Source organism: Plecotus auritus (assembly GCF_963455305.1).
Source record: "Plecotus auritus genome assembly, chromosome: 4".
Lineage (NCBI taxonomy): Eukaryota > Metazoa > Chordata > Mammalia > Chiroptera > Vespertilionidae > Plecotus > Plecotus auritus.
Window position 1 is genome coordinate 153,882,059 of NC_137775.1, and position 144,179 is coordinate 154,026,237.

Consider the following 144,179-nt stretch of genomic DNA (forward strand, 5'->3'; position numbering starts at 1 on the left):
ATTAGGACATCAAGAAAAAGAAGTTATAACATGAAACTAGTCTAGCTTCATAAACAACAAGTCACATTTAAAAATGCACATGTTTACTTATAAAGCATGACTTGTTTGTTGTGGATCCATGTTAGCTTAATCATTAGTCATTAATGCCATCAATGTTTTCATATATCTGCAATGAATACTCAAAGTTCAGGCTTCTGTCATTTTGTTTAATATCTTAAAGTGATGCTTCAGTTTGCAAATGCTCTTTTAACACAGTCTCCACATCTGGCTTACCCAGGACACACAAAATAGGTTTATTACTTCCCTCTCATGAGCACTCAGTATTTAATACATGTTCTTCTGATCAACTGCTCAGATTGTTGCCTCATAATAATTTTGTATTATGATCCTTTTCCTAAACTTCTAAGCCTTTTCTTTAATAATTCACTGACTCTAAAACTATCAGATATTTAAAGACCACTACCACAACTTAATATTGTGAATTTATAATTCATATTTAATCAGTATACTTAATGTACAATACACTTTGTATAAATAGAAATATATTATTAATAAATATAATATAGCCCTAGCCGCTTTGGCTCAGTGGATAGAGTGTCAGCCTGCGGACTGGAAGGTCCCAGGTTCGATTCCGGTCAAGGGCATGTATCTTGGTTGCAGGCACATCCCCAGTGGGAGGTGTGCAGGAGGCAGCTGATAGATGTTTCTAACTCTCTATCCTTCTCCCTTCCTCTCTGTAAAAAAAATCAATAAAATATATTAAAATAAATAAATATAGTACAATTCAAAATTTTATATAAATGTATGATACATTTTAACCCCTATTATGACAATTATGAATATTTTACCTAGAGAGAGAAACCAAGATGGCGGCATAGGTAAACACCTAAACTTCTGCCTCGCACAACAATTCCAAAACTACAACTAAAAGACAAAACGGACATCATCCAGAACCACAAGAAAGCTGGCCGAGTGGAAATTCTACAACTAGAAGGAAAGAGAAAACCACACTGAGACTCAGAGGAGCTGCAGGAGGCAGAGGTACTGAGACGCGCGCGGAGAGGACTGGCAACTGAGTGCACCTCTGGCTTTCTCAAGTGAGAGGGAGACAAAAGCTCCCGACAGCTCTGAACTCCAGTTCCGGGCGAGACTCTGGGAACCTAGACTCATATGGGGAGAAACTGGACTGTCAGGAAAGAGAAAAGCACACTGAGACTCAGAGAAACTGCAGAAGGCAGAGGTACTGAGGCACGTGCGCAGAGAGGACTGGCAACTGAGTGCGCGGCTGGCTTTCTCAATCTAGAGGGAGACAAAGCTCCCAACTGCTCTGAACTCCAGTTCCGGGTGAGACTCTAGGGACCCAGACTCATACAGGGAGAAACTGGACTGTCTGGCAGCAGGTGAAACTCGAGGGCGGCTTTCTCTCAGAGGTGCTTGCAGCGATTACCATGGGACACTGAGACCCAGGGTCCTCTTAGGGCAGGGCTGACAGGAAACCATTGCTGTTTGCCCCGCCCTGTGATCCCACCCCACGAAGCCATAGCTGTTTGCTCCACCCTGAGACTCCTCCCCATCCAACCTGAGTGCAGAGGCTTTTGCATATGAATGGCCTGGTCCTTTGAATTTTAAACTTACCTACAGCTGAGTCAGTGAGACCCAGAACATCCAAAAGAAGGCCCAAGACTCCGCAGCAGCTTGCATTACTTCACAGCTGGGCCTCGTCTGGGTACCTCCAAAACCCAAACAAAGAAGAGGAATATGCAGATCTCTCCATAGCTTCTGCTGGGTGGCCTCAGGCAGAGGCTAAATTAGCACCTCCTTGGAGATCCAAGAGCCAGTGTGTCCCAGGGGTCAGAGTGGGACCATCCAGATTACAACTCCTTAGATCCATAAGGGACACACTCAGGGGGCAGACTCAGTGAGCACCAAAGCCCCACTGAAGCAAGTCTTGTCTCATAATGGTGTCTCCAGCACAGAAGTTCTCCCATAGTAGACACAGCTGATCCTCACAGCCAATTAGCCTGGAGGTCAATTCCCCCCAGGGATACCAACAGTAAAGGCTTAACTACAAGACTGTGCACACAGCCCAAAAAGGGGTGCACCAAGAGTGTCCACCTCAGGTAACTGGGGAGGCTGAGCCACTTGGCCCTATAGGACACCTAGCACAGAAAGCCACTCTATCAACTCAGGGAAGCAGCCAAAATGCAGAGACAAAGAAACAGGTCATAAATGAAAGAAATGGAGGAAAGCAAATGACTGGATATAGAGTTCAAAACCACGGTTATAAGGTTTTTTTAAGAATTTTCCAGAAAAGGCTGATAAATTTAGTGAGACCCTCGAGGATATGAAAAAGGACCAACTAGAAATTAAGCATACACTGACTAAAAAAATAATATACAGAGATCCAATAGCAGACTAGAGGATCGCAAGAATCAAGTCAAAGATTTGAAATACAAAGAAGCAAAAAACACCCAACCAGAAAAGCAAAAAGAAAAAAGAATCCAAAAATTTGAAGATAGTGTAAGGACCCTCTGGGACAACTTCAAGCATACCAACATCCGAATTATGGGGGTGCCAGAAGAAGAGAGAGGACAAGATACTGAAACCCTATTTGAAGAAATAATGACAGAAAACTTCCCCCACCTGGTGAAAGAAGTAGTCTTACAAGTCCAGGAAGCACAGAGAACCCCAAACAAGAGGAATCCAAAGAAGACCACACCAAGACACATCATAATTAAAATGCCAAGAGCAAAAGACAGAGAATATTAAAAGCAGCAAGAGAAAAACAGTTGGTTACCTACAAGGGAGCACCCATATGATTGTCAGCTGATTTCTCAACAGAAACTATGCAGGCCAGACGGGAGTGGCAAAAAATACTCAAAGTGATGAATAGCAAGAACCTACACCCAAGATTACCCAGCAAAGCTATCATTCAGAATTGAAGGTCAGATAAAGAGTTTCACAGATAAGAAAAAGCTAAAGGAGTTTATTACCACCAAACCAGTATTATATGAAATGCTGAAAGGTATCCTTTAAGAAGAGGCAGAAGAAGAAAAAGGTAAAGATAAAAATTATGAACAACAAATACATATCTATCAACAAGTAAGTCTAAAAATCTAGTGAATAAAAAATCTGATGAACAGAATAAACTGGTGAATATAATAAAATCAGGGGCATGGAAAGGGAGTGGACTGACAATACTCAGGGGGAAAGGGGTGTGGGGGGTGCGGGAAGAGACTGGACAAAAATCGTACACCTATGGATGAGGACAGTGGGGGGGGGGGTAAGGGCAGAGGGTGGGGTGGGAACTGGCTGGAGGGGACCTATGGGGGGAAAAAAGAGGAACAATTGTAATAATCTGAACAATAAAGATTTATTAAAAATATATATATTTTTTACCTACACTTAGTATTGGTTGTGATATTGGTCAGTTACTAGTTATATATGGTCTAGATTTAGATTAATTTCATCCGGTTGTGAGTCTTAAATAATTTGTGTTTATCGAAGTATTTTTAGTATAATGACTGCCATTTTACTAAAATTTCAGAATTTTGAGGATATAATGATATTATGGTTTTTTACTTTAGGCTGTATTTAAAATATTATTTATATTGTCACCAGTGTCTTGATATGAGAACTAGAAATAAGGAAATATTTTCGTTAATAACAATAGGTGTTGAAAAGATAAAGGCTCCTATATACTCGGTCTGTTTGATTATGTAACTGCAGGAGTTCAGAGACTCATTCAAACACCATACAGACCTCAAGAAGAACAAACACTGCATTTGCCTCTTTAAGCCTAGAAAATATTTTAAAGGATGTCATCTTGTATTTATCTACGTATAAACATTCTCTGAAGCTCCCATTTTAGCAGGAAGCTAAATAAAAGAATTTTAAGTTCTCCCAGTGCTAATGGAGATTTACTTATAGCCCTTTTCTCTGGAGACAAATACATGTCTCCCCTCAAGGGCTGGTAGATTTGCACATGAGGTATGATTTAAAGGGCCAAAAACATCTTTTCTGCTCTTTCCAAAATGCTTCACTATGTTTTGTCATATTGCCTGATAATTTTGCCTTAGAGACTTATCCTTTTGAGATAATAGAATGCAAATGTTTCTGAAAGGGTATTTTCTGCTTTAGTCACACTCACATGGCTACTAGTGAACAAAATACATTCATTACAGGATAAAGGGAAGATTGCCAGCTAACAAATCTCTAGAGTATGTACTGCACCAAACATTGCTTAGCCTTTTCCATGATTTTCTCGGTCTAGCTTATAAGAATAAAGAGATTAAACATCAAGGGAATATGGGTATGATACATAAAATTGTACAATTGGTATTTATTCTGTGTTTCTGGTATATCTATTGGTTTATAAACAAAGGAAATAGAATGATAACAAGTAGGTGTGGTGGTAGGGTGGGTACTACTTTAGTTGGGTGGTATGGAAAGGCCTCTCCTAAGAGGCGATATTTTTAAAGAACTTTAAATTTTATTTTTCAAGTATATTCTACATTCTTCATTATTTTGTGTTAGTTTCAGGTGTACAGCATAATAGCCAGACAATCAAATACTTTACAAAGTATTCCCCTGATATTTCCAGTGCGCACCTGGCACCACAAATAGCCATTACAATATTATTGACTATATTCCCTATGCTATAATTTACATTCTCATGACTATCTTGCAATTACCAATCTGTACTTCCCAATCCCTTCACCTTCTTCACTCAGACCCCCAACCCCCTCTCCTCCAGTAACCATTAGTTTGTTCTCTGTGTCTATGAGTCTGCCTCAATTCAGTTTATTTTGTTCTTTAGTGTGAAATCATATGGCATTTTTCTTTCTCTAACTGACTTATTTCACTTAGCGCAATACACTCTAATTTCATCCATGTTGCTGCAAATGGTAAGATTTCATCCTTTTTATGTCACAGTATTTTCCCTTTTATATATGTACCACATCTTTTTTATCCACTTATCTATTAATGTGCACTTTGGTTGCTTTCATAGTTTGGCTATTGTAAATAACGCTGCAGTGAACATAGGGGGGCATATATCCTTTTGATTTACTGTTTGGGTCTTCATATACCCAGACATATACCCAGAAGTGGAATCACAGGGTCATAAGGCAGTTTCATTTTTTTATTTTTTGAGGATCCTCCATACTATTTTTCATAGTTGCTGCACCAATCTGCATTCCACCAACAGTGCACCAGGGGTCCCTTTTCCCCACATCCTAGCTAGTACTTGTTTTGTTTGTGTATTTATTGATGATAGCTATCATTACAGGTGTGAGGTGATATTGCGGTTTTAATTTGCATATCTCTGATGATTAGTGACTGTGGAGCATCTTTTCATGTATCTGTTGGCCTCTGTTTCTTTTCTTTGGAGAAGTGTCTATTCAGGTACTCTGCCCTTTTTTTAATTGGATTGTTAGGGGTTTTTTTGATATTGAGTAGAATGAGTTCATAGAAAATTTGGAAATTAACCACCTATTAGATCTATCATTAACAAATATCTTCTCCCATTCAGTAGGTTGTCTTTTCATTTTGTTGATGATTTCCTTTGCTGTACAAAAACTTTTTAGTTTGATGTAGTCCCATTTGTTTATTTTTCTTTTGTTTCCCTCGCCTGAGGCAATGTATCTGAAAGAAATATTACTAAGAGAAATGTCAGAGATTTTACTATCTATGTTTTCTTCTAGGACTTCATTGTATGTGATGTAAGAGGTGGTCTAGTTTCATTTATCTGAATGTATCTTTTCATTTTTCCCAACGTCATTTATCTCATTGTATGTTTTTGCCCTATGCGGTGATTTTTAAGTCAGGACTTAAATGAGGAACAATATTCAATTGTGTAAAAATCTGAAGGAAGGACTTTTCAGGTAGAAGAAGGGAGGTGTCTAGGTCCTGACGTGGTAAGGAACTTGACATGTCATAGACTAGGCAATTATCACTTTCATTAATTTGTGCATTCAAATTATACTACCCCATAGATCTGTAAGGCCTTTAACAAATTAGACCCTGATTAAAATTTAGTTCTCACCTTACTCTTTCTCATCATTCAACAGGCTAATCCATGCCTCTGTGACTGTGGATATGCTGTTTCTTTGGTTTGATAGTCTCTCATTCATTCATTCTTGCCTGATAAACTGTGACTCATCTTTTTTTCTTTTCCTTTTTTTTTTTCTTTTTTTTGAGAGTCCTTTACCCAGTGATGGTCCCTAAAGACACAGAGATGAATGAGAGTTTGCAATTAACCTCAAGAAACTCGGTTTAGTTAGGAACATAAATGGCTGTAACTCAAGAGATTTAAAAATTGTTTTGACAATATCAAGGAGAGGTGACTAAATCTCAATGAGAAACTTGGGAAAGCCTTAGAGATGTGTCTTTTTTTATTTTTTATTGTGTAAAATATTACATATGTCTCCTTCTTCCCCCATTGACCTCTCCCCGGCCGTTTCCACCCCCCCCCCCCCCCCCCAGCACATGCCCTCACATGATCTCACTCATTTGTGGAATATAATGAACACCATAAACTGATGAACAAAAATAGATCAGAGACATAGAAGCTGTGACTCATCTCTTAAACTTCATCTCAAGCTATCCCTCTTTTAGGAAGCCTACCCTTCTTTCTCCTGCATTGTCTTGTGCACTTGATAAACTACTTTGCAATTACTAATTTACATATCTGCTTTTATCACTACTGAGTATCTTCAGAAGAGTTTTCATGATATATTTTAATTAGTAGCCATAAACTAACTCTGTACTATAGCTATATTCTGTAATCAGTAGTTTATTGTTGTTTCATTTTGGAAAAAAATAAAGTGTTTAAATATGACAATTCATATTTAATGCAAAATATACTCATGAAAACATTGTGAAAAGATTGAGTAATTTTTATATGCAGCTTACAATTCAGTTTTTCTATTACCATTATTTATTATAGATCTCAGTCTACTTTTAAACATGGTAGCATTGAATACAAGTTACTACTTAATTAAAATCATGATTCCATAGCATGTTTTCTATGGTTTGTTTATCTTTTTAAGTTAGAGTAGTAGAGTGGTATTTGAGACATTCATTACCTTTTATTTAACAGAACTTAACTATTCTTAACTTGGAACCTGAGGGCTTTTCCAACTCCTAAGTGCCTGGCCAAAGTAGAGTAGCCAAATGAGGAGCTGCGAGGAGAAATTATGAGAGATGTAGCCAGAGAGATGGGAGGAGGATATGGACCTTTTGGAGCCAATTCAAAGGTCATTTCTGTCAGGGAACAATGACAGCACCATACTTTAATATGTGACAGATATTTAGCATTAAAGTAAAGTTGTAGAATTGCAAATGCATACTTGAAGCTTTTTTCCCCCAGAAAGTTCCCAATATGTTGGCATTTGCTCAGTGTCTAAGGGGATAACTGTGTAAGTGATTGGCATTTGTTCTAAGCCTTATCTGTATATACTCAGAGAGAGGATCTTACCCTATAGTTTGTCCTTGAAGTCATTGGTGGTAGAACTGCATGGTCCAAATACACTGAATGAATTAAACTAACGAATAAATGCACATGCCTTTACATTTAATCCTAGATATTGTTTTAAAACTTTGAATCAGTGGGGAAACCTAGATTGTTATTTAATCGATGGGTTAAAATTTACTACTAACATTATTTTTTATTTTAATGTTCAAATTGTCCCAGATTTTTTCTGCAGAGGCTCCTTCAAGATGCTTCACTTGTCCCTTTCACATGTCCTACTGATTATTTAAATACTTCCTTGCTTCTTGATATATATTTAAAATACATTCCAAATTTATCCTGTTCTTTTTCTTCCCCAGCTCTGGAATTTGTCTTTCCTCCCCAAGGAACCCTGTTCCTTTCAGGGAAGAATGATATATTTAGAAACCAAGATACAGTAATTTGGCTTGTTTATTGCTATTGGTGGGCCATTACTGCTAAGCCTTTTTAGTGGACAGAGATAGGAAATATATAGAGACATTTCAAATATACTTATATGTAATATATTAAGTATATAAGAAGAAATAAATCTTGGCTTATTATGAACAACACATTGACATTTTTAAAGGGAAAATATTTGTTGTCTACATGAAGTGGGCCTACAAAGTAATAATATTCGTATGGAGCAAAGCACACTAAATAGATTTAATAGTTAAACATAATATATCTTAGAATCTTAGGTGTTGGAGGAGACATTTTCTAGAACTGTCATCTAGGTGTTATAGAACAGACCCTTGCAGTGTGTTTGGATCTGTTAGAATAGAAAAATAAGATCGGGACAAAAGCTTCTCCTAATCCTTCCAATGCTTTTAACCGCATGGTGAAAGCATATTAAGCATTCATTACTCCCAGAATCTTGAATGCATATTTATGAAAGGAGTAAAACAAGGAAGTAGTGACTCTATTTACTTAGGAACAATACTAATGTGTTCTCTTTGGATAAATAAAGTAGCTACAGAGGCAATACTAGCCATTTCATTTAGCAATGCCTTGACTATCATTTGGCTACCAACATGGATAAGTTGTTTGAAAAAGATGAGGAGTTAGGAACATAAAAATAATGAGGATTTGCATTACAAAAGCCCTATGAGTATGTATTAAAATTCTTAAGAGTTTTCTCACAGCATGTCATAGAGGACTTTTTTCTAATGGTTTGTCTCTCCCCTATTACATTGAAAACCAGAGCTTCTCTACTTGGTTTACTAATCCCAAAGATTATTTCAATAGAAGTAGAGACTTATTTTTACTGGATCATTCACTTTATCTAGAAAAATATAGTTTGATATTTTAACGTTTGTTTTATGTGGTATAATAAAACAAAGATTCCTATTATAATACATCAAATACACACTTGCTCACTATTGCATTGTTATAATTTAGTGACCTGAAAATAATGTAAAATATATTTACACATATATATTATATGTGTAATTTTTATTTCAGAAATAATAGAAAAGAAAGTAAATACCTGAAGAAGCCACAGCTATGATATAATAAAAAAAAGACACAACAATATCACATGATCTCACTCATATGTGGGATATAATGATCAACATAATTTGATGAACAAAAATAGCTCCAGAGACAAATGGCAGGGGAGTTGGGGGGGGGGGGGGCGTTAGAGAGCAACCAAAGGACTTATATGCATGCATATTAGCATAACCAATGGACATGGACACTGGGGCGGTAGGGGCTTGCCCCGGGGTGGGAAAAACTTTAGACAATAAAAAAAATAACATGTTTCCAAATGGAAAAAAAAAAAAAGTACACAACAATTTGACCAGTGTTAGAAGGCAAGGTTAACAATTATTAAGGAGCTACAATGTGATAAACACTTTATGTATTGTATTTTTATTTAATCAGCTTAACAATATAATTGCTAGAGCTTTTATTCCCATTGTAAGAAACTGACATTACTGCCTTGTTAAACTCAGTCAACTTTGTGTGATTAATACATTGTGGAGATTGAACTCAAACCCACATATGTTTGACACTAGATCCCACACTAGATCACATAAGGCTTTGCTCTGCTCTGCCCCTGTTCAGTGACAACTTGCTCAATTGATTCTTTGTGTTTTTTCTAAAAGAGAAGGATATTGGCCTATCTTAACAATCTGCAATGTTCTAATAATCAATAGATGTGCTCACCACACATCATAGTTTTTTTTAATGGTCAGCATTCATGACTTCAAATTAACTATGACTCTGATGCTTTAAACTTCATTTTAATTTTATTAATTAAAACAGATCTGTATACATTGAAAAGTACATAAAGTTGTGACAACAGCATAGAAATCTATTTTTTTTTAAGTAACAAATCATATCTGAAAATGGACCAAAGATACATAGGAAGGTGTGAAACACACATACGTGGCTGAAAGCTAACCTGGAGTCATCTTAAATGACTTTATTCCAAAGGGCTGCCTAAAGGCAGTCGGATCCCAACAGTGAGAGTCTGTGAAGATATGGACTCCTGAAACCCAAATCCCAGTCAGATGCAGGTGAGAGGTACCTACCAATGAGTGGGGAGATGAGTAAATGGTGTGAAGAGCCCTCCAAGGAACTGAAACCCCCTGGCAGGGAAAAAGAGCAAGGGTCAGCTATGACACCTGCCAAACCAGAGAGCAATGATGGCAGCTCACAAATACAAGCATGCAGCAGCGCTCCTGTGCCCTCACCTCTCCTCCCTTCACTCTCTTGAACCCTGGAATGGTCAGAAACAGTGCAAGTTAACAATTGTGAAGAGGTAGAAAGACAAGTTGGGAAAGTAGAAGAGGATCTATCCAAGCCATACTTTATACTGCAAGCCTGCCTTCTGTTGCATAGCTGATTAGCTGAGTGCAGAAGCTTTAATTTTGAATGAAGCTTGGAGTTTTTATTATTACTTTAGCTATACCTATCAGTTTCAGAAGTGAAATAGTTTAAGTGACAAAAGTACCAGGAGGATTTATTATTTAAGAGAGCTATGGGGACCAACCAAGATGTTATCTAGAAGAAGGAAAAGAATTACCCTAGCAAAGTGGTCAGCAAACTCATTAGTCAACAGAGCCAAATATCAACAGTACAACGATTGAAATTTCTTTTGAGAGCCAAATTGTTTAAACTTCAACTTCTTCTAACGCCACTTCTTCAAAATAGACTTGCCCAGGCCGTGGTATTTTGTGGAAGAGCCACACTCAAGGTGCCAAAGAGCAGCATGTGGCTCGCGAGCTGCAGTTTGCCGACCACGGCCCTAGCATATTATAAGGAACGTTATGAGAAAAAAAAGTTACTTAATGATTTAATTTTCTCAATTTGTTTCCTTCACAGTATCATCATATATCTATATATACATCTATATGTAATGTACCAAAAATACACATTTATCTATATACGTGCATGTATTGATGGAACACATTTTTCAGTTTTCTTAATTTTTAAAAAATTCTTATTTGGTTATTCTCTCAATTTTATTTCTATATATTCTTTCTAAATTCTATAGCTATAAGCAGATAAGGGTAAAATGCTTATATGCAAGATTCTAAATGTTTTTTTTTATAATTGATAGTAATATTTTATCTAAACCCCATGTCATGTGATATATTTGACACTCGATCATACTTGCGTGTGACTGTTTATAAAGCACAAATCAACTCAAATAAACAGGACCAGAATTAAATTTGAAAAAATGTATTCAATTATATATGTAAGATGAGGCAGAATGAATTTTAATTGAGTTCACAGAGGATTTGAAATTAGACATAAATCTGTAAGATCGTATTACTTTAGATATGAATTAATATTAGATTTGCATTCACAAAAAGGTATTATGTTTACCTTTGAGTACCACTTAGAACTTTAGGACAAATATCCTATCTTTACTCTCTCTTTTCATCCCCTGCCATCTAAATGTCATTGAAAAATCTGTCCATCTTGATTATTAACATTAAAGACTGTTTTTGAGGAATGTAGAGGACATAAGATTTACATTTTAGTGGGAAATAGAATACAATTAAGAAATATTTTTGTAAGTGCATAAAAAAATTTTTAAAGGGGTAACACTTTTAATATCTTAAAAAGTGATTTGTCAAATACTGAGTTTTAGATATTAAGTCTATCAAAGATGTAAAAAACACAAGAGTGTTTCTTATAAATAAGTGTTCCACATTTAGCTTAAAGAACTCATTTAGGACATAGTATTCTACTATCAGTATGTGGGCATTAAGGAAATGTTATTTGAAACAGATAATAAAAATTTCCATATTTTAGGATCTGTGATTTAGAATTTAGATGTCAAAAGGAGATTAGTATTGGTCATAGCATGGACTCTAAAGCCACCATTCACATAATGGATATTTTAGTAAACAAAAACCATTAATGACCTATAATGATCTCATTCTCACTAGTATAATGTAGGTTAAAGTATATAAAATATTTATGTATATTATTTCATTATTAACAATTGACTATGAAAAAACCCTCAAGAATATTATAATATATAGAAGTTATATGCCTGGAAAAAAACCAAGATGGCGGCATAGGTAAACACCTAAACTGCTGCCTTGCACAACAATTTCAAAACTACAACTAAAAGAACGGACACCATCCAGAACCACAGGAAAGCTGGCTGAGTGAAAATTCTACAACTAGAAGGAAAGAGAAAAGCTCACAGAGAATTGGAGGTACGGCAAAGGATCTTTGTGCGCGCAGAGAGGAAGGGCAGCTAAGAGCCTGGCTGACTTTCTCTGGCGGAAGGGGGAAGGAAGCCCCCGACCGCACTGAACCCCAGTTCTGACTGCACTGAACCCCAGTTCCGGGCGAGCCCCTGGGGACCCACGCTCTTGTGGGGGGAGTCTGGACTCTCGGGCGGAGACTCGGGAGCCGGGGAAGGCGGAGGACTGAAAGCGCGCGCGCGCGCCAGTGCGCACAAAGGCTGCGGAGGTTGCCACAGGCTTTCCCTAGTGGAAGGGAGTCAGAGGCTCCTGACGGCACTGAGCCCCAGTTCTGACTGCAGTGAACCCCAGTTCCAGGAGAGCCCCTGGGGACCCACGCTCTTGTGGGGGGAGTCTGGACTCTCGGGCGGAGACTTGGGAGCTGGGAAGGCAGACGTCTGAAGGCACGCACGTGCGCGTAAGGGCAAGGCTGACGGGAAGCCAAGACTGAGACTCCACCCCATCCAAGCTGAGCACAGAGGCTATTGCAATTTGGCAAGTCTAATCCTATAAGGCTGTCTCCAGCACCGAACTTCTCCCAGCGTAGACACAGCTGATCCTTACAGCCAACTGGCCTGGAGGTCAATTCTTCCCAGTGATACCAACAACAATCAAGACTTAATTACAACAAGGCTGTACACACAGTCCACAAAGGGGTGCACCAAGAGTGTCCACCTCAGGTTAACTGGGGAGGCAGACCCACTGGGCCATATTGGAAACCTAGCACACAAATCTACCCTACCAACTCAGGGAAGCAGTGAAAATGCGGCGTCAAAGAATCAGATCACAAACGAAAGAAATGGAGGAAAACAAACGACTGGATATAGAATTCAAAACCACGGTTATAAGGCTTTTTAAGAATATCCTAGAAAAGGCCGATAAATATAACGAGACCCTCGAAGATATGAAAAAGGACCAACTAGAAATTAAACATACACTGACTGAAATAAAAAATATTATACAGAGACCCAAAAACAGACTAGAGGAACACAAAAATCAAGTCAAAGAATTGAATTACAAAGAAGCAAAAAACACTCAACCGAAAAAGCAAAAAGCAAAAAAAAAATCCAAAAAGTTGAAGATAATGTAAGAAGACTCTGGGACAACTTCAAGCGTACCAACATCAGAATTATGGGGGTGCCAGAAGAAGAGAGAGAGCAAGATACTGAAAACCTATTTGAAGAAATAATGACCGAAAACTTCCCCCACCTGGTGAAAGAAATAGACTTACAAGTCCAGGAAGCCCACAGAACCCCAAACAAAAGGAATCCAAAGAGGACCACACCAAGACACATCATAATTAAAATGCCAAGAGCAAAAGACAAAGAGAGAATATTAAAAGCAGCAAGAGAAAAACAGTTAGTTACCTACAAGGGAGCACCCATACGACTGTCAGCTGACTTTTCAACAGAAACTATGCAGGCCAGATGGGAGTGGCAAGAAATTTTCAATGTGATGAATAGCAAGAACCTACAACCAAGATTACTCTACCCAGCAAAGCTATCATTCAGAATTGAAGGGCAGATAAAGAGTTTCACAGACAAGAAAAAGCTAAAGGAGTTCATCACCACCAAACCAGTATTATATGAAATGCTGAAAGGTATTCTTAAAGAAGAGGAAGAAGAAAAAAGAAAAGATAAAAATTATGAACAACATATACATATCTATCAAGAAGTGAACCTAAAAATCAAGTGAATTAAAAACCTGAGGGACAGAATAATCTGGTGAATATAATAGAATCAGGGGCATAGAAAGGGAGTGGACTGATAATTCTCAGGGGGAAAGGGGTATGGGGGGCTCATGAAGAGACTGGACAAAAATCATACACCTATGGATGAGGACAGTGGGGGGGAGGTAAGGGCAGAAGGTGGGGTGGGAAATGGGTGAAGGGGAGCTATGGGGGGAAAAAGGAGAAATAATTGTAATAATCTGAATAAAGATTTATTTTAAAAAAATAAAAATAAAAATAAAAAAATAAAAAAATAAAAAAAAAAGAATATTATAATATATAGTTACTGATATTCAGCAGTACTCTGAAAATTTGCTGAAAAATACTGGTTTTAATTCAAGGCATCATTAGACACCCCTAATCTCCTACCCAATAGCTGTGTTACTCCACTACCTCCTTACTGATAGAACCCCTTTTTCTTCAGCTTGCCCATGATCCCAGATAAAATACTCACCTTCTTGGACTCTATTTCAGTCAGGAATGACCAGGTAACAAAAGTTTAGGCAATGTGATAAAGGTATGGATCTGCTAGAGACTTCTGGGAATGTTTTTGTTTTTCTAATACAGACACTCTTTTTGTACCTTTCTGTGTTTTTCTGGCCTCTAGCACAACGGAAAAGGGAGATGCCTCCATGATTCGACAAGCATGAAGATAAAAGATTCACTGTGAGCATGATGGAGCCAAATGGCAGAAAGCGATCTAGACTCCCTTCCTTCACACTTCTTGTTATGTGAGGAAAATAAAATGCTGTTGTAAGTTTAAGCTACAGAGATGGGCTTCTACTTCATGTAACTAAATATGTCACAATTCATACAATATGAATAAAATTGGTAAAAGTATTCATTTTAAAGGCTTAATCTGAGAGACTCATGATACCTAACACAATCAAATCTCAAAAAAATTATAGTTCTTTAATTCATTGTGATTTTGAATTGATCTTTTACAGCCTTCTAGTTACCAAACTATTAAATACATTTGAACATTCAAATCTGTGAGTAATGCAGATGAATCCTGTTAATTTCTTGGTGTGAGTATGATTGTATGTATGTGCATATGTGTGTGTATATGTACCTATATTTCCTGGGGTACTCAATGCTAGTTATCTCCAACCCATTACTTAAATCTTTTCATCCAAGTTCCACTTCCTTAGGCAATAGATCCTAATATATCCCATTAAATATATCCTAAGTATATAATATATCGCATATAAATTATATAATATACTAGAGGCCTGATGCATGAAATTCGTGCATGGGGGAGGGTGTGTGTGTGTGTGTCCCTCAGCCCAGCCTGCACCCTCTCCAATCTGGGACATCCCTCTCACAATCCAGGACTGCTGGCTCCCAACCACTCGCCTGCCTGCCTGCCTGATTGCCCCTGACCGCTTCTGCCTGCCAGCCTGATCACCCCCTAACCACTCCCCTGTCAGCCTGATCGACGCCTAACTGCTCCCCTGCAGGTCTGGTCACCCCTAACTGTCCTCCCATGCCAGCCTTGTTGCCCCAAACTGCCCTCCCCTGCAGGCCTGGTCACCACCAACTGCCCTCCCCTGCAGGCCTGGTCATCCCCAGCTAATCTCCCCTGCCAGCCCGGTCACCCCTAACTGCCCTTCCCTGCAGGCTTGGTCCCCCCCCCGCCCCACTGCCCTCTCCTGCAGGCCTGATTGCCCACAACTGCCCTCCCCTGCTGGCCATTTTGTGGTGGCAATCTTGTGTCCACATGGGGACAACCATCTTTGACCACATGGGGATGGCCATCTTGTGTGTTGGAGTGACAGTCAATTTGCATATTACTCTTTTATAACATAGGATAAGATATCCTAAAACATTTTCCTACACTAGCTCCTTAAAGCTTGAATATAGCAAATATGAAGAAAAGTCTGGAACTTCCTTGTATGGTGGTGTGAAAGTCTCCAGAAGATTCAGGGAGATGGGAATGTTAGGATAAATTTACCATGTAAGACTTGAGCATCCATCTCCTATGATAGACTTCATTGTCATTGCCAGATCATCAAATTGTGAGATTTTTGTGAGTCCTTCAATAAATTTTCCTATATCCAGCCGTATGTTCCACCCCTTGTTGGATAACTGAATCTCTACTCCTAAATTTGCTTCCCAGGTTTCTGCCAGTACTTCTATTCAGTGTATCAATTCCTTTAGTGCATAAATTAAGATCCCTGGGTGGGCCCAGAAGACACTCTATAAGAAGTGCCCTGCTGAGTGGGCACCAACATCTCTCAGAAGCTTGGCTGGTGGTAACTGCACATCACAAGTTGTGGTTTATGGTGTCAATTGTTGCTAATAAACTGGGCTCTTTAATATTGCTGTGAATAAGGCTAGGGCATAGCACTTATTCACTAAAGGTATAATTACCAGCTTTCCATCAAGTTGCCTTGACCTTCAGATATTTGTGATAATAGCTAATAAGTCATGGTGTTCTTAGACATGAGATAGATAGGCAAGGGGAGAGAAATGAAAAAAAGATGATAGGCAGAAAGCTCACATCAGCTCTTAAAATGGGAAATTGTAGCTCCTCATCCAACTTCCAGATCAAAGTCACTTCTCAAATTCAGAACTCATTGATTGAAGCACAAGGTTCTTTTGAGAAAGAAGCCTGCAATGCCAAGTAAATTTCCCGACACTTTTCAAAGGAAAATGGAACTATTTCCAGGGTAATTCAACATGGAGGAATTGGAAAATCCAGACATTTCTAGGACTGTTAGAAGGTCTGAGCTGACACTGATGCCATGGAATCTGAAACACCACCATGGTTCTAGTTAAATGGGAGCTTATGGAGTTTAACAATATTTACAAGTATCTTTGGACCTGACCTGTGGTTACTCCTTTGGTTCTCATGTGCATGATTAAGAGAAGAAATACTTAGCGGCTGGGAGAATCTGTATATATGGCCTGTGAAATCAGAGCCACTAGGACATCAAGAGCCAAGTGGAAGCCCTGAAAACCACACCTCTTCCCTGAGGAAAATTTTAAGTCAGAAGTAAAAGTAGGTGTACAGCTGTGAGTTTGTGGAACACGGAGTTTATTCTTGTATTATTATTTATTGTATTATTTTCCATATGAACAACTGTAAACCTACTTTGCTCCATCCTGTATTATGGAAAGAACTGCTGAGATTAATACCACTGTCAAACACTTAGAGGATGGAGGGGTGATGGTTTACTTATTTCCATGCAATTCACTTATATGTATCCTGAAAAAATGAAATGAATCTTGGTAGGTGTATATATTACTATAAGTTTACCAAGTGGCAGTCCCAATCATAGCTGCTGTATTATACTATCTGCCACAGAAACTATTAGGGCTACCACTTGGTTATGTGACAGTAGATTAACACAGGCTTTGGCACTTCTGATAGGACTGTTGACCTTGCAGATAAATATATATTTTTCCAATTCTCTTCATTAAAAGGGATCATTTATTTTTTATTCATATGGTAAGAATAGAAGTTCACATTTATTTTCTGCCTCATGGATATGCTGTCTTCTCTGTCACAGTTGAAAATTCAAGTATCTTGATCATCTTGAAGGACATAACACTAGACCAGTGGTCGGCAAACTCATTAGTCAACAGAGTCAAATATCAACAGCACAACAATTGAAATTACTTTTGAGAGCCAAATTTTTTAAACTTAAACTTCATCTAATGCTACTTCTTCAAAATAGACTCGCCCAGGCCATGGTATTTTGTGGAAGAGCCACACTCAAGGGGCCAAAGAGCCACATGTGGCTCGCGAGTCGCGGTTTGCCAACCACTGCACTAGACAATGATAATCTGACTTGTGAACAGGAAGTGGAAAATACACTACATATCCTAGTAAGACACATGGGTCAGAGGGTGGGAGATAAACTTTATGAAACTAAGGGCTTACCCCCAAGGAGTAAATTTCTAAGTCTCCCTGCCAAGAAAGCCATTCAGACCCATGGATACCGACAATAATGTGGTGAAGACTTGGGGTGGGGGCAGGGATGGGTGGAGGGAGTCAATGGGGAAAACAAAAGGACACATGTAATACTTCCAACAAAATAAATTTAAAAAATAGAAATGTGATTTTTTTAAATGGCCTTTAGCTTATACAAGTTATTAAACTGACTAGTGGAAAAAAGGAGAAAAAATAATGTATCTGAATAAAACTTGTAAAAGCGTCCATGATGACTCCCTTTCACAAAGAAGAAAGAAAATTATATAAACCAGAAATAATTTATAATTTATTTTGATTCAAAAACTTTTTAAAATAAATACTACAGGTGAAATTTGTAAAAAATATAGAAAAACTTAAATTGTTACTGATTTAAAATTTAGGCAATAGAAGCAGATGGATTAAACATAATACCACTTAAGTACTGATGTACTCCATTGCATCCGCAAAGCAGATTTTCAGTTTGAAACTTTTCTAGAAATGAGTGAAATCTATGTTGAAGACCTGTAACAGGAGGCTCAGCTACAGCTTTTGTGGTATTTATAATCAGTTTGGATGACTAGTCCTATAAGCACTATGGATTGGAAGTAGTTACACCAATTTATCCCACTATTGTTTCAAATAAAATTATTTATGCCTCTTCTCAGTTTCAAATGAATATCTGACTACTTCATCTTAATTGAAGGTTTTCCTGACTCCTTGCCCCATAAATTTGAGTCCCTCAATAATGAGACAGAATTACAATCTTCCCATTTGGCTTATAATAAAGGGGAAAGCATCTTTATGTTAGAAAACAAGGAGGGGAGAAAATGAGGGAAAGGTCTTGAGGGGATGTATGGAGTGTAAAAATTTTTGCAATAGCTGCTGTGGGGAAAAGCATAGGGAGGTAACAAAATATGGTGAAAGAATTGTCAAATTGTGCTCAGGGCTGAAATGTGTTTGTATGTAAGAAGAAACAAGGAAATTGTCAACTGAGCATGAGCCTCAAAATCTATATATATAAAAGGCTAATATGCTAAGTGCCTGTCCGGGTAATGACATCATGTAACAACGCCCAGTTTACTCTCCCTAGTGACTAGCCTCCTTGCAGTTTCTTCAGCCCAGGAACATGACTTGCTTTATAGCCAGGTGCAAACATTTTACATTTTAACCAAATGTATGTGAAGCATTTTCCCGTGCCTCATCTCATTTGATTTTCACAGAAGTCCTGGAGTAGGTAGATAGGAGACTCTGTGGAATCCTATTTTCTTTTCATTAGCTGAAAAACGGAGATTTAGAAAGCTTAGAAACTTGACCCGACTGAAAAGAAGTAAGAAATGGTGGACCTTGAAAATGACTTCAAGTTTTCTCACTTTGCAGAATATAGTCAAACACTGCTGCAGTTAAATATTTTACCCTTCGTTCTCCCTGGGTGATCTACAATAATAATCTGCTTTGTGTTGATACTTACTGCTGTGTTGCTGACAATTACCTGAAAGAGAAGTTGGGGTGTTTCACTGGGCTGGAAAACGTTTAGCTAAATCAGAAAGCAGGTCTAATTAAGCAAGTTTATTCTATATGTATAAAAGGCTAAGTTGAGTCGTGCATGTGTGATACATATAAAGTTTTCGCTGGCACCAATCACATATGTGTTTTCAATCTGTCATTGTTGATTGTGAATTTGGTTGACACTTCTATTATAGAGAAAGGGCAAATAGCAATATTAAAATATTTGTTCTAATGAATTTTCTTTCAATGTGCATGAATTCGTGCACTGGGCCACTAGTTTAAATAATAAAATGAAGAAATTTCCTAGGTGGTGTGGTACAAGAAAGGATTGAATCTCATAAGTCTTGTAATCTTTATGTTCACTAAGGGTATAACTTTAACTGATTTCAGAGAAATCAAATAAAATAATTTTCTTTTTTCTTTTTTTTTCTTTTTTTTATATTTTTATTGCTTTTTTATTTTTTATTTTTTATTTTTAAATATATTTTATTGATATTTCACAGAGAGGAAAGGAGAGGGATAGAGAGCTAGAAACATCGATGAGAGAGAAACATCGATCAGCTGCCTCCTGCACACCTCCCACTGAGGATGTGCCCGCAACCAAGGTACATGCCCTTGACCGGAATCGAACCCGGGACCTTTCAGTCCGCAGGCCGATGCTCTATCCACTGAGCCAAACTGGCTAGGGCTCTTTTTTCTTAAATATATTTTTATTGATTTCAGAGAGGAAGAGAGAGATAAAAACATCAGTGATGAGAAAGAATTATTGTTCAGCTGCCTCCTGCACACCCCCTACGGGGGATCCAGCTTGCAACCCAGGCATGTGCCCTTAACCTTGACCGGAATTGAACTGGGAACCCTTCAGTCTGCCGGCTGATGCTCTACCACTGAACCAAACTGGCTAGGGTAAGAATTTTCTTAATAAAAGTTGTTTTAGGAAGGGTTTACCTTAGAGTAATATCATTCACCCTGGCTGATTTTGCTCAGTGGATAGAGCATTGGCCTGCGGACTGAATGGTCCTGGGTTCAATTCTGGTCAAGGGTACTTGCCTGGGTTGTGGGCTTGATCCCAAGTGGGGGGCGTGCAGGAGGCAGCTAATCAATGATTCTCTCTCATCCTTGATGTTTCTCTCTCTCTCTCCCTCTCCCTTCCTCTCTGAAATCAATAAAAATATATATTTAAAAAAAAGAGTAATATCATTCCTAAATACAGATTGTGCTTTGTCTTTGTATCCCTCAATCCAGCTTTGTCATGACTATTTAGTTCTTAGGGCAGTGATTTTTGGTAGTGTAATTTAGTCTAAAATGAGACAGTCATCTTTATAACTACATAAGTAGTGCCACAAAACAGTAATCTACACCTCAAACTTCAGTGTGACCCTGTATCTTTCTATGCTTCTTGATGTACCAAAGTAGGTTTTAACCTGAACAGTCTGGGAGACTGACCTAGAAATGTTTTTTGAAAATTATTTGTAAGCAGGATATAAGATGGAGTGAAACCAGTAAAGAGGTACTTTGTAATAGTTTAAGAATGAGGTGAAAGTGTCTAAACCATTGGAAAACATATAGTATTAAAGAAAGTTTTGTTAGAAGAATAATTAAAAAACACTTAATTTTTTAATGTGGGTGTTAGGAATACAGAATTCAAAGGTGATATAATTAGAACCTAATATGTGATAACAATGGTACCAGTGGTAAGAGGAGAACTTGTATTGAATGAGCATAGAAAGGTGGAGTAACATAAAGGAGTTTAGACACTTTGTTATTGATGCTTTCATCTGCTCTCTCTAGGTTTTCCTTATGTTCTGCAATGGCAATAGACAAGGCAATGAATGTGATGTGGGTATCTTCTGGTCACTTTTATCTGCCAACATAGTCATAGGAGAAATTGCAGGCATACATAATACTCCGGTGTGCTGAGCTTCTAGGTTGCACGTGTTCCTTTCTATCCATCACCTTAAACGCTCCTCATATCATCTCACTCTCTGACCTCTAACATCCTTTCAACTCCACAAAGATGACAAAGCAACCTGTCTTATCATCCTTATATCTTATATCTCATATGTGTCTGAAATCTCCTAGTGCCTCATTTACTAACACATGTTCTTCTTATAAACTGAGAGACCCAATTATATGGATCTGATAGAATCAATTTTTACCATAGAGCAGCACAGCAAAATATTCTTGACTATATAGAACTTTTTTTTTCATGGAATTTATCAGTTCCTTTCTTGTTTCTTGTGTTTTCCTAAATTTCTTATCTCCCTATATGTAAAAGTTCGCCTCTGCTTATTTTCACTTCCTACTCTCCAGATCACTACATATTAATGTCTGTTGTAATATTTAACCAGTATTTATAATGTCAGCATCAAATTAGAGAAGTCAGAGATATAATTAAGTTCATTTGCATAATTATTGTAGTCGTTTGGGAAGATAATGACCAGAAAAGAGGGAAGATAAGTGCTCAGAGCACAAGAAGAAAGTCAAGGATGGGACCTTGAAGAATCTTCAATGCCTATGTTTTGTGATTTTGAGGAAGAAAATTCCATGAAGAGGAGAGAGAAGAAAGGAAAAGGAATAAGAGAATTACCAGGATATTTTAAATGTCCTGGGTGGGATGGGTATTTCAAAAGGTGGTTATGGAATGCACATCACTGATAACTTCTGACAAAGTGGTTTCAGTGAAATGTTGTGGGAGAAAACCATACAGGAAGTGGTTGAGGGGTGAATGGTTGGCAAACAATTAGAGGCATCCACTTGGTATGTTGTAAAAACTCATAGATCATCTGTAGAAACCTCACAGACCACATTAATATGCTCTTTTATTACAGAGAATAACTTGAAACTCTGCATACAATAGTCAGGAAACTGGGTTCTATTTTATTACAATCAATCTATTCTATAAGTTAAGGCAATCTATTTAACCACTTTTACTTTCTTACCTAAACTTTTTCCCAATACCTAATTAAAGTGAAATTAGGAAGAAGTTTATGTGCCAGTGAAAGAAAAGACATTCAATTACCATTTAATGGCCATTTTTTCATTAAGCTTGTAAGTATATTTTTAGAAATTTGTGAGACTTTTATATAAATATTAATTAATCAAATTTCTTAATCAGATGGTGAGAGCAGATATTTTATTTTAGAAAATATGCTCATTTCTAGGTTATTGTGAAAAATACTCTCAAGAAATTCAGATGAGACATATTTCCTGCTTACAAGGATCTCATAATCAACTAAGAATGTAAAGTCAAACTACTAAATATATAGTATTACAGGAAGAATGAGCTTGTCACCATTTCCCAGTTCATAGGTTTCTCTAATATCGTCATTCAGACTCTATTATATCTGTAGTAAATGGTCTGGGAATGTCTTACCTAAGAATTGAATCAGTCCTATGATAAAAGACAACACAATTCTTAAGCTTTTGAGAGAAGTTCAAAATTGAAGCTTTCCTAGTACTTAGTTTTGCCAAAAATGGCCAGTAAAGGCCGATTGTTCTGTTGCTTGAAAGAATAGTTGTAATGAGCCCCACATAAGAATCTGGGCATGGGTTAGAAGCAGAAGGATGAACTGAGTACCAACGCCATTCACATTGTAATGTAAGACAGTTTTTTCACTGTGAGTGAAATATTCAGAGTAGATTATACTGTTTTGAGAAAATGTTTCTCTTTTTTTTAATATGACTGTGGGGTATATAATTAGCTAGGATTAATATATGTTCTCAGATGATATATATGTATGGGTATGTGAATGTGTGAGTATATGTAAGGGTTGTGTGTGTGTGTGTGTGTGTGTGTTATAATACTTGATGATCAGAAAGAATGAGAAGGCATGTACTATGGACCAAGAGACATTGACAAGTCAATGTCCAACTTACAATGTTCTTCTGAAGCCCACCTGCTTCTAATCATCTTATCTAATAAAAGAGTAATATGCAAATTGACTGTACCTCCACTACACCCACAAGCCACACCCACCAGCCAATCAGGAGCGAGTATGCAAATTAATCCAACCAAGATGGCTGCAGCCACGGAGCGAGCAGGAAGCTTGGGTTTCTCCAGCAATGGAGGAAGCCAAGCTTCCTGCACACCCTGGCCAACCCAGGCCTCTGCTCAAGGCTACAGAGTTTCAATTATAGAAGATAAATAAATCCCAACAAAAATGGCAGCAGCCACAGAGCTGGAGAGAGCAGGAGGCTTGAGTTGCCCCCGGCTTTGGAGGAAGCCAAGCTTCCACAGCCCTGGCCTGCCTTGACCTCTGCTGAAGGCTACAAAGTTTCAATTATAGAAGATAAATAAATCCCAACACAAATGGCTGTGGCCACGGTGCAAGCAGGAGGCTTGGCTCCGCTCAAGGCTACAAAGTTTTAATTATAGAAGATAAATAAACCCCAGATACCAGGGCCTCTGCTTGGGTCACCGGGGGCATGGCCGGCCTGCAAACCACCACAGGCCCCTTGCCCAGGCCACCCCACGCTCCAAGGGAACCCCCACCCTGATCCGGGACACCCTTCAGGGCAAACCAGCCAGCCCACACCCATGCCCCAGGCCTCTATCCTGTCTAATAAAAGAGTAATATGCAGATTGACCATCACTCCAACACACAAGATGGCTGCCCCCATGTGGTCAAAGATCCTGCCCCCATGTGGACACAAGATGGCTGCCACAAGATGGCCAGCAGGGGAGGGCAGTAGGGAGGGACCAGGCCTGCAAGGGAGGGCAATTGGGGGCGATCAAGCCTGCAGGGGAGGGCAGTTAGGGGTGACCAGGCCAGCAGAGGAGGGAAGTTGGGGGTGACCGGGCCTGCAAGGAAGGGCCGTTGGGGGGACCCAGGCCTGCAGGGGAGAGCAGTGGGGGGTGGGGGGACCAGGACTGCAGGGGAGGGCAGTTAGGGGTGACCAGGCCTGCAGGGGAGGGCAGTTAGGGGCAAACCGGCTGGCAGAGGAGCAGTTAGGCATCAATCAGGCTGGCAGGGGAGTGGTTAGGGCGTGATCAGACTGGCAGGCAGAAGTGGTTAGGGGCAATCAGGAAGGCAGGCAGGCGAGCAGTTGGGAGCCAGCAGTCCTGGATTGTGAGAAGCATGTCCGACTGTTCGTTTAGGCCCAACCTACTGGGATCAGGCCTAAACAGGCAGTCAGACATCCCTCGAGGGGTCCCATATTGGAGAGGGTGCAGGCTGGGCTGAGGGACACACCCCACCCCACCCCCCACCCCCCGTGCAAGAATTTTGTGTACCAGTCCCCTAGTGATTTTATAATTTCGATTTTGAGAATTGTATACTACAAATTTTGTGCGATGGTTTGCATTGCTGAGGGAGTTGAGAGTACAAAAGGACATATTTAGCTTATGAATCTCCAGGACTGGTTGTTACTTCTTCCCTACAGTCCCTCTTGCCAGTTATATTTCAGTTTTTCCACATCCTTGTCAGTACTTGTTAATGTCACTATTTTTTTATTTTAGCCATTCTGATAGGTGATATTTCATATTGGTTTTAATCTGAATTTCCATAATGATTAATGAAGTTGAGAATATTTTTGTGTGCTTATTTGCCAGCATGTTCTGTGAAATGTCTGATCATATCATCTTTTGACATGATGATTTCCCTTTCCCAATGTACACTTAACAAATTAAATGGCTGTGGTTTCCTTTAGGGAAAGAGTAGAAGATTGTGACCATTTATACTTCTCCTGGTGTTCCAGGGTCCTTTTTCCTCGGGGAAACCCTACATTTTTTAATGAATGAATTATGAATCCAAAAACTAGCAAAAGATCATGACTTTTTATTGGGGCAACTATATATAAAATCAGACTTCGGATTATTCTTAAGATTTTTTACTTTTACATCTTGTGTAGTACCCTGTTCACTCTCCTAATTTTCCCCAAGGGAAGCTATGTTCTATTAACCATTTCCACAAATCAGTGTCTGTCAAGCATCCCTATCTGTCCCTCTGATATTACCCTCATAATAATTGCATCCATTTTGCTTCATTCCCTTCTTGCTGTTTGGGCTCCATTGTTTTGAGTTCCTATCATAACTATTGCTATTGTATGGCCCTGTTTTGTAATGTCATCTTCTATTATTAGCTCTCGCCTACAGAGGATAACCACATTGAACTGTAAAATGATGCACATCCTTGTGATTTTGGTAAATATTGTGAGTTTTCTGGCCTTATACTCTAGCAATCCCACTTTTGTTAGCTTTTAAATAAACTTTTCTGCTATCTGTTATGACAATTCAAGCATATTGACTCACTTAGTATGGCCATTGCATTTTCCATGCTTCTGGGAGCCATCCTAGTAGGATGTTTGTGTCATCCCTTTAGGTATTTGACAGCGTTATATCCTGTATTCCAGGAGAGGATACATTGATAATTTTTTAGTAGTCATCATTACGGACTGGCACTCTTGATAAACCTCCTTCAGGGTCTAGTACTACATATATTCTACTGGCTTCTCCTGCCACATGGTGGCTGCGTCCTGCAGCAATTGTGAGGTTCAGTCCCTCTCCTTCCTTATAGGCCCAGCATGCTCTTGCTCAGGAAAAATTTTGAGAGTTGGTTTTGTGGGGAAGAGGCCTCTCTGTACCTTCTTTAAGCAAAGGAGACTTGTTTCCTTTTTTAAAAACTTTTTTACAGGGATGTGGGCCATTGATGCAGGTTCAGCTAGTGTAGAGGAATTTGACCATTACAGCGTTTTCAGGGGCATCAAAACCAGATTTATTTACCCATTCTATGTGTCATGGTTATGTTTTTTAACCCCACAAGGGTTCTGACCGAGGCATAGCAGTTTGGAGTTGGGCTAACTTGTTAATTAAGTTCTGGGATTGGTGCTTTGTTTTCTCTGCCCTATTACTTCAGGAGATAACACCCTCCCTGAAGGCCTCCAGGGAGGCAGCTGGTCTTTCACACTTAGCTTTTAGTTGCTGATTAACCACTTCAGCTATACATTATCTTATCAGAGTGACCAGGTTTAGCAAAAGTCACTCAGTTCCACTGTTCTTATAGTTGTGGTTTCTCTCATATCTCTGAAGCAGCTTACGCATTGCACCAGCTAATGCCATTCCATCCTTCAGCATGCCACCCCAGGACAACACTAATAGCAGTTTTCACAATTGCATTGCCATGTCATGCCAGTGGCTATCTCTATTCAATTCTCAGTTTGCCATGTGGTGAGGAGCAATCCATCTTGAAATTCCCACCCAAGTTTGGCTCAGAGAACTCCTCCTGGCACTGGCACAGATTGGATTTCCTGGGAAGCAGACCCCTTGATAGAGATTAGTGTGTACTTGGTTTATTGTAGGTTATTGGGATTAACACTTTAGAGGAGAAGGGAAGGAAGCAGGATTTTTCAGAGGGAGAAGATGAACTGGGTCCAGTCTAAACTGAAGCCTCGACTGCCCTCTCAGGGAGATATCAGGTGGGTTGACCCTTCAGATGCTCTGAGTTGGAGAGAGACAGGCCTTTCTATGCTCACCCTCACTTGAAAGGAGGTATCACTTCAGGCGAGGCGGCTATCTTCAATCACCTGATGGTACTGACGTGTGAGGGCTATCTGCCTGAGCCTCTCTTAGCAGTTCATTTAACAAGGTGAACACAAAATCACTTCATAGTAGTCTGTCTAGATATTTCTCATTCCATTTTAAAGGTGCATGCTATTTCATTATGTACATTCACCAGAGTTTATTCATTCCATTTCCTTTTGATATATACATTCCAGTTTGTATGTTTTAACAAATAGTGCTACTATAAATAGCCTTATGCTTATATCTTGTTGTATTTTTGTTAGTGTTATTTTGGGGAAGTCTCAGAGAAGAAGGATTGCCAGCTCAAAGGGTAAATATCCTATCTAATAAAAGAGTGATATGCAAATTGACCATCACTCCAACACACAAGATGGCTGCCCTCATGTGGACACAAGATGGCCGCCACAAGATGGCCAGCAGGGGAGGGCAGTTGGGAGGGATCAGGCCAGCAGGGGAGGGTAGTTGTGTGCAATCAGGCCTGCAAGGGAGGGCAGTTGGGGGGCGATCAAGCCTGCAGGGGAGGACAGTTAGGGGTGACCAGGCCGGAAGAGGAGGAAAGTTGGGGACGACCGGGCCTGCAGGGAAGGGCAGTTGGCGGGGACCCAGGCCTGCATGGGAGAGCAGTTGGGGGGGGGGGGACCAGGCCTGCAAGGGAGGGCAGTTAGGGGTGACCAGGCCTGCAGGGGAGGGCAGTTAGGGACAATCAGGCTGGCAGGGGAGCAGTTAGGCATCAATCAGGCTGGCAGGGGAGTGGTTAGGGGGTGATCAGGCTGGCAGGCAGAAGCAGTTAGGGGCAATCAGGAAGGCAGGCAGGCGAGCAGTTGGGAGCCAGCAGTCCTGGATTGTGAGAGGGATGTCTGACTGCCCGTTTAAGGGACAGTCGAGGGGTCCCAGATTGGAGAGGGTGCAGGCTGGGCTGAGGGACACATACCACCCCCTCCCCCCCGTGCACGATTTTCATGCACCAGGCCTCTAGTATATACAATATTTCTGAATAGTTCTGGTTTCCCCTTTTTAAGAAAAAGAAACAACAGGTCCAAGGTGGCATCACTTTTGTCCCTAGCAAAACAGACCAAGTCTTAATTGCAGTTTCAGCCCTCCTAGGAATGTGACCTTAAAACAATCAGTCTGGAATTTTCTAATCAACAGGCGTAAGGTCATCTGCCTGATAAAACTCCTGCTACCTTTCCCCCCAAAATAGATGCCTTTGTCTGAACCAATGATTTTAACATTTTTAAAAATGTAATTGACCCTTGAACAACAATAGGTTTGAACTGTGCAGATCAACTTATATGCAGCTTTTTTTAATAAGTATACAGTTGGCCCTCTGTAGCAGAGGTCTTCACATCTTAGATTCAACCAATGGCAGATCAAAAACAATACTTCTTTGCTTGGGGTGGGGGTGGGGGTGGGGTTGATGGGGCTGGCTAGAAGAGGTCAATGGGGGATAAAAGGGGACATATGTAATACCGTCAAAAATAAAGATTTTTTAACAAAGTACTTGTTTTGTTTTTTAAAAATATTTATTATTCTTCAATTACAGTTGACATTCAATATTTTTTAAGTTTCAGGTGTAAAGAATACTGGTTAGACTTTATATAATAGTACTTATTTTTAATCTGTGGTTTGGAATCCTTAGATGTATGCATTGTTCTATGACATTTTATGTACAGTAGTTACTCGGTATTTGAGGGGGACTGGTTCCAGGACACCCACCATCACAAGTTATAAAAGGATTTTTGACTGTGTGGGGGTTTGACACCTTTATCCCCTGTGTTGTTCAAGGGTCAACTGTAATTTGTCCCACCCAGTTTCTTCCTATGGAAAACCTTCCATTTTGTACTTCTTGGTACACCCCTCAATTTGCTAGATAGGATACTGCCTGATTCATAAATCATTAAATAAAACCAATTAGATATTTAAATTTACTGGGATGTTATTTAACACCCTTCCTTCATAGGTGTTTTGCCATTTTGCAGCACCAACAGCAAATAACAACAGTGCCTGTTTATTCAAAATCCTGCCAACAGACTGTGTTGTTCAACTTCTGATTTTCCAATCTGATACGTAAAAAATGATATTTCAATGTAGTTTTAATTTGCATTTATCTTATTATGAATGAGACTTAATATCTTTTCATATGGGTAAGAGTCATTTGCATTTTTAACCATCTCTTCATATTTCTAGCTCATTTGTCTCTGGGGGTTGATAGTCTTTTTTCTAATTTTGTCTTTTAGAAGTTCTGTATATACATGTAAATGGTAACTCCTTGTCTGTAACATAATCTACAAATTCTTTTTTCAATTTTTCATCTGTATATTTTGCTATGCAAAGTTTATCTTTATGTAATCAAGTGTGTCCATCTTTTTCCATATTGCTTCTGAATTATGGTTGGAAAATATTTCCTCACTTCTAATTCATAGACGTAATTCACACGTGATGATTTTTGAGAGTCCAGTGAAAATCCTATGTGTAATCTGTCAGGCCCAAACATAGGCAATTATAAAGCAATTACCTGCCAAGTCTGTAGGAGAAAGCTGCCCCCCGCACACCAGACTTGGTGCAGTCTGGATAGAGCTGCAGTTAAGGATTCAGCACCCCAGGCCTCCAATTCTCTTAAGCATATAACTGAATTTTTACTGTTAATGCCTCCACCTGGAGACCTGATTGGTTGTGGGAGGGGCCCAGCCCGTCTTTCTCAGGTGCCTTTGTTATGGAAACTGCCTTATGGTGGTAGTGGTGGTGGTTGGCGAGGGGGCGGGGGTGGGGGGTGGGGGGCGGGGTTAAAGACACCTTTCTCCACTTGGAATCAATATTCAGCATTTTCCTACCTAGCCCTTCCTGCTGGTCCTCAGGTCCATACAAAGTCAGGAGCCTTTTGTTTGAGACTCTCTCTTAGCACTGAGATTTCCCCCATCTGCCTATACCTGCCTTGGGAGAAACAAAACGCTTGAGGAAACTGGTGTTTTTACCCCTGTTTAGCCCTGTGCTTAAAATATCTCAGTGAGTGAATGAACGCCTAATGGCTTCTTTCATTCTGACTTGTCCTAATTTATCACCTCGGCTATTGACAATTTAAAATACTTATGTTACTTCAATTTTTACACTCATATTGATACTGTTGTAATTAACCTAGTTATGAATAACGGGAAAGGAGCAAAGGGCAGGTCAACTATAGGCATGCTAAGGGGGCAGCTTCACTAGGAAGCTAAAGCTTTCCGCTCCCCAGGGAGTGTCCTGTCCTTCTTTCATTCTGTCCTTCCTTGGTTGTCTACCAATGGATAGCCTAATTTTTTAACAACCTGTATTGACTATTCACTCATTACTTCTTTTATTTAAACGCTATCTTTGGTTTTGTCTCATTGAGCGGCTTTTGTTAAATACCATATTAACTATATACTCTCCCAAGACACTTTCTATTTTTTTCTACAGTACTGTTCCTAGTGCTACAGTCCATCTTATCCACCTCAGGGTGAAACACACCACCTGTCACCACTCTCCCTGTCTCTAGGGTTGCTGGTATTTGCCCTGTCAGTATGAAAGTGGAAAAAGTCCTTGTTTTTCTTTTGGAGTCAGCAAGAAGAGATAGGGAGGAGAGAGAATGATGGGTACAATTCTTATCTGCCCCCATGCTGTGGTATATTTGACTTTACATTCTTTACATTCCTTAGGCCCTAAAGACAGAGTCAGGCAGTTGTATACATCAAAGCCCTACTCTACCTTTCTTAGAGCTACTATCTATACGGTTAAAAGTGCAGAACATGTGCCATTTCAGAATGCATTTTAAAAATTCAGCAAAATTAGTGATACACTTAGGAATAACTTACTAGATGTTTGGGACATAACCTTTTGGTCCCTTCAGTCCCAACTGTGGCTCTCAGCTTCTCTGTTTTTCTGAATTATTATGGGTATTTTAATTGAAAGTTGAAAGAGGTCAAATCAGGTCAAAGTAGACTGCCATAATTATAACTTCAAGATGCAAAAGTAAGTGGAAGCACATAACATGTTCATGGATAGGATGAAGTAACATCATTAAAATGTCCATACTACCCAAAGCAGCATATAGATTTAATGCAGTTTCTATCAAGATGCCAATGGCGTATTTCACAAAACTAGAACAAATATTTCAAAACCTAATATGAAACCAACAAAAGACCCCAAATAGCCACAGCAATCTTGAGAAAGAAGAACAAAGTTGTAGGAATCATGCTATCTAATATCAAACTATATTACAAAGCCATGGTAATCAAAATAGTGTGGTACTGGCATAAAAACAGACTTATAGTTTAATGGAACAGAATAGAAAGCCCAGAAATAAACCCATACTTTTATGGTCAATTAATATTTGACAAAGGAGGCAAAAACATACAATGGGGTAAAGATAACCTAGTCAATAAATGGTGTTTACAAAATTGGACAGGTACATGCAAAGAAATAAAATGCTCACCTTCTTAAGCCATACACAAGAATAAATTCAAAATGGATTAAAGATTTAGTGTTAGACTCAAAATCATTAAAATACTAGAAGAAAACATAGGCAGTAAAACCTTGGACATCTCTTGTAGCAATATTTTTTTCCTGATATATCTCCTCGAGTAAGGTAAAGAAAAGAAAAAATAACAAATGGGACTACATCAAACTAAAAAGGTTTTGCATAGAAAAGGAAACCATCAACAAAAGAAAAGACAGCCCACTGAATGGGAAAACATATTCACTGATACATCTGATAAGGGCTTAATATCCAACATTTACAAGGACCTTGAACAATTCAACACCAAAAAAACACACAAATAATCCAATTTAAAAATAGGCAAAAGACCTGAATAGACACTTCTCCAATGAAGACAAACAGATGTCAAGAGACATATGAAAAGATGGTCAATGTCACTAATCATCAGAGAAATTAAAATTAAAATCAAAGTGAGATTATCACCTCATACCTGTCAGAATGGCTATCATCAATAAATCAACAAAATGTTTGGTGAGGATTTAAAGGAAAGGGAACCTTGTGCACTGCTGGTGGGAATGCAGAGTGTTGTAGCCATTATGGAAAAAGTATGGAATTTCCTCAAAAAATTCAAAATGGAACTGCCTTATGACCCAGTAATTTCACTCCTGGGTATATATCTGAAAAAAGCCCAAACATTCCCTATGTTCATTGTTATTTACAACTAGTGGCCTGGTGCACAAAATGTGTGCACATTAAAAGGGGATTAATTAGAGGAAATATTTTAATATTGCTATTTGCCCTTTCTCCATAATAGAAGTGTCAGAGATGAAAGAAAATTAGTAAAATGTATATGAAAATCTTCCTCCTGTCAGAGTCTGGGGTGCGCTGCGGGACCCAGAGTCAAGTCCCTGCCCACGCACGGTGCCTCAAAATCATGTGAGACCCAGACCCAGCCAGCCACACCCCCATTAGGTGAAATCCAGACCCAGCCGGCCCCACCCTTGTCAATCCCCGCCGGGTGGGGGAGAGGGGGCGCAGCCTCAGGTCCCCCGTCAAGCCCCGCCGGGCGCCACCATCTTTGTGATGGCATGATGGTCAATTTGCATATTTCCTATTTATTAGATAGGATAGCCAAGATATGGAAACAATCCAAGTGCCTATCAGTAGATGAGTGGATAAAGAACTGGTGATACATATAAACAAATGATTATTACTTGACCACAAAAAAGAATGAAATCTTACCATTTGCAACAGCATGGAGGGATCTCAAGTGTATTATACTAAATGAAGTGAGTCAGACAGAGAAAGATAAATACCATATGATCTCACTTATATGTGGAATCTAAAGAACACAATAAGCAAATAAAAAAAATAGAAACACATTCATAAATGCATAGAACAGACTGATGTTGTTATATGGGAGGGCTTTGGTGAGCTGAGTGAAAAAGGTGAAGGGATTAAGTACAAATTGATAGTTACAAAATAGTCCTGGGAATGTAAAGTACAGCATAGGAAATAAGTTAATAATATTGTCATCACTATGTCTGGAGCCAGGTGGGTATTTAAAACAAGGGTGGGTCCCTTTGTAAAGTATATGATTGTATAACCACTATTCTTATGTCTGAAACTAATATAAAATAATATTGAATGTCATAGTACAAAATTGTATTGAATGTAATTTCTAATTCAGTAGTACAATTAAAAAAAATAAAATTTTTGCTACCCTAGAATTTACATTTTAGCAAGTCTTGGAAAAAAATAGTAAAGAAAAGGTAGAAGAATCTAAGAAACACTTTTAAATATTGAATAAGTAATATATAAAAATAAAAGAGGAAATAAGATTCTGGGAAATATTTGCAAAATACATAAGATGAAGGATGTGTGTGTTGCATAAATATCTATAAGAAAATAATGTATCTCTTTAGAAAGATGTATAGAACTAAATGCATCCTTACTCATAGTAACAAATGAAAATGTATAAATTAAATAAATAAATAAATAAATAAATAAATAAAATAAATAAAGGATTAAAGACAAAAACAAAGCAAAAAATATATCAGTGCTGGAAAGTGTGTAATAAATGCCAGTCATTGATACTGGCTTTCAAACTCAACATAACATTTTCAGGAAACAATTTGTCAGAGGGTCTGCCCACAGATTGAAGGCTTAGGGGTTCGATTCCTTGTCAAGGGCATGTACCTCGGTTGCAGGTTCCATCCCCAGCCCAATTGGGTGCATGTGGGAGGCAACCAATCTATGTGTCTCTCTCACATGGATGTTTCTCTCTCTCTCTTCCCTTCCTTCCTCCCTTCCTCCCATTCTGTCTGAAGTTCAATGGAAAAAATATCCTGGGTGAGGATTAAAAATAATAATTTAAAAAACAATAAAATAAAAAGTAAGTAAATCAATATGAATATTTAGCCAGGAAAATTATACTTATTCTAATCTTTGAAACTTCTGTTATTTAAGATTTTAATTTGGTGGAGTTAACCTATTTATTTCAAGAATTTTAGTTGCCTGGAAGTTAGGATATTGCTTGTGGCACATAGATATATAAAGTTTCTTCTCTGAGACTTACAAGAATTAAAAAGATTAATATTCCTCTAAAGAATTTCAATTAACTAAGCAATGTAATTCAGGAACAGTGGCACTGTTAACTTGTGAATAATTAAATATCATGTTTAGAATAATTTGGAAAAAATGTAAAAAATGAAAATTATTCTTGTCATATTTATACTATTCTGAGAAAAATTATCATACCTCCAGGCAGATGAATTGGACTCAAATAGTTTTACAAATTTAATCAGGGGTTTTAAAAAAAAGATAAAACTCTAGCTAATTGTCTGAAAAGAATGATCTCATGTCCAGTTCTCTGTCTTTTAATAGAATTTTTAGCTTAGAATTACTTATTTGATATATTTATGACAAAGAACACTCAGCCTGAAAAGAAAAAGAAAAAAAAACCCAACTAAATAACATTATATGGTATTTTGTTTGAACCTTGAATTTGAGTTTTATTTTTATTTATTTATTTTTAAATTTTATATATATATATGTAATTTTAGAGAGGAAGGGAGAGGGAGAGAGAGATAGAGATAGAAATATCAATGATGAGAGAGAATCATTGATTGGCTGCCTCCTGCACACCCCTACTGGGATTGAGCCCACAACCTGGGCATGTGCCCTTGGCCGACACTCTATCCACTGAGCCAAATAGGCTAGGGCTATTTTTATCTTCTAATAAATATATACAAGTGAAAGAATTATACCACTGTAATTTAATCCATTACAAATAGATCAAGAGTGGAAAAATGTGAAAACATCTGTGACATAAAGTGTTATTATCACCAATATGTTACAGTAGGCAGTTAATGAAAGAGAAGGGAGCCAGACATCTAAGCCAGATTAACTAGGAAAAGACAGTTTCACAGTCATTCTGGGCATTAGAGTAGTCTGGAAAGAAACTTTTTAAAAAAATATATGTTTATTGATTTCAGAGAGGAAGGGAGAGGGAGAGAGAGATGGAAACATCAGTGATGAGAAACAACCATTGATTAGTTGCCTCCTTCATGCTCCACACTGGGGATCGATCCTACAAGCCTGGCATGTGCCCTGACTGGGACTTGAACAGTGACCTCCTGGTTCTTAGGTTGACGCTCAACCATTGAGCGATGCAGGCCTGGCTGGAAAGAAACTTTTCAGTCACCCCAGAGAGCAACTGACACCAGTCTGCCTGATTAACAGGGGTGTGAGAGAACCAGAAGGGAAATGCCGCTTACTGAGTGCATGCACAATAGAAGCCAAGAAGACCACTATAAAGAGGGAGGAGACTAGCCTGGAGAAATCTGGAAAAATGATCGGATAGGATAAGGGCACGAAACCCTAAAAGATCCAGGAAAATGATTGGTTATGATGAGGGCAAAGCACAGTCCCGGGAAGAGCCAGGGAAAAGATTGGATAGTTTGAAAGAAAGCCTGCTATTTTCCAAATCCAAGAAAATATATGGAGGCTTAACAGGGACCTCGAAGTAGCTGCTGCCCTAGATGCTGCCCCCTCTCTGCCTCTCTGAGGGCATACTATCTCTATTCACTCTAATAAATCTTGCCACTATTGTTTAAAATCCCCGTGTTCATGTGTCCCTGAAATTCCTTTCCTGTCACACTGCAGAAGAATCCTATTTCTAGGCCATAGCTAGGCAGACCCACCTGGGTCCCGGTCCTACTCTGGTAACAAATATATAAAAAGCTATCAGTGCCCAAGCTGATTTGGCTCAGTGGATAGAGCACGGGCCTGCGGACTGAAGGGTCCCAGGTTCGATTCCGGTCAAGGGCACATGCCCGGGTTACAGGCTTGATCCCCAATAGGGATGTGCAGGACACAGCCATTTAATGATTCTCTCATCATTGATGTTTCTATCTCTCTCTCCCCACCTCTCTGAAATCAAGAAAAGTATATTTTAAAAAAAGCTACCAGTAATAATTGGGTGTAAATAGGGTATAAATATGTAATTCAACAAAGAATAAAAAAATAAATAAATGGTTAATTAGAATAAATTAGTAATAAGCAAATAAAATCCTATATAATAAAAGGGTAATATGCAAATCGACCAAACTGCAGAATGACTGGTCACTAAGACACGCACTGACCACCAGGGGGCAGATGCGCTCCCCCAGTGGGAGCCCCCACTCAGCCAGAAGCCGGGCTCATGCTCATGGCTGGGCAGTGCAGTGGCAGTGGCAGGAGCCTCTCCTGCCTCCCTGGTGGTCAGACATCCCCCTAGGGCTCCAGACTGCGAAAGGGCCCAGGCCAGGCTAAGAGATCGCCCCCCAGTGCAGGAATGTCGTGCACTGGGCCTCTAGTATTCAATAAATCGCCAATCTTTTTTTCTAATAGATGTGCAAACATTAAAAAATGATAAGTATTTTTTGCAAGTGTGGGGAGAGAAACTGCTGGTGGAGTATAATTCAGCAAATTATTTCTAAAGATTTAAAGTCATGAAGGTATCTTTACCTAAAATACAATTTCAGCCCTAGTGGGCATTCTTTGCATTTTTGTCTCTTTTTAATTTTAAACACTGAAAGGCCTACAGGATTTTAAAAGGCCAAGCATATGTTCATCGTTATCAAATGATTGTGATATCATTTACTTTCCTGAGTAGTGAGATAGTGAAAGGAATGTGAATTTCTTCTTATTCTGAAATCCTCTCAAGGTCTTCAGTGAGGTCATTGAATCTGTTTTTGAGTTCATTGGTGTAGATTTTTTTTTTTTTTTTGATTGGCATTTAAGTTTGTGAAGGAAAATAAAAATAATTAAAACCATTAAAAAGTGTTATGTTTCTAAAGTCCCATTTCCCTTAATCCAGTCCTGGAAGAGGTGCAGCGGGGATTCAGCAGAGCTAGAAGCAAATCCAGAGTCCAAAGTTTCGGTTCCACGGTGGAACTGGGTCCAGTTTAGTATTAGGCTACTTGCAGTCCATTGGTCCATTGTGTGTGGGGTTCACATGGCCCACAGCCACGTGGGTGAGTTAAGCAGCATGAGAGCCCTGCAGGTCAGGAATGAGAAGTAAGAGGGTAAGAGAGTAAACTTGTTTGTTTAGGAGGTTAAGTATCTCAAATCTTCCTGTGCTTGCAGTAGCCATGCCTATTCTGGCCAAGGAGCTGTTCCCAGGTGTGAATGAGCAGCAAGTACCTTCCCCATATCACTCTGACTTTATTGGGCTTATATCCATTTTCCCACTGTCCAGTCCCTGGGGAGTGTTAAACTGAAGCTTCCTGGCAAAGTTGCACAAATGACATGTCTATAAAATGTTGTTTTCCCTTTGCTCCTTTTCAGTTACTCATAACTAGGTAGTTACAACAGTATCATTAAGACTGGTGAGTTCAGAAGCAATGCTGTGTGGAATACCAAAATGGTGGATAAGGAATTCTGAAAGTTATTTTGGAAGAAGCATTGCATGCAGGGAATTATTATTTTGGGAGACGCATTGCATGCAGGGAAGACAAACTCAGACCCAGAGTGTTTATTTCAGTAATAACAAAGCACTACCTCTTTCATAACAGAAGCATTTCAATGTAATCAACTGGCCAACAGGCAGCTGGTTGTTCACCCAGGGGAAAAGTGCCATATCAAGAATTCTGTGTTGATTTCAGATGCTGGCAGATTGGGCACTTAGTAATGGTTGTAGCCAGGTCAGTCTTGGTAAGTAGAAGTTCCTGTTGCTTCACCCATGGATAACCCCCCATGCTGCTAAGGGCCACTTTGTTCATGAGTCTCTTGGGAAACAAGAGGAATGGCTGGGGAAGGAAGCTGACTGATATCCAAAAATAGGTCACCTTATCCACTTGGTTATTAAAATCTTCCACTTTTGAATTCAACTTTTGTTAGTATAGGGGAGCAAAATTTGCCACCCCAAAATGTGTCTCTTTGACATGAGGATTTTTTTTAGGCTGATTTTTTAAGAAGCAGAAGATTCAGAAGGTATTTTTAAATATCTCCCTTTTAACCGCCTAAAAAAAACTTAGATAGAGGGCCTATTCCAAGAAGAGAGCCATTACCAGAGGTAACTACGAAGAATATGAGCTAGATGTAGTAAACTAAGGTAAAATTAGCAAGTTTTTAACATTTAAAATTAGAATGTTTGTTCAAATTCCTCACAGTGTCCCTTTGTCTCTGCACGGCAAATTTTTGTTTACTAAACATTTGCTTTTCCTATCTTCCTGTGAATTGTTTTCCTCCTTTTTGAAGTCCCAGACTCATACTCTCTTCTCTTCAGCTCAGGATCGCATATAAACCTCAATTGCCTGACTGCCTGTTGGGCTAATCTTTTTGTGGAACACCCTGTCATCAGAAGAAATGCTCAAATCTGTAAGAACTTTATTTGAGCCAAACCGAGGACAATTGCCAGGAAGCAAAATATCAATGGATTGAGAAAATGCTCCAGAAAATGGCAGCATTGCACCTTATTTGATACATTACAATCCAAGGAGGAGGTGTAAAGGGGTTACGTGAAATTAATTTGTGGTAGATCAGGGAAGGGTAAGAAAACAAACTGGGGAAATCTCTGGGACTGGATAAAAAGTAAAACAAACGGACACATACTTCTTTTACATAGGTGGATATATGTAGAGAGCACCTGGGAAGGCACACGGTCATTCTTCTTTAATAATTGTCAGCTGAACCCAAGGCAACAGGCAAAGCCGCGTCTTGGTTACACATCTTACCAAAAAGGCAGATGTGTTCTCAGCATTGACTCTTATCTTTGCCCAGGTGTGGGGAAGTGGGTTTTGATATGTAAATCCAGTCAAGAACCAGGAATGCAAGAATGTAAATAATCTCTTTTGTCTTGACTTTTGGTGAAACTTCCTGGTATTTGGGGGTATAAAATAAACATCGGCTCTGGGTCACTGTCTCTCCATCAGAAGAGGGCAGCGGTCCACCCGGCCCCAGCTTTTCTTTCTATCTCTGTGTCTTGTCTCTTTCTTTTATTTCTCAATCCCCAGCCACCTCTACTCAAGAAATGGACCCGCTCTCTAGCTGCGCTGGACGAGGAAAAGAGAGAAATATTACAGGTATTGGATAGTTAGCAGTTAAAATTAACGTGATAATAACAATTAAGGTTATTTGTGGTCTCTGCTGTGGTGTGGTGGCTGTGCTTTGAGGATTCTAGAAAAAAGGAAATAACTTTGATATCCCGAAGGTGTATTATCAGGTATGTTATTGTAGATGCAAAAATAGACGACACCCACAGTTAAGGTAAAGATTGATCTTTGTTAGGGAAAAATACTAGCCTAGAAGATGACTAACCGCCACGACCACTTGTAGTTAGAAAGTTTTAATTTCAGACCATCCTATGTGGTTACTTTAGGTCTCTGAGTTTGTAAAGTCACCATGCAGGCCTCCCCTGAGCTTGCCAGGTTTCGTTTATTTCATCCAAAACTCTATATACAAATTACCAGTAAACTAGATTTGCCCCTGTTAATCTGTCTTTTATTATTATGATTATAATGTCATTTCTATTAACTTTTGAAGGTGTAAACCAGTTAAGTATTTTTGCTTCTATGTGTGAAGCTTTAAAAAAATCTTTTTTTTCCCCATAAAATACAATAGCAACCAATTTCACCATGGAGTCAAAGCAAAAACTGGGATTCTTGTCTAAATTAGTCCAACATGGCATATAGGACCTTCGTTGTAGACTGCTGTGCTGACACTATTTAGGAGACAGAAAGAAGCTAGGTAGATGGGGTGGGACCATGGGAGGAGGAACCCAGCCAGGTGGAGTTACTAAGGCACCCCGACTGGGTGGAGAAGGAAGGGCACGTGAGAGGCATGAACTTTAACATGTGTGATATTGCTATCAGCTTGCAGATAACCAATCACAAGGTAGTAAGGCATATAAACCAATCCCAAGGATGTTGCTAAGGCAAAATTCTTTGAAAAGACCAATCAGGAATTAGTAAGGCTGTCTCCACCCCTAGATTAAAAGGCGTGCACGTCCTTTCTCACGCTCTCTCCCTGTCTCCTCCCCAGCACGCAGTTGGGTTCCTGACGTAAACCCCTGTGGGGGGAGCACCTCCCCGGTGCCCATGTGGATTATGGGACTCTGCACATGGACTACTAGACTTCAGCATCCCACTGAGCCATGGAGAGAAAGCTCTGGACACTGGCCTGCTCCTGGACCCCTCGCCGCACCTTTCCCAGCACTGGCTTCTCCCGATAGACTTAGGTTCCACTGACCGTTTTTGCCGAGACTTCATCCTTTGATTTCGCAAGACAACGAACTCGGACTCAAAACCCCGCATTTCTGTTTCACTATGACTAACCAAAGTCAGTGTAGAGTTGGGTCTGGTTTTGTTTCATTTTCTTTTCAATATTCAGTGCTCATGGATTAAGTTCTGGAAGTGTTCCAGTCGTAAGGCAGGGATATCCTGGGATTCCACCGCGGGTATGCTCCTTGGGTTGGATGCGGGAGGGAGAGTCACCTTTTGCCAGACACAGGTTGATTACCTAGTAGTCATCATTCTTACTTTGTGGTGGGGGGGAGAACTACATTTCTTGGTGGTAAAGCCCTGAATTGTCTCCATTATTCATTAGCCGAGCGGACTGAGAATAAGTTGTGATCTGCATTTGCTCTGCTTTTAGGATAGAACAATGTGACAGGCTGACCTGGTAAATGAGGATGAAAACAGGATTCCTTGGCCTGAGGATGGTTAGTTCAGATTTCTATAGGCTGCCTGTCCTCTCATACTGGAACTGAGTGGGGCGTGAATAACAATTGTTAAATGTTCTGACCTGATTTTGGGAATAGCTACTTCTCATGGGTTGGATCCTTTATCCATGTATGGTAACTATTATTTAAAATTTCCTTTGCCTCGTTTATTTTTCCTGCATCTTACTTCAATATATTAATTTACTGTTGTCTTATTTCTGCTATTCAATTACCTTTCAGTTGGATTTTATTTCACTTGCTATATTTTTTAAAGTTCACATCCAATGTGTTTTATTTTTTCTTATTTTTTTAACCACTTCATTTTTTCTATGTAATACTATTTTTCCTATCATGAACTTTCCTGATTAACTCAGAAACTCTCCTCTATATTCCTAATTTTAACACATTTTTTATATCCTCAACACTGACATACTGATCTTAATTTTTGATTGTTAATTTAAAATCCACCAAAATATTGTTATGGGAGATGCAAGTGTTCTCAGCTTCCAGCCCTTTTATCTCCCCATTTTCTGTCTGTCTGGTTCCCCTTACCTCACTGCCTGGCACTAGGCCGCCTGTTCCATAACCAGCAGGTCTTGCTTCCTCCCAAGATGCCCTGTGAAGTTCCTTCCAGCAGGGAAGGGCTTTAGCAGAAGGAGAACCCTTCTTGTGTTGGGTACCTCTCAAAGTTTTGACTCCTCTACATTCTGCCTGATTTTGTTTGCAACTTAGTATCCATGGGTAGTTGTGGGTATTTTTTGTATTTTGTCTAGCAGTGGTCGGCAAACTCATTAGTTAACAGAGCCAAATATCAACAGTACAACGATTGTAATTTCTTTTGAGAGCCAAATTTTTTAAACTTAAACTTCTTCTAACGCCACTTCTTCAAAATAGACTCGCCCAGGCCGTGGTATTTTGTGGAAGAGCCACACTCAAGGGGCCAAAGAGCCATATGTGGCTCGCGAGCTGCAGTTTGCCTACCACGGGTCTAGAGTATCAACCGATGGCTATGTATGGGCCTACCTACATACCTATACTAGAAGCTGAATCTCTGTCATGTCATAATACCCAAATACATACTGAGCCATTGGGTAGTTTAGGCTAGGTTGCTGTCGAGAATGTTTACCTTCCTGTGTTCTTTTTTCTACTGAGGTGCATAGTTTTGTATAAACCAGAAGTCTAGGCAGATCTGGCAGTATTTTTTTAGCTTTCTTTCAGAAGATATCCTGGGAGTGCCGTCTAGCCCCAGATCTTTGTGTCATGCATTGAGACTAACTAATTTCTCCTGTTTCCTATAGGGTACTTTAACTCTCTGTTGTAGAAGAAATGGACTTTCCACATATCTCTTCTGTCTTATGACTGATAGCTCAATAGACTCATAATTCAAGCTGATATTGTAGTTTTGTGTTTATTTATGGAGATATTTTCCTTTTTTGGATCTTGCTATATATGTCTGGCTTACTTATTTTATATTTAATGTCACTGCTATATACTTGGAGCAAAGGGGGCTCCTTACAGCCTGAACTTTTAGAAGGTGCTGATTCAAAAGTCATCTGAACAAGAAATGTTAAACTATATCTTATAATAATAGTATCCCACAATGGGTCTATTATTGCACTTGAAAAAACAAAGCATACTTATCAAAGTACCAGTAAAAAACCTCTACATGATTTATAAATTTACTAAAAAGAAAGAAGCAGAAAATTATTCTTACTAGAAATGGTTCTTTTTTATTATTATTAGATTCAAAGAAGTATAGGTCTGCATTACATAAGAGCAACACAAATGTGATTCAGTTTGCATAGCTTTTAGTCACAGACAACATTGTGAAGTGAAATATACCATGCAGACTGACATTTTTCTTCATGGGCACCAAGAAACAAATCTACTTTAACTTGGTAGGGCATAAGTGGGAGACCTAGTGTCACTTTCAAAGAAAATTAATACCCCTGAGTCATCAATCCATTGTGCTTTCTGTGTACTAATTCTTGCTCTTTTCAGATCTCTCTGGATGTTTGGCCTTTCTCAAACTATAAAACTTACTGGATTCAAGTGCTGTAATTGATCCCTGCTTTTCCCTCTCATTTGGCTCTCACTCCAAGAATGCCTCCGTTTTTAGAAGTTGCTGATTCAAAAGTCTGACAAACTCTATTGGTTCCAAAATCCCTTACTGTGGTTTCTCTCCTCTTCTTGCATTCCTTTTTTCTTTCATCTTTTATTTCTTTACTAGAGGCCCAGTGCATGAAATTCCTGCACAAGTAGGGTCCCTAGGCCTGGCCGGCGATCAGGGCCAATCTGTGGGGCGACTAGCGGGACAATCAGGGGGCCCTTCGCTAGTACCCACCTTGGCCAGCCTGGCACCACCCGCTCACCGGCCCCGCCCCCGCCGCCGCTGGTCGCCTCCTGCAGAGGGAGGCAACTGGCAGGGTGATGGGGGAGGAAGGTGACACCAGTCTGCTCACCGGCCAGCCTTGCCTCCCCCCACAGGGTCCCCGCTGGCACCCACTGTGGCTGGTCTGGAGCCTGCGGGCTGGGAGCAGCTCCTGCATTGAGCGTCTGCCCCCTGGTGGTCAGTGCAAATCATAGCAACTGGTCGTTCCACTGATGGTTCTGCTGTTTGGTCAATTTGCATATTAGGCTTTTATTATATAGGATTCTCCAGCTTTTTGCAATCTCACAGGATTGGTTTCATTCTATTGGTCTACAAGCTTGGCAAGTACAGAGATAACATTTGCATTTTTTAGTATTGTACCACCATCACTTAGCACAGTACCTGATTTACAGGAAGCACTCAGTGATAGTTTTTTTTTATACTTTTTTATTTATTTTTAGAGAAAGAGGAAGGGAGAAGGATAGAGAGATAGAAACATCCATGAGAAAGGAACATCATCGATTGGCTGCTCCTGCACGGCCCCTCCTGAGGATTGAGCCTGCAACCAAGCGATGTGCCCAGGACTCTTCAGTCCACAGGCCGACACTCTGTCCGACACTGAGCCAAAGTGGCTAGGGCCTTGAATTAGCTTTTGAACTTTTTTCCATAGGTCCCGTTCTTACGTCACCCCTTCCAGCATACCCTCTTGACTGATGCCTGAGCACATGGACCTTGCTACTTCATTATGCTTACCACACTATACTGTGATTATTTGCTTATGTGTCTTCTCTTCTAACAAGCTTCTCCAGTCCCAGATCCTGGCACAATGTCTGGGAGATAGGAGTTGCTCAATAAATACTTATTGAACTGATCTGTTGAACTTTTTAGTAGTGTCTTAAAATCAGTTACATGCAAAAATTGAAAGGAAGATGGTGAATGTGACAGTTATATGGTCTAAAAATGTAGAAAACTATAATTTCCTTGAATGCAGAAACCATAACTTTTAAATTTTATTTTCATTGTACCTAAGAGTTGCCAGTCATAACATAAATTGTCATGCAATTAAACTGAATAAATTGATAATAGTCAAGAATTGAGTCAACAAGTATTGGTGGGTGAAAGTAGAAGAAGCTAAACTTTGGATTTTTAAAAAATTCTCAAATTTAAAAATTAGAGTTAATCTGTTGCTTTTAAAAATACAACTGATCTCATTGAATGTTATCATGCTTCTACTTGACTCTGATATTGTGGAATTATTTCCAGACTTTTCTTTATTTCTCTTAACTTTCAAATCCCAATTTTATTGTTTATTGTTACTTAGTTTCTTCTATCTTCAAAGTTAATTCAGATCAAATTTACCTTTCCATGAAGCTTTCCCTGACTGTTCAGTTAGTACTCTATCTCTTTTATAAACTTTACTAGCCTTTACTATTGTGCAGGTTATGTGCTTTGCTATTGAAATGCTTAAAGCCAAATGTTGTAACCAGATTTCTTGAGTTAGAATCCCAGCTGCACCACTTCTGAGCAAATGTCTTAGCTTATGTGGGATTCGATTTCTCTTCTCTACAGTAAAGATAACCAATAGCTTCAGACTCATTGGATTGTTATTTTGTCATGAAGATTAAATGGGTTAATATATGTAAACTAGAGGCCTGGTGCATGAAATTTGTGCACTTGGGTCCCTCAGCCCAGCCTGTACTCTCTCGCAGTCTGGGAGCCCTTGGGGGATGTCTGACTGATGGCCGTTAGTCAGACATCCTTAGTGCTGCAGTGGAGGTGGGAGAGGCTCCTGCCACTGCTGCTGCGCTCACCAGCTGTGAGCTGCTGACTGAATGGCACTGACCACGGGGGGCAGCTCCTGTGTTGTGCATCTGCCCCCTGGTGGCTAGTGCATGTCATAGCGACAAGTCATTCTGCTGTAGGGCCGAAACTGGCTCTCTGACAATCCCCTGAGGGGTCCCGGATTGCGAGAGGACGCAGGCCAAGTCAAGGGACCCCACCGGTGCATGATCAGGGCTGGCAGGACACAGGAGGTTGGCCACGTGAGGGCTCCAGGGCGTGTCCAGCCTGTCTCACTCAGTCCCAATCAGCCGGACCCCAGCAGCAAGCTAACCTACTGGTCGGAGCGTCTGCCCCCTGGTGGTCAGTGCACGTCATAGTGACTGGTCAACTGGTCCACTGGTGGTCAGTGCTTGTCATAGAGAGTGGTTGAGCGGCCTTAGCATATCATTAGCATATTACGCTTTGATTGGTTGAATGGCCGACCAGACGACCAGACACTTAGCATATTAGGCTTTTATTATATAGGATTACTTGGAACAGTGTCTGGAGCATACTAAGTGCTATATAAGTGTTAATGTTTTTTCTCTTTTTATTACATCTGAAAAAAATTTTTTTAACTCCTCAAGTTTAATATGTTATCCTAAAATTAGGATGAAATATGTACTTCATTAAAACTGACATAAACAGACCAATGAGAAATAGTGTGAGGTAATGGCTAGGAGCATAATCACTGAAGCCAGACTACCAGAGTCTAAATGCCAGTGCTATCACTTATTGGTTGTGTCACTTATGACAAGTTACTTTAAGACTCATGACCTCTCATACCTTCAATAGTCTCCCCTTTAAAACTCTGCATAATAGAGCATCTATCTAATAGGATTATGCTGAGAATAAAAAGAGTTAATGTATGTAAAGTGGCTAGAAATGTGACTGATACATTATAACTACTCAAAAAGGTTTTGCTATTTTTATTAAACCACCCAGACTAATAAATTATCACATATTTCAATATATTACTTTTAATGCAAGTTTTGTTTTTCTCTTAGATTATCAACTGTTGAATGGGGTATTTCCCTTCCACCCTCCCCCTCAACATCCTGATTTAGGTCAAGGCCATATCCCTTATTCTTTGTGTAAACTTGTGCAAGTGATGCTGAACTTTAGTTTACCCATCTATAAATTGAACTTCAAATTAAACGAGGCTTAAATAAACTTGATATGTATTTAATTACCATGCAACAAGATGCCAAGAAGTAGGCAGTTGGCCTTGGTTCAACATTGCAAGGATTTTAGGGTCAAAGTCTTAGAGATTCCAAGACTTGTTTTCATCATTGAAATATCACTGCTTTGTTGTCTCCACTCTCTATGGCTACATTCCAGTTAAGATGAAAAAGTAATGGAGGAGAAGGAGCAAAAAAAAAACACTTTCCTGAAATCCCTAGGACTTCTATATACTTCCCTTGGTTGGATTGGCACATGGCCTGCACTAGATGCAAAGTTGTGTAGGAAGATTAACTTTTAGCTTTAATACATAAGAAATAAGAGAAAAGAGGGATGGACTAAATGTTGATGAGTCTACTTACCATATAAGTAGACTTATTTCATAAGACTTTTACACACAAATGACTTGATGGATGTAAACTTGCTTTTTAAACTTTATAAAAAGAAATTTGTAAAAATAGAAACAGATATTGAATTTCCTAGAACATTTAATTCCCAGTATGTTGAAAATGATTCTTTCTAAGAAAGAAATAATGTAAAATATTTTGATAATAGTTAATTTTCTATTTACAAATTTAAATTATTTTATTTTTCTCAAAACACTGTAAGTTTAAGTTCAGTTTTTAAAAATGTGGTTTTATTCCTTATTTAATCATAAATATTATTTGAGATTGGAGAAATACTGATAAATGATTTTTTTCACTCATTCATGCATTATAATGCAGTAAATGGGATCCAGAAAATCTAGTCATATAAATGCCAGATCACATTATTGCAAATTTAATAAGACCAAAAGTACTTATGGTCTAACACACCTACCAGGAATTTTGATTCCAACTGTGGTTTGGCATTACCTGGTATCAGATGTGCACACTGGCTTAGCTGTCAATGGAATTAATGCTTGTTCTTGTGGCTGTGATGAAACACCTGTAAGAGTAGCAATGCATTTAGTAACCTTATAGTTATTTGGTGCCCACTATTTTTTCTGGTGCAAGAAGAACAGGTTGGGAGACATGCTGGGAAGGTCATGAGGCACCTTTTGTGAGATAGGGTTGCCTGTCCCACAACCTGTGGCTAGCCTTTCAACTTACCCTCTGTTCCAGTCCCATCCCTCCCTCCAAATGTAAGAACTTAACCTCACTTTTTTGGGCATTAGGGTCTGGGTGAATTTACCTCATTATGGGCTTTTATTACAAACTAGTGGCCCGGTGCACAAAATTCATGCACATTGAAAGGGAATTAATTAGAAGAAATATTTTAATATTGCTATTTGCCCTTTCTGTATAGTAAAAGTGTGAGAGATAAAAGGAAATGAGTACAATGCATATGAAAATAATACATAATTTTATTAATAAATAAATAACAAAATGATATAACAAACTCATGACATAAAGCAACATTGATGCAAATAATGACTGATAAAGTGATTAAACTTATTCTAATATCTCCCTGTATACCACATTAAGAGTGAAAACACTTTCAGAGTGCTTGACTAATTTCCCTTGGGATAAAGTATTTACAACTTTAACTTTAACATCACATGCTCTTTGAACTCAAGAGAAAGCAACATATAACTGACCATGTGCGAAGACGGGTTCAAGTAGGAATATTCCTACTCTGTCTAGAGTTTGCCCTTGTGATTTATTAATAGTCATTGCAAATGCTGGCATCACAGGAAACTGTCGTCGAATTAATTTAAATGGGAGGCCAGTGTCAGATGGGGACAAATCAGTTCTTGGAATCAGAACCTCTCCCTCTACAGATCCTGTTAATACTTCAGCTTCGATAATGTTAGGTCGTAATCTTTTGATAATAAATCTGGTACCATTACAAAGACCCCATTTACTATTAAGATTTCTCAATAGCATTATGATTGCACCCACTTTTAATTTTAATTTAAAGTGGGTGCAATCATAATGCTATTATGACACGGCATTCCTGAAGGAGTAATATTATTAAGAAATTCAATGGGAAAATTTTCCTTTTCAGCATCATCTGTTGAGTCAATGGAATCATCACTCAAATAGGTGTGAAAATCTCCATCAAGTATATCCAAAATTTCTTCACTTAATTTTTGAACATGCTCATTTTTTGGACAAAGAATCGCACATTTAGATATATTTTTAATATTATCTATAGATATACTATTTCCAAAGGTGGCTTCAGTAATAGATCCATTACAAATTATTTCATGGGTGATTTCAATAATATCCATTCCTAAATGAAAACTGCTATCAAGTTTGCCATCTCCAAGTTTTACTAACCATTCGCTATAAGCAGAATCCTCTGATCTCATATTTATTTTAAGAGACAACTTTCTGAAACATCCCCAGACATCACAGTTCTTTAAACTCGTTTGTACTATGGCCGATCGCATAGCATGCGGCACAATACTGAGACATTGTAGAAAATCCCCTCCATGAAGGAGAACTTTCCACCAAATGCAACATTCAAATTCATAATTTCTCTTAGTAATATGTCTAGGGCATTTATAGCATGATTGGATGCCATGGTGCATTCATCAATAATAAGAAGTTGGGCCTTTTTAATGGTTTTAGCAACTTCGCTCTTTATATCGAGTCTAGAAATTGAAGTTTCATTTAATGGAATTGGTAATTTATATTGGGAATGAAAGGTTCTTCCACCAAGAAGTAAATTTGCAGCAATTCCTGTAGATGCTGTGGGTAAAACAGTACCACCGCAACCTCTAATATAATGTATTAAAACTTTATACAGATATGTTTTTCCACTACCACCTGGTCCATCCAAGAAAAAGCATTTGGGATGTACAGTTTGATCTTCGATGGCTGAAGTTATAGTCTGAAAGGCTGCCATCTGTTCATCATTCAGAGAATTGATCAAAACCTCTGCCTGTTGTTGCTCTTACAATTCATCACATGTATTTGCATTCATTAATAAAGGATAGTCTGGAAGTTTGAAATGTGAACATTTCATTCCATGCAATGTGAATACCTCCTGAATTTCGTTAAGGGCATGCATTTCACAGTTCACACAGGCACCTTCTCTTCGGTGCAATTTCCAACAGAAATCTTCAATAAAATGAGATTTATTCTCATCCCATAATTTGTCTGCAGCGGAAGGACATCCAAACACACACATGTATGCGAAAAGTTGCTGTAGTTGTTTGGGCATATTAAGGATGATTGCATCGTCAATCGTATCTTTCCAGATAGTGTCGTCAAGTAATAATCCTTGGTGTTTAGCAGCTTCATGAAATGTATCATAAATTACACCTCCTACAGTTCGCAGATCCTCAAAACTTATCGCACCTTTTACATGCAGAAGCAAAAGTCTAAGGTAATATCGTTCTGATTCTCTAAAGCTCACAGTGAACAGTCTACTTAATACTTTATTCCCACCCTTTCGGCGTTTTGTCCACAAAGAATTATTAAACACATAATGCTGTGGAATCTCCCAATAATAATAATTACGTGCATCAGAGTCTTCTCTATTCAATAAGAACCAAGCCATCAAAGTTGAGTTATGTCTTTTAGCCCTATCTAAAACTTCAGCAAAATCATCGGCATGAAAATACAAATTCTGATTATTTGGCAAATGAATAGCTAATCTTATGATTGCATGAGATTGGTCATGCATTTGCATTCCAAAAAGTCTCCAAACAGCCTCAGGAGCACTCACATACCTGGAGTCAATGAAGTCCTGTACTTCATCATGACTGATATTTTTTTCAGAAATTTGAATATTTGCACAATCATGCCCTTTATAGATGTATTTAAATAGATACTTGACACTTCTAATAGATGCACAGACTTCAACATTTATATGACAGTTATATTTGAGGCACAAATACGGGTTATAAGGGACAATCCAAGTATTATCAACAATTTTATTTCCAATAGAAATGGTACTACCAGATCTTCATTTGTATTTGGGATATCCATCAATATTTCCAATGGTCACATTTTGAAATTCTTTTGGATATCCCTTTGAACATTTTCCATTTTCCATACATGGGCTATTTGGATTTTGTATTTCACATGGTCCATGTACCATATTTGATTTTGGTCCTCATCTGGAATTTCTGCCTTAACTATATGGTCAATGTCATCTTCTGAACATAATTTGGACTCACTATCTAATATCAATAATATGTGAGCGTGAGGCAGTCCGCGTTTCTGAAATTCAATGACATGAATCTTAGCTATTACTTTGCCAAATAAATGGAATTTACATACATGATTTAAAAGAGCGTTCAGCTTAATATTAAAAACTCTGGCTACCAAGTCAGGTCTGTTTTCAACTTTTTGCCAGCGTTGTAAATTGTTTGTAATATCTGCCCATTTGGGGTTGCATGTCATGGTTATGAATAAATCGGGCTTGCCATACTTCGTTACAATTGCCATAGCATCCTGATATCGCTGCTGCATATTTCTGGGACTACCCTCAAAAGATGATGGAAGTATTATCATTTTACCAATCGGCATTGTCATTTTCAGATCTAGATTTGAGATAATCCATCAAACCACTATATTTTTCAACTCTCAACTTAGATTGGTTTGCTTTAATGAAATTTATCCGATTGGCCTCCATTTTTGAATATGAATCCACAATAAACTGAGTTAATTTTCCTGCATTTAAAATAGGATTGAACGTGTCCCTCACAGAGAGATGAAATCCATAATACTGCATTTGTGTGACTCGTGTCCTTACATTTTGCTACAACATCGAGTAAATTTCCCATCGGATGGTTTTTCATCAGAGAAATTTAGTGATAGGCAAAATTCACATCTAACATCATTCCACCACAACTATGTCCGAGAATTGCATCCCCATGTACTCCATTTTCGCTGAGAAGGCAGTTCCTACCAGTATTGCTAGTACTTGTTGATGACTGTTCTCTAGACATATTCTGTCTTCGCCACCGCCTTCTTTCAACTTCAAAGGCACGTTGGTTTTAGACATTTTCTGTCGATGATGCCGGTGTTTTTCGGCTTCAGAGCAGCGTTTTTCCAATAGCTGCTCTTCAGATACATTCTGTCGCAGGCATCGCCTTCTTTCAAGATCAGAGGCACGTTGCTCTTCAGACATTTTCTGTCGATAGCGTCGGCATCTTTCTGCTGCAGAGCTATGTTGTATCAACAGTTTTTCTTTGGACATAGTCCCATCTCTTTACTGCCACAGTCTGAGATACAAGTGAATGAGAGTCCTGGCTGTCAGGCCTTTGAGAGCTGTGTGACCAACGGCTGATTCTGTGGGGGTGGGACTTCCTCCTACCTGTTGTCAGTTTCCACAGCTGGGATGAGGAAGCTGGGGCTCCAGAGGGAGCGATGCCCTCTAAGCCACCAGCTTTCTTGCTCTGCTGGACCCCACAGGCAGGCCTTGGCATGGACTGCCCGGGTCCCCACAGCTTGGACCCCGCCGCCTGCCCAGTCCCCCATCTCGGCTTGGATCTGGCCGGTGGCATCTGGCGCTGACCCACGCCACCTGCCCTGGTCCGCGATCGTGGCTTGGACCCAGGCAGGTGGCGCGACCGTGGCTTGAACCCCGCCAGTGGCGGCGGGCGCTGCCCCCTGCTGCCTGCCCTGTCCCCCATCTCGGCTTGGACCCGGGCAGGCGGCGTGATCGTGGCTAGAACCCGGCCAGCGGCATCGGGCGCAGCCCCACACCGCCTGTCCGGGTCCTCGATCATGGCTTGGATCCAGCCCGGCAGCATCAGGCCCTGCCCCACGCCACCTGCCCAGGTCTGTGATCTCGGCTTGGATCCAGCCCAGTGGCATCGGGCACTGCCCCAGGCCACCTGCCTGGGTCCACGATTGCGGCTTGGATCCAGCTAGCTGCGTAGGGCGCTGCCTGCCCCTCCTGTGTATGCAAATTTACCCACCATCTTTGTTGGATTAATTTGCATAGCACTCCTGATTGGCTGTGGGCGTAGCGGAGGTATGGTCAATTAGCATCTTTCTCTTTTATTAGTGCAGATACTATTTAGTACCTATTATGTGGTAGGCACTGTCTTTAGAACTAGGGGGCTTTTGGTAAATGAACAAGTAAATATACAATTATTAATTTGGATACATGTTGTGACAAATATTAATGAAGCACTCCAATAGGGAAAAAATGGCACCAATACAATGGTTGGAAAATGACTTGATGTGGAAGTTACATTTAAGGTAAAAACTGAAGGATAAGAGAGTATATCAATACTCCTTGCAGCAAACAGATGAATAATCTAAGTGGTTAGTTAATAAGCATCTTTAAGCAAAGGAACAGTTTAAGAGGAATGGCATGGTATAGGAAAACCTTATGGTATAGTGCAGCACTTCAGGTCTCCTAATGATGTGTGTTGGGGTGGAAGGGGGAGTACAGAGCTTACTACCTCTTGAAGAGGCAAGAAAAGGGGCAATTATTTTGGGTGGCGAGGAATAGTCATAAAATTTTTGTATGTATTGTAGAATGATACAACCACATCCTGTGAAGACAATTTTTACTATGTGTTCACATGATCATATGTTGTTATAAATTTGAAAAAAAACCCACAAATACATTTTAGCTACAATCAGTCATTTTCCTTTCTGAATTCCCCTCTTTCATGCTGGCTAAAAATGGCCATTTTAGGGATCCAGCCAATGTGAATTTTAAATGATTGAGATATTTGGATTTACTGGGCTTTATATATGGTTTGTAATCACTTTCACAGCAGTTATTTTTAGCCATTCATGTGTAATGCTGTTCAGGAAAACTTCTATTACCCACTTGTTGACTCACTCCACTTAAATGACAAGTCCAGAGGTCTGATCATTAATATCTTAGGGTGCTAAGTACTAGAAATATTTGAGTAGTGGAAGAGAAAGTAATGGATTTTAAAATGTACAAAACCAAAAGTTGGTCTGTGGAAAACCCAACATTCAAACATGTCAAAATTTTGAGCAGAAGAATAGATCTCTTTGATGCCTTGCCAATTGAAAATTTCTGTGAGAAATATATTTAAAAATACAGAGGATAAAGTTAAAATAATACCATGCATTTTTTCTTTTATGGTGGAAATTGTACAAAATATAATTTACCAGTGTTCCTGTGTTTGTAGGACACCAAACTAAGCAATAATGTAAACATCTCTATGTAAATTATAATACATACTTTACAAACCCCAACTATCAATATTTTTTTAGTTCTAGTGATATTTTATTTAGAAAAACATATACTACTGAAGCCACAAGATTTTAATTTTTCCTTTTAAATGCCACACTAATTAGATGTAAGATAGTTCTGAATAATAAGAGCATTTACACATTGAATACAAAATAAATATAAAATAACTGAAAAATTAGTTATCCAATGATTCATCTTCATTTCCACTGTTCACTTTCTGCTTCATTTTTCTTTGTCTTTTGCAAACCCTTTTCTTTCTTGCTTTCAAATCAACTTCTTGCTCTGGTTTTACCCACTGTATTTCTATAGGTTTTTCCTCAGCTGGTGTAACAAAAACACCTGCAGTGGGATCATGTGGAAGGAGAGTCTTTGGTTCTTTCTTTCTCAGTTTTTGCACCTCTTTAACTTGCTGTTTGTCCTTGTATTTTGCAGCTGTGATGAATCTTTGCATGTTTGCTGACTGGTAGTGAGGATCTATATATATAAAGATCCAGGATCCGTAACATCCAAAACAACCAAAGGCTCTACAGAACGCCAGGTGGGGGGTGGGCAGGGAAGGGCGAGGCAGGCACAGCGAGGTCGTTAGCCTCTGGCCCAGGCCAGGTGGAGGCCTAACAGCCTTGCCGCTGCCTCCGCGGTTGACTCCAGCAGGAGCTGGGCCCTCCCCTCTGTGCACCAGAGGCCCTTTCCTGATACCATGTTCCCAGGATCTCTCAGACCCATTTGTGGAAGTCAGGAAACACTGCGTGTGGTCATCCTGCCAGGGCTGACAGCAAGGGAGGGCTTCTGTGGGGTTCCCTCTGTTATGCGATTCAGGGTCACTACATCCTAATGTTGACTCTGGCAGGACTTGGGATGGTTCTCTGCGTATCTGAGGTCCCGCTCCCTATACCAAAGCCCCCGAGTCTCTGAGACCCGATGCAGAAATCGCCTGTCGTCATCATCTCATTCTGGGTACTCCCAGGGCTTACAACGGGGAGGGCCTTGGTGGGGTCTCCTCTGTTGTGGTGTCCAGAGTCCCATTACTCTTTCCTCAGGGTCCTCACCTTGACTCTGGCAGGACTTGGGATGGTCCTCTGCATATCTGAGGTCCCGCTCCCTGTACCAAAGCCCCCGAGTCTCTGAGACCCAGATGCAGAAATCACCTGTTGTCACCCCGCCCTGGGTGGGATGATTCTGTTCTAGGGTCCAGGGTCCCTCCCTCCTCCCTCATGTTCCTCACCTTGAGCCCTGGCAGGTCCTGGGATCCTCCCTCTGTTGACCCAAGGCCAGACTCCTCAGATCAAGGCCTCACTGCCCTGAGTCCTCTGCAGGAAGTCAGTGTACGTCATATCCGGTACCAAGCCCAGCAATTCCAAAGCCTGTTGGCAGGGGCTTAGATGGATTTCGTAGGGTCCTTTAGCCCTCCCCCTGATCCATACTTTGACAGGGCCTGGGCCTCCTGTCCTCTATGAACCTGAGTCTGCAATCCTCAGACCAAGGGTCTGACCACCCGAGTTCCCTGAGGAGGTGGGGCAGGGGAGGGGCAGTTTTCAACATATAAACAGGAAGCCCAACTTTGGGAATTTAAATTACTACCTCATTCACCTTATACTGTTAAACCCCAAATCTAGATACTATACCTACTATGATCACCCCCAAGATTTTAAACAAAGCTAAGATAATCAGTTGAGCAACTCTATTCATTAAAGATAGTCTAAAGGCAATGATTTCAACCTTGAAAACAGATAGCTTGGGAGAGCCACGTGGACAGTGGAAAAAGGGGGGTGAGGTGGAAAATTTCTCTGGTAGTAGCCAAGAAGTGAATGGTTTTCAAGGTGCATAAGAGCAGCATCTCCACAGAGACAGTCACATTACCTTGAAAAGATTTTAGGTAAATCTTATGAAAACTAGCTAATAGTGAAGGATGAGAAAGAACAATGAACCACTGAAATGGGTGGCCTAGGGAAAGGTTTGGAGGAAGCATCCCTTACCATGTGACCCACCAGAATTGAACAAGGGGTCAGTAAGTTTGAGAAGGCTTAGGAGTGCTAAAGAAATGCCCCCTTTCTCTTACCAAAGCATCTCGGCCTCCTCACCCCTCCCCATGGAAGTGTCAGGATGGTGCTTTATGATGTCTAAATTTCTCTCCCAGAGCTACCATTAGCTGGAGGACAGGCTTCCTGATTAATTAAAGCCTAGGGGGTGTGACCCCTCATTGTCCTAGAGAAAAGCATATGCTCAGGAGGCCTGGGGTAGGGCCCTGGGAAATTTTGATATGGTGAAGATGACCAGGAGACCTCAAACTCCTAGCACAGTTATGTAACAACCAACCCCATTCACCAAAAGAAGGTAAAAGAGAGGAAGAAGCCCTGATAACCCAGGTTCAGTGTCCAGGATGAAAGGACCACACCCAAACTTCTCCTCCTCCTCTTTAGTGGCATATCCCCAAGACTCCCTGGTCTTGCCTGGCAGATTCCATCCTCAACCCATACTTTTTCCCCTTTCATCCCAGCCATTTCCCCACATACCAATGTCCTTCTGTGCTCACTCTGTTGTCCTTCCAGGTACTAAAGACACCCATGGGGGTGAAAAGATGTCTTTAAGGGAGTTCAAGGAAAGGAGCCTTTCCAAAAATTCCTACCCCTTCAAGAAAACCTACAAAAGCTATAAAGCCAACAATATGTGGCCATTATCACAGGCCAAATGAGGAAGTGAATAAAAATGATCCAGAAAAAGACCAAGACAATGTAGAAAAATTCACCACCTCGAGTGATAACTTGGGCAGCCACTAACTTCAGAGCAAGGCCAAAGATCTCAAAACTATCTATGAAGTCTCTGAAGTCTGGCCCCCAAGAAATGCTGACAGTGTGGAAGCCAAATTTTACACCTACAGGGTACACCAATTGTGATGATTAAAATAAAATTGATAAGTGGTTCACTTCCAGTGTCAGCATAATTTGCAGACAATTTTTATTAAATTTATTGGGATAACATCTATACTAATAAAAGAGTAATATGCTAATTAGACCAGGAGACCTTCTGGAGACCTTCCGGATGTCCTTCTGGACAAAGCCATGGTGGTGGGGCCAAGGCAGAGGCAGTTAGGGGCCATCAGGGGAGAGCAGTTGGGGGTGATCAGGCAGTAGCGAGTGGTTAGGAGCCAGTGGTCCTGGATTGCGAGAGGGATGTCTGACTGTGGGATCAGGCCTAAACTGGCAGTCGGACATCCCCCAAGGGCTTCCAGATTGGAGAGAGTACAGGTGGGTCTGAGGGCCCCCTCCCCACTGTGCACGAATTTTATGCACCAGGCCTCTAGTTTTCATATAAAGTTGGTCCTCCAAAACTTCCTTGGAAAATCTTTATGAGATTTAAGATGAAACAAGGTCCTATTTCTACAAGAGCAGCATCTTCTTCTATGATCTGAAAGTTCTGAAACCATATCCTATTATCCAAAACAGTGAAAGTAAACACGTGGTCCACAAATGGTTGGCTTTTGGGATGGTAACGTGGTGTACTAAAGATCTGAATTAAGAGTTCTTTTAACAAAGCATAATGTGGTAACGCATCAACAGCAGGGTCAACAGACAAAAGGGGCTGAGAACCTTTCAGTTTCCAGTCATCTGTAGTTCAGGGAAGGTCTGAATATTTTGAACTAGGAATTTAGCAGATGGTCCATGATGTGACTATGAAAGCCACATATAGAGATCTTGTTTCTTCTTACCTTCAAAATAGATACATTTATTGCAGTCTTTCATGTCACAAACCACATTAATCACAAATAACTTATCTTTACGATCTATTTTAGTACCTGCTTTAGAATGAGGCATCAGCATTCTTAAGTCTTGCATTAAATGCCTTGTTCTGAAATATATTCCTCTGGAAGAAAAGATGAGACTTTGTTCCTTATTTTTCCACTTGCCCTTGCAAAAGGGGCCTGGGGTGCGATTTCTGTCTTCTTCCTCCACCTCCTCTGCCTTGTCATGCTGCTTAGCTGGAGGCCTGGCATCTTTTTTTTTTTTCAGGATTTCTTTTTTTTTTTTTTTTTAAATAAATCTTTATTGTTCAGATTTTTACAGGTGTTCCTCTTTTTTCCCCCCATAGCTCCCCTCCACCTGATTCCCCACCCCACCCCATGCCCTTAGCCCCCGCCACTGTCTTCATCCATAGGTGTAAGCTTTTTGTCCAATCTCTTCCTGCACCCCTCAGAGAATTGTCAGTCCACGCCCTTTCTATGTCCCTGATTCTATTATATTCACCAGTCCATTCTGTTCTTCAGATTTTTTTATTCACTTGATTTTTAGATTCACTTGTTGGTAGGTATGTATTTGATGTCATTTTGTTGTTCATAATTTTTATCTTTACCTTTTTCTTCTTCTTTCTCTTCTTAAAGAACACCCTTCAGCATTTCATGTAATCCTGGTTTGGTGGTGATGAACTCCTTTAGCTTTTTCTTGTCTGTGAAGCTCTTTATCTGACCTTCAACTCTGAATGATAGCTTCGCTGGGTAGAGTAATCTTGGTTGTAGGTTCTTGCTGTTCATCACTTTGAATATTTCTTGCCACTCCCTTCTGGCCTGCATAGTTTCTGCCGAGAAATCAGCTGACAGTCGTATGGGTATTCCCTTGTAGGTAACTAACCGTTTTTCTCTTGCTGCTTTCAAGATTCTCTCTTTGTCTTTTGCCCTTGGCATTTTAATTATGATGTGTCTTGGTGTGGTCCTCTTTGGATTCCTCTTGTATGGGGTTCTGTGTGCTTCCTGAACTTGTAAGTCTATTTCTTTCACCAGGTAGGGAAAGTTTTCTGTCATTATTTCTTCTAATAGGTTTTCAATATTTTGCTCTCTCTCTTCTTCTGGCACCCCAAAAATTCGGATGTTGGTACGCTTAAAGTTGTCCCAGAGGCTCCTTACACTATCTTCATATTTTTGGATTCTTTTTTCTTTTTGTTTTTCTGGTTGGGTGTTTTTTGTTTCCTCATGTTTCAAATCTTTGGTTTGATTCTTGGGGTCCTTTGATCTACAGTTGAGTTTCTGTATATTCTTTATTTCAGACAGTGTATGCTTAATTTCTGACTGGTCCTTTTCCATTTTTTTGGCATTCTCATTAAGATCCTTAAAGGTCTCACTAAGTTCCTCAGCGGTTTTTAGAAGATTCTTGAGTAACCTTATAAATGTGGTTCTGAACTCTATGTCGTCCATTAGTTTGCTTTCCTCCATTTCTCTCTTTCGTGACATGTTTCTTTGTCTCCGCATTTTGCTGCTTCCTTGTGTTGATGGAGTGGCTTTGTGTGGTAGGTGACCTATAGGGGCCAGTAGCTCAGCCTCCCCAATCACCTGAGGTGGACGCCTTTGGTACACCCCTTTGTGGGCTGAGTGCAAAGTCTTGGTGTAGTTAAGCCTTGATTGCTGTTGGTACTCTGGGAGGAATTGACCTCCAGGCCAATTGGCTGTGAGGACCCTCTGTGTCTATAATGGAAGAACTGCTGTGCTGGAGACACGCTTATGGTGCAGGACTTGTTTCAGTGGGGCTTTGGTGCTTACTGAGTCTGCCTCTTGAATGTGTCACTTATGGATGTGAGGAGTTGAAATCTGGTGTCTCACACTGACCACTAGGTACACTGGCTTCTGGATCTCCAATGGGGTGCAGGTCAGCTACTGTCTGAGGCCACCCAGCAGGAGCTACAGCTAGAACTACAGTTTTCTCCTCTTTGCTTGGGGTTTGGAGGTTTTGGAGCTGTCTGACCCGGGCTGCAAGTTTGCTAGGTTAAGCTGCGATAGGGCAGGCCATTCATATGCTAAAGCCGCTGCTTGGAGCTTGGGTGGGTTCGTAGATTGTGCAGGGCGGGGTCTCAGGGCGTGACCAGGCTAAGGTGTGGCAAACAGCGATGGCTGCCAGTAAGCTGGCTCTGCGTCTCCAACCTTGTCCCCGCGTCCTGCGCCCCAGCACAATAAACAATTATTCCTGCACGCAGCCCTGCAAGCAAGCCTCCCTCACTTTCCAACCCCACAGCAGACAGTCCAGCTTCTCCCCGTAGGAGTTTGGGTCCCCTGAGTCTCCCCAGAAACTGGAGTTCGGAGTAATCGGGAGCTTATCTCCCTTCTGGTTGAAAACAGCAGTGCTCCCGATTCGCGCGTCTCCGTACCTCAGCTTTTCTGCGCTTGTGCACCCCTCAATACTGTTTGCTCTTTCCTTCTAGTTGTAGAACTTCCACTCAGCCAGCATTCCTGTGGTTCTGGGTGATAGACGTTTTGTCTTTTAGTTGTAGTTTTGAAATTGTTGTGCGAGGCAGCAGTTTAGGTGTTTACCTACGCCGCCATCTTGGATCCTCCGAGGCCCGGCATCTTTGTCATTCCTTCTCGGCCTCTTCAATGGGACTGGGGGACTGCCAGGCCTCCATGCTGCTTCCTCTTGGTCTATCAATATCTTTTAACAACGCTGGTAGATAGAATAATTATCTATCTGTTCACTTGATGGAAAATGATTTCATGAAATCAGTGTCACCTGAAGAGGTGATTAAAGAGTATGCAACCAAGTAATATACTAGAGAACTAGAGATATGTCAATATTATTACCTTATCTCCTAGATTTTTTAATTTTTGTGATATTTGTCACGCTTTAGTTAATTTTTATATGTCACTTCTCTTCTTAGTGTAAATATTTATGCTTCTATCAAAAGTTATGTTCATAATATTGTTTTCTTCTTATATTGGCTCCACAAAACTTAATCTGCCCTTGAACCAAGGGTGTTTTCTGAATAATTATCTTCTCCAGGAAAGAGGGAGATAAGGAACACTTAACAAGCTTCCGATGATTTACCTTACTTGCCCTTAATAAAACCTTCTCAAACTGGTGGCATGAATTGAACCACTTCTGGGAAGATATAGCTTACTTTGTTGTTAGAAAAATGCCAGCAATCTTCCATGATCAGTTATACTCTTTCATTCTCAGGAAGTAAGTTGCCTATGTATGAGAGAGAACTGATTACAACTAATGACTATCCTGAAAACAGATCTCCATGACATCATGTAAGTAAATTAGTAAAACAGTTTATTCTAAATATTCTCTTGTATTAAAGGCATTACATAAAAATACACATCAAAGGTAACATTTTCAAGAAAAATTTCATCTAATAAGTCATATCTCACTCAGAAGCATATTCATTGTTTGTGTTCAATATTGAGAAGCCTTATCAATGGTTCATAACTGTTATTAACCTTATAATATCTACATTTAGCTATTAGCATAATTGATTAAATTATATTAATTATTGGTTAAAAAAACACCAGATTATTTTAATATTCTATCTATGGCAATCTAAAATATATTCTCCTGTTTCTAAGTCAAACTTTGGAAAAATATATGTAAGGAACAGTGTTAAAATGCTGCTACATTTGTCCTTCAGACTTTAGGAACATTGCAAAGAATGTGTGTCTACATATAAAGCTCAAACTGTAAGTTATTGTTACTTGTCATCCAAGTCTGTATGTCCTTTGGTGAATAGATTTGTTTCCACAGAACAGAGTAATATATTTAAAACATGAAACTGATTATCACTCACATACTTAGCTTCTTCATTATCTCCTCATGTCACTAGAATAGAATTGGAACCTCTTAACACATCTCCAGGCCCCGACTCATTTCTCAGTACTCTGCCATTTCATACTGCACCATGGCATAGTATCTGATTATTTGCATAACATCGTCTACTGCATTGGCCTCCTTGCACATTTGTATTTAGTAAGGACAGTACTTATGGTTATTTTAATCAAATTTCATATATTTGGAGTAGTACTTTTTCTATTAAACAAAGCTTTTAAAAAGATGATGCAGGTGTTACAAGACTAGTAATTAGTGTTACGAATGTAAGTATAATTATGTAAATTGATCTAATATTGATATATTAAATATTTTCCATTTTAAAATATTTCTTGCTTGACTTCAGATATGGTTTGAGCCATCTACTCTAAAATCAAAGATGAATATGTTAAATAATAACACAAAATATTTCCAAGTTTTAAGCATCTTCCTATTAGTAGAAAAACACCTTTTGTCATAAATCACATTTTTAATTAATATATATGAATAGCACAAATATACTATATATACTATATATATATATATATATATATATATATATATAGTCCAAATTTTTAAATCATTTTTTTTAAATCTAGGAGAAAAATAGTAAAGTTTAAATTTTTTTCAATGTAAATTATTTTTCTATTATTTGTATTATAAGAATTATGTTTTTAAAGTGATGGAAAAGATTTTTCTACTTAACATTTTTTATGCAATTTTTATACATTTAACAGACTAATAAAATTCCCAAGTAGTTATTCACAAGTTGCTAAACAGAAGCATCCATCAAAGTAATGTTTACCTTGAAACATTATATAACCTAGAATTTCTATATTTTATGAATGAATAAATAATGGCCTTGTAGTCTACTAGAGGCCCAGCGCATGAAATTCGTGCACTTGGGGGTGAAGGGGGTCCCTCAGCCCAGATTGTGAGAGGGCGCAGGCCAGGCTGAGACCTCATGGGTGCACAATTGTAGCTGGGGAGGGACGCGGGAGGTTGGCCAGCTGGGGAGGGACCGCGGGAGGGCTCCAGGGTGTGTCCGGCCCTCTCGCCCAGTCCCTATTGGCCGGACCCTAGCAGCCAGCTAACCTATCAGTGGGAGTGTCTGCCCCCTGGTGGTCAGTGCACATCATAGTGAGCAGTTGAGTGGACTTAGCATATCATTAGCATATTATGCTTTGATTGGTTGAATGGCCAACTGGATGACTGGACACTTAGCATATTAGGCTTTTATTATATAGGATTGTTGATTCACTCCCGTATTTCAAAAAGGCTAGATGCAAATACTGTGGACTTAAAAAAAGCAAACAACTTTATAGCAAACAATTATAAAAGTAAATTTTATGTCCATGCTTATATCTATTAATAAAAAGTAATATACATTTGTATATCATTATTTATTCATGAATTTAAATTTCAAAAGTAAATCACATTTTTTGCATTACATCTATAGTGAATACATTTGTAACAATGTAAAGTTTTAATGTTTAAAAGGACATGAAAATAAATTTACCCTACTGCCTATATTACTTAGTAGATTACCTTTAACTAAATAAATAAGTAAATAAATAAACTAACAGTATTGGGGAAGCTGATATTTAAGTAGAAATATTTAAAAATTGCAAATATGTTATGGGCCTCTTTTACTGTCCAGGCTGAAAGAGCTTATGCCAAACCAGAGGCAGGGTGAAGGGTTTCATAGTGACTGGGTATTGACAAGGATCTCACATCAAATTACAATCTAGGAAGATAAATGATCCAATAAATAAATGGGCAACAGACCTAAATAGAAACTTTTCAAAAGAAGACAAGGAAGGCCAAGAGACATATGAAAACATGCTCAAAGTCACTAATTATCCGAGAGATGCAAATCAAAACGACAATGCGGTACCATCTCACACCTGTCAGAATGGCAATCATCAACAAATCAACGAACAACAAGTGCTGGCGAGGATGTGGACAAAAAGGAACCTCATGCACTGCTGGTGGGAATGGAGACTGGTGAAGCCACTGTGGAGAACAGTATGGAGTTTCCTCAAAAAACTAAAAATGGAACTCCCATTTGACCCAGTGATCCCACTTCTAGGAATATATCCCAAGAAACTAGAAACACCAATCAGATATATGCACCCCTATGTTCATAGCAGCACAATTCACCATAGCTAAGATTTGGCAACATCCTAATTGCGCATCAGCAGATGAGTGGATTAGAAAACTATGGTACATCTACACAATGGAATACTATGCTGCTATAAAAAAAGAAGGACTTCCTACCATTTGCAGTAGCATGGATGGAATTGGAGAGCATTATGCTAAGTGAAATAAGCCAGGCAATGAAAGAAAAATACCACATGATCTCACTAATTTATGGAAAATAAAGAACATTATAACCTGATGAACAAAAAGATAGATACAGAGGCAGTAAAGCATCGAACAGACTGTCAAATCACAGCAGGAAGGCTGGGGAGTGTTGGGGAGGGGGGGAAAGAGATCAACCGAAGGACTTGTATATATGCATATAAGCACAACCAAAGGACACAAAAAACTGCAGAGGGGAGGAGAGGGTATGAGGGCATGTGTCAGGGTAAGGGAGGCTGGGGGAAGGTCAATGGGGAAAAAAGGTGATATATGTACTACTATATGTAATATTTTAAACAATAAGATAAAATTTAAAAAAATTACAGTCTAAAAAGAATTATAGTCTAGAAGCTCACTGGATGTCATAGTCAGGGTCAGGAGCAGTTCTGAGGGCCTTTAATGTATGACTAAAGTAGTCAAAGCTAGCAGAACTAACAAAAAGACAAGTCAAGAGCATGGAGGTGATGATGTATTCATTTGAATTCTTGGATACCCACTCCCATAAGCTCATCAAAATTTGATAATAAAATGTGCTATGGGAAAATCAGTATAACATAATAAATCCTCACCAAAAATACAAGTATTTTCAAGACAAATTAAATACTATAAGTCAGGCTATAGGTTTTACTTGACATAAAATAAAGCTAACAGATATTTAATTGACAAACTTGATGACTTGTTTCAGAAGTATTTTTTAGATCAAAGATGGTAAAGGATAGTTAAACAGAACAATAGCTCTGAAATAGTGCATAAGGAGTAAAATATATTTTCAGTAGAATTATAAGGTGAAAGAAATTAAAAATCTTCATCGTAAGCATCCATGGATGAATTTTTTTCTGATAGAATTTGATTGAAATAACTATTTTCAGTCGATCTTGGAGTTATCCAGGCACCCTGTGTGTCAAAGCTCCATGCTACCAGGCAGATAAAATAAATGCTATTGAAGAGAACCAATTAAATGTTCTCAAAGCAAACCAAATGGAAGCTAACTTGAATTAGAATGAAAATCAGGATATATTTTCTAATGACTTTGTTCTCAAATATGCAGTGGGAAAGTCAATTAAAGCAGGGCCAAATAACATACAGACATGAAGATAAACTATTGGTGAAAGAGGCTAAACTACAAATGAGAAAGTCTCCAAGAGATGCATAACGTAGTACCCAAATGAATGCCATTACTTTTTCAAGTATTTTCACCCTAGAAATTCATAAATCCCACAGCAGAATGGCTTGGCACAGTTATCAAATGGATTGAAGTATCCAAAGGCAGAGAGAAGAGGTTACACCATTCTTTCAATCAACAAGAAATAGATTATTACAATTGATATTAGCAAATTCAGATAGTATACTCTAAGAAATTATTCAGATCAGTAAAATATTGCTGGATTTTCTTCTGTTTAACAAATAATTGAAATCGTCAACATTACTATTGAATGATACTTTTAGAGGAAAATCATTTTAATGACTTTGCCACAAAATTGTACAGGAATATATTCATAACTGATGTCTTTGTAAGGAATGACATTCAGCAGGTAATACAAAGTAAGGATTATGAATATTTGGGGTTCAAATTAAAACTAAAATCTTTGACCAACTAATTGAATTCTGCAAAATAGATAAAGGGTAAAAAGAGCTATTGATAATTATTTCAAAACTATCACTTTATGAAGACACAATATTTCCCAATTTTATTATGAGAACTTAATATGCTTATTTATATTTTTGAAAACATAATATTTAAATAACTGATAAAGCTACTCTATGCCCAGTATTAAATTAATGCTAACATTAAATTAATGTGGCAACATGACAAATAGAACCTAAAATTTTTCCACAAGCCACTGAATATATGCATTTACAAAGATCAATCAATGCAAACCAGCTGGTAATATTTTAGCAGTTAGAAAAAATAGCAAATAGAAAATTTACTATTATTTATTTTGTTTATGTAAACCAAGGAAAGATACCTATATGACTTTTATGCAAGCTTTAAAGTATTAATTTAGATCAAGAAGATATGATACATAGGAAATAGACTTGTTATTTGGGGTAAGGTCAAACTATATATGTTATATTTAAAAGAAATATGCAACTGTGTGTGTTTACACATTTTTTTCTATTTGGATAGTCAAACTTAGATCTGAAAAGTAAAATTTTTGATGTAGTATACATTAAGATGGAGAAAATCATTTTAAGATTTTAAATACTGTAAAACATCTGCTTTTAAGACAATATAAGCAGGTCAGAATTAGAAAGATTCTGGCTGCTGACATAGAAAAATGTTGATTATAGCATTACTAGAGGCCTGGTGCACGAAAATTCGTGCACGGAGGGGGGGGGTCCCTCAGCCTGGCCTGCCCCCTCTCACAGTCCAGGAGCCCTCAGGGGATGTCCTACTGATGGCTTAGGCCCACTCCTCCCTACTTAAGCCGTAGTCTGGCCTCCCTCTGCGGGAGGTGACCAGACCAATCAGGGGAAGGCACCACCCCATCACCCCACCACTGCTGATGCCTCTGGCTTCCCTCTGCGGGAGGCAACCAGGCAATCAGGAGAAGGCACCACCCCCATCACCGAGCTGCTGCTGACACTCCTGGCTGTCTTGGCTGCCTGCTCTCGGCCCTTGCAGCTGCCGCTGCTTTGTCTGGAAGTATGTCTGGAAGACGTCTAGTCTATTCGATTTAATTAGCATATTACCCTTTTATTAGTATAGATATGTGCTTATGATAATATTTTGGAAATAAATGGATATCATACATACAATTCCACTACTTAGAGGAATAGGTATACTTATCATCTTCATTTTGAATTTGTTTCATAATGGAAGGCTGAATAATGGCCACCCAAAGATATCCATATTCTAATCCCAAATCTGTGAATCTTACTTTACATAATAAAGGAACCTTGTAGGTGTGATTAAGTTAAAGATCTTGCGATGACTTATTATCCTGGATTATGCAGGTGTACTGAATTTAATCAACAAAGGTCTTTATTAGGAAGAGGCAGAAGAATTAGAGTGAGAAATAGGAGACATGACAACAGAAGTAAGTAAGTGTTTGAAATAATTCAATGTAGGGGCCAAGAACTAAGGGATGCAGGTGTCTTCTAGAAGCTGACAAAATTAGGAAGCAAATTATCTGGAGGCCTCCAGAAGGAAGGGAGGCCTGCAGATTCCTTGATTTTAGATTTCTGACTCCAGAACTGTAAGAAACACTTACTGAACATAGAATTAAATATTGTAGCATATCTCATCTTCCAGATGCATCAGATGATTTGTAAATAATTTAAAATTTTGGACATTTAGGCTGTTTGCAAAATTTTGCTCCATAAAAATTCTGTGACAAATTACATTGATAATTTACTGAAGATAGACTTCTTGAAAAGCAATTTCTAGATCAAAAGGCATAAACATTTTTCAAGTAAAATATATGTTGACAATTTGCTTTTAAAGGAGGTTGGGCTTCTCTCCTCAGCTCATTTTATTACTTTCTTATCAGCACTGAGTATTAGTTTTAATTTTATCTAATAATTTCTTAAGTGAAAAAAATGGTCACTTTAAATTAGCATTTCTGATTATTGGTAAAGTTTTTTTTTTTTTTTAAATCACTTGTACATTAGTTTTAGGTATGTTTCTTTTGTAAATAATTTGCCTATTCCCCATCTTTTTTAGTAGTTTTCATAATGGTTTATCAGTTCTAACCATATTTTTAAATAAATTCTATTTTGTTGAAAATTCATATTGTCATCACTACTATATATATTTATTTGCCTGACATATTGTTGTGCTTCAATGTTTAGAAAGTAAATTATATTCAAAGTGCATAAAATTTGATAGTATTTTAAATAACCAGTAAATCAATATAAAATTAAATACTAAAATTATTTTCATATGTTCTCAGAAGTTACAGTTCTCAAGTCTTCAAAAGTAATTAATAGGCAAAATACTTAATATAATGACTAAATATCCATATTTAACCATATTCACTTAAAATGCTAGAACTTTTTATTTCTAAAATTTACTTAGATTTGTAAAATATTTTTGTAAGAATAAAAGTATTCACAATTCTATCATTCAATATCCATCTGGCTTTAATTGTAAAGAATATGTATCATGTCATGTCTATATATGAATATTTAGCAATAATATAAATTATATTAATATTGTTAAATTTTCCTCTTTGTCTAGTGTAATAATTGCAAAATTCAACTGGGGGAAAAATTCAACAAGTTTAGGAACTAAAATTGAACACAAAGAAAATCAAGAAAATGTATATTTAGCAACCACTGGGAAACCATATTTTGTTACACAAGAATCTAATGCATTCATGCTTTCTAAGAGAAAGGATATTCATGTTAGTTTGTGTTTTCCTTTACCTAAGTGCTCTGCTCCTCACATTTACTCTATATCCCAGTGTAGACTTTTTCTCCAAAGTCAACAAAGGTACTCTTCATAAACCCTCATAATGTTTGGATTAAGACACTTCTAATTTCAAAATATGGGGGCAAGAAAAGTGAAGAAACATTCCCTTTGGACTTAAATAGCATTAGTCATGAGAGTAAATGTTAGGGTTATAGAACTTGCTCATGTGTTCATTAATACATTTTTGGGGGGTAGATGCGTCCCTGAAATTGTAGGCACTGTAAAGTGTAGGTCCTGGGCAGGAGCCCTCTATTCCAGGTGTAAGGATGGTACTGGGAACTGGTGTATGTATAGTGTGTTAGATTGGGAGCCTGTACTGAGGGCGAGACAGATTTCTTCTCTTATTTTAACAAAATATCTTTGTTTCCAACTTGAAAAGATGTATATATTATTAATCTAGGGTTATCTTTATTATGTTAAAAAAACATTTAACAGCCCTGGCTGGTTTGGCTCAGTGGATAGAGTGTCGGCGTGAGGACTGAAGGGTCCTGGGTTTGATTCTGGTCAGGGCCACATGCCCAGGTTGTGGGCTCGATCCCCAGTAGGGGGCGTGCAAGAGGCAGCTGATCAATGATTCTCATCATTGATGTTTCTATCTCCCTCTCTTCCTCTCCCTTCCTCTCTGAAATCAATAAAAATATATTTTAAAAACAAACAAAAACCACTTAACATAAATTTTACCATCTTAACAATTTTTAAGTGTACTACATACAGCACCATAATATATGCAACAAATCCTAGAACTTTCATTTTTAAAATTTTTTTTAGAACTTTCATTTTTAAAAACTGATTTAGATGGACTTTTCTTTGTTGGAAGATATTTGATTATTGATTCAATCCCATTACTAATTATTGGTCTTCTCTGATTTAAAAAAAATATTTTTTCATTATTCAGTCTTGGTATATTTCTAGAATTTTATCTCTTTTCTTCTAGATCAGTGGTTGGCAAACTCATTAGTCAACAGAGCCAAATATCAACAGTACAACGATTGAAATTTCTTTTGAGAGCCAAATTTTTTAAACTTAAACTTCTTCTAATAGTGGGCTTTCTCCCACAAGCCTCCAGGTCCAGCACAGGCAGCTGCCAACCACATATCACTTTGTAGCTCCTATCAAGTGGCCCTGAGCTAGTCACAGGCAGTGGCTGAACTTGGCCTGCACCAGAGACCCTCCCAAGAGGCCCAAAACCAACATACCTCTGGCCGACTACAGACCACAACAGAGTAATACCCGGTTAGCTCCACAAGCAACACAGCCAAATGGTGTTTTTGGTAGGCTCCACAGCCCACTAAAGTCAATCTCTCTGCACTGGTTATAGGCAATCCTCACAGCCAATCAGCCTGAAGGTCAGTCCCACTTACTGATGCTCCATTAGCAATCAAAGCTCAACTACTGCAACAGGAGGGCACATACAACCCACACAAGGGAGCCTTCTGGAGCACCTGGAGCAAATAGTGAGGGAGACGGTGCTACTGCGCCCCATAAGAAACCCACTAAATTAAGCCACCCTGCCAAGAATGAAACATATGGCTGATCTACCTAATATGTAGAAATAAACACAGAGGGGCAGCCAAAATAAGGAGATAATGAAACAAGTTTCAAATTAAAAATATCAGAAAACTCCATAAAAACAATGACATCAAATGAAGGCAAGCAATATAACAGATACAGAATGCAAAACACTGTTTAAAAGAATACTAAAAAAAAATAATGAGAAATGCAACAAAGAGAAAGTAAGCATAAAAAAAAGACAAAGGGGTCTGACCAGTGGGGCTCAGTTGCTTGCGTGTCATCCTATGCACAGAAAGTTGACACTTTGATTCCTGGTCAGGGCACATGCCTGGGCTCAACCCCTGGTGGGGATTGTGTAGGAGGCAGTTGATCGATGTTTCACTCTCATATCAATGTTTCTCTCTTGCTCTCTCTCCCTCTTCCTTCCACTCTCTCTCTAAAAAACAATTTAAAATCCTACATAACAAAAGCCTAATGTGCTATCTGGTCATCCAGTTGTCCGTTCAACCAATCAAAGCATAATATGCTAATGATATGCTAAGGCCACTCGTCTGCTCGCTATGACGTGCACTGACCACCAGGGGGCAGACACTCCAACCGGTAGGTTAGCTTGCTGCTGGGGTCCAGCCAATCGGGACTGAGTTAAATGGGCCAGACATACCCTGGAGCCCTCCTGTGGTCCCTCCCCGTAGGCCAAACTCCTGCATCCCTCCTTGGCCCCTATTGTGCACCGGTGAGGTCACTTGGCCTGGTCTGCGCCCTCTCGCAATCTGGAACCCCTCGGAGGATGTTGGAGAGCCGGTTTCAGTCCAATCCCACTCAACACAGGAGCTGTCCCCTGGTGGTCAGTGCACTCCCACCGGGGGAGCGCTGCTTAGGCAGAAGTCAGGCTCATGGCTGGCGAGCACAGTGGCAATGGCAGGAGACTCTCCCGCCTCTGCGGCAGTGCTAAGGATGTCCGACTGCTGGCTGCACCATGGGGAGTGGGCCTAAACCGTCAGTCGGACATCCCCCAAGGGCTCCCGGACTGCGAGAGGGCGCAGGCTGGGCTGAGGCCCCTCCCACCCCCCGAGTGCACGAATTTCATGTACTGGGCCTCTAGTCTTAACTAAAAGACATAGAAACCAAAAAAGAACTTAAATACTAGCAAAGCAAGTGTTGCTAGACTAATGTCATGTAAACCTACATGTCAAGAGCTAAAAATATATATTATTACTTTAAAATTATAGTAGAAAATTATTCATCCATCTCCTGTTTACATCCATTTTAATTAGAATTATATTATTTTATTTATTTATTTTTTTGTTAATTCTCACCCAAGTATATTTTTCCACTGATTTTTAGAGAGAGTGGGAGGGATAGAGGGAGGCAGAGAAAGAGAGGGGGGGGGAGAGAGAGAGAAGAGAAACATTGATGTGAGAGAGACACATCAATTGATTGCCTCCCACAGGCACCCTGTCTGGGGCAAAGATGGAACCTGCAACCCGGGTAGGTGCTCTTGACTGGGAATTGAACCTGTGACCCTTTGCTGGGTGGGTTGGTGCTCTAATCACTTAGCCATTTTAATGAGAGTTTTAAGAAAACTTGTTCTGCTCACAGCCCAGAATAGGTATTCAAGTTTGTACCATGAATTCGTTTGATAATGATTCATTGCTAGTTAATCTATATTCAGACTAACAGTAAGGTTTTATGTCAAATTTTGTTAAGAAATAGAGACTACTGAAAGTCAGATGGCACTGGGATATGTTGTATATCTGTAAGGTCATGTAGTGTGTGTGGCTGCAAATATTTTAAATAATTTGACAACTTATATACTGAAAGTAAACAGAGAAGTCATAAATGTAATGAAATAAAAATAATAAAGAAAACACATAAAAGAAAACAGGTTTATTTATTAGTCTGATTTACTATATATATATGATCTCAAAATATCAGTAGATTATAATAAGTACTAGTGGCCCGGTACATGGATTCGTGCACATTGAAAGGAAATTAATTAGAAGAAAGATTTGTGCGGTAATTACATTACTGTAAAAAATTACATGTCAAATAGTATATATAATATCCTATCTAATAAAGAGGGGATATGCTAATTGACCATCATGCCCTCACAAAGGTGGTGGCACCCACAGCCAATAAGGAGAGAATATGCTAATTGACTGCCACACCCTCAAAGATGGCGGCGTCCACAGCCACAGGACGGTGGCGCCCAATCCCCTCAGCCCTGCCAGGGCAGCAGGCAATGCAGCATGGCCAGGCCCAACCCCAGGCAGGTCCAGCCTCTCCGCACACCTGCCTCCAGAGTCCCCCAGTCCCCTCAGTCCCCCAGCTGCCCAGGGCCAGCCTGAGATGCAGGCAAGACTCAGATGGTGGCTGCCCAGCCACCCAGCTGCTCAGGGCAGGCCTGAGGTGCAGGCAAGCCTCGGATGGCGGCTGCCCAGCCACCCAGCTGCTCAGGGCTGCCCGAGGCTCAGGTAACTGGGGCCGGCCGAGGCTTGTGCTGCTGGCAGTGGAGCAGCAGAGGTGTGATGGGGGTGACGCCTTTCCCTGATTGCCGGGTCGCCTACTGCCCCTGAGGGCTCCCGGACTGTGAGGGGGGTAGGCTGGGCTGAGGGACCCCCCCTCCAGTGCATGAATTTTCATGCACCGGGCCTCTAGTAGTATTATAAAATTAAAACATGCGTGCGATTGGCACTAGTGAAAGCTTTATATGTATTGTGCATGAGGGAGTCAACATTTATTTTTAAATTGCTAGTGAGCATCATATGTACCAGCTGGCTGGTGAGTCGGATGGTCGGACGGACATATGGTTGGTCACTTAGCCTTTTATATATATAGATAAAGTTATTTGCATGCCAGAGTGTATGTGATTGATGGTTCAGTCAATATAGGCCAGGCAGGGCCAGGCTAGGTTTTTTGTTTGTTTGTTTGTTTTTAATTTCCTGGGGCCCAGGATAATGGGGCAGTGGCTTTCTGAGATGTGCTCATCTCAGTGGCTTATTATAGCAATATAAGAGGCCAAGCCAGACAATTCAAATGAACCAAACCATGCTTGTTTGCTAAAATTTTATTAGTCAAATTAAGTCATAAACTACCTCAACATTAATGGGGTGACAAAAATATACTCCTCCCACACTAGTAAAAGGGGGTATGAAGGCACATGACAAAGGCCCTTAATCCTATCTAATAAAAGAGTAATATGCAAATTGACCATACCTCCACTACACCCACAAGGCACGCCCACCAGCCATGCCCACCAGCCAATCAGGAGCAAATATGCAAATAAACCCAACCAAGATGGCTACGGCCATAGAGAGCAGGAGGGAGGCTTGGGTTTCCCTGGCAATGGAGGAAGCCAAGCTTTCCGCCTGCACTTGCCGGCCCAGGCCTCCACTCAAGGCTACAAAGTTTCAATGATAGAAGATACATAAATCCAAACAGAAATGGCGGCAGCCACGGAGCTGGAAAGAGCAGGAGGCTAGGGTTGCCCCCAGTGATGGAGGAAGCCAAGCTTTCTGCACACCCTGGCTGGCTCAGGCCTCTGCTAAAGGCTACAAAGTTTCAATTATAGAAGATACATAAATCCCAACAAAAAAGGCTACCGCCACAGAGCAAGCAGAAGGCTTGGCTCAGCTCTAGGCTACAAAGTTTCAATTGTAGAAGATAAATAAACCCCAGATACCAGGGCCTCTGCTTGGGTCACCCAGGGGGCGTGGCCTGCCTGCAAACCACCACAGGCCCCTCGCCCAGGCCGCCCCACGCCCCAAGGGAACCCCCACCCTGATCCGGGACACCCTTCAGGGCAAACCAGCTGGCCCCCACCCGTGCACCAGGCCTCTGTCCTGTCTAATAAAAGAGTAATATGCAGATTGACCATCACTCCAACACACAAGATGGCTGCCCCCATGTGGTCAAAGATCCTGCCCCCATGTGGACACAAGATGGCCACTACAAGATGGCCAGCAGGGGAGGGCAGTTGGGAGGGACCAGGCCTGTAAGGGAGGGCAGTTGGGGGCGATCAAGCCTGCAGGGGAGGGCAGTTAGGGGTGACCAAGCCGGAAGAGGAGGGAAGTTGGGGGCAACCAGGCCTGCAGGGAAGGGCAGTTGGGAGGGACCCAGGCCTGCAGGGGAGAGCAGTTGGGGGGGACCAGGCCTGCAGGGGAGGGCAGTTAGGGGTGACCAGGCCTGCAGGGGAGGGCAGTTAGGGGCAAACAGGCTGGCAGGGGAGCAGTTAGGCATCAATCAGGCTGGCAGGGCATGGTTAGGGGGTGATCAGGCTGGCAGGCAGAAGCAGTTAGGGGCAATCAGGAAGGCAGGCAGGCGAGCAGTTGGGAGCCAGCAGTCCTGGATTGTGTTAGGGATATCCGACTGCCCGTTGGACATCCCTCGAGGGGTCCAAGATTGGAGAGGGTGCAGGCTGGGCTGAGGGACAACTCCCCTCTGCCCCCGACCCGTGCATGAATTTCGTGCACCGGGCCTCTAGTGTAATATAAAAAGATTAAAGCATTGAGAGCAAATATTCAGTGTACTGTCAGGAGAAGGAGCAAGAAAAAGTTATAAAGAGAGAAGACAGAACAAGTACAACTGATGATTTTTTAATTCACATAACACCTATATGTACCTCTTGTATATACATATGCTGGATTCTCCCTGGAGCTTTCATATATGAATTTAAATAGATTCCTCTTCTTTGAAACCAAAGGGTTACTGAACAAAGGATACATTTAATATTAGCTAAATTGAATAGAATATATGTTAACTAAAAATTATATTAAATCTTTCCAAAATTTAACTACAAATAAAAAGTACAAAACATAAAATGTGTTGATCACACAGTCTTCTACAATGCTTAAATTTTTACTTGTGATGTATTTTCATGGTAACACTGCATCATTTTTTAGTTATTATGGTGTATTCTGTTTAATAAAGCCCTTAAAAAAAGATGTCCCTCCTGCCAACTGCATCCTTACAATACTCTCTGTATGAAGGAACACTCTACTTTTAAAAGATTTTAAAGAAATTTCAACCAGTCTTTATTATGTTTACGAAGTCAGTGTTGAAGAAAAACCATCAAAATCTTCACTCCATTCACTTTCCTGTCTTAAAAGAGAAATTTGAGGTTCTTATTGAGTGCTTTTTAATAAAAGTGAAGCACAAATACAGTAAGTGACTTTTAAAAAGTTCTGAATTTTTTTATACCTTCCTGTGAAACTATAAAGGCAAAATTGAGAAGATTTGACCTGAGAATACAAGGACTTAAAACTGAAAATTTAAAAATCAATCAGCTTTATGGACAACTTCTATAAAATCTAAAATGTGGCAATTTCTAAAATGAAAAAGCTTAATATTTTAGTGTTCAATTTTTATTGGTTTTTCTAAACTTCCAAAGCAAAAGCTATAAAGGAGAACATAAGAAACAAAAAGGTGCACAGCACAAAATATTAATGCAGTAATTTCTTGCATTTTTATTATACCTTCAGTACTCCAAGTACTTTTAAGGCAATATTTAAACCTTATATCACCTTGAGAAGGACTATTGAGTTAGTCATTAAAATGTAATTCTTGGTTATGGACACTATTAGAAAACTTTACTAAAATTCACCCATAATTTTATAAAATTAACCCCATTGATCACTGTGTATTGTCATAGACTATTTTGCTTAAATATTCTCTACTTGGGGATAAAGTAAAAAAAAAAAGTGGAAAAAATGTAGTACTGCTGCATTTTGTACAAAGCCCTTACGTAAACACTGAGTTCCAGGAACATCTATACTAATAAAAGGGTAATATGCTAATTAGACCAGGAGACCTTCTGGAGACCTTCCAGACGTCCTTCCGGACAAAGCTGGGGGCTTGGCTGGCCTGCAAACCGCCCCCAAATGACCCTCAGCCCCTCACCCAGGCCAGCCACGCCCCCCAGCGGGGACCCTCACCCCAAAGGGTGTGTGGCCAGCTGGAAAACGCCCCTCAGCCCTTTCCCAGGCTGGCCATGCCCCCCAGAGGGTCTCCCATGTTGATCCAGGACCCCCTTCAGGGCAGACCAGCCATCCCCCACCCATGCACCAGGCCTCTATTCTATACTAATAAAAGGGTAATATGCTGCTGAAACCGGTTTGGCTCAGTGGATAGAGCACCGGCCTGCGGACTGAAGGGTCCCGGGTTCGATTCCGGTCAAGGGCATGTACATTCGTTGCAGGCACATCCCCAGCGGGAGATGTGCAGGAGGCAGCTGATCGATGTTTCTCTCTCATCGATGTTTCTAGCTCTCTATCCCTCTTCCTTCCTCTCTGTAAAATATCAATAAAATATATTTAAAAAAACAAAAGGTAATATGCTAATTAGACTGGGAAACCTTCTGGGAGACCTTCTGGATGTCCTTCCAGACAAAGCCATGGTGGCAGGGCTGAGGTAGAGAAGGTTAGGGGCAATCACGCCAGGAGGGGAGGGAAGTTGGGGGTGATCAGACTGGTGGGGGTGGGTCGTTGGGGGTGAGCAGCCTGGCAGGGGGGAGCAGTTGGGGGTGAGTAGGCTGGCAGTGGGGTCAGTTAGGGGCATTCAGGTCAGCGGGGCAATTGGGGGCAAGCAGGCTGATGGGGGGGGGGGCAGTTGGGAGCGATCAGGCCAGCAAGGGGAGGCAGTTGGGGGTGAGAAGCCTGACAGGGGGGACAGTTGGGGGCAAGCAAACCGGCAGGCAGGGTGGTTAGGGGCAATCAGGCAGGCAGGCAGGTGAGAGGTTAGGAGCCAGCAGTCCCGGATTGCAAGAGGGATGTTCGACTGCTGGTGTAAACTGGCAGTCGGACATCCCCCCAGGGGTCCCAGATTGGAGAGTGTGCAGGCCGGGCTGAGGGACAACCCCCTCACCCTCCCATGCACAAATTTCATGCACCGGTCCACTAGTATTTAATAATTCACTAACTGAAATGACAAACTTCTACATAATTTACTTTTATATATACTACCCAATTTTGTTTAAACAAGTTCTTAATTTTTCAGAGGTTGGGAAACTGAGAATTTGATAAAAGTTAAAGGATCTTCTTCCAAGAAGAACAAAACTTATGCACTATACACAACCTACTATATATAATTTATGGTAGGAAAGGACTTCTGAGACCTATCCCAGTATTCTGCAAGCCCTTGAACCCCAGTTCAGTATCTCAATATGTTCAGACTAGTCTAATTTCTCTTCTTTGCCTTCATACTTCTTTTCTTGGTTAAAAAATATTAGTTTTGGGGGAAGAAAATTAATGGGCTATATTTTCTACAAAGAAAACAACTATAATTAGGCTAATTAGAGATTTACATATACCTATTGGGAATGTTAGGATAAATATTCAGATCTACTTTATTAATTGAAATAATCTTTAACTCATGTTGGTGGTAGAAAATTACTTTAAGTTAAATATTTATAATGCTGTATAATGTATAAAAGGCTTTCATAGTTAGGGCCTTTTTAAAATCCTTATAATAAAATGGATTAAGTATGAAAGGTACATATTATTATTAGCCCTCTTTTTTAAATTAAGATGGTAAGAATCAAATTCAAGAGGTTAAATAATTTGTCTAAGGGGATTCAAATATTATTCTTTAGAGCATGAACTCAGGTTCTGTTCTCATATATCACACTATAATAAGGTAAATTTAAATGAATGCATGAATAATACAATTGTCCCTTAAACTTACTGCACACACTGTCTTATTTCTTGAAAGGCTCTTATGTACACACATATATTTCTTTATTCATTTGTAGTTATTGGGTGGCTATCTGCTCTGTGCCAATGTGCTTTAAATACTCTTTACAGTTGAGAATCCAGTTCCCGCTCAATTGGAGTTTATAGTGAATTGTGGGATATAGCATTCAATTGTCTTCTGTGCTTCATTTAAAGCCAACATATCAGAAAAATTAATATATTTGAAAAGCAAACTGAAATCTTATTCAAGTCATTAAAACTATATAATTATTTCAGATGTGATGACACTTTCACTATGGATCAAAGATAATATATGTAGTAGAAAAATGTTTTCTAAATAGTTTTTCTGTAATGGTGATGAGGTACACTGATTCTTCCACATTTTTTACTCGAAGCTTATAAGGCTGTCTCAGTGTTTGGTTTGTAACTGAATGAAGTTAATTGACAAGTTCAAGAACTTGCAAAAATTTGAAAAATTAATTGTACTAAAGTGCTTGGGACTTGTTTAATATCATAAGATTTCATAATGACTTCTTGGACAAAAGGATTGATGAGGTTTAAAAACTCTTCCACTGAAAATTTGAAACTGCTTAGGGGCTTGCTTAGTATATTTTTTTAAGGTGGGGGAGAGAGGCAGCAACCAAGATCTTGTAGTAGGTCTATGTTCTATCAGATCTACAACCCAGAGCACCAAATGTTTGTGCAGATGAAGTTCATTGTTAAAAGCATTCATATCAAGTTCTAATTCAATGAATGTGTTAACAGATGTCTGCTTTGCCAAAAAAAAAAATTAAAGTCCTGAAGGATCAAGTCTAAATTAATTGATGAATATCTCAACACACCAGTTATTCTTGGACATTCAACATATTAATAATCCTGGGTCACCTTCAGTTGATAAAAGTTGAGAATTTTTTCTTAAATTAAAAAGACTTTGAGCTATTGTTATTTACTCTTGCATGTCTATAAGAATAAAATCTTACAAAACCAGTTTATGGTAAAAAAAAAAAGTATATGCTATTCACAATCAAATTAAAATTCTATGAGCCTAGTGTTAAGAAATTTTCTTAGCCTTATTTTAAATGCCTTAACCAGCTGAAATTCTTTAAGTACTCTCCAATTCATTTTTTTTGAAATATGGCTTTGCCTTTTAATGAGAATTCTGTATTTCTTTTAAAATATATTTTATTAATTTCAGAGAGAAAGGGAGAGGAAGAAAGAAATAGAAATATCAGTGATGACAGAGTATCATTTCTTGGCTGCCTCCTGTATACCTTTCACTGGGGATCGAGCCCACAACCCAGACATGTGCCCTGACTGGGAACTGAACCATGAGGTCCTGGTTCATAGGTCAACAGTCAACCACTGAGCCACGCCAGTTGGGCTGTATTTCTTTCTTAAATAAGAAACACAATGTTCTTGGTTTAGTTGTTTTCCAAAGAAGTAGATTTTTTTATGTGTCGTGAAGAAACAGACTGTGGCAACTTTATTTTAGGCATACCAGATGAAAAAAATCTGTTTCTAAACAGGCTTCCTTTGGCTTTACCAAGACATATTCTTTGAGTAATAAGGTATTTTGTGAAAATAAAACCTAAGTGTCCCCATCACAGGTTTCTCTTTTATATATTATCCCCAGAAAACAACTTATCCCTACAGATGTTCAAAGTCTGTTATCTCTCCCCCATATACCTGAGACTATGGGGTCATGGTAGTCTATCAAGGTTTCTCCATCTGAGTTTATGTTGGCTCATCTGTTCTTTCCTTCCTCATACTGCTAGAGTTTGATTTCTTCCACAGTGTTCCTAAAGGTAATTAAACCCATGCCTACTTTATTTTGCAAGGCACCACTACAAAATATTTGTTACTTACTAGATTTTCACAGGTCAAGGTTAGAGATTTATAGAACAAAATATGAAAATGATGTAGTAAGCAATAGACAGACATGAACAGAGTAGGAACGACAGGCCAGTGTTTACTTCCTCACTCTTCAGAAGTCCTAATTTTGGTTTATTATGTTTGTTTTTGTTCTCTGATCTTTTTATTGTGTTTTTCTCCACTTGCCCAATCTCCAGCTCAGTCAAGAAGCAGAGCAAAGGCTCTCTCTCTCTCTCTCTCTCTCTCTCTCTCTCTCTCTCTTTCTCTCTTAAGAGCACGCTCACACCTTTCTTTCCTCTTAGGCATGCACCTCCTAACGCTAAGGGTCTTCACAAGTCTTGCAACCAGGGGAGCAGTGAGCAGTGGCAGCTCTCCCAGGATAAGCCTTTGAACCTGTCTCAAAGGCCCCTTTTCTCGGACGTTCCCACGAGCCAAGGCAGCCCTGCCTCGGCTCTCTCATTGTTTCTTCTGTCTTAAGCCCTTCCTTGTTTCACTCTCCTCAGATTTAACAAATGTATTCTCAAAGTCACCTGGACTCATATTGCGGAATCCTTCCTGCATTTGCACAAAGGAAAAAAAAAAAGAAGAAGCAGGTCACATAAGATTCTTGGCACATGTCTTATAGTGACACCAGGGATATCTCATAAATCGCTCATGGGAGCAGCAAGTGAGTTTGATTGGGTGGCTGTCTGTATGCCACTTGCCAGACTAAGTTCATGGTCACAGCTACTGTTTTGCTAAGTGTCTTTCCATGGGTGGAGAGCGTCCGTTTCAGACCTTGATTTCATTTTGTGACCTTGCTTCTTTCCTCTCCAAATCATCTGTGTGGAGCATTTGTGTCCCAGTTACTCTGGGCAGAACTGGCAGTACCTACCTATTTCTGAATATAATGCCAAATAGATTTGAGGCTTTGTGCCTACTTTGTAATTTCTAATGGATAGTGGTATATTTTTTTTCTTGTTTTTGAGCATAGATATATATCTTTAATTTCCAAATATTTTCTATTGGTATCATCTGGGATGAAGAGGTACATTTGAAAGTGTGAACTTAAGACCATTTTTCTTGAGAAATCTATTATTTTTTAATATTTTCTGTTTCTATTTTTTCTTTTTTTGGTTTTCCATTTGAAACTATTTTTAATTTCTTGTGCTTAACATTTTTAGAATACCAATTTTCTGAAACAAATGACTTATAGATAAAAATATCACTATTCACATTTTTGAAATATTTTAAAGGTCTGTCTAAATAGCTAGATTTTTATGCCTACTAAGATACCTTATATTTCCTATCTACTTTAATTATGTTGTCTTTTATTGTTTTGATTGAAGTATTGTAAGAGACCCTCACAGATATCTAGTTGGAAAGAGTGGAAAGATTTTATTAGTTTTTTCAAATAATGCTAGAACTACTTTTGATACTATTACTACCAAACAAAACTCAAATGGTAGTTTCTTAAAAGTTGTTTGCCATATATAATTTGATAGAACATCAACACATTTTTCATACTTTATTAAATTAAAATACTTGGCCTAACTGACATTTCAAATGGATCTTTTTCTCATCTGATTTTTAACATTATTCATTGATTGTTGGGGTCCATTTTCCTGTTTATATTTTCTTTATTTTGTGGTATGTGGATTATTATTTTTTTTATTGTCTTAAGTTTTACATATGTCTCCTTTTCCCCCAATTGACCTCCCCTCCAACTATTCCCACCCTGGGCAAGCCCCCACCGCCCCAGTGTCTGTGTCTATTGGTTATGCTAATATGCATGCATACAAGTCCTTTGGTTGCTCTCTAACTCCCCTACCTCCCCTGCCATTTGTCTCTGGATCTACTAGTATATATGAACCTGGAAAAGCTTTTTAGTTTGAGATGCCTCTGGTAATTGACTACTTAGTGCTATCTCTGAGTTTTATGTGAGATAAAAAAAAAAAAGGTCATTAAAATATTCTATCTGGGCTAGAGTCAGTGGGCTACAAAAACAGACAGAAATTTAGATTTGAAAAACCCATCTTTATAGATAAATGAAGAATTGTTCTTGAAAGGTGTACCTACTGTATCTTATCTGTTAGTAACTGGAAAAAGGGAATTCAATGTAGGTAAAATATCCCTACCTGAGGTTCAATCACCTGCAGACAATGATAATAATAATAATGTATTCCAAAATATTATTTGGAAAATGTAGACTAATAATTAGAATATCTTATAGTGAAATACACAGTTATATCATAAAAGCAAAGCAGCAAAAGGCTTCCTAGGTGCCACTGGCTAAGAATTAAAGATAACTGCCTTTTAAAACAATACTGTTTTTCTTTTCACCAATGTGTTAACATTTGCAAATCATAAATACACTTAAGCCTGAAAATCACAAAATAAACCAAAATATACTGAAGCAATGTCTTTATCTTCAGAAAGACTTGTATATTGTGTAGCAATTGAGATAAAGTTACACGCTTTACAAAGATTTCTGCCATGTTCTAACATAATGATTTTGTAAGTCACAAAAATCTTTTAAGAATATGGTTAGTCCAGCTGGCATGACTCAGTGGTTGAGTGTTGACCTATGAAATAGGAGGTCATGGTTTGATTCCGGTCAGGGCACATGTCCGGGTTGTGGGCTCGATCCCCAGTGTGGGGCATACAGGAGGCAGACAATCAATGATCCTCTCTCATCATTGATGTTTCTATCTCTCCTTCTCCTTACCTCTCTGAAATCAATAAAAATATAATTTTTAAAAGTGATGAAAAAAGAATATGATAAAATCCATTTTCTCTCAAAATTACCTTAAAGTATTATTTGTAAAAAAAAAAAACAAAAACAACACTCATAAATATTGTCTTCCTGAATCTCAAACACCAGATAAAAAGATAGGATCCAGCCTAAAAATTACTGTGTTAAGGAGAAAGGTACTATATCAAGGAGAATATCAGAAAAACTACCTTACCTGACACGTTAACTCAGCCATAGACTCCTTTTAAATGAAGACCACCACTACTTTAGAGCACAGAAAGAATGGCAACACAAGACCTTGAGATGACTTTAGAATTACTCAAATTCAGGATTTTTAAATGTTTACTGAGTTTTTATAAATCTGAAATGCATCCATTCATTACCTCTGTTGAGAAATGTGCTTTATTAACATTTTCTGGCTTTACGAGGGAACAAAATTTATTGTAATAGCAACAAACTAGCCCTAGGTGTGTCTATTGTAAGCCATCTTCCAGGTCACTTATGGCAACACATCAGGATGATATATTCTATGTTGTAGCTAAAAAAAAATTATTTCATATTTGGACTGTGGAAGAGATGGAAAGAAATAAAATGACATGCATGAAGTCAGAATAAAGTGAGTGGAAAATGGGGCACAAGATTAGGGAAAACAATTAATCCTAGTATTCTATTGAACTGATGAATAATGATTAATTACAGCAGAATACAAAAAAATCGAAGGGGGGATTCCTTGGATAGTGCTTCATCCTATTAAATGATTAACTGAGGTGTGTTAAGTTTTAAGACTTTGATTGAGCAAAAATTATTTTGAATTATGTAGTTCCAAATAGGAAGTAGTTAGGAGTGCTCCATTGACAGGAGCACAGGGAGAGACTTTTATAAAATAAAATAAAATAAAAAAAGTCAGAAGAAATGCAAGGAAATTGTTGATTGGCTCTAGCTTAAGGCCAAGTTGGCTGTTTAAGATTGGTAGTCCAATGGCCTCCTTCTTTAACTAACTTAATAATACTAACTAAAAAATTGCCATATAAGAACTGAACTTAGCTTTTTAAAACAGTTTTAGATTTACAGAAAAATCGAGCAAATACTACAGCTTCCCTGTTTTTATACTTTGCATTAGTGTGGTATATGTTACAATTAATGAACCAAAACTGACACATTATTATTAACCAAAACCCATAGTTTAAGGTTCATTCTCTGTATTGTAAAGTTCTATTGATTTTGACAAATATATCATGTCATTGATATTTTATATTATCATAGAGAATATTTCCTGAACTTCAAATGTTCATTCCTCTTCTTTCCTCCTTGCCCCCCAACCCAAACCTGGAAAAACCCTAATCTTTCACCATCTCCATAGTTTTGCCTTTTCTAGTATGTCTTTTGATTGAAACTGTACTGGCTCCTTTCACTTATCAATATGCACTTACGTTTATTTCACATCTTTTCATCACTTGATAGCTCATTTATTTTTAGCACTGAAATTGTGGTATGGATGGATGTACTACAATTTAGCCATTCAGCTACTAAAGAATATCTTGTTTACCTACAGTTCTTGGCAATTATGAATAAAGCTGCAACTAACATTCACATTCAGGTTCTTGTGTGGACATAAGTTTTCAACTAAATGTGGTAAATACCTATGAAGGAGATTGCTGGATCATATGATAAGACTATATTTAGTTTCATACAAAACTGTTAAACTGTCTCCTAAAGTGGCTGTTAGCCATTTTGCAACCCTAACAATGATGAATAAGAGTTACTATTGCTCCACATCTGATATTTGGTGTTGTCAGTGTTTTAGATTCTCACCAATCTAATAGGTGTGTAGTAACACCTGATTAATGTTATTTCCCTGGTGATATGCAATGCTGAGCACTTTTCATATACTTGCCATCTGTTTATCTTCTTTTGTGAAGTGTCTGTTTAGATCTTTGTCCATTTTAATGGGATTATTTTCTTATGGAGTTTTAAAAGTTATTTGTGTATTTTAGATACAAATATATGCCACTAATATATTTTTTCCTAGTGTAAGGATTGTATTTCATTCTTTAATAGTGCCTTTAGCAGGCAGGAAGTTTTTTATTTTAATAAAGGCAAACTAATCAATTTTTCTTTAAAGGATTATGGTTTTGGTTTAGTATCTACATACACTGGGACAAATGCAATATTATATACATTTTCTCCTCTGTTATCTTCTGGAAGTTTTATGGTTTTGCATTTTACACTTAAGTCAATGATTCATTTTTAGTTAATTTTTGTGGAAGGATTAAGTCTGTGTCTAGATGAACTTTCTTCTTAATTTTACATTTCAGCATCCAATGTTCCAGCAACATTTGTTGAAAAGACTATCTTTTATCCATTCAGTTACCGTTCCCTCTTTGTCAAGATCAATTGACTCTATCTGTGTGGGTCTATTTCTGGGTTTTTAATTGTTTCATTGATGTAATTGTCTACTCTTTCACAGATACTATACTGTCTTGATTACTGTAGCTTTACAGTAAGTCTTTTAGTCAGTTAGTATCAGTCTTCTGACTATGGTCTTTTTTAGTATTGCATTAGCTACTCTTATCTTTTGCATTTTCATATGCACTTTAGAATCAGTTTGTTGATATCCACAAAATATCCTGCTAATATTTTATTTGGGGTTGCTTTGAATTTATAGATATATTTGGGAAGAATTGGTATCTTAGCAATATTGTCTTTTTAAAAAAATATATTTTATTGATTTTTTACAGGGAGGAAGGGAGAGGGATAGAGAGTTAGAAACATCAATGAGAGGAGCATTGATCAGCTGCCTCCTGTACACTCCCTACTGGGTATATGCCAGCAACCAAGGTACATGCCCTTGATCGGAATTGAACTTGGGACCCTTGAGTCCGCAGGCCGACGCTCTATCCACTGAGCCAAACTGGTTAGGGCAATATTGTCTTCTTATTCACGATCAAGGAGTATCTATTATTTAGACCTTTGATTTCTTTCATAATAATTTTCTAGCTTTCCTCAGACAGATAGTGTGCATAGTTTGCTACATTTATTTCTAAGTATTTGTTCTTCTCTTTTTATGGTGTTAATTTTGAATTTGAAATTAAAAACACAATACCTAGTAAGCTGATCTCAGCTATAGTTTTCTGTGTTTTACTCATGCCTTACAAATTTCAGGGTGGTGATTTGCCTTGTGACCTCAATTCTCTGTTCATATGGTACTTCTCTTTATTCCATTGTCCACTCATCTACTGCTTCCAATTCTTGGCTATTATAAATAACACTGCAATGAACACAAAGGTGCAAATATATTCTTTCGAATTAGTGCTTGGTGTTTTTCTGGATAAGTTCCCAGAAGTGGAATCGCTGGGTCATAAAGCAGTTCCATTTTTCATTTTTTTGAGGTAAATCCATACTGCTTTCCACAGTGGTGGCTCCAATCTGCATCCTAATCAACAGTGCACAAGGGTTCACTTTTACCCACAACCTGACCAGCACTTTTTTGTTGTTTTATTATATAATAAACCATCCTTTCCATTCTCTGTGACTTTTTTTTCTTCTCCTTCAAAACTGTGAAGTTTCATCATCGTGAAATCAGAGAAACACAAAATTGCAAAATAACATAAATGAATAAGATGGGATTTAATGTATGAGAAGTATGCATGAAAACATTAAAAATTTGCAAAAATTTTACAGAGTGAGCCTTTTTTCAATACTGGTAGCTTAAACTTCTAAAATTGTAAGTAAAGATTGTATGCATGTCATACTAAGCAATATCCACTGCATTGAGGAACAGACAATAAGAACAGCAGCCATCCAGAAAATAGAATAGTTGCGCATGAACTGTCTGGCTCTCAGACAATCATTACCCTATTAAGTGAATCCAGACTTCCTGGAAACATGATAAATAATAATTCAGAGAGCAAAGAGTCAGCAGGGGTCTTATTTCATCAGAGAAAATCTGGTCAGGTGACGGTTTAGGAGTTAGTTGTCCAGGCTCTATTACTAAATTAAACATAGCTGGACTAGTCTAGAGATGGGGGTTGCCTCAGTGGCAAAGTTATTAACACAAAGTCTCTGCATGCTCAGTTTAGTTAGACAGAACTTAGCATTGTCATTTCACACATTCCCATAACGGTAGGACACCACCCTTGTAGTCAGGGACCTCAGACTTGGGTCCTGTTTTAGGATATCTTGTCTTGGGTTTCCTCCCTTCCCCTCCCCTCCCCTCCCCTCCTGTCCCCTCCCTTCCTTTCCCCTCCCCTCCCCTCCTCTCCTCTCTCCTCCCCTTCCCTCCTCTCTCTCCAGTACACCAGACTAGTTTGTGTCTGTGCACACACATGCACACTCACTCTCTTCCTCACATACAACATGAACTTAAAATTTAATAAAAAACACATGGGCTTGTCTATCACTTGGGATCCAATGTGCAGCACTGATAGGACTCAACCAGTAGCTCTAAATATCTGTTCTCAAAATAAATGCAAGTACCAAGGAAAAGAAAACAGTTCTCCACATTCCTGCCCTATATCCCAGAAGCAAAAGTCAATTAAGTCCAAATGCCATGAAGGTTTGTGGTTTGGATTGTTGCTGACATTGGAGAGGGACACTGTTTCAGAATTCTAGAAGGATTTTGTTGGTGGAAGCTTTGGTTAGAGAAAAGACACAATTAACATGTATTTCTTCCTCTTAAGTGGCATAAAATAATTGATTTTTGCATAATGAAATACGATTTCACAGTTTGCCAACCACCCATTTCCTTTTTCTCTTTATGTCTAAAACTTGGTTCTAGAAGTACTCAAGAATTAAACTTTGCGAAGTTATATAAGGCAACAGAAAAAATAATTTGCAAAGTTAAATAATTCATATTACTCTCAAATTTATATATCTATAGATCTAGATAAACATGGATGAAGGGTATAACAATTGTTCACATTACCAAATATACCTATATATTACTTTAAGAGAGCACAAGGCGAATTTTATGATGTAGGCTTAATTTTTCTGTAATCCTATATAATAAAGAGCTAATATGCTAATTAGACCAAACAGCAGAACAACCGTCCGGTCGACCTTCTGGACGAAGCCAGGGCTGTAAGGGCCAAGCCCCTTGCACAAATTTCGTGCATTGGGCCTCTAGTAGTTTGATAATTATAGTTTATCTCACATGCAACTCTTTTACAATGTTTGAGTATGATAGGTAAAGTGTATTGTTAATTTTTGAATCTAAGTTTACTTTAAGGAATTTAGAAACTCATTCCAATTCAGTGACAATTTCAGCAGAGCAAACTGTTTGTAAATTTATATAAATATACCCTATATAAGAAATGTAATAACTCAAGGTCAATAGTCTGTGTTTGATAATGTACTACAGTTGTGCAACTTCCACCATTGTAGGAACAAAATGAAGAATACATCTCCTAGCCCTTAATTTAATGTAATTCCTATGATGCAATTTTTTAAAAATCAAGACTTCAGTGACTTAAAATTCTTAATTTCATTTTTGCCAGCCACTTCCAAAACTTTGAGTGGCACAGCAGTATAACAGGCTAGAGAAATGCCAGTGGTTCATCCGTGTTTCCGTAAGACTTATGGATACATACTACCTGCAGCATTTAACCTGTTCAACTACACAGACACCTTTGTTTTCTGTGTCCCCCATCCTGAACCTGAGTTTGCTCTTTCAACACTTATACAACTCAAAATTATAGGAATATCAATTAACATAAATTGCAACAAAGAGCATCTCTCTTTGTCTTGAAAATTTGGTAGACCAAATCAGGAAGAGACATGCTTTCTTGTGGGAATTTGCTAAAATTGGCACAGGCCCAAATACTCCATTTTTATTATTGCCCTTAAAGTTAGTCTGAGTCAGTATGTGTTCTATAGCAAGCTATAGTTACACTGAATGTGTTCTTCATATAACCCAAAGCAATACCTTCCTACCCAGAAATTGTGATTACTTTGCCTCTCAGGTTTATATCTTTTTTACACTTAGCAGAGTCAATATCTTGGGGGGCACCCCAATTTCAACAACACATTTTGTGTTTGTTAAAATCCTGATTGGCTGGAATAAAGACAGGTTTGACAAATACGAGATTTTTCTATCCCACTCAATAAGAAACCTATAGTAGCTATTCAAAGACAATGTCTTCTGTTTCTTCCAATTGCACATCCCGTACATGTGTCTTTTTTCTGGTCATAAGATGACCCTGTTTTCTCAGAAATGATATCTACATCCCAGGTAGAAGATGAAAGGCAAACAACTAAAGGCAAACAGGCTGACTGAGTCTGTTCATTTAAAAAACTTTTCTGGAATCCCGACTGAGTGACTTCTGCTGACACTTCCTGTGCAGAACTGGTTATCATGTTACATCCACTTTTAAGATAGCCAGGAAAAGTAACTATTTCACGTTTTTAACCTGTTTATATGAGGAAGAAAAGGGGAAATTTGGTTGTGAATGGGCTTTTGTGTAGCTAACTTATAGTGTCTACCTTATTTTTCTTTATTGGATCCGGAATTCAAAGCTATATTTATCCTAAAATTATGCTAAATTGTTTACCATAGCAATTGGGATTATATTTTCTAATAAAACTTTTTCTTTCTGTTTTATTTAGAATATTTAATGCCAGTCTTTCAAATTTTCTTAACACCACAATTTTACATCAGTTTCAAAGTAATGAATGTTCTTTTGTTCAGAAATATTTATTAATAAAAGTGACTAACATTTTAAAGGAAATAACAAGGCTCTCATATTCAGAGTTTTGGGGAGAAAAAATTTTACTCTACCCTTCTTTCTTCTTTTGCTTGTCTAATAATTAAATTGACATGGGACAGATTAACAGGAGAACATCAAATTTAATTTTGTGCATATGGCAACCTCACATACCTAAGAGAGTCAGAGACATCACACACAGGAGAAATTCAAAGACAAAAAGGTAAAATGAGGTATATGTGAAAATCCTGAGCTAAGGAAGGAGGTAAGGGTCTGGGGCTTCAGGAAGGAAGAGGATCATTTACATGACAATAAGAAGAGCAGATATTCAGTAATCAGATGTTTACCCTATGTGAGATAGTTCACAAAAAGTTATTTCTGGTAGTAAACTTACTATGGGCAAGGTCCTCAATGTAAAAACTTTAAAGTACAGATCAAAGTTTCTCTTGAGGCTGCAGGGTCTTGATTGCCTCTAGCTCACAATAATTCACAGGCCACAGTAGCACACTGTGGCCAGGCCTGTTTGAACCTTTTCCAGAGCACGATGTAAGTCTCAATATAAGTGAGACTTACTGAATTTTAATATAAAGATCAAAGGAAATGGCATTAGAAAATTCATCTTTTGTCCAGATACCATAAGCTCTTCGACCATCAGATTCTCTATTTCTAAAGCAACATTATAATATCTATTTCCCTGAAAGTTTGTGAGATTTAATTAATGTCTGTGGAAGCAGTTTGTGAAGTCTGAAGCACTATGTATCACAGCCAATAGTTTGAATTAACCCCAAACTAAAGAGAAGTCAGTTTTTGCCAAATAGTTATATACATCATGGACTGATACACACACATGCACACATGCACACACACACTTTATATATATATATGAGACTTTAGACATCATGTCCATGTGAAATTTTTCTTCCCACTTTATTTGAAAATAAAAGGAAGCCCACTTTACTGCAATTCTCTGAATTCATAATTTTCTGCTTTCTTAGGATCATTAACTGAAGGCAGTTAATTTGGAAAAGTTTGAACCTTTCAGGTTAACTTAATGTGTGTACAATGGTGCACTCTGGAGGGCTTCTGTTTCTCTGTCAAGTGTCCTTACCAAAGCACGCAAATATCCCCTCTGTGATGGACCACCCTTAAAGGAAATAACAGGAATGATCGAAAAGCAACTCAGGTGACTCATAACACTAAACAAACAAACAAGCAAAAAACAACAACACAGCTTAGAACAAAACAATGACTCTGTTGTGCTATCTAAAAAACTGGCAACATTACCAATTTTGCAAAATGTGTTTTCATTTCTTTTATTTCAGTTCTGTGAGAACATATGAATCTTGAGGATACTGCCATTAAAAAGCACACACTTTTAAAACCTGAAAAGAGATAAAGGAAAATGAAAACAGCTCAGTTAGATTTACGTAGGATATAAAGGTAACAGAAGAGATTTGATCTCCTTCTAAGCAATAAGTAGAGATCCTAACAAATTTAACTTCCAAATTCAGAAATTTTAAAAATATATTTATTATTTTTTGTGTAAGAATCATATTTCTAATCTTCAGATCTTATATTTCTTCTTGATTTATTAGCACTCTGAATTTGGGGGATAATAAAGTATTGATGAATGAAGGAATTAAGGATATGCCATTTTAAAATATGCTGCTTTATTATATTGGTTATTTTGAGCTGAGGGTACTTAAAAAACAGCAAATGCAAGGAGAGACTTTCTCTGAACTCCCCTCATCTGCCTAAAGACCAATTCTCCAAAAGGAAATCAATTATTATAAATCCTTTCCCCAGGAGTTCCATCAACAGGGTAGATAGATTTTTATCACAGGAGAGGAGACTAGAAGTTGATGCCACATCCAGACCAACTTTGTAACGAACTATTTTATCAACCATCTATTCTTCTAAGAGCCCATTCATCTTTCCTAAAAATCATTTACCTTCCCCTAAGTGACCTACATCTCCCCTTCCCTTCCTCTACTGAGATGACATATAATTTTTCAAACATTACTTCTTTTGGGGGGGTGTTTACTTTTTTCCTGAAATGCCCCTATTCATGCAGTATTAAAATTTAATAAATTTGTTTACATTTTCTCCTGTTGATCTCTCTGTTGTCAATTTATTTCAAGGAAGCAGCTATAGACTCTATAAAACTCTCCTTCCTACACACATGTATAAAATCAAATGGTTTTTGCAAGTGTTTTTGTCTCTCAAAAATGAGTTTTTATTGAAGTTATTCTATTATAATTGAAATAATTCTACTGCAGTTTCTCTTTGGTTACTATTGGTAACATCTATTGACTTTGCTATGAATTTACATTTGTAGAAGTATAATGCTTGTTTGCTGGCCTATTAAGCAATTGTAATCTATAAACACTAAGTGACAAGGAAGGACTGAGTTTAAAAAGTCTCCATTTGTCTTACGTTGTGACTCAGTCTGTTGTTTGCTACCAAAAACATCTAATGGAAACAGTACTACTTTCATTTTATGACTGTTCTTATGAGGCTAGCAAACAAGTAAAATGGTGAGGGCAAGCTAAACAACAAAATCAAATACAGTTATTGAAATACGACACAGGGACCTAGCTCTGTCGCTGTTAATGCCTGTTATTTCCCACTTATGCTCCTGATGAGATACATGCCCAGAAAATCATTTTCAGTTTGCGGTAAATTATCCAGACCCCCTCTGCTACTCATGGTATTGATCGAGTGTGTGCCATTCCTTTCAATTATTCTGTAGTCTGTGCAACATGTTACAGACCTAATAGATATTTTATTGACAAACTGTCATTTTGGTTACAACAAACTATGTCATGCACACATTTATTAATAAATATTGAGATCATTATAATATCATACTGCTAACACCTCTGAACCAAATCAGCCTTAAAACAATCTGTATGGATATTTTTCCTTGCTTCCAATAATATACAAATGAGGAATTTATTCTGCAATTTCAAAAATACCCTAAAAACACATTTTGAAATTTCATTGCCATAAGTTAAGACCTCGGCTTAATGTCATGAGCAATTATTAATACAGTATTAATAAATAAATATAGCTATAAGAAAATACATACTATTTCCAGGATGGTGCATCTCAGATTTCTTTTAAAAACATAGTAATTTGTAGACTATTCTCTATTTTCCAAAGATGAAAAGTTAAATTATTTAATATGATGATTATAAATACATTTAAAAAATTTTTGGTGGCTACAGGAGAAAAGCACATAATAAATCCTCAGCTAACATCTTAGGAAGGGGAATATACTACTTAATGTTAACATTTGTTCGTCTTGAAAATGAATAGTTTGAGAGTAGACTAATTAATTTATCTCTTTTTTTACCATGCTGTTACAATTTCTATAAACCAAATATAGATAAATACATCTCTATGAGGAAACAACAAAAAGGTCTCCATTTAATAATACTTTAATTTTAGTCTTAACTGTGGTTAGTAGTTTTTCGATCTGCCAATATTTTAAAAAATATCTACTAAGCATCAAGTATTGTGACCATTATTGGAGATATGCACAATGATTTCTGTTTTAATATAAAAAACTAATTTCCAGATATTAATTTTACAACTTAATTCTTCACAAAACTCACTATTGTGCTAGTTTTCCCTTTACCTTTTGGAATTCTTCGGATATCTAATTATTATAAGAGAGCAATCTCATGGCACTCACAGTCTAGGAGACTATGTTGGGTAACCATACAAACACCAACAATAGAAATACACAAAATATACTCGATGAGCCAGTAAGGAAGGTGCCTTGGTGTGATTGAGGGAATCTAGAGAAGCATCATGGGGGATAAATCATGTTACTTTTTGTTTTGGTTGTGGTAGAAAGATTAATGCCACCCAAAAGTGCCCATCCTAATTGTTGACATCTGTAAATATATTTACAAAGTAAAGCGAACTTTGTGTACAAGATTAAGATAAGGATTTTGAAATGAGAAGACAGAGATCTGGCACAAAGTTGATCTAAAAGACACATATTTTTTAAAAAATTCTTCATTGTTTAAAGTATTACATATGTCTCCTTTCCCCCCATTGACCTCTCCTTGGCCACTCCCACCTCCCAGCACATGTCCTCATCCTCCTAGTGCCTGTGTCTATTGCTTATGCTTATATGCATGCACACAAGATGCATATAAGACCTTTGGTTAATCTCTTACACTTTACTCTCTCCCCTGCCCCCGCCCATCCCCTGCCTTCCCTCTGAGATTTGATGGTCTGATCGATGCTTCTCTGTCTCTGGATCTGTTTTTGTTCGTCAGTTTATGTTGTTGATTATATTCCACAAATGAGTGAGATCATGTGATATTTATCTTTCTCTGACTGGCTTATTTCACTTATCATAATGCTCTCCAGATCCATCCATGCTGTTGCAAATGGTAAGAGTTCTTTCTTTTTTACAGCAGCGTAGTATTCCATTGTGTGGATGTACCACAGTTTTCTCATCCACTCATCTGCTGATGGGCACTTAGGCTGTTTCCAAATTGTAGCCATTTTAAAGTGTGCTGCTAGGAACATAGGGGTGCACCTTTCTGATGGTGTTTCTAGTTTCTTGGGATATAGTTCTAGGAGTGGGATTACTGGGTCAAATGGGAGTTCCACTTTTAGTTTTTTGAGGAAACTCCACACTGTTCTCCACAGTGGCTGCACCAGTCTGCATTCCCACCAGCAGTGCACGAGGGTTCCGTTTTCTCCACATCCTGGCCAGCACTTGTCATTGGTCGATTTGTTGATGATAGCTATTCTGACAGGTGTGAGATGGTATCTCATTGTTTTGATTTGCATCTCACTGATGATTAGTGACTTAGAGCATGTTTTCATATGTCTCTTGGCATTTTGTATGTCCACTTGCGAAAAGTGTCTATTTAGGTCCTTTGCCCAATTTTTATTGGATTGTTTATCTTCCTTTTGTTAAGATGTATGAGTTCCTTAGAAATTTTGGAGATTAGATCCTTATCGGATATAACATTGGCAAATATGTTCTCCCATGCAGTGGGCTTTTTTGTTGTTTTGTTGATGGTTTCTTTTGTTGTGCAGAAGGTTTTTATTTTGATGTAGTCCCATTTGTTTATTTTCTCTTTAGTTGCCATTGCCCTAGGAGCTGTATCGGTGAAGATAGTGCTATGACATATATCTGGTATTTTATATTTTGCTGCCTGTAGATTCTTCTAAGATATTTATGGTTTCCCTTAAGTCCTTTATCCATTTTCAGTTTATTTTTGTATATGATGAAAGTTTTCTTGCATGTATCTGTCCAATTTTCCCAACACCATTTATTAAAGAGACTGTCTTGACTCCTTTGTATGCTCTTGCCTCCTTTGTCAAATATTAATTGAGCATAATGGCTTGGGTCAATTTCTGGGTTCTCTATTCTGTTCCATTGGTCTATAGGTCTGTTCTTGTGCCAATACCAGGCAGTTTTGAGAATAGTGTAAAGCCATTTTAAGTCTATTTGCTGAGTAGTAGTGAACAGAAAAAAAATCCAGTTTTTCTTGGAAAAAACTGAGTAACTACACATAAGTTAACTTAGGCAGTGGAGCAGTAACAGCAGATTATTTTCACTGATAATTTACATGAAACATTTCACTACTGTCAAGAAATGAAAGTGAATGACCCTCTTTTAACACTTCACAAAATGTTCAATTACATGTAAGTGGAAATGGAATTTATTTAGTTTTCCCCTTCTTTGAATTGTATTTAATAAATTAAGCCAGCCAGCATAACTGTGTTTGACATCAGCTGCAGAGCATAACATATTGCTGAAATATTTTTATAGACAAGACATGAAGAGAAGATGTTGAAATATATAAAAAATTTATGCGAATTATGATACTAGTGAGGCTGGAAGGACACTTCACAAAGAAATAAAAATTTGAAATAATGCACTAATCTGAATTTTTAAACATCATGCTTCTACTGGCTTGAATTTTAGATTTTCAGGGTTTATGAGAAAGCAAAGAATTAGAAAATTAGGCCTATCAGACGAGTTTAAGCACAAAGATTTTAAAAAAGTTACCCAAAAGAGAACTTTATTTTCATCCTGTCTCTAGGGAGCCCAGGAGAAGACAAAAGGAAATGAGTCACACTGTCACAAAACGAATTCAGTCATACAAATAAGTCTAGAGCAGCTGGGAATATTTCCAAAGAAACATGAAACACTGATTCAGAAGAATATATACATCCCTATGTCCATTGCAGTGTTATTAAAATAGCCAAGATTTGGAATCAGTTAAGTGTCCAACAGTAGATGAGTTGACAAAAAAGCTGGGGTACATTTACCCAATGGAATACTACTCAGCCATAAAAAAGAGGGATCTATTACCCTTTGTGATAGCATGGATGGACCTGGAGAGCATTATGCTAAGGACCAGTCAGAGAAAGACAAGTACCATATGATTTTACTTATATGTGGGACATAATGAACAAAATAGAAACAGACTCACAGATACAGAAAACAGACAGAGCAGTTAGAGGGGAAGGGAATTGGAGGGCGGAGTAAAAAAGGTGAGGTCTAATTTAAATAAATGTAGGCCAAATCCATTTCTTGGCCCGGTTTTTACTATACTAAAAGATAGTTTTTAATAGTTTAGCATGTATTTGCCTATTAAATTTGGGCTTTGACATCACTTAGGACATAAGGCATCATAGTTTTTGTTGTTATTTAAGTTTTTTTGTTTGTGTGTTTTGTTTTGTTTTTTGCAGTTCCTGGTAAAACCTTGGCTGCTTTGTGCTCACAAAGACAACAAAAGGTTTAGGTGTGAATGTTGGCCTATAATTTATGCCAGTTTTTGTCTGTCCTCATGACTTTCAGTTTTACTAACTGTTAAATTTGGACTTAATTATTTTGAGGATAAAATTAATTTTCATGAAGCTTTTGGCTTAAGTATTGTCATCCTAAACTGAATTTTACTGATCATTATTTGTCTTCTAACTCACTTTTTGTGCTTTAAGTGAGGGACAGTCATTTTATTTTTCTTGTCATAAATGGTTACAATATAAAGTGCATTATACTTTGGAGAGAATGGCTGAAGCTATCTTCACACATAAAGCACTTTGGCTGAAAGGTACTGAATTCCTGAAACAGGCTTTCATTATTTATTGACTCACTACCTGATCATAATTTTTCTGAAGCACTTTTGATCTGTTTAATAAGTATTGTGTTTTCATCTCTAAAGTATTTAGCATGCTAAAAAACTTCCACTTAAAAAATTATCATAATGGCTCTTCAAAGAGGGTTTTGCTTGAATAACCTATGATGAAACCTGCTCTCTGGACTCAGACAAGTATCTGAGAACAAGTCATGGGTTGTTTGTGAGCATTGTCATATTGGTTAAACTAGCCTCAGTAACTAAAGGAAATGAGTGGTGGTGACTTTTGGAAAGGCAAGAGAATTTACATTCTGAAATTTAACCTTTGCCTTAATGTGTCAAGGTAAGTATGTCAAAAGCAGTTTTTACATGTTACCAGGAAGAGGAGGTGAATTTTAAAATTCTGTTAATGATAGCTAGGCACATGAAATTCAATAAATCTCTGCTAAATGTGTTAGCCTATGAATACTGTAACCCAGTCTTAACCCAGTTCTGGGGCTGGTAAACAAATTATCCTATATAATAAAAGGCTAATATGCAAATCGACCAAACGGTGGAACGACCATTCGCTATGACATGCACTGACCACCAGGGGGCAGACACTCAATGCAGGAGCTGCCCCCTGGTGGTCAGTGTGTGCCCACAGGGGGAGTGCCACTTAGCCAGAAGCCGGGCTCATGGCTGGCGAACGCAGTGGCAGTGGCAGGAACTTCTTCCACCTCTGAGGCAGTCAGACATCCCCCAAAGGCTCCTGGACTGCAAGAGAGCGCAGGCTGGGCTGAGGGACCCCTAAGTGCACGAATTCATGCACTGGGCCTCTAGTCTATTGATAAGAAAATGTATAGAATAGCATTTTGTTCAACATACATAGTACTAAGTATAAATATGTTTCATAATCTAACAAATTAAAAATATCCACTATCCCACAGTGACCAGTTCAGGGTTGAGTCATTTCTTGAATTCCATTGCCCATGTATGAGTCCCCATGGCCCTGTCTGACTTTCAACCCTTACCCAGACTTACTGACCTCATGACTGAAGAGCAAACCTTCTTGGAGAAGATAGATATTTTAAGAACAACTCACAGTCAATGGGTCGATTTGTTCCTGCTATTCAGTTACTCTTTTTCTGTTAAGTTTTTCATTTATTAATTCAAATGGCAACTTCTTTGAGCTAAGTTCCCTGAATACTTTATCTAAAGTATTGATACCCCAGTACATTACTACATACTTTTTTTTTTTTTTTAATCTTTCAGGGCCTATTGTCATCTAATATTGTCATGTTCATGTATTTTTTTTTGTATTTTCTTCCTCCCCTATCTAGAGTGTAAGTTGCTTGTCTTATTTGCAGTTAGATCTCAAGAAGCATGTTGGCACAGAGTAGGCACTAAATTGGTGTTCATTAAATATATACATAAGCTCTTAAAATGTGCCATCACTCATAAAGTAGGAAACACATTTTCCTAAGGAAGACATTAGTATTCCTTTTTCTTCTGTATAATTTGTAACTCTTTTTATGAGTTTCTGTAAACAAAACGAATGACCTTTATTCACTTATGTGTATAGATATTCTTCAAGTTAATTCTAGTAATTTTCTGTAGAGAGATAATATTTCTCGGCTGTATTCAGCAGTGTCTTTGAGAATATGTAAGATTCTGCCAGTTAGAGAGGAGTTGGGAACTGTCTCTTCCAGAGTGAGTTGGGGAGCAATCTGAATATTGAAAATATTTAGGAATGGAATAATATTGGTCCATTAATGTGCCAGTAGCAAATAATTTTAAAAAGTGAGAAATTATTTTGATGATAAGTTGCAACTAAGAAAACTGGAAGCAAACTACTCAATATAAAATGAAGCTAAACAAATTAGAGTGAATATAATTGGACATGTAGTAAGTTTGTTAGAATGAATGAAAACTGAAGGTTTTTTTAAAAAATATATATATTTTTATTGATTTCAGAGAGGAAGGAGAGGGAGAGAGAGATATAGAAACATCAATGATGAGAAAGAACCATTGATCGTCTGTCTCCTGCACGCCCCACACTGGGGGTTGGACCCACAACCCGGGCATGTGCCCTCGACCGGAATCAAACCTGGGACCCTTCGGTCCGCAGGTCAATGCCCCATCCACTGAGCCAAACCAGCTAGGGCTGAAGTATTTTTTTAATCGTTATATTATTCCATTCCCAAGAGACTTAACAACATGAATTATCACCAAGACCCATTTATTGATTTAATTTTTCCATTAACAACTTAATTTATATAAATTCTAGGTGGTTAGTAAGAAATAATGAGTAGATTTATACTACTGCAATGAAATATTAGGAAATGGTTGATTTTGAGATACATTATTTTTGGATTTGATAAGCTAGTATTCAAAATGTTATTACCTTTGCTAATAATAATAAGTGGCTTTAGAGAGGACAAACTGGACAGGAGTTTACTGACTTTTTTAAAAGTCATTAAATTTATTGCATGATAATGATCAACCATTATTTTGTGTATACTATGACACATGAAATGAACTGCCTACGATAGGTTTGTGTTGGTAGTGATCTAAGGTGAGATCAATATGTTTTAAAATGACAAGTCATATGTCATAAAAAACCTCTGGAATTTAATAACTAGATTTTTTGTTAATAAACTAATGTAATTGTATTTAAAAGGTTAATGGGGAAATAATTTTACTCCAGGGAGAGAATTCTTAGGTTCCTAGAATTCTTTCCTTGGGGTAATAGTAATTTTTTACGGGTCCTACCAAGATTATTAAAAATGGGCGAGTTATAGAGAGTGATTATCTTTTGAATTAACCACTGATTATCAGTTAGTTTACAGAGAATGTCAGTTTCAGAAAAATAAATGGACAGTAATTTGTTCCAAGGTCTTCAACATTTTCAGAAATGGCCAAAGGCTGCTCATCTCCGCAGTGTAAAATGTGTTACCTACTCTATTAATTCCTCAAGAGATTGGACTCATTTAGAAGTAAGGTTACTTTTGAAATATTATCTCTGAGCAAGTAGCTTGAAATATTATCTCTGAGCAAGTAGCTTACAATGAACTAATAATTATGATTACTGTACTTTTTTCATTTTAGTCACATGGGAAAACTAAAATTGAAATGGTAAAAATCACAGTATTCTTTTTAATAGAAATGGGAACAGCATAAAGTGGTATGACAACAGTTACAGCAGTAAATAATAGTTACACAGTAGTAAAGCAGTATAATGTTAGTTCTAACCTGTTTAATGCCTTCTATTAGACAGGTGCTTTCATATATAATATCTAGTTCTCAGAACAATCTTGCAAGATAAGTTTATCAAATTATTGTAGTAGAAATTCCAAAGACATTTAATATCTTGTCTTTTGTGTCAGACTTAGTAGACAAAAAAGGCAGAGTTAGAATTTTGACTCAGGTTTCTCTCTACTCTAAATATTGTGCTCTTAAATATTAAAGCATATTTCATGGCTATGAGCCTTAGTTTTTCCATCTGCAAAATTTCATTAATATATATCTCCTGGAGCACAGTGTCTTCCCATAGGAAGTGCTGAATAAATATTAATTATCTTTATTATTAATCTAATTATGATACTTTTTATATTTTATTTTGAAGCAAATCAGCTACTCGAGTTTTAAATCTATAACTGTTGTGTTACTTATTTTGAGGGACATCTAATTTATTTGAAATTAAAATATGCCTTAATATAAAGAAAAATTATTAGCATATCAATGCTATATATTTTGTTTCCTGAGTTTATAGTCTCATGAAATATACTGTTAGTATATATTATTGGTTTTCTATTAAATAGGCTTACAGAGATTACTGTGTTGCCATAAGGACACATGAGATTCAGCCACAGGAAATAACAACAGTTCAGGTGGAAGAGAAAAGGGAAACTACACAAGATCCTCATCATTCTAAATTATTTTATTTTCCCAAAAGCTTTTGGTTGTTACTGACAATAGCTGTATCACAGATTTCTTTCTCCCATTGTTTCGAATTTGTCAAAATAACACTTGTTAAGTGTAGCATAAGCTGTTGGATGATGAGTCTCTCTATTCAACAACAGACCACAAGGCAAATTGAAGTAGAGTGTATCACTCACAAGTCTTGGAGGAAGTACCAGGCACCCCTTGAGGAGGCACATGGAGAAATTAAGGCAAAGTACAGACAAGGGGAAAGACAGGACATGGTGCCCTATGCTTTTGTTAGGGTCCATGGATGAAGTGCTTTGGGGTTCCCAGGCTAAGGTGTATTGGTCAAGTTAAACCAAAAGAGGGGGCTTTGGGTATGCTTCTTGGTGGTCTTATCTAAGGGCAGCACAAGGTGAAGCCCATGGGAGGCAGGGAGGTTGTTGACCATTAGAGCTTGTGGGAAGTTATATCAGGAACTTACATTTGCTTGTGACTCTTCAGGTTGCTATATGGATATGTACTTGCATGAGAGGCTAGTGTCAGATTCCAGTTACTGCAAGCCGATTGGCCAAACAAAATTGATGATGAGGCAGCACTACCCCTGGGAGCTTAGCTAAACTCTCCACACCCATGCATTCCTTATGTTTTTCTACAAGTGCATTTGTAAGTTTACATAATTGGCCTTTACTTATATAAAATAAATTAAGAGTTTATAAAATAGAGAAATGAGTGGAAGGCTTTGCAGTATTCAATAGGATTCTTTAATTCACAAAGATTTATTTAAGGTCTTTGGAAACCATGAGCACCACAAGTTCATTTAAATTATATTTCAACTTACAACAGTTTAATTAACACTGAACCATCCATCAAAATGAAGCATAGTTATGTAAGCAAAATGGAAAAATAAAAGTAAGATTGTTTAATAGATTTTCTAGAAAAGTCCACGGTGCCATGTATAAAGCAAATAGCACTGTAATTGGACTTGAGTTACTTATAACAGCTCTGTTACTAATTGACTGCTTCTATCAGGGAAATAATTTAACTTTAGCTTCCTTAACTGAACCAAGAAGTAGTTGAATTAAATGTGTGGTTATCAAACTATTAAGAAGTCATAATATGCTCTTTAGAATTACTCAGACATCTGCCACAAGTGTGGTGTAAAGTGAAACTTTTGGATTTCCAGCCATTCTGGTCAAATACAGACAACACAATTCTCCTCTCATCGGAACTTTTGTGAATCCCAGAATATTTTCATTTGTAAGGCAGACTTACACTACTCATAATTTTAAAAAACAATTTCATTTCTAAATTCATTTCTAACATTGTTCTCTTTTCCATTAATTCAAATGGTGGGATTGACACTAAAGTGCTTATGAACTTTGAAAAAGTGTTTTTGGTTTTCAGAAAATAATTTATTAGGAAAATATACTTTATGCAACTGTTTTGCAAAGTATGAACATTTGAGGATTTTGAGGGCTAGAAAAATGTGCATTTTTACAGTTTTCCCTTCATACATGTGGTCTGTTTTTTGATGTTTCAAAAAATAGTCCTTATGTTTTAGATATTCATAGTAAAATATTTACCCATGAAAAGATGTTATATTTGGCATTTGCTTCAAAGTAATTAGGTATGTAGCTAAATGAGTTGGATATACCAGTAGATAAAACCAGATGGCTCCAGGGTTGATAATTGTTAACACTGAATAATGGACAAATGGAGTTTCATTATCATATTTTTGCAACATTTGCATATGATTTTTCTATAGGAATATATATTTTTAAGATTCTACTTGAAAAGAATTTAGTTCATTTACTACAAGAGTTTTCAGTCGATAGCCAGGAGCAATTACTGATCACTTAGGTTTCAGTGAGCAGACTGTTCCATGTGATTTTACTGTCTTAGATGATACTTCTTTTCTTCAGCCAAGTTACATTGCAACTTTTATTTTCACTGTCACTTCGCAGATGTGAACGTAAAGAAATTTTAGATGAGTCATTAATATTACCTAAGCTCATTCCTTACCCAGACACCTACACTTTTAAGTTAACTTAAACATTGACAATTATTAGTTTGGTTATAGACATCTATACATTTTTAAAAAACAGTTTTAATATTGTAAGATGAGTCCTGGTAGACCATTAGACTCTGCTATAACACTTTCAGGTACTTAGAATTACCATATAGTACACTTTCTACTTCTACAGAAAATATGAATTTTAGTTTTAGTATGGCTCTGGTCTAGAATGTGATGTTCCCACTTGTACAGTTATTAAATGAGTCTGCTGTCAAATCAGAAATCTGGGAAATTGAAACCATTTTTCCTTTACTTTTAAACATTGTTTCATTTCTTTTTCATTTTGAAACTGCTCTATTGTGTGTCACTGTCTAATAGATGACCAGATGGTGCTATTCAAAAGTTTGAATTTATCCTAAAATCAAACTCCATTGAAAAGAACTTTAGGAAAATTTACACTACTGAAAGTTATGATTTAAAAACTGGTTGTTGTACATTTTCATCAGAGATATTAATAAATCATCATCTTTATTTTAAAAGTAATTAAGGGAAATCCTCTTTAATGGATTTAGGATCTTTCCTGTCAATGAAAGCTAACATGCAATAATATATCCCTATTCATTATGAGATAGCAATGCATTTAAGTCATTAACTGTAAATGATCTTTTGACCTTCATGCTACATAATTTGTAGAATGAAATATTCATTAGTATAGAATTTAGAATGTTTTGATATATCTGCATTGAGTGTGGGACAATTATACTTGAAAAATTGGATTCAAGAAAACCAGTGCCCATGTCATACACTGCTATTACACTGATGTGTCTGTCCCAGCTCACATCTATGGCCTTATAGTCCCCTCAGGACCAGGGAACAGAAGAGAAAAAAAATGGTAAACTCAGCCCATGAATGGGTTAAGTAGGTAAGTAAATTCAAGTCATATCTGCCTGAGTGGATTGCTACTGCACTACAGTTCTTAAGGTTGATCTTGAAAGAAAGCGCTGAGAAAAAATTCGCCCAGTGGACAGAGATTGTAGGGGTGTTCTGAGTCATCCAGTTTATATGAAAATAAATGTGGCCTGGGATTCGAATTCATAATACTTCATAGATCTTGGAAAATAGTTTGATTGGCTGTTCCCAGACCTAGAAGGAGAAAGGTTTAAAAATTAGAGACAAGAAAGTCTGGGTAAAGCTCATGTAGCACATGCCTACTAGATACTATTCTCTCTAAGAATAACTCAACAATCCAATAGAATGACTTGGCTAGTAAACCCCAGTTTGCCCCTGCCATCAGCCCCTCATATTCTGTCACAATGGGCTCAGAACAGGCTAGCCATAGTGGCAGGCAATGACCCTACCATAATGGGATCCCACTCAGCAAGGCTGGTTGAACTCTGGTCCCATCAGCTGCATCTCCGAGCCAGCTGCGCCCACCCTTTGGCTCTCAGCACCTCCGTTGGGCCCTGAGCCCATTGCCCCCCACACTGTGCACCACCATGACGGAACCCGAAGACTCCTTCATCAAGGACTTCCTGGCGGGAGGCATCACCGCTGCCATCTCCAAAACGACCGTCGCCCCGATCGAGCGGATCAAGTTGCTGCTGCAGGTGCAACAGGCCAGCAAGCAGATCACAGTGGACAAGCAGTACAAGGGGATCATGGACTGCATCCTGCGCATCCCCAAGGAGCAGGGCGTGCTGTCCTTCTGGCGAGGCAACCTGGCCAACGTCATCTACTACTTCCCCACGCAAGCCCTCAACTTCTCCTTCAACGATAAGTACAAGCAGATTTTCCTGGGGGGCGTGGACAAGCACACACAGTTCTGGAGGTATTTCGCTGGCAACCTGGCCTCGGGTGGGGCGGCGGGGATCACCTCCCTGTGCTTTGTCTACCCCCTGGATTTCGCCAGAACCCGCCTGGCAGCCGACGTGGGGAAATCTGAGGCCGAGCGGGAGTTCAAAGGCCTGGGACACTGTCTGGTGAAGATCAGCAAGTCTGACGGCATCCGGGGCCTGTACCAGGGCTTCAGCATCTCTGCGCAGAGCATCGTCCTCTACCGGGCCACGTACTTCGGTTTGTACAACACGGCCAAGGGCATGCTCCCCGAGCGCATGGACACACACATCTTGGTGAGCTGGGTGATCGCCCAGTTGGTGACAGCTGTGGCCGGCTTTGTCTCCTACCCCTTCGACACGGTGAGGCGGCGGATGATGATGCAATCAGGGCGCAAGGGAGCCGATATCCTGTACAGGGGGACCATCCACTGCGGGCAGAAGATCTTCAAGGAGGAGGGGTTCAGAGCCTTCTACAAGGGCGCCTGGTGCAACGTTCTCAGGGGCATGGGCGGTGGCTTCGTTCTGGTCCTTTACGACGAGGTGAAGAAAATCATCTAGGCGCGTCCCCTGGTCCCCTCCTCTAGATGCAGGGACCTGGAGAGCAGCGCCGAAGACTTCACTCTTACAGACCATGTACCTCCTGGAAATTCTGACGTCTTTGACCGGCCTGATCAGGTGTAGAGGTCTGGGGAGGGTTCTAGAACGGGGTTCATTGTGATCACAACTGGCACCCTGATTCCAAGCGTTGCCTACAGGGGGAGGGGAATCCTGACATCTTCGTGGTTCCGCAGGCAGGGCAGCTCCCTTACACCCACAAAGAGCCCGGGTGTTTGTAGGACCCAGATGCCTTTAAGTATTTATTTAAAGAAAGTCATGTCTCCCACTTGTACTTAGTCGCTATCCTCTTTTGCACATCTGATCACTTGTGATAATGTTCTATGCTGGGCATTTTGCCACAAACAATAAAAAAAACAAAACCAGAACAAGAATGAAAAGACCGGTTAAACTACTTATGCTACCAAATGTTCAACATACCTGCAGTGGAGACCAAAGCTGAGACTGTCATTCAGCACCATCTCCCAAGGAGTACCAGGAATTGGTCACACTGAACCACTTTTACTCTAGAAGAGAGAACATTTCAGCTTGATAACACGTTACTAGTATAGACTGGTCTTTCTGTCCCATAGGGCCTCGGGCAGACCACTATTCCAGGGCTTATAGAGTGTTTGGTTTATCATTATGGGATACTAACATCACATCAAGCAAGGGACCTCTTTACAGCAAAGGACAAGCAACTGTGGCCATATGACAATTGGCTACACTTTTTTTTTTTAAATTGATTTTTACAGAGAGGAAGGGAAAGGGATAGAGAGTTAGAAACATCGATGAGAGAGAAACATCGATCAGCTGCCTCCTGCACACCCCCTATTGGGGATGTGCCTACAACCAAGGTACATGACCTTGACCAGAATCGAACCTGGGACCCTTCAGTCCACAGGCCAATGCTCTATCCACTGAGCCAAACCAGTTAGGACTACACTTGTTTTATCCCATATAACACCATCAGGGAGTTTCTGGGGAGACCGAGTAATGAAACACTCCTAAAAGGCACAGCTAAGGTCCTTGCTTGCAAATGATACCCAGAAAGCATGTAGTGACATTTTTCAAGATACAGTATACACACTAAATTAATTATTATACACCACAAATTAATTTTGTGCTCTGTTAATGTTGGATAGATGGGTACAGGAAAAAAGGGGTAAAAACTAGAATAATCCCACTTAGCATTCCTCACAGTGACTCATGTGGAACACAAATGTGCTTTCCATCACTGCAAATCTAGGGTCTAATGTACATACACATACTGGTTTCTAGGAAGAAATCTTTCCACCTGGTTACACAGAAAGAATCTCAAACTTGAAGCTATAATTGCCACCTGATCACCAAGAAATTAGTAGGCAAGGGATGGAGTCATTATCCTGCCAGAATGTAAGGTTGCTGTTATAAAGTAGGATCAGGAAGAAATGTTTGTAAGATGCAGGCAATCCACTAGGGCAGTGGTCGGCAAACTCATTAGTCAACAGAGCCAAATAGCAACAGTACAATGATTGAAATTTCTTTTGAGAGCCAAATTTTTTAAACTTAAACTTCTAACACCACTTCTTCAAAATAGACTCTCCCAGGCCGTGGTATTTTGTGGAAGAGCCACACTCAAGGGGCCAAAGAGCCACATGTGGCTCGTGAAACGCGGTTTGCCGACCACGGCACTAGGGCATCACTGGTATTGTCTTGGCTAATTTTGATAATAAACAAGTGCAGCAGTCACAGCCAAAGAAGTACATGAATACAGGGCTCAGAACCCTTAGGATAAGGGTATGGATTATCCACCAGGTAGTTAACCTAAACCAGCAGAGATAATGGCAGAGAAAGAGGGCAATCAGAATGAGCAGAAGATAAGAGAGATGATAAGTATGTACAAGAGGTGATCCTCTTTCAGAAGGACTGAGACACTCATTCCACAACTTACTGGCTGAATGCCTATATGCTGAAGAGGATGTGTTGCTTCTGCACATGTCTGGTATCTGCAAGCTAAAAGAACAGAACACCTTGAGGGAACTAGAGATTTTGAGAGAGAGGTGAGAGGATTTGTGCATGAAGACAGTGGGCTGCCTGCCATTCATGCTGTGGGTGGCCAAGATTTCTCTTTATACTACTACTAGAGGCCCAGTGCACGAAATTTGTACATGGCGGCGGCGGGGGCAGGGGGATCCCTTAGCCCGGCCTGCACCCTCTCCAATCCAGGACCCCTCAGGGGATGTCTGACTGCCTTTTGCAATCCAGGACCGCTAGCTCCTAACTGCTCACCTGCCTGCCTGCCTGATCACCCCTAACCCCTCTGCCTGCCTGCCTGATCATCCCTAACTGCTCCCCTACCAGCCTGATTACCCTTAACTGCTCCCCTGATGGCCTGATCACCCCTAACCGCCTCTGCCTCACCCCATACCCAGGATTTTCTCCTCTGGCTGGTTGCAGGCACCCAGAACCCGGGCTGGCTTTGCCCAGGCTGGCCGCAGCTGCAGGGGACTGTGGGCAGGCAGCTTTACTCAAGACACAGCTGCATGGGCCTGGGACCGAGGGGCGGGCAGCTTGTCCCTCTCCCGGGCCGCAGCCTGGCTGGTCCCCATTTCTCTCTCGTGAGCTCATTTGTGCCTGGCTGGTCCCTATTCCTCTCTCCCCAGTGTTGAGTGTCTGAGCAGTTCCAGCGCGAGGGCTCAAGAGTGTAAGGGTGTGATGATCATTTGCATATTAGCTCCTTATTATATAGGACTAGTGGGCCAGTGCATGGATTCATGCACACTGAAAGGAAATTAATTAGAAGAAATATTTTAATATCGCTATTTGCACTTTCTCTATAATAAAAGTGTCAGAGATGAAAGAAATTTAGAAAAATGTATATGAAAATAATATAAAAATGATTAATAAACAATAACATGATATAACAACAACAAAGATATAAAAACAATAAAAACATGATATAAAAACAACAAAAACATGATATAAAACAACACTGATACAATGACTGATAAATTGATTAAACTTATTCTAATATCTCCCTGTATACCACATTAAGATTAAAATCACTTTCAGAGTGCTTGACTAATTTCCCTGGTGATGAAGTATTTACAACTTTAACTTTAATGTCACACGCTCTTCAAACTCAAGAGAAAGCAACATATAACTGACCATGTCCAAAAACGGGTTCAGGTAGGCATATTCCTACTCTGCCTAGAGTTTGTCCTTGTGATTTATTAATAGTCATCGCAAATGTTGGCATCACGGGAAACTGTCTTCGAATTAATTTAAATGGGAAGCCAGTGTCAGATGGGGACAAAGCAATTCTTGGAATCAGAACAACCTCTCCTTCCGCAGATCCTGTTAATACTTCAGCTTCGATTATGTTAGGTGGCAATCTTTGGGTAATAAATCTGGTACCATTACAAAGACTCCATTTACTATTCAGATTTCTCAGTAGCATGATGATTGCATCTACTGTCAATTTTAATTTATGACACTGCATTTCCAAAGGAGTAATACTATTAAGAAATTCAATGGGAAAATTTTCCTTTTCGGCATCATCCATTGAATCGATGGAATCATCACTCAAATGGTATCGAATAGTTGGTTTTCAGATACATTCTGTCGATGCCGCTGCTTTCTTTCAGCTTCAGAATGTCAACAAAAACAACCAAATTCACGATAGACAATGACAGATCGAAACACATGCATGTGATTGGCACCAATGAGAGCTTTATATGTATTGCGCATGCACAAGTCAATGTTTATTTTAAAATTGCCAGTGCGCGTCATATGTACCGGCCAGTGGGTTGGTCGGATGGTTGGACGTCCATATGGTGGGTCACTTAGCCTTATATATATATAGGTAAAAGATAGCAACTGTAAATATAGAACAAGTTGTCTTCTCCCAAAATGATATTTTTGCTGCAGTTTTCCCCCAGATTTTGTGTAAGGATTTTCTTGATTTCTTTCTCTTGTAGCTGCTCTGGGCCCTAGAGTCTGCATTTCAACCCCAGTATCATGATCTCTGCCACTTGGAGGCATATCATTTTCACAATTTTGTGGCATGTCTATCAAAAATAATAGACTAAGTATTCAGCAGTTAATTTACATTAATGTTGAGGATGCATTTTAGTTTCCAATTATGTTAATAAAGACTTTTGGTTTAAGAGTAAAATAGCCTATTAAATACAAAAATTTTATGAATTTTTGCCAGAAAAATAATCTTTTGCAAAAGAAGAGAAAGGATTTTGAAAGAGCTCAGTATCTAATATTTTTTCATTGAAAATTTCTTAAGTGTGGCACATAGTTTAATGGGCACTATATGGCAACATTGCTTCCAGAAAATTGCCATTCCTAAATATTATGACATTTAAAAATGAAATAAGGAATGTTCATGACAACTTTACAATATATTACATACACAAATTGAGGTAACGATGGCTAGTTATTTTGTACTAATGGATTCATTATATTGCTGCCTGGTAGGGTGAAGCATAGATGCCAGCTCTCCTTCTGCTCAGTGTTAGAAACTACAAGTATGATAATTACAAAAAGATACATTGAAATAAAAAGTTAGTGAGATTTTATTTACTTCCTCTGCAGTATTTTCTTTCAAATAAATTCAAATGTTTCACTGAAATTCAAGATAAAAATAGATATGTTTTAATAATGGCAAATATGAGAGAATCAGAATTCAAATTCTGGCTTTGCCTCATAAACTTTCAAATTCTCAATTTTCTCATGTACCTAAATGACAATTATAGTACCTGTATCCCCTTGTGTTATTGTGAAAATTAAGTAAGTATTGTAAGGACTTAGCATAGTATTTGGTATTTAGTCAGTATACAATGATGATTGCTAATAGTATTACTATCACATGATTATTATTTTACAATAGGGTTCAGATATTTCTGTAGATTTTATTAAATATGTTTTTATTGGTTTTAGAGAGAGAGAGGAAAGGAAAGGGATACAGAGATAGAAACATTGATGAGAGAGAAACAGCATTGATCGACTGCCTCCTGCTACACGTTCCCCTCCCTTCACACAGGGTATCAAGCCCACAACCCAGACATGTTCCCTGACTGGGAATCAGACCAGTGACCTCTTGGTCTCTGGGCTGATGCTCAACCATTGAGCTATACCAGCTGGGCATCCATAGATTTTGGGTGTTATTTTTTTTTATTGAAGTTAGACCATGAATCTGTTAGCTATTGCTATATAACTCAGTAGCTTTAAAAATCAACTACTTATTATTGTTTATACACTGAGTGGAGGCTAGGATTTGGCTGACTCAGTTTGGCCTTTTTAGGGTGGCTCTGTTTCTTACTGCCTATTTTTGGGTCCCCAGGTCACTCCTCCTGGGACTAGTGGGTTATGCAAGGCATTTTTTTTTTCTCATGGAGAGGGCAGATTTGTAAGGGAGTGAGTGATTAACATGAAGTGTTTTAAGCTCAAGGCTCAGAATTGGTACAGTGTCACTTTTACCCACGTGTCATTGGTAAAAGATGGCTAAACCCAATACCAAGGAGCAGTAACAAACACTCTGCACTCAAATGAAGCCATTTGGGGAAGAGGGGGGAGAAAGATGGGAGGGGAATTGGGAAGTGTTGAGGCCAAAATTCGATTTACCTTAATCCATACACCTCAAGAAAAACACAAACAAACAAACAAACAAACAAACAAAAAAACAGATTAAAGTGATCCCTACGTCTTATTGTACTTCTCCAGGAGTGAAGTGTATTGGCCTAGTGTCATACAGAACTGCCTACCTCTGCCTTCAAGGACTTAGGCCATGCTATTCACCCAAGTTCCATCCCCTCATCTTTGTCCATCTAATCTTAAAATATAAGAGAAAATACATTAGCATTTACTCAGGTTTAGGAATAAGAGACCCCTCTTCTAAAACTATATCTTGCCACTTTGTTTATATGTATTAGTTTCTACCACTTTATTCATGTCACTATCCTTCTACTTATTACAATACTAGAGGCCTGGTGCATGAAATCCGTTCAATTGGGGCTGGAGGGGGGAGGTCCCTCAGCCCGGCCTGCACCCTCTCGCAGTTCAGGAGCCTTCAGGGGATGTCCGACTGATGGCTTAGATGGGGAGTGGGCCTAAGCCAGCAGTTGGACATCCTTAGCACTGCCAGGAGAGGCTCTCACCACCTCCACTGCGCTTGCCAGCGGCGAGCCTGGCTTTTGGCTGAGTGGCACTCTCTCTGTAGGAGCGCACTGACCACCAGGGGGCACTACGAGGGGCACCTCCTGCGTTGAGCGTCTGCCCCTGGTGGTCAGTGCGCATCATCGTTCCACTGTTTGGTCAATTTGTATATTAGCCTTTTATTATATAGGATTGTAAATGATTGCTTTTGTGCCAGTTTTTTTTTCCCTCTTTACTAATTCATTAATTTTTTTTAATTCTCCAACTATTTATTGGTTGTCTACTATATATAAGAACTTCTCCTATGCTCACTTGAATGAGTGAGTCACACATGACCCCAGCTCTCTTGAAGCTTGTATTTTAGCCATGAGGAGAGATATTTAAAAAATAAGAACTTGAACAAATACATAATAAACTACAATTGGAACAAGTGCTACAATCATGAAATAAAGAGTACATTGAAAGAGTATAATGGAAGGGTTTGAGCTAGTCTAGGAATTAACAAAACACTCTGAGCAAGACTGACAGTTGAACTAAGTTCTAAAGCACTGCTGTCCAATAAAAATCTAATTAAAAACATGTTAAAATTTAAAGTTCTAGTAGCTATATTAATTAAAGAAAAAAGAAATTACTAAAACTTATTTAATAAAATATTGTATTCAACCTAGCGATCCAAAATATTATCATTTTGATGACATGTAGCTCATATAAAATTAGTAATTAAATATTTTACTTTTTTAAATACATATAATACATCTCAATTCTGACTGGCCATATATCAAGAGCTCAATGGCCATAGGTGGCTACCCTATCAGCCAGCACAGCACTAGAGTAACTAGGAAAGATAAATTTTGAAAAAAAAAAAAGAGAAGATTCTAGTAAATGCAAATTTCTCTGAGGCAAAGTAGCAAAGTCCATTAGAGAAATGAAAATAAGCAATCTTGCACAGAGTACAGATTTCAGGAAAACTAACACAAAATGGAGTTAAATCACACAGGGACTTGGAGGTCATGTTAAATAACATTGTGTTCTTTATTTTAAGTGTTATGACAGGTAATTAAAAAATTTAAGCAGGATACTCATGATCTGATTTCCATTTCTAAATGATTGTCCTTCCTGCTGTGGGGCTAATGGCTTGAAGGAGGTAGGAGGGTATGAAGGAGTAATACCTAGCACTTCCCATCATCTAAGCAAGAGCACATGGCAGCATAGACTGGAGAATATCAGTGAAAAGCATTCAAGATATTTAGGAGATAAAATCAATTAAACTTATTATTTTTTAAATATATTTTTATTGATTTCAGAGAGGAAGGGAGAGGGAGAGAGAGATAGAAACATCAATTATGAGAGAGAATCATTGATAGACTGCCTCCGGAATGCCCCCTATTAAGGACTGAGCCTACAACCAGGGCATGTACCCTTTCTGGGAACCAAACCATGACCTCCTGGTTCATAGGTCATTGGTTCAACCACTGAGCCACACTGGTCAGGCTATTATTCTTTATTAATTTGAGAAGGGATGCCCTAGAACAGTGGTCGGCAAACCATGGCTCGCGAGCCACATGCAGCTCTTTGGCCCCTTGAGTGTGGCTCTTCCACAAAATACCACGGCCTGGACAAGTCTATTTTGAAGAAGTGGCGTTAGAAGAAGTTTAAGTTTAAAAAAATTGGCTCTCAAAAGAAATTTCAATTGTACTGTTGATATTTGGCTCTGTTGACTAATGAGTTTGCCGACCAATGCCCTAGAAGATGAAAGATATTTGCTTTGTTTCTGGCTTATGCAGAAAGATTAATGGTATGCTAAGTTTGAGAGACAAAATTAGTTAACTCAGAATTGGACACATGAAAGTCCAAGAGCCAATTAAATTTAGTCTGATAGCTAGAGATATCTAGTGGGGAACTAGATATGTTGAACTTGAACCCAAATATATAGTCTGGACTGGACTTTTGAATTTGAGAAGTGTCAGTACTGATCCTTGCAGATTGTCATCACTCAGAATCTTCAGGTTTTAGTTGCCTGACTTATAATTGACACTCAATAAATATTTATTTAATGTGCTTTGTTAAGGCCTCCTCTCTTTGTATGATGAGATGATAGTTAAGACTTGGAAGCCAAGCAAATAGTCCCTCAGTAGTAACAGATTGGTGAGACTGTGACTTTTCCTCCACCCTTACACTGACCTTTGCCTTAATCAACGATTCTGAGGCCTGGGCCATGGCCTATGCATAAGCAATAGTGAATCATATAAAAGTTATTGAATTCACATCAGGTTATGTGTGTGTGTGTGTGTGTGATTATTAAAGTCATTAATACCTTTAACAAATTACATTGTTCCTTTAATGAGCCCTTCTCCCACAGAGCCAGCAGAGGGGACCATATGTGAGACTCAATCAACCTGGCTCACACTATTTGCCCCACCCTGGTGATTCCCTGAGACACTGATCCACCCAATTTTCAGGCTTACCCAAACTGTTTTTAGTGGCTTTCCCATAGGAATGGCCTGTAGGCTCATGCTTTAGATTTTCCTAAAAATCTCTCAAACAAGCAGCATCTGGCCTTAGCGAGCCCCATATCTCTCACCAAGTGGCCCCAGGTACAGCACTAGCAGCAGCCAACCTTGGTTCACAGCTTGGCTTTGCCTGGGCACCTGCAAGCCCAGCATAAGAAGCAGCCATCTGCAGATTGCATTGTAAATTAGGCCTGTGGCCTCGAACAGAACATAGGCAGGGGCCAACCTTGGCTTGCACCTCTCCAAGGTCCCAGAGCTAGGGCACTCAGTAGACAGCTTCAGACCACATCGAAGCACCATCACCTGATTATCTCCTCATGCAACACACTCAAAGGATGAACTCAGTGGGTACCAGAGCCCTACTGAAGTAAAATCCTACTGCTGATCTTCTAATCCAAGGTGGTCAGAGGTCAGTGGTCAGTGGTTACAGCAGTCTTTGTAACTCATCAGCCTGGCTAAATCTCTCCCATTGATGTGCCAACAGCAATGAAGACTCAATTACAACAGAAGAGTGTATAGCTGACATAGTGGGCACACATAGGAGTGCCCAGGTGGAGTGATCAGGGAGGCTGTGTGACCAACCCTACTACATTAGGCCACACTTGCAAGCCTAGGAAACATAGCAACACTACCTAATACATGAAGCAAACACGGAGAGGCTATCAAAATGAGACAAAGAAACATGGCCCAATGAAAGAACAGAAAAAAACTCCAGAAAAAGAAGTAAACTAAATGGAGACAAGCAATCTACTAGATGCAGAGTTCAAAACACTGATTATAAGGATGCTCAATGAACTTAATGAGGACCTCAAAAGCATAAATAAGAACCAGTCACAAATGAAGGATACACTAACTGAAATAAAGAATAATTGATAGGGAATCAACAGTAGGGTAGGTGAAGCTGAGAATCAAGTCATCAATTTGGTATATAAGGAAGCAAAAACATATCCAATCAGAACAGCAAAAAGAAAAAAGAATCCTAAAAGATGAGGATAGTATAATGAGTCTCTGGTACAATTTCAAGCATGCCAACATTCACATTATGGGGGTCCCAGGAGAAGAAAGCAAGAAATTGAAAACCCATTTGAAAAAATAATGACAAAACTTCCCTAACTTGGTGAAGGAAACAGACATACAAATATAGGAAACACAGATCCCCAACCAAGATGAACCCAAAGAGGCTCACACCAAGACCCATCATAATTGAAATGCCAAGGGTTAAAGACTTACTAGAGAGAATCTTAAAAGCAGCAAGAGAAAAGCAGTTACTACCTACAAGGGAACTCTCATAAGACTGTCAGCTGATTTCTCAAAAGAAACTTTGCAGGCTAGAGGGAGTGACAAGAAATATTCAAAGTAGTGAAAAACAAGGACCTACAACCAATATTACTCTATTCTGCAAGGCTATCATTTAGAATCAATGGACATATACAGAGCTTACCAGACCAAAAAAAAAAAAAAAAAAAAGCTAGAAGAGTTCATTACCACCAACCCAGTATTATCAAAATGCTAAAGGGTCTTGTTAAAGAAGAAAAAGATGAATAATAAAATAGCAATAAGTACATATCTATCAACAGTTGAATTTAAAAAATTAACAAGCAGAACAGAAACAGATTTACAGATACAGAGTACTTTTTGTTGGTTGTGAGGTAGGAGGGCTGTTGGGGGAATGAGCAAAACAGGTGAAGGGATTAAGAAGTACAAATTGGTCATTACAGAACAGTCATGAGGATTTAAAGCACAGCATAGGGAATGTAGTCAATAATAGTCTAATAACTAAGCATGGTGCTGGATCAGGGTGGGATTTATTGGGGTGATCCCTTTTTAAATTATGTAATGTTTAGTCACTGGTGTGAAAATGATATAATGATGTATGTCAACTATAATTGAAAAACCATGATTTGAAAAATAAATTAAAATAAAACAAAAAACATATCACTTTGAACCCAAAAGTTAAAAAAATTGGGATGAATATTACTAAAAATGAAATTACAAATTGCATGATGTAAGGAGAACAATCAATCCCAATTAATTATATCAGTGAAATTGGATCAATACAATTTTTCATATGACCCCTTTATGGTTTTAATCTTGAGAACACTGATGACTGGGAGGATTTTACAAAGAAAAGCCTTTTCAGAGCTGACTTATCCTACTAAATTGTGTTTATGCCAGTCACAGCCACAGTTCCTTTCTTGGTGCACACAATAGTAGAATATTACATCTTAGATCAGGCGTCCTCAAACTACGGCCCACGGGCCACATGCGGCCCGCCGAGGACATTTATCCAGCCCGCCGGGTGCCGCTGCCTGTCCTGCTTAGCAGCCGACTCGTCCCGGGCCCACAGTGTGCATAGGAATTTGTTCATAGTTTTTTTTTTTTTTAAACTATAGTCTGGCCCTCCAACGGTCTGAGGGACAGTGAACTGGCCCCCTGTTTGAAAAGTTTGAGGACCCCTGTCTTAGATATTCAGTAAAACCTGCAAAATTTCAACTTTGCAGTCTAAAACACATGCATATCATAGGATGTGAAAATCAGGGCTCTCCAACTCTAATTGTATTTTAATATAACAAAATATTAGTGAGGAGGAGAAACCAAGATGGTGGCATAGGTAAACACCTAAAATGCTGCCTCTTACAACAATTTCAAAACTATAACTAAAAGACAAAACGGACATCATCCAGAACCACAGGAAGGCTGGCTGAGTGGAAATTCTACAACTAGAAGGAAAGAGAAAAGCACACTGAGACTCAGAGGAGCTGCAGAAGGCAGAGGTACCGAGGCGCGTGAGCGTGGAGAGGGTTGGCAACTGAGTACGTGGCTGGCTTTCTCAATCGAGGGAGACAAAAGCTCCCTACGGCTCTGAACTCCAGTTCCGAGCAAGATGCTGTGGACCCAGACTCATTCAGGGAGAAACTGGACTGTCAAGAAAGAGAAAAGCACACTGAGACTCAGAGGAACTGCAGAAGGCAGAGGTACCAAGGCACATGCATGTGGGAGAGGGCTGGCAACTGAGTACATGGCTGGCTTTCTCAACTGAGAGGGAGACAAAAGCTCCCGATGGCTCTGAACTCCAGTTCCAGGCGAGACTCTAGGGACCCAGACTCATTCGGGGAGAACTGGACTGTTTGGCAGTGGGTGAAACTTGAGGGCGGCTTTCTCTCAGAGGTGCTTGCAGCAATTACCACGGGACACTGAGACCCGGGTGCCTCTTAGGGCAGGGCTGATGGGAAGCCATTGCTATTTGCTCCACCCTGATACTCTGCCCCATCCCAGCTGAGCACAGAGGCTTTTGGAAGGCTTGTCTCATAAGGGTGTCTCCAGCACAGAAGTTCTCCCAGAGTAGACATAGCTGATCCTCACAGCCAGTTGGCCTGGAGGTCAATTCCTCCCAGTGATACCAATAACAATCAAGGCTTAACTACAACAAGACTTTGCCCACAGCCCACAAAGGGGTGCACCAAGAGTGTCCATCTCAGGTAACTGGGGAGGCTGAGCCATGGGGCCCTATAAGACACCTAGCACACAAAGCCACTCTATCAACTCAGGGAAGCAGCCAAAATGCGGAGACAAAGAAACAGGTCACAAATGAAAGAAATGGAGGAAAGCAAACTACTGGATATAGAGTTCAAAACCACGGTTATAAAGTTTTTCAAGAATTATCTAGAAAAGGCTAGTAAATTTAGCGAGACCCTCAAGGATATGAAAAAAGACCAACTGGAAATTAAGCATACACTGACTGAAATAAAAAATAATATACAGAGATGCAACAGCAGACTATAGGATCACAAGAATCAAGTAAAAGACTTGAAATACAAAGAAGTAAAAAACATCCAACCGGAAAAGCAAAAAGAAAAAAGAATCCAAAAATATTAAGATAGTGTAAGGAGCCTCTGGACAACTTCAAGCATACCAACATCCGAATTATGGGGGTGCCAGAAGAAGAGAGAGAGCAAGATACTGAAAACCTATTTGAAGAAATAATGACAGAAAACTTCCCCCATCTGGTGAAAGAAATAGACTTACAAGTCCAGGAAGTGCAGAGAACCCCAAACAAAAGGAATCCAAAGAGGACCACACCAAGACACATCATAATTAAAATGCCAAGGGCAAAAGACAAAGAGAGAATATTAAAAGCAGCAAGAGAAAAACAGTTAGTTACCTACAATAAAGCACCCATATGATTGTCAGCTGATTTCTCAACAGAAACTATGCAGGCCAGACGGGAGTGGCAAGAAATATTCAAAGTGATGAATAGCAAGAACCTACAACCAAGATTACTCTACCCAGCAAAGCTGTCATTCAGAATTGAAGGTCAGATGAAGAGCTTCACAGATAAGAAAAAGCTAAAGGAGTTCATCACCGCCAAACCAGTATTATATGAAATGCTGAAGGGTATTCTCTAAGAAGAGGAAGAAGAAAAAAGTAAAGATAAAAAATTATGAACAACAAAGTAACAACAAATACATATCTATCAACAAGTGAATCTAAAAATCAAGTGAATAAAAAATCTGATGAACAGAATAAACTGGTAAATATAATAGAATCAAGGGCATAGAAAGGGAGTGGACTGACAATTCTCGGGGGGAAAGGGGTGTGGGGGGTGTTGGAAGAGATTGGACAAAAATCATACACCTATGGATGAGGACAGTGGCGGGGGGTGGTGGGAACCGGGTGGAGGGGAGCTATGGGGGGAAAAAAGAGGAACAATTGTAATAATCTGAACAATAAAGATTTATTAAAAAATATTAGTGAATTAAATATGTTGACATTTTAGGAACTAGTCAACCAAAATTATATTAAAGCATTGATCATGCTGTGCCTTACACATTTCTAAGAACCTTGAGAAATAAGACAAGTTCTTACCCTCAAGAAACTGACAATAAGGTTGAGAAAGCAAAGTAAGTGAGATAAATAATTATTCAAAAAATATAAATAATATTAGCTAGGGAAGTTGAGTATATTCGGAATTAATAGATTGAAATTTTTGATGGGAATGTTTTTGGCTTGTTATTTTTGTTTTAAGTGAACAGAGAAAATGAGAAAAGTGAAAAGTTAACTTTTCCTCTTCTAGATATTCTTGCTATAACAATGGTGGGACCAGGATGAAGAGAGTCCTGTGGTGAGGAGATGGTCTGTGAACACTCTCCTTACAGATTGATTATAACAATGTCCTAAGAGACATGCAATAACATTGTATTAAATGAATGAATAAACCACAATATATGACTGTAACTTATGTTTTTGTCATATTTTGATACTAGTCATTTTTTTCTATCCCAGAGAGTCATTTTGAAGTTGAGGATGGATATGTGACAGGCACTATGCTACATGTTGAAGTTGAGGGCACAAGAAAGGAATGTGAAATAGTTTCTGTTCTGAAAGAATTCATTTCCAGAGGCATTTTATTATTTTAGGCCATTATCATCTTTCACTTGGACTTCCTAAATAGCTTCCGTGGTCTCCCTTCCTCATTCAATCAATCATCCTCATGCTGTCATGGATAGTTTTCTAAAGTACAAATCTAATCAGGTTCCTGTTCTGCTTAAAATTATTCAATGATTTCACATTGTATATTGAATAAAATCTAGGTCCTTTAAGGTGACAAGAAGTATTTTTCAACAATTTGAATTTTTCTTGGCCTATATTGAAGTTACACAGAACTACTTACTGTTTCCAAGATATACTTTGTTCTTTCATAGTTCTGGGTCAAGGAGAGTGCCTTAAACACATTTCACTATGATATAAGCATTTTTATAAGTTTGTCTAACATCCATTTATTCTTTTTTATTTGAGATGATGCTTAGGCTGAGGCTCAGGTTTCAGAGTGTAATTGGTAGTATGAACAGCAGGGTATGGTATGTGATGGTGTGGGGATTTGACTGTCAAACTAAGCATTTGAATTTTAGACTATCAGCAATGTGGAACTGATGATGGTTAAGTTTCTATTCTGCTTTTTCTGTTTCTTCTTATTTACTTAGAAGAACGTTTCAAGTGACCATTGGACTAATGTTAGACTGAAGGTGAAGTAATAATTTAGGAGCATATTGCAATAAGCCAAATGTAAGTGATTATATGGTGTTAGGGTGGACTTATAAAGAACAAGTAAAGACCATAAGCTTATGGTCATTGTGGAGACTACTAAGAAGGGCTCCTGGTGACTAATGGGGCTCAAATTTTAAAAACGGAGACTAGCAGTTGTTTCTACACAGGGGCCTTTCAAGCAAACTGCACTTCAGGGACAAGCCTGAACTGAACTACATGCCTCTTCACTGAACTAACTACCTGCCTGCACTGTTTCTGCCAACTGAGCCAGCCCTCGTAGAGGAGTCCCTGAGTCCTATTTCAACCAGTAGGACTGAGGCTTCCCCATCCAATCAGAGCTATGCAACTATAACCCCATCAACTTTACCAAGCAATTAGAGTGGCTTCATTCTGACCATTGAGGACCGTGCCTTTCTGACTAGTCAAACTGTGAAGATTTGGAGTTCTCATTTGTATGAGGACAGACCAATCAGGGACCAGGACTGAGGATTTCTATTATCAGTCAGCTTCCCTCTGGCTTGGAGAGTACACTTTTTCTTTCCACTCAAGATGGCATTTTCTGGCTGATGTCTCCCCAGAGAAGAGCAAAACAGACCAGCACAGGCCAGAGCAGACTGTCACAGAACAGAGCAGACCAGAGTAGAACAGACTGGTCCAGGGCAAAGCAGAGCAGCACGAAGAAGAGCAAACCAACAAGGAGCAGAGCTTAGCTGTCTAACAGTGGCATGTCACCCCGGGGCTGCATCTCCTTGGGACCTCCCAAACCACATCATATAAATAATGACCAGACCAAGTGGAATGAACATTTCAAGGCAATTGTTCAGTACTCCATCTATCTTTATTAATTAAGGGCTTATTATTGAAACTGATAGAATTGTCAAACCTGACTTTTCTATCATGTTTGTTATGGTGCCAGCCACTTTAATGACCATGGGCTCAGATCATCAAAAGAAGTCTTAAGTTCTGAGGCTGAAGAGTTGAGTAGCCACTTTATTTTTTTTATTTATTTATTTATTTATTTATTTATTTATTTATTTATTTATTTATTTATTTAAATAAATCTTTATTGTTCAGATTATTACAATTGTTCCTCTTTCCCCCCCCATAGTTCCCCTCCACCCAGTTCCCACCCCACCCTCTTCCCTTACCCCCCTCACCCCACTGTCCTCATCCATAGGTGTATGATCCATTTATTTCACTTTCAAAAAAATGAAATAATCTGCAAATCTGATTTTTCTTCTCATGTCACCCAATTTCATAGGAATAAAAAGTGATGAATTAGTAAGGATTTCTCAATTATTAAGAATTTATACAAAATTATTATTCTAATAAGTTACACCAATATCCTATCTAATAAAAGAGTAATATGCAAATTAACCATCACTCCACTACACCCACCAGCCATGCCCACCAGCCAATCAGGAGCAAATATGCAAATAAACCCAACCAAGATGGCTACAGCCACACAGAGAGCAGGAGGGAGGCTTGGGTTTCCCCGGCGATGGAGGAAGCCAAGCTTTCTGCCTGCCCTCGCTGGCCTAGGCCTCCACTCAAGGCTACAAAGTTTCAATGATAGAAGATACATAAATCCAAACAGAAATGGCAGCAGCCATGGAGCTGGAAAGAGCAGGAGGCTAGGGTTGCCCCGGTGATGGAGGAAGCCAAGCTTTTCGCACACCCTGGCAGGCCCAAGCCTCCGCTTAAGGCTACAAAGTTTCAATTATAGAAGATACATAAATCCCCCCAAAAATGGCTGCCTCCACAGAGCAAGCAGAAGGCTTGGCTCCGCTCCAGGCTACAAAGTTTCAATTGTAGAAGATAAATAAACCCCAGATACCAGAGCCTCCGCTTGGGTCGCCAGGGGGCGTGGCTGGCCTGCAAACCACCACAGGCCCCTCGCCCAGGCCGCCCCACACCCCAAGGGAAACCCCACCCTGATCCGGGACACCCTTCAGGGCAAACCAGCTGGCCCCAACCCTCACCCATGCACCAGGCCTCTATCCTATCTAATAAAAGAGTAATATGCATATTGACCATCACTCCAACACACAAGATGGCTGCCCCCATGTGGTCAAAGATCCTGCCCCCATGTGGACACAAGATGGCCACCACAAGATGGCCAGCAGGGGAGGGCAGTTGGGGGTGATCAAGCCTGTAGGGGAGGGCAGTTAGGGGTGACCAGGCCTGCAGGGGAGGGCAGTTAGGGGCAAACAGGCTGGCAGGGGAGCAGTTAGGCATCAATCAGGCTGGCAGGGGAGTGGTTAGGGGGTGATCAGGCTGGCAGGCAGAAGCGGTTAGGGGCAATCAGGAAGGCAGGCAGGCGAGCAGTTGGGAGCCAGCAGTCCTGGATTGTGAGAGGGATGTCCGACTGCCCTTGAGGGGTCCCAGATTGGAGAGGGTGCAGGCTGGGCTGAGGGACACCTCCCTCCCCCGTGCACGAATTTTGTGTACCGGGCCTCTAGTATATATATATACAATTTTATTTAACTTAAATTTATTATTTAAGGCAGGGAAAAAGGTGGTTTATATACATAGTACCTTTTATTAAATGAGTCTTTCATTAGATACTATGTAAAACAATTCTTAATTAATGATTACTATGTGTTGTTCTGTGTAAAAAATAACTAAGAGAATCCTATTTTATAATGTAAATAGAAATAGATTTTCATTTTAAATACTCAGCTTTTAGTCATTAGTGAAGAAATGATAAGATTTTACCACTTATCAAAAAGTAATAAGCTCGTGAGCCATACATACTATGTTATTGTAATAACATTTTGTTTCTATCAAGTGTTTGGCAAACTGGGAGTGAATATGATTTGGCGGTAACTCACTGCTATGGATGTATGGAACTTTAAGATAATAATATAAATTCTATTACAGAATTCAGATGATAATGTTTCATGTCCTAGAGGGTTGCAATGAAAATTTTGCCTCATCTTTACCAGAACATCTATAAATGGAGAGAAGCAGGAAAACTCAATTGTATGTGTTAGAGAATATAAAATGTAGGTGTCCCAAGGAATCGAACAGATTCTAAGTAGAGGAGAAAAGTCATAAATTCTGTTCCTCTTTCAAAAAATTCTCCCCTGCATTCCCAGAGGGTAGTGATGAGAAAGGGTTCTACCTGGTTCATGTTGCATCTGTACTTTTGGTCTTAATGTATCAAGAGTCACTTCCTGAGGAGGTTGGAGGCAATAGGGAGTATAGGTTTCTCGCTAAAGACAAGGTTTCTGAAATGATACTTATATAGAAATATCTTGAAATAAAATATTTTACAAATTCTTTAGTCATAATAATGTAGAGCTTTGTTTTAATTTCACCCTTTTTGTAATAGTGGAATTTGAATCTTTTCTCTAATGTCAATATTAGAGACTAGAGGCCTGTTGCACGAAGATTTGTACAATAGGCCTTCCTTCCCCTGGCTGCCGGCACTGTTTTCCTCCAGCACCTGGGACCCAGGCCTTCGCTCTAGCTGGAGCCTTCAGTCTTCGCTCTGGCCAAAGCGCTGCTCCTGTAGCACCCTCCGCCCCCTGCATGCATGCTACCCAGAGGCCCGTAGCGGCTGGGGGGTGGGGCGCCACCATCTTTGTTGGGTTAATTTGCATACTCACTCCTGATTGGCTGGTGGGCATCATGAAGTGACTGTCAATTTGCATATTTCTCTTTTATTAGTGTAGATTTCTCTGAAAATATTAACTTGAGCTAAAATGGAGGATGTATTTCAAAATAAGTTTCTAAAAATCAAAATGACCCCTTTTTCATGTAATTTTCATGTTTCAAGCAAGTTTTTAATATACACATGATGAATCATAGCATTATTTTTAAATTTCATATCAATAAAATTATTTATTGGAAGAAATAGATTGAAGGAAGAGAAGGGACATTCACTGAGTTCCTACATTCTGTTAAATCTTCTGTTTGGCCATTTATAGGTTTATCTCTGTTTATATATTTGACACATATATTATTTTTCCAATTGCATATATAGGTGAAGAAACTGAAACTATTCTTATGTGGTAGAAAAACACACAAAAACATTTAATACCAGATTTATTTTCTTCCTAAACTTGCAGTATTTAGTTTAAAAGCTTTTTTTCAATTACAGTTGACATTCAATATGATATCAGTTTCAGGTGTACTGGTATCGCGCGATGCTTAGGCATTTATACAACTTACAAAGTGATTTCCCTGGTAAGTCTAGTACCGACCTGGCACCAGACATAGTTATGGCAATATTATTGACTCTGTTCCCCATGCTGCACTTTACATCCCTGTGACTGTTTTGTAACTGCTACTGAATCTCTTCACCACTTTTACCTGCTCTCCAATACCTTCTCATCTGTCAACCATCAGTTTATTCTCCGTATCTATGAATTTGTTTTGTTTGTTGTTTTTTTAGATTCCACATAAAAGTGACATCAGAGGGTATTTGTCTTTCTCTGTCTGACTTATTTCACCTAGCATAATAACCTCTAGGTTTATCCATGTTATCGCAAATGGAAAGATTTCATTTTTTATGGCCAAGTAATATTTTATTGTATACTAGAAGCCCTCGCAGCCCCGGCATTGTCTGGAAGGTCATCCAGAAGGACAACTGGAAGGTTGTTCGGCTGTCTGGTCTAATTAGCATATTACACTTTTATAATTATAGATATCTACCACATCTATTTTATCTGATTATCTATCAGTAAACACTTATGTTGCTTCCATATCTTGGCTATTATAAATAATGCTACATTGAACATAGGGATGCATATATCTTTTCAAATTAGTGTTAAACATGTAGTATTTCTATTATGTAATTATGTCTTATCTTTATATTAATTCTTCTTTCGAAAAACTATTTTTGCCTGTCCGATCTTTCATTCGTCTACTAAAATCATTCTTACCTAAGTGCTTACATTTTTGGCATAGAAGGTTGTAATAGTCTCTTAACTGGATTTACTGCCTCGAGAGTCTACTCTTACAAACTGTTGATTAATTTGTGTTAGTGCTAACCATTTTTATTGCAAATATAATATCCATAGAGGTAAGAGTATAGAAAAATGTGCATCTCAATTTATCACAAAGGAAATACTCATGTAATGGAACACTCATGTCTGGAAATAGGACATTGCCTACTGTCCTGCCCCAAAACTTACCTTTTGATCACTCTCCTATCTTCCATGAAAGGTAAACACTTCAATGCTTTTTTTTTCTTTTTTTTAAATGTATAAACATCAATGATGAGAGAGAACCATTGATTGGCTGCCTCCTACACACCCTGCACTGGGCATTGAGCCCACAACCCGGGCATGTGCCCTTGACCAGAATCGAACCCGGGACCCTTCAGTCCTCAGGATGACACTCTATCCACTGAGCAAAACCAGCTAGGGCATTAATGCTTTTCTTAATAATTTAACAACCTAAGCATAAGTTCATAATCATCGTTTAAATTATTTTTTAATTTAATTTACTTTGAAAAAATTGCAACCTTGTCCTTCTTTACTCAACATTATGATATGAGAGTTATCTGTTGTTGCATAGCTATAGTATCCCATTATAAGTCTATATCAAAATATATAGACATGCTACTATTAATGGATAGTTTGGTTGTTTTCCACTCATGGCCTTAAAATGCTACTGTGGACATAGTTGTAAATGTCTTTTGGAAGAAATGTTTGGTATATACCTGGTTGTTGGGCTATCAGGTCCTGTGGTAAACTATAAAAGATACTGCCATGCAGTATTGCTGACTCTGCAAACTTGTCTTCCCATGTGCCTTCCCATTATTGTTCCTTCGCACCAATTCCTAGTCAGCACTTTCAGTTTTAGTCAGTTTGGTAAATGTGTAGTAACATTTCATTTTAGTTTTAACTTGAATTGTCTCATTATTAATTGGTAGGAGCAACTTTTCTTATCGGCCATTTGGTTATCCTGTTTTTCAATTGCTTGCTGTAGTCCCTTGCTCATTTTTTTCTATTGTTTATCTTCTCACTCACTTATAATATTTAAAAAAATAAATTTTAGTATGATTTTACTGTCATTTATATGTATTATAAATTTACTGATCTGATCCAGGACTTATCTCTTAATGGTATTTTTGTGAACAGCAATTCTTAATTTTACCCATTTTCCCTTTATAACTAGCACATCTTGTATCCTATTTAAGAAGGTAATAAAGACAACCTATATATTATCTCCAGCAATTTTACCGTTTTGCCAACCATAATTACATAAAAATGCACCTTGAAATTACTTTTTGTGTGTATGACATTAGATAACAAATTTTATTTCCAATCAACATTAGCACCTGATATTTAAAAATCTGCCTTTTTTCCTATTGCTTTGCAGTGCTACCTTTGGTGAAACTCAAGTGTTCACAATGTGCCTAAGTCTAATACTCCTTTCTAGTCACTGTCTGTCTAATCCTATCTAATAAAAGAGTAATATGCAAATTAACCATCACTCCACTACACCCACAAGCCACGCCCACAAGCCACACCCACCAGCTAATCAGGAGCGAATATGCAAATAAACCCAACCAAGATGGCAATGACCACAGAGAACAGGAGGAAGGCTTGGGTTTCCCCTGCAATGGAGGAAGCCAAGCTTTCCGCCTGCCCTTGCTGGCCTAGGCCTCCACTCAAGGCTACAAAGTTTCAATGATAGAAGATACATAAATCCAAACAGAAATGGTGGCAGCCATGGAGCTGGAAAGAGCAGAAGGCTAGGGTTGCCCCCGGTGATGGAGGAAGCCAAGCTTTCCGCACACCCTGGCTGGCCCAGGCCTCCACTTAAGGCTACAAAGTTTCGATTATAGAAGATACAGAAATCCCAACAGAAATGGCTGCTGCCATGGAGCAAGCAGAAGGCTTGGCTCTACTCCAGGCTACAAAGTTTCAATTGTAGAAGATAAACCCCAGATACCAGAGCCTCTGTTTGGGTTGCCAGGGGTCGTGGCTGGCCTGCAAACCACCACAGGCCCCTTGCCCAGGCTGCCCCATGCCCCAAGGGAATCCCCACCCTGAATCGGGACACTCTTCAGGGCAAACCAGCTGGCCCCCACCCGTGCACCAGGCCTCTATCCTATCTAATAAAAGAGTAATATGCAGATTGACCATCACTCCAACACACAAGATGGCTGCCCTCATGTGGTCAAAGATCCTGCCCCAATATGGACACCAGATGGCCACCACAAGATGGCCAGCAAGGGAGGGCAGTTAGGGGTGACCAAGCCGGCAGAGGAGGGAAGTTGGGGGCAACCAGGCCTGCAGGGAAAGGCAGTTAGGAGGGACCCAGGCCTGCAGGGGAGGGCAGTTGGGAGGGACCCAGGCCTGCAGGGGAGAGCAGTTGGGGGTGACCAGGCCTACAGGGGAGGGCAGTTAGGGGCAAACAGGCTGGCAGGGGAGCAGTTAGGCATCAATCAGGCTGGCAGGGGAGTGGTTAGGGCATGATCATGCTGGCAGGCAGAAGCGGTTAGGGGCAATCAGGAAGGCAGGCAGGCGAGCAGTTGGGAACCAGCAGTCCTGAATTGTGAGAGGGATGTCCGACTGCCCGTTTAGGCCCGATCCCACCGGGCCTAAACGGGCAGTCGGACATCCCTCGAGGGGTCCCAGATTGGAGAAGGTGCAGGCTGGGCTGAGCGACACCCCCCATGCACGAAATTCATGCACCGGGCCTCTAATTGCTTTATTAAGCTTAAAAACATTATTTTAGTTTTAGTGTACAGCATCATGACTTGATATATGTACATAATGAGAAATGATTACCACAGTAAGTTTAGTGAACATCCATCACCACACTTATTTACAAATTTTTTTCTTGTGATGAGAACTTTGAAGATCTACTCTTTTAGCAACTTTCAGATGTATGCTTCAGTATTGTTAACTATAATCACCATGCTGTCCATTACATCCCCAGGACTTTGTTTGTTCTTACGCTTTTCCCTTAATTACCATAGATTTATGTCTTGCTGTCATGTAGCACAAGGCCTCCACTGTTCTTATGCTTGGTCTTATGAATTTTCATATAAACTTAGAAATGAGTTGTCACTTTCTACAAAATCCTGCTCATATTTTCAATGGAATTTCATGAGTCTCGTAAATCAATTTAGGGAAAACTGACATTTTTTTCACGAATGGACCTTCTAATCATGACATTGTCACAGGTAAAGGAAGGCTTCTTTTAATGTGCATCAATACTGCTTTGAATTTTTCTGCCTCATGTTCTAACACTTCTTTTATAAGGTTTATTCTTAGATATTTGATGTTTATGTATTTGTACAAGTTTATTTAAAGTTGTTTTGATTTCCTGTAATGTATTCTTCATTTCAGTTATTGTATACTTCATTTCTGACTGGTTCTTTTATTATTTTCTATATTTATTTTTTGTGTTTCCTATCTTTTTGTTGAAGTTCTCACTGAGATCATTGAGCATCCTTATAACCAGTGTTTTGAACTCTGCATCTGGCACACTGTTTGCCTCCATTTTGTTTAGATCTTTTTCTGGAGTTTTGTTCTGTTCTTTCATTTGGGACATGTTTCTTTGTCTCTTCATTTTGGAATCCTTCCTGTGTTTGTTCCTATGTACTCTACCAGGGACAGAAAAGCAGAAGGAGCTGGTCCCACACTCAAGTGTATAGTATAAAAATCAGGAGGGATATCCTGATTGCAGAGGACTCCCCGAGTATCCTTGTGGTTCTTTACATCCTTAGTTAGAGGACTTCTGTTCAGATAGGCTTCAGATGGTCTCATGATGGTTGTTCTGTAGTTTAATTGTAATTTTGTTGTGGTTGTGGGGAAGGATGCAAGTATTATATTTACCTGCTACACCATCTTGGCCAGAAGCCAAGACTTTTATAAATAAAAAACTGAGATAATTTACCACTAATATATCCTCATTTAATAAAATTTTTAAAAATGTACTTTAGGAATGAAGAAATATAAAAAGGAATGGTGAACAACAAAATAGATAAGCTCTTAAGTTAAATACAAGTAATAATGTTCTATATTGAATGATTTTTAAAAAATCTAATTTGTGGGGTTAGAAAAAGGGACAGACCTAAAATAAAAAAATAAAAATCTATGTACTTTAAGAGAGTGGTATTAAAATTAAAATATTATTATGGAGAAGATGTAGAAAATTAAATTTAGACTTGGTTAAAATTTATTTTAAAATATAAATTATCAAAATTATTAAAGGATATAAAATACAGTATATAACTTTCAAAAAAAGTGTTTTGAAAATATGTAATAAGGGAATAAATACAACAACATACAATCAATTCAGAACAAGCAAAAATGAATGAATCCGCTGTATAAAAAAGTACACAGCCACAAAGAAATCATGACACAATTTTAAATACATGAGAAATTAACAAACTAAAATTATGTTGATTATAGGGCTGGGAGTAGGCAATGGATGAAATACATGAAGAAGGTAGTAATGTTTGCAATGATATGAGTATATTCTATTTCTAATTTTGGATGGTAGATCATGTCAGGTAATTTTTTCATATTTGACATATAGGAAAAATATTTTTGTACATCAAAATATGACATATTTTAGAAAGAAAAAAAACATGTAGCAGTATCTGTCATTCAAATTAGAGGAAAATATAACTCATGTTTTTTTCTTCTTCACTCACATGTGTTTAACATAAAAATTTCACTTGCTGCCATGTTAAGTTAATGTAGTCTAATCTTTTAAAACTACAGTTCTTTTTCCTTGTACTTTCTCATTTTGTCTGGTTCTGCCTGAAATGACCTGCTGGAATTGAAATTGAGGGCAAATGTGCTTCACTCTACAAAGCAGACGCTATCAGTCTTCATTACAGCCAACAGCCTCTAAGGTCCTGTCAAGTGTCGTTTTCAAGTGGACATCAGGTATCCAAGACACAGATATACTGTAAGGTCATTGATAATGTTTGTCATCAATTTGATTAATAATTTCAAATAGATGAAGAGTACCTTGAAAACTAAGCATTGATCTAAATAAATCAGATCTGCCTGTGTGCTTATAAAAAGTAAGGCAAAGAGCTAGACATTAAATTCTGTGCTATTGGGCCATTACAAGGCTATATAGATGTACTATTCTAAATTGAACAACTCCCCTTACACTCCTCAGCTCCCTGAATTCATTTTAAAAGATTCTTCATTTTTTGTTCAAAAACCTGAAAAAGGAAGCATCTTTCTGCTTGGGCTAAACTTAATATTTAAACAGATTCTGCTTGAGTACCATGTATAACTGAGGCTTTACTCTTTAATCAGTCCAAGTTTACAGTAGAGTTTTGGAGGGCTACTGTGGTTATGTAAAATCATTTTCTTATATATGAATAATTTATCAATTTTGACCTGGGTTTTCAGTGACTAGGAAAACTGAGCAGTTTATGGTAGCTTAACGAAGGTTCAATCCAGACAGAAGTATGAAGAATTCACTTAATAAAATGATGAAAAAAATTCCACAGGTTAATTCTCTGAGGGCACCAAAGTTTAAATTAATTGTTTTAGGTTGAAGAGAGTTATTATGCAAAGGTAAGTATTAGAGTAGTATTAGAGATTTCTCCTTTTAATTATTTTAGTAAATCACAATTCTTTTTTATTATAATTAAATATATCACACACACTGAAAATAGAATACTAAATGGATTCCAAGTGCTCACCCTCTAGCTTAAGAAATAAAGCTAAAATATATTTAAATCCTCCTTTATACATTTCATTCTCTTCCCTCCTTTACTTCTTGGAGGTAACCACTACCCAAATTTTAAGTTTACCATTTCTGTGAATAGTTTAGATTTTTAAAGTATGTTTGCATCTTAAAATACATATTTTTGTATGTTTTAAATTTTATATGAAGCAATAATTATTAAATTAAATTGTATTTTAATGTATTTTTGAGTTTTATTTATGTTGAGGAGGTTTTCTCTATTTCATTATTTTCACTATATATTCATTCTTCTCTTTATAAATAGCTAAGTATTACAATTTCTCATTGTTATAAAAATTCAGCAATACACATGCCTGTACATACCTCATTGATTAAAAAAAATTGAAATACAAAGTAACGTAATGGAATGAAACAGAAGAGAATAAAAGAAAATATCCAAATATATTACACATGAATTGTTTTATCCTCAAGAAACTATGTGTATGTGATTGTACCACAAAAATTATATTTATTGTGAATGATGGTAAATATATTTTTAAAAGTACAACTCTAATACATGTGACTAGGTATTGAATTCCTAGTGTCAATGAAATCCTTCTAGAGGGAGAAATCTTGTTGCACCATATCTTTATCAATGCTTCTCAGACTTTTGGTTGTTTCTGACAGTTTTAACTTTGATTGTTCTCACAGATGATGAGGTAGATTTTCTGTTCAAATATCTATTAATTTTATTTTCTTTTTCAGTGAAATGTCTATTCATAGTCTTTGCAACCACTTTATATTTTTCTTTTAAAATCTTTATTGTTCATATTATTACAGGTGTCCCTCTTTTTTCCCTCCAAAGTTCCCCTCCACCTGGTTCCCATCCCACCCCAGGCTCTCACCACCCCACTCACTATCTGCATCCATAGGTACTGCATACATGCATATAAGATCTTTGTCCAATCTCTTTCCACACCCTCCCACACTCCCTTCCCCCTGAGAATTGTCAGTCCGCTCCATTTCCATGCCCGATTCTATTCCATTCACCAGTTTATTCTGTTCATCAGATTTTTTGATTCATTTATTGATAGATATCTATTTGTTGTCACTTTTTTGTTCATAATTTTTTATCTTTACCTTTTTTGTTCTTCTTCCTCTTCTTAAAGAATACCCTTCAGCATTTCATATAAGACTGGTTTGGTGCTGATGAACTCCTTTAGCTTTTTCTTGTCTGTGAAGCTCTTTATCTGACCTTCAATTCTAAATGACAGCTTTGCTGGGTAGAGTAATCTTGGTTGTAGGTTCTTGCTATTCATCACTTTGAATATTTCTTGCCACTCCCGTCTGGCCTGCATAGCTTCTGTTGAGAAATCAGCTGACAGTCGTGTGGATACTCCCTTGTAGGTAACTAACTGTTTTTCTCTTGCTGCTTTTAATATTCTCTCTTTGTCTTTTGCTCTTGGCATTTTAATTATGATGTCTTGGTGTGGTCCTCTTTGGATTCCTTTTGTTTGGGGTGCTCTGTGCTTCCTGGACTTGTAAGTCTATTTCTTTCACCAGGTGGGGGAAGTTTTCTGTCATTATTTCTTCAAATAGGTTTTCAATATCTTGCTCTCTCTCTTCTTCTGGCACCCCCATAATTCGGATGCTGGTACGTTTGAAGTTGTCCCAGAGGCTCCTTACACTATCTTAATATTTTTGGATTCTTTTTTCTTTTTGGTCTTCTGGTTGGGTGTTTTTTGCTTCCTCTTATTTCAAAGCTTTGACCTGATTCTTGGGATCCTCTAGTCTACTGTTGAATCTCTGTGTATGTTATTTTTTATTTCAATCAGTGTATTCTTAATTTCTGACTAATCCTTTTCTATTTTTTTTTCTCTCCTTCTCACTAAGATCCTTGAAGGTCTCACTAAGTTCCTCTGAGGTTTCTAGAAGATTCTTGAGTAACCTTATAACTGGTTTTAAAATCTATATCCAGTAGTTTGCTTTCTTCCATTTCTTTCATTTGTGACATGTTTCTTTGTCTCTGCATTTTCGTTGCTTTCCTGTGTTTGTTTCTATGTATTGGGTAGCTGCTAAGTCTCCTTGAGTTGTTAGAGTGGCCTTGTGTATTAGGTGTCCTATAGGGCCCAGTGGCTCAGCCTCCCCAATCATTTGAGGTGGACACTCTTGGTATACCCCTTTGTGGGCTGTGTGCACAATCTTGTTGTAGGTGAGCCTTGATTGCTGTTGGTATCATTGGGAGGAATTGACCTCCAGGCCAACTCAATTCTCACACTATACCCAGAGAGAGCATCAGATTCCATAGGCTCAGTCCCACAAAACCTCCCTCCACTTCATATGCCTATTGCAAGCACAGGTTGTTATTTGTGCTTCTGACTGACCAACTACATATTGTAGTTTCCAGTGAACCCATCCAACTCAGGATGCCATTCCCATGTCCTGGTGGTTACAGGTGCTAAACCAGAGGTTTCGGTGACCCCCTCCCTGGGTTTGATTAATTTTCTAGAGTGGCTCACCAAACTGAGGAAGCCCATTTACTCATTAGATTACTAGTCTTTTACAAAGGATATTAAAGGATAGGAACCAACAGCTAGGTGAAGGAACACATAGGGCGAGGTCCCAGACAAAGAAACTTCTGTCCTCTTGGAGCCTGAGGATAGGCAAGTGGCATATAAAAGCATTCTGGTGCCCCAACCTGGAAACCCTCCGAACCATTTTCTTTTTGGGGGGACGTGGATGGTGGTGGTTTATGGAAGCTTCATTATATGGGCATGATTGATTAAATCATTGGCCATTGATAATTCATTCAATGTCTAACACTTCTCTATGGAAATCATTATATTCTCATCACATTGTAGCCACAGTTGGTTGCCCTGGCAACCAGCTCCCATCCTTAGATGCTTTCAAAAGTTACCTCAATAAATAAACCTAGTTGTAGTTGAAAGGGGTTTGCTCTGAATAATAAGGCATTCATATGATCTTTATGGTTCTGAAGTTGTTTTAGGAACTGAAGACAAACATCAAATATTATGGCAAAAGATACTCCCATTGCTCCTATAGCTGAGGAAATTCCAAGAGTTTTTGGAGCTGTGAACTATAAATTGTTCACAAAGATCAAATATATGACAAATATATTTTGTTCATGTGAATGATCAAATATATACTTCTTATAAATTACAATGTTGAATGCATTGCAGGGCAAAATATTTTCCAACCAAAAGCTCTAAATTCTATGAAAGTCTGGATTTATGTTAATATTTTACTTTAGCTAGACTTACCAAATTCTCAAATCCTAATAAATATATAATAGACAGACTATTCTCTTGAAGTTCAATAAGCCCTAGAAGAAGTCAGACAACCAAAACTGATTGGTGCCAGGTATAGCAAACCAGCTGAACATCCATCCCAAGTCCTTATCACAAATCAAGCTTCTAAGATCCCAGCTTTGGGCTAGCCTTTGAGCTTTGGAATTTAAATAGCCACTAAATTGTTTTGGGTACACAGTATAGTTCTTCCCTGTATATTCAGTGTTTCACCTTCAGAATCCCCAAATCTTCTGCTCACTGACAGGGACTTTCTACAGTCGGGAAGGCATTTGCTGTGTGATGAATTTTCCATTACACTTTTCATTTGTGTTTCATCAAACTAACTTCCCCTGGAGCCCTCGGGCAGCACCCTCAGTAAGTAAGACCACTGGTTTATGACAAATTGCTGCAAATAGCCACCTACTGGAAAACTGAAGGTTGTTGTAAAACATCAGTGGAAAGTTTGTGTGTGGCACAAACATTTTTATACATCCCAGGATTCAGCTGCTGAGGAATAATGGATTTTATTATAATGCATAGTTAGTTAGAAGCTAAAAGATAAAAGCTGATGTTGCCCACTAGTATTTTTTACTTTTTAAATATATTCTAAAGGCTATGAATCTAAATTGCATATAATGATGCTAATAGTGTGTTGTCCATCATAAGTATAGTTACATATTTGACTTTCAAAATTATTCTAGTAATATGGTTGCTTTGTGTTAACTTAATCCTGGTCTCATGTGCAATTCCCTTAGTGACCAAAGGAGCATGATTGTGAACAGTTAATTAAGATTTTGCTGCAGCCTATGGCCATTGCAAGAGCAAAGTTAGAGGTCACAATGGGAATTGATTGAAAAATATGATTTTAATAACATCAAATTACAACAGATGAAACAAATTAGTCACAGATGCAGAGGTAAAATCACAATACAATGATTCTCATTATACCCAGAGGACATTTAAAAATAATAGCAATTGTAGCACTTGGTTCCCCCCCCCCATTTTCTGATAAATGTTGTTAATAATAGTTTATATTTGTAATTTTTAAACTTTGTCAAGTGTAATAACAAGGATTAACCCTGAAATTTTACAATATAGGGGTATCCAAGGCATAAATTAAAGCAAAATAGTGGAAATAAATTTATAAAAGAGAGATGTCCAATTCACTAATTTTGATGATTTAAACTGGATTATTACAGAATAATACATGAGATATATTTTTATTCATAAGTAAATTAGCAAATCAAACCATTACATTATAAAGGTCTTGCTGAAAAAAAAAAAAAGGATATTTTACTTCAATGTCTACTTCTTTCCAGTGGAATAAAATGGACTGCTCAGAATTTTTTTAAAAAGAAAAGAAAAAATGAAAGATAATTGCATCTTAAAATTAAAAATACATGTTTACAACTTAAAAGATCAAAGGCATTGAAAAAGCAGAAGTTTAAATCTGACAAAATGGATGATTAAATAGAAGGTTTGAAAGAAATATTTTCCTTTCCATTAGAGTACAGTTTTTTTTTTCTTACTTTATGATGCCCAAATATAATACAAGTGATACAAGTGCCAGATATTTTTCTCTTCAACATAGTATATGGCTACTGCTGATTGAAGTTTCCATTTTCTCTTTGTTGTTGTATGACACCTTGTGAAGTTTTTTGTTATTGTTGTTTATTTAAATTCTTTATTGTTTAAAGTATTACATGAGTCTCATTTTTCCCCCATTGACCTCTCCCCGGCTGCTCCCACCCCACAGCACATGCCCTCACCCCCCTACTGTCTGTGTCCATTGGTTATGCTCATATGCATGCATACAAGTCCTTTGGTTGATCTTTTACCTCCTCACCCCCTACCTTCCCTCATAGGTTGGACAGTCTGTTCCATGTTTCTATGATTCTGGTTCTGTTTTTATTCATCAGTTTATGTTGTTCATTATATTCTATAAATGAGTGAGATCATGTGATATTTATCTTTCTCTGACTGGCTTATTTCAATTAGCATAATGCTGTTCAGGTCCATCCATACTGTTGCAAATGGTAAGAATTCCTTCTTTTTTTACAGCAGCATAGTATTCCATGTGTAGTTATACCACAATTTTCTAATCCACATCTGCTGATGGGCACTTAGGCTATTTCCAAATCTTAGCTATTATAAATTGTGCTGCTATGAACATAGGGGTGCATATATCCTTTCTGACTGTTGTTTCTGTTTTCTTAGGATATATTCCTAGAAGTGGGATTACTAGGTCAAATGGAAGTTCCATTTTTAATTTTTTGAGGAAACTCCATACTGTTTTCCACAGTGGCTGCACCAGTCTGCATTCCCACCAGCATTGCAAGGGGGAATGGGAGATATTTGTAATACCATTACCAATAAAATATATTTTAAAAAATGGCACTACAATAGCTGAAAAGTAGGAATTAAGGCTGTATATCTCTCTTTTCTCATTCTCTTCCTCACCCTCAATAGTCTTCTCCCTTTTCCAACTATATTATTCTTCCTACTGTTTTCTTTTATCCCTCTCTTATGTTTTTGTTTTTCCCTTTGCCCACACCTTCATCAGTTTGAGAGACATGCAACGGCAGCTGAAATAGTTCCAGCTTTGATTTTCACTTTATGCTAAGTTTAAATCAGGATTATAAACAACTAAAGTGTCTTAGTCATTTTGAAAGGTTCTCTGTGTTTCTTTGAACTTTAGAAACACTGATCTGATTAATAGGCTAGAAAAAGGAATCATAATATGTTGCTAAGAATACAGATTTTGAAGCAAGATGGGAATTTTAAATCTGGAAGTTCTATTTACTAGTCATGTGTTTTCATCATAAAACCAGTTTCCTCATCTGTAATACTGAGACAATGTAACTCCATAGGGATGTAGTAATTGTTAAATTGAGTGGTGTATGTGTCAATTATCTAATAATTTCATGATTCTGGAAAAAACAAATTTCATTTCTTTAGTCTGTCCCATTAATGCAAATCCAGTATTTAACATGGGAGGTTAAATTTAAATAGGCCAAGTCATTTGTAGTTGTTGTTGATCTGAGAAGAAAATATGTATGTGTATATATATATATATATATATATATATATATATATATCAAAAAGGCAATAAAATATTTTAATGATTATAGTAACATGATCAATTTTTGTTGTTGATTTATTTTTGTGTGTTTTTTTTTTTAATGAGAAAGAGAGTCTCTCCAGGTGAGTTCTAAAGTCAAGTTTCATTACAAATTGAAGCAGTTTCCACAACTTGATGGAACCCGTGCATTCCTGTGGCCTGAGTTATATTAATCTTTTCTTACCAGAGGGATTTTTCCACCAGATCAGTGCATGATTCTTTGCCCTGTTTGGATTGGCTAATTGTTCTGCTCTCTGCAGAGCTGGAAATTATGGCAACCAGGTGTATTATATAGTTAGCCTACCCCAATCAGGCTTCACCTGAATGGTTTATGAGTTCATTTTCCACGTCTGAAATATCTCCCTTTGAGCTGAATCTCACTTTACTTTTAAACATTCTACAAATGTAACTAAAGAGTTTTGCATATTGTATGCTCTTCTAACTTCCTAAACAGTGGATTCAGAGGTACAGAATTAACATTTTTCAATGACTTTAGCCATGTAGTATTACAATGAATTATCTCTTAACTAAGTACAGAGGAATGGTACATTGTTATGTGAAAATTCATACAGCAAGTTTTAATAAACATGCACCTCATCCCCCTAAGACACAAGTTTTATCTGTTTGCTGCTATGTATTTGGATATCTGATGCAGCACTTACACTTATTTCAATTTATAATTTTAATAGAATGAATAAAGAACTTTAATGAAATATTATGCAGACGTAAAATAGCTGTGGCCAACAAGTAATGGTATTAAAAAATACCTTTGATACAGAGTGATAAAGGAGAAGGAATATATATTACAAATGAACAGCATTTATTGTGAAAGATGCATACATAAATTAAAATGCAGAAATAATTTTAAAATGCTAATAGACATTAAAAATTTTAAAAGCAATTTAAACTATTGGTGCTTGTTTTCTTTTAATTTTTTTCCCTTTATTGATTAAGGTATTACATATGTTTCCTTATCGCCCCATTGCCCCACATCCCCCCACTCATGCCCTCACCCCCCTGTTGTCTGTGCTTGTTTTCAATATATCTTAAAATTTCCTTAATATTTTTGCATTGTTTTAAAAATAAAATACATTAAATTTGAGGAGTTTCTTACATTTCTATGTAGTTGATCTGAGAAAAAAAATAAATGGATTTTGCTTTTAGATTTGTCTATAAATCTCAGAGGGAAGGTTGGGGGGTGGGTAGGTGGGATGAGATCTCCCAAAGAAGTTGTTTGCATATATGCATATCCCATGGACACAGACATTAGTATGGTGAAGGCCTGGGGTGGGGGAAAGGAGCAGAAGAGTTTCTGGATCAAATGGTTTAAATGCATGACCAAGGAATTTCCATCCCATCTGCGTACGTGCATTTAGGGCAAAGTATTTTAGTCCAGAATTTTTGCTGTTAGAACTTTTTGAATTTATCTCTGGCTACTAAGCTGGTTTCTGGCTAACAGGTTTTAGACAAATTGCTTTCCATTTCCACTCCTGATTGATTCTTACACAATGATTAGAATAATGGTAATATAAAAATTAAAGTGGGAGCAACTGGGGAGAGGTCAATGGTGGAAAAAGGAGACATATGTAATACTTTAAACAATCAAGAATTTAAATTAAAAAAAAATTAGAGATAATTGAGAAATGAGAAATCCACAGAGGCTGACTAGTAGGATTCTCAGCGGAATATTTTCCACATCATTTACTTCTGTGATAACACTGATTTTCTCCAGTATTTCAGATCATTCCTCCTGCCTGGAACTACTTTGGGTAGATGGTCTCCTTCATTATGAAAGAGACAGGAGCCTGACAAAAGCCAAGCATCAGTTGTTTCTGTACATGGTTAACAATTATGTATAATGAAATACGAACAATATCACTGAACAATATCATTTTGACAGACCAGATATGTCTACAATGCTTTTAAAATGCGTATACAAGAGCAATGGTCAGCAGTGTGTTTACTGTAATGGATGAGACAAGTGTTTTATAATTCTAATGTGCAGGATGAATTAGAATACTAGAATATGTGAAGCTAGGAAATTTAAGATATGGTGTAGAGATAACAAAAATCTCATGAATTCATTTCCTAGGATTGTAGTAACAAAGTACCCAAAACAGGGTGGCTTAAAGCAACAGAAAGTTATTGCTGCACAGTTCTGGAATCCAACTCAAATGTGTTGGCAGGGCCAAGCGGAGTCTGTGATGGCTCCAGGCGAGGATGTGTCCTTACCTGTCCCGGTTTCTGGCATCTTTGGGCTGTCTTCTCCCTACTTCTCTTCATATGATCTTCCTTCTGAGTTTGTCTGTCAAATCTCCCTTTTTTATAAGGGCACCGGTCAAATTGAATAGGACCCACCTTAATGGCCTTATTTTAATGTGACCTTATTTTAATGTGATTCCCCAAAAAAGATATGTGCGAGTCCTGCCCCCAATACCTCAGAATTTTCCAGTTTTAGGTATCAATATTGCTAGCTGTGGACAGAAAGTGGCATAAACTCATTCTTCTGATGCTTATTCAAGTTATTTTGGCTTCTGAACAGTTGTAAAACTCGCTTAGATTACTCTACTTACCCTTAATATTCCCAGTTTGCTAGGGTTTGCTTGTACAAATGGTGTTAGGGGTATTCAATAGAACACCAATTCAGTAACAATGATTCAGAACTTTGGTGCACTAACTAAAAATAGGTTAGAACTTATGAGCACTTAAATGTTTTTAACAGTCTATATAAAATATTTCACCATTGGAGGCACTGATTATATTTATTAATACCTTAATATAATTAAAAAGCATAAAAGTATCTAGCAAATAATCAAATGCCACAGGGTAAATAAAACAGTACAAATAGGAATTTCTTTTTTTTATAACTTTGATTTAAGGGTTTATAGATGACTAATTCCTAATCTCCAATATATTTTAGGAAATAGAGAAATTGGTAAATCTACCATACTAGAAAACATTCTAATATATAATGTGTGAATCATTTTAGGGTTATTAAAAATAAAATTTTGTGAGAAAAGATTTCTTTACCAAACTCAACAGGTTAAATAGCATTTTCAACTAAAAAATAATTATTTCTGCAAACTTTTTCTTTCTCCTAATCCATCCTGCTTACAAAATTTTTAGTATTAATAATTAAAGACACTAAGTTAAAATGTTTATTACTAAAATTACATATATAATTAATATATAATTATATATATAATAACATATTATATATATACACACACACACACATATATATATATATATATATATATATATATATACACACACACACACACACACTAATAAAAGTCAAGGTGGCGCCTCACCCTCGCATCATCACAAGATGGCCACTCCCATGTTGTCACAAGATGGCCGCCCCATGTTATCACAAAATGGCCACCCCCATATCATCACAAGATGGCTGCCCATGTCATCACAAGATGGCCACCCCCATGTTGTCTCAAGATGGCCACCACAAGATGGCCGGCAGGGGAGGGCAGTTGTGGGCAATCAGGCCAGCAGGGGAAGGCAGTTGGGGGTGAATCAGGCTCGCAGGGGAGTGGTTAGCAGCCTTGGGCAAACTATGGCTGGCGGGCCGGATCTGGCTGTTCTATCCGGTTCTCTTGCTCTCCCCTCCGCTCCTTTACTTTGAATTTATATTATTTCACACAAACACTCCATCCATGCTTTTGTTCCGGCCCTCCGGTCCAGTTTAAGAACCCATTGTGGCCCTTGAGTCAAAAAGTTTGCCCACCCCTGGGTTAGGGGCAATCAGGCTGGCAGGCAGAAGTTAGTGGCAGGCAGGCAGGCAGGAAGGTGGCGGTTATAAGCTAGCAGTCCCAGATTGTGAGAGGGATCCCAGACTGGAGAGGGTGCAGGCCAGACTGAGTGACACCCCCCTCCCATGCACGAATTTCGTGCATCGGGCCTCTGTGCACCGGGCCTCAAGTGTGTCTGTATATATAAAAAATGGTGTTAGGTGTATATAAAATGGTGTGTGTGTATATAAAAAATGGTATATATATATATATATATATATATGTATATATATATATATATACACACACACACACACACACACACACACACACATACACACACACACACACATTCATAGATTCTTTTGATTTTGTTCATAATCAGGCTCATTTATCTATTTAAAATTTAGAAACAAGTATTTTACTATTCAACTGTGACTAATTTATTAACAGTGCTCAATCTTTTTTTTGAGATTTATTTATTTATTTATTGTTTAAAGTATTACATATAGTAGTACATATATTTCCTTTTTTCCCCCATTGACCTTCCCCCAGCCTCCCCTACCCTGACACATGCCCTCATCCCACACCCCAAGTGTCTTGTGTCCATTGGTGTGCTTATATGCATGCTTACAAGTCTTTTGGTTGATCTCTTTCCCCCTCTCCCCAACACTCCCCAGACCTCCCACTGTAATTTGATAGTCTGTTCGGTGCTTTACTGCCTCTGTATCTATCTTTTTGTTCATCGGTTTATAATGTTCTTTATTTTCCATAAATGAGTGAGATCATGTGCTATTTTTCTTTCATTGCCTGGCTTATTTCACTTAACATAATGCTCTCCAGGTCCATCCATGCTGCTGCAAATGGTAAAAGTTCCTTCTTTTTTATAGCAGTGTAGTATTCCATTGTGTAGATGTACCATAGTTTTCTGATCCAGTCATCTGCTGACGGGCACCTAGGCTGTTTCCAAATCTTAGCTATTGCAAATTGTGCTGCTATGAACATAGGGGTGCATATATCCTTTCTGATTGATGTTTCTAGTTTCTTAGTATATATTCCTAAGAGTGGGATTACTGGGTCAAATGGGAGTTCCAATTTCAGTTTTTTGAGGAAACTCCATACTGTTCTCCACAGTGGCTGCACCAGTCTGCATTCCCACCAGCAGTGCACGAGGGTTCCTTTTTCTCTGCATCCTCTCCAACACTAGTCGTTTGTTGATTTGTTGATGATAGCCATTCTGACAGGTGTGAGATGGTATCGCATTGTCATTTTGATTTGCATCTCTCAGATAATTAGTGACTTTGAGCATGTTTTCATGTGTCTCTTGGCCTTCCTTCTGTCTTCTTTCGAAAAGATTCTATTTAGGTCCTTTGCCCATTTTTTTATTGGATCATTTATCTTCCTTTTATTAAGTTGTATAAGCTGCCTATAGATGTTGGAGATTAAACCTTTATCAGTGATAACATTTGCAGATATGTTCTACCATACAGTGGGGTTTCTTGTTGTTTTGTTGATAGTTTCTTTTGCTCTACAAAAGCTTTTTATTTTGATGTAGTCCCATTTGTTTATTTTCTCTTTGGCTTCCATTGCCTAGGGGCAGTATCACTGAAGAAGTTCTTTTGGCATATGTCTGAGATTTTGCTGCCCATGGATTCCTCTAGTATTTTTATGGTTTCCTGTCTTATGTTTAAGTCCTGTATCCATTTTGAGTTTATTTTTGTGTATGGTGTAAGTTGGTGATCTAGTTTCATTTTTTTGCATATATCTGTCCAATTTTCCCAACACCATTTATTGAAGAGACTGTCTTGACTCCATTGTATATTCATGCCTCCTTTGTCAAATATTAATTGTGTATAGTGGTTTAGGTCAATATCTGGATTCTCTATTCTATTCAATTGGTCTATATGTCTGTTCTTGTGCCAGTACCAGGTTGTTTTGAGAACAGTGGCTTTGTAATACAGCTTGAAATCCGGTATTGAGATCCCACCTACTTTGTTCTTCTTTCTCAGGATTGCTGTGGCTATTGGGGGTCTTTTTTTATTCCAGATGAATTTTTGGAGAGTTCTTTCTAGGTCTGTGAGATATGCCATTGGTATTTTAATGGGGAGTGCATTGAATCTGTAGATTGCTTTGGGTAGTATGGACATTTTAATGATGTTGATTCTCCCAATCCATGAACATGGTATGTTCTTCCATCTGTTTACATCTTCCTCTATCTCTTTTTTCAGTGTCCTGTAGTTTTCTGCGTATAGGTCTTTTACCTCCTTGGTTAAGTTTATTCCTAGGTATCTTAATTTTTTTGGTGCGATGGTAAATGGGATTGCTTTTTTAGTCTCTCTTTCTGTAAGTTCACTATTGGTGTATAGAAATGCCATAGATTTCTTGGCATTAATTTTGTATCCTACTACATTGCCAAATTCATTTATTAAGTCTGTTAGTTTTTTGATGGAGTCTTTCGGGTTTTTTATGATGACAATATCATGTCATCTGCAAATAAGGACAGCTTTACTTCTTCTTTTCCAATTTGGATGCCTTTTATTTCTTATTCTTGTCTAATTGCAATGGCTAATACTTCCAGTACTATGTCAAACAGCAGTGGTGAGAGTGGGCATCCCTGTCTTGTTCCTGTTCTTAGGGGAAATGGTTTTAGTTTTTGCCCATTAAGTATGATGTTAACTGTGGGTTTATCATATATAGCTTTGATTATGTTGAGGTATGATCCTTCTATTCCCACCTTGTTGAGAATTTTTATCAAGAAAGGGTGTTGGATTTTGTCAAATGCTTTTTCTGCATCAATTGATATGACTATGTGATTTTTATCTCTCAATTTGTTTATGTGATATATCATGTTAATTGATTTGCAGATATTGTACCATCCTTGCATTCCTGGGATAAATACTACTTGGTCATGGTGTATGATCTTTCTGATGTACTGCTGGATCCGATTTGCTAAAATTTTGTTGAGGATTTTGGCATCTACGTTCATGAGGGATATTGGCCTGTAATTCTCTTTCATTGTGTTGTGTTTATCTGGTTTTGGTATTAGGGTGATGCTGGCTTCATAGAAGGAGCTTGGAAGTGTTCCTTCCTCTTGAATTTTTTGGAATAGTCTGAGGAGGGTAGGTTTTAGTTCTTCCTTGAATGTTTGGTAAAACTCTCCTGTGAAGCCCTCTGGCCCCGGGCTTTTGTTTGCTGGAAGCTTTTTGATGACTGCTTCAATTTCTTCCATAGTTACTGGCAAATTGAGCTGTTTAGATTCTTCCTGATTGAGTTTTGGAAGGTTATATTTTTCTAGTAATATGGCCATTTCCTCCAGGTTGTCTTGTTTGTTGGAATAGAGTTGTTCATAGTATTTTTTAACAATCCTTTGTATTTCGGCGGGATCTGTTGTTATTTCACCTCTTTCATTTCTGATTTTTTTTGGGGGGTTCCTCTCTCTTTGCCTCTTGGTGAGCCTGGCTAGAGGTCCATCAATCTTGTTTATCCTTTCAAAGAACCAGCTCTTGGTTTTGTTGATCTTTTGTATTGTTTCTTTGGTCTCTATGTCATTTATCTCTGCTCTGATCTTTATTATTTCCTTCCTTCTGCTTACACTGGGCTTTTCTTGTTGCTCTTTTTCTAACTTTTTGAGTTGTAATGTTAGGTAATTTATTACCATTGTTTCTTGTTTTTTGCAGTATGCTTGTAGAGCTATGAACTTCCCTCTCAAGACTGCTTTCGCTGTGTCCCATAGATTTTGGATTGTTGTATTTTCATTGTCATTTGTTGCCATGATGTTTTTTATTTCTTCCTTGATCTCTCTGGTAACCCAGTCATTGTTTAATAGCATGCTGTTTAGTCTCCATGTGTTTGATGTTTTTGGATTGTTTTTATTGTAGTTGATTTCCAGTTTTATGCCACTGTGGTCTGAGAAGATGCTTGATATGATTTCTATCTTCTTGAATTTGAAGAGACTTTGCCTATGTCCCAACATATGGTCTATCTTTGAAAATGACCCATGTGCACTTGAGAAGAATGTATATTCTGTGGCTTTGGGGTGAAATGTTCTGAAGATGTCAATTAATTCCATCTGGTCTAGTGAGTCATTTAGGATTGCTGTTTCTTTGCTGATTTTTTGTTTAGAGGATTTGTCCAATGGTGATAGTGGGGTGTTAAAGTCTCCTACTATGATTGTATTGCTGTCAATCTCTCCCTTGACATCCTCCAGGAGATTTTTTTATGTATTTGGTGCTCCTGTATTGGGTGCATATATGTTTACCAGAGTTATTTCTTCTTGTTGGTTTGCTCCCTTTAGTATTATGAAGTGGCCTTCCTTATCTCTTATTATGTCCTTCACTTTGAGATCTAATTTGTCAGATACAAGTATTGCTACCCCAGCTTTTTTTTCATTTCCATTCGCCTGGAAGACCTTTTCCATCCCTTCACCCTCAGTCTGTGTGCATCTTTTTTTCTGAGGTGGGTTTCTTATAGACAGCAGATATATGGGTCTTGTTTTCTTATCCAATCTGTTACCCTATGTCTTTTGATTGGGGCTTTTAATCCGTTTACATTTAAAGTTATTATTGATAGGTACTTATTTGTCACCATTTTTATTCTTTACCTCTGTGTTCCTTCTTCGCTTCCTATTTCTGTTTTTTTGTTTGTTTGTTTGTTTTTTTTACAGCAGATCCTTTAGCATTTCTTGCATTGCTGGTTCGGTGGTAATAAACTTTTCTGTCTGTGAAGCTCCTGATTTCACCTTCAATTTTGATTGATAGTCTTGCTGGGTACAGTATTCTTGGATTCAGACCCTTCCTTTGCATGACTTTATATATTTCATCCCATTCCCTTCTGGCCTGATGTGTTTCTGTTGAGAAATCAGTTGCTAGTCTGATGGGGGATCCTTTGTAGGTAACTTTCTGTCTCTCTCTGGCTGCTTTTAATATTCTTACTTTGTCGTTGGTGTTTGCCAATTTAATTATAATGTGTCTTGGTGTCAGTTTTTTGGGGTTAATTTTGCTTGGGACTCTCTGAACTTCTTGGATTTGTGTGGGTTTTTTCTTTCCTATATCAGGGAAGTTTTCTGTCATTTCTTCAAACAGGTTTTCTATTCCTTGCTCAGTTTCCTCTCCTTCTGGCACCCCTATTATGTGGATGTTGTTTTGTTTCGTGTTGTCCCAAAGTTCCCTTAGGCTCTCCTCCTGCTTTTTAATTTTTTTTTCTAGAAGCCGCTCTATTTGGGTATTTTTTCCTACCCTGTCTTCTAGCTCACTGATGCAGTCCTCTGCTCCTTCTAGTCTACTCTTGATGCTTTCTATTGAGTTCTTTATAGCCGCGATG

The 144,179-nt window shown here is 38.5% G+C and overlaps 1 protein-coding gene and 1 pseudogene across 2 annotated transcripts; one reads left to right on the forward strand and one right to left on the reverse strand.

Moving 5' to 3' along the window:
* Nucleotides 1–53,212: 53,212 nt before the first annotated feature.
* Nucleotides 53,213–65,646, reverse strand: LOC308246859 (ribosome biogenesis protein BRX1 homolog; annotated as a pseudogene). Its single transcript has 3 exons — nucleotides 65,529–65,646; nucleotides 56,337–57,046; nucleotides 53,213–53,511 (listed from the first exon to the last, which is right to left on the reverse strand). The product of its transcript is annotated as a ribosome biogenesis protein BRX1 homolog (transcript).
* Nucleotides 65,647–102,421: 36,775 nt separating this feature from the next.
* LOC308246448 (ADP/ATP translocase 3-like) lies at nucleotides 102,422–103,318 on the forward strand (the record flags this gene model as incomplete). The annotated part of the gene is made up of 1 exon (XM_080664662.1): nucleotides 102,422–103,318. The coding sequence occupies one exon, from the start codon at nucleotides 102,422–102,424 to the stop codon at nucleotides 103,316–103,318; it is 897 nt and encodes a 298-aa protein (XP_080520788.1).
* Nucleotides 103,319–144,179: the final 40,861 nt, after the last annotated feature.